This window comes from Myzus persicae, unplaced genomic scaffold, assembly GCF_001856785.1.
Source record: "Myzus persicae strain clone G006 unplaced genomic scaffold, MPER_G0061.0, whole genome shotgun sequence".
Classification (NCBI taxonomy): domain Eukaryota; kingdom Metazoa; phylum Arthropoda; class Insecta; order Hemiptera; family Aphididae; genus Myzus; species Myzus persicae.
In genome coordinates this window covers 1,523-136,661 of record NW_019103922.1, presented here as the reverse complement: position 1 = coordinate 136,661, position 135,139 = coordinate 1,523, and the positions used below count along the sequence as shown (strand labels likewise).

Sequence of the window (135,139 nt, the reverse complement as noted above, 5' to 3'; positions counted from 1 at the left end):
AAATTGACAATTAAAGCACAATAAAATGAAAATACAGTTACGACTTTACGAGTATCTACCTATATAGATTAGAGTCAATCTTTATTTGTAAAATAAATATCTTATCAAAAAGAATCCCACAAATATAGTTTATAGATTTATAAATAACGAATTTGAAAACAATCAATTTTTATGCATTTTTTAAATAATATGTTTTGTATGCATACAAATATAAATTACCTTACTTCTAAATATGTTTCAAATTCTTTTAAATCATTATCCCTTGAATATGGTAGTATTTATATGCAACATAAACTTTTTTAATGCGTTCTCTGCTAAACAAATCGTTAGAAACCGACTCGAAAAAAAATGAAAATGCATACAAATCTGGATTATAATTATTACACTGACACAAAGCGGTTCCTCGTCATCTGACTCAACATTATGAGTATTTTGGATATGACACGCGCTTTAAATATAAACGACCAACTTGACTAAATATACAAAACATTAAATCATTTTAATGATTTGTCAGTTTTTAAACACAATATAAATAATATCACAAACATCTTTAAATTGTTCCCAATTTCCCTGATTTGATTACCACAACTCCACCACGTACAATTTTACTGTACAAATAAAAATTAATAATATCAAAAGTAGTAATCATAATTATAAACTAATATTCACCGATTTTTTATATCAAAAATATTTTTAAAAGATTATCATAAAAAAATACTGCAACTAAAATGTGTCAACTAAATAATAACTTACTCTGTGTGCTATTACATACCAGCAGCTTTTTTTTTGTTAAGTTTGCGTTGACAATAATATTATGAAAATAGAATTTTGTATGTTTACACTAACATATTTAACAACTCAGTCTAAATATGAAATACCACAATCAAAAATTTGATTTAATCTACATGGCAAGAGTATCTAATTTTTTAATAAATAATAAGAAAAATAATTGTATTTGTGTGTTTAAATTTGTCTACACTGTTATGGTACAGCGTAGGTATTCAACAAAAATAATAATTATTAATGGACACAATAAAATATTTGTAAAGGTATATGCACAAAATTCTAGACTGATAATATCTTTAACATGTAGTTAAAATGATATTAATGCGTAGTGTCATTGAGAAAATAAGAAATAGAGTTTTAATCGAGGTGATTAATACAAAATGTAGGTATTTATTCATTTAATATCAATATGTTTTCTTAAGTCGTAAAACGTTTCTTCAAACACTTCAAAAAGAAATAACACTTTTAAATATTTTAAACGAATTAAACAAGGATTTGCATCATTTTTACATCGTATTTTTTAATTCCGGTATAGAAGCCAATATTAATCAGTGGTGTATTTCATGGGAGCAAAACCTGGCAAGGGTTACAATATTGTTTTTCCAGTTTACTGAATAATACAATTCTAAATAATTTAGCAAACAATTTATTGTTTTGTTCAAAGGTTGACCTATTTTATTCTTATTAACATTTGATATTTATAAGTTATTTTTAGTAAAATCTAATTATACCTAATTAGTAATTATGTAATCAATAATTTAATTTTAACTATTTGTATACATGATCTATACACACCACTCCCCACACACTTAGAATATGTACGGTATTCTACCTCAACTGACTCAAAATATTTAAGTAGGAATCAAATATAATATTATGCATTAATCTTAGCATAGTGGGTTTACCATTCTCCCAGCAATTATAATTTGTTTTGAAAAGACGATATCTATATTGGCCTTTATTCTTTAACACTAACTGTAATAAGCTTCTCTCGGAAATATTTATAAAAATAAATTAAAAATAATTAGTTATTATAAATTTTAAAGTCTATACCATATAAACTATAGGTATATAAAAAGCTCTTTCTTCACAAATAGCCTAATTAAAAGCATTTATAAAATTAATAAATAGCATTTATAATTTTTAATTTAGTTCTTATACATAACTCTGTAACATTAAGTCTTAACGATTAGGTTACGTATATTTTTAAAATTATAATTTATGAAATGTACATTTAATGCTATCGATATAAATGTATATATATGTATATCAATATATATATATTTTTCTAAAATAAATTCTTCTTATAATATTTTGTGCACACTTATTAGTTATTATTATTACAACCACCAATCATTATTAACATTGATAATTAATTATATTAAATAATTAGGTAATAGTACCTAGTAGATATTAATACATTATTAAACCATAAGTTATTTTTCATCCACGCACGGAGGTACAATATTAATAACCGCATAAAATATAGTTCTTCTTCTTTATCAATATCAGAAGTTTAAAATATTCTTGGTAAAATATGTATTTTATTTCTGTTTTGCATATTTTATTTGTTTAGTCAAACTGCAAGTTTTTTCATACAACGTTGTGTTTTGAAATACTCCCATAACTATAATAATGCCACTGATGCTGGTTTGATATAATTATAATGGGAACTGTCTAATAAAATGATGGCACTGCGAATAATATGTGTGCAATAAATCAAAAGTCAAGTAAACCGCATTTATATAGGCGAATTCTTCAAGAAAAAAAAATTGAAAAAAAACAGTAAGTACCAGTATTTTATCATTATTTTTTTATTTTGTTTGAAAACATTAAAAAAATCACTGGATTGAAAAAAGGTTCTTCTTATATAAAACTAGGTCTATAAGGTTTCTTGCTGTTTTTATAATTTATTATTCCATTATAAAAAAATACTCTGAAATTCCTTAAATTTCCAGTTGCAGGAGTGACCATTTATAATTAATTTGAATCCTTGAAATACATCAAATATTCAAAATACATAAAATGCTTAAAAAAAGGTTTTTCAAATAAACCACATTATTTTAAACCCAATAATTTAAATCGCACCGCTCTTTTGAATTCAATATGTTATCAATTTATCATACAGAATCGTATGCACGCCGTATAGACTATATTATAGAGACCTCTACACCCCGGTAAACTAAGCACTTTTTAATAATTTAATAATTCATGTTTCTATTTCCAAATTCAAATATTTAGATTTACTAGAGTATAAACCAAATAACTATCATTAAGACATTTCAAAAATAAAATCAAAATTCACAGTAAGAATTCACTTATGTAACATTTAAATACAGGGCTTGTATTGTGTAATTTACCTAACTTAACCTATATACGTATTATGCAATTTGTATTATATTCCATAGATTCACATCGTATTTGAATTACTCTCACAGACCACAGTATAATTTATTTTTCTAAGTAAACATTTTTCACCTGAAACTAAATTTATAAATTAATAATAAGTAATTGTTCAACAGAAAACTGTATTGTAGTTCTACTTATAAATAAACACGATTTGTTTTATCATTTAATGATTTTTTTTTTTCGTAACTATTTAATAAAAAATGTTAATAGATGCGTATTATGTAAAGTTATAGTTCGTTTTATTTCTGAGAATATTTTATAACTAAGTAGAAGTGCGATATGTTGAACTAATTTTATTTTTTTTCCAAAAAACATGGTAGATGTATAGTGTTATTAATGATAATAATTATACTATATCGTATTATATTCTATTTTGTGATTAACTTACAAGCTACAAGTCAATCGTGTATTAGTCACCACGTACAGTAGAACGGAGCGAATAAGTGTATAAGTGTATCGCTGTATAAGTGGGTTAAATTAGTCTTAATATTTTGAAAATGTTGTTAAATTTGTATTTTACTAAATAGGGAAAATGTTCAAGTATCCATGGAAAATATTTTTTGAATTACAATATAATAACTTGTATAACTGATATTTTTCGTTTAAAATTTAAAATTTTGATTTTGTAAAAATGAACTTAATACTAAACAAATAACTAATATCATTAAACAAGAGTACCTAATTGTTATTTTTCTTAAAAATATCTAATTATACATCAACATTTTATCTTCTATTGCTTATAAAAATGTAATATGGCTTTTCATTCAAAATGTTTTTGAAATTATTGTTATAAATCATTTTACTTTGGATTAAATTTTCATACAATTTTATGAATTTTCATCTTCAAAAATAATTTACTGATTTTGAAGATTTTCATGAATTTCATCAACATTATAAATTCGAAAATTTAAACTTACAAAATATATGACTGGTAACTTTTTGATATTTTGTAACTGCTGCAAAAATCACATATAATAAACCTATACATATCTTATTCAATTCTCAAGGTTTTTAAACTAAAAACAATATTATCATTTATCAACAAAGGTAAATTGAAAAAAACTAAAAGAGAGTTTTATATTTTAAAAGCAAATAAATAGTACAACAAATAAATTATATTGAAGATAAATTTATTTTGGAAACAATAAAATATTTAAAAAGTACTATAGTGTGAATGTTTGGTGATCTTAAGTTTATATGACCATTTATTTTTGAATAACAAGTAATATTGTAATAACAACTAATAAAAAGGGGAAGTCGCTTAAATGATGTGTTGAATTTAAATAAAATAATAAATCTTTATATACGAAAAAGGATACTGACTAGACTTTACTTCTAGGGACATTTTAATATATATCTATATTTTATATTGCTTGTGTAATTTATTTGTCCATTCATGTTTAGTAATATCTACAATAGATTGAACATCAAATGTATGTTATTATAATATTATTTTACGTTACTACCGTAGAACGGTGAGAATAAAGTCCCAGCGTATAAAAAGATGAAGATTATTTTAAATATTTTTAACTTTTTACTATATACAGAATATAATAATATTCATGTACTGTACGTGTAAATTGTAACGTCGTGGCCCGTGGGTCACTTTAATGGATTGGTTAAACTTGAATTAAATGCTAAATTACAACAAAATAAACTAAAATCATTATTCTTCATTTAAATATTTAATTTCGTCCAAACCTTAACTTAAAATATCTTTAAAAAAAGAACTGTATTTATATTTTTTAGATTATCATAAAGTGCTTTTCAGAACTTTGTTTTAAATTTTCAATCCTTGGATATAGAAATTTAACATTTTATACATTTTTAACTAAGAAATAATTCGTGTTTTTGATGAATATTGTCAAAATTTGAACTTTAAATTCTTAATTCTTATAAAAAAAATCGTGAACATGCATCTTCAATATTTTTGAACTTCTATTATACTTACTTATGAGGAACATATTTGAAGAAGTGAAAATTCAACAACAATTAAAAAAAAAAATTTTTATAAAATTTATTTTGCTTATAAACAGCACAAAAAGAGCCGAAATGTTTTAGAAATTGTACATAAATTGTATTCGTATATGTATCTGCATCACATATTATAGGTTAGGCATTATGAAAATCTTTCTCCTTGAACAACCTCTGAGTCGCTACTGCCTCATATGGGGTTCATAGAACATTATATATTTTTACCGAATGCCACACAAGGTAACCGGTAAAACGATCGAAATTAAAACTGCAAAAATAAAAAAAGCAAAATATCGAAAAAATATTTTAATTTTGAATTAAATAACTCGATAATTGGCCATAGTACCAACCTATTAAGAACCGACTCCCTTACAAAACATTAGATAGGTATATACAGACAAATACACTAATATTTTATTTACAATAAAAAAAATAAAAACATAAGTAATCGGGTCATTAATATTTGAAGATTAATACACATGTTCGGTTTTTTAATTCGTAAAAATAATAGGTACAAGATATTACCTTGTCAGGGTACCTAATGTAAAACTTACATAAATTAATTTTTTCAATTATCATTCAATGTTCTGTTACAAAATTATCTGTTTGATAAATCTATCAAAATTTCTGACAAAATTATATAATTTTTAAAAAAAATGTATATAAAATAACGTGTTTCGATTGTTTCTGCATCAAACATTTTTTTTTTTTTTTGAAGCTCGGACGCTTGCACTACCTTAAATACTCTATTTAAATTTTAAACGACAAAAACATTTTCTGTTGAAATCATATTTCTTAATATATTTATATAAAGCAAACATTTTGGATTAAGGAATTCGAGAGCGAAGCTAGTTTGCTAGCCTAACCTAACCTTTATTTAGGTATGAAATATTTTTACTTCTTCATTTTTAAGTTTGTGATAAGTTTGGTCAGCATCAATAGACACGTAGGGATTACATATTCTTGAAAATTAAAACTTTTTTTTAATTATGCACTCCTGTAGAGAGGCGCCATAATAGGCTTGAGCAGTGATTTGTAAACGGTAAAATTGGTACGTATAAAATATACAGAACACGACACGATGACACGGTGTATTGTGAACCCTTTTATTTCCCTGTAATATATTACTGCATCTGAACATTTGCGCCACTGGATAAAGGTTTTCACAACTCATGGTTAAATGTATACAACGATTTCTTGATAAATATTCTAGAAGGGTTATTGGTTGAACCATACACTTAACTGTAATTTTCTTTTTTACTTCTTACCCTATGCCGCTTATATACGTAGGTGAGTTCAATGATAGGTAGGTACTTAAACAGTATGTTCACCATTCTATCGCGTTTCACGTTCATCGATGAGCTGTAAAGGTGCCTCAATATTCAACTACTTCACCTTATGAAAGTTAATTAATAACTTGGCAGTGAAAACAAATATTAGGTATTTGGTGAATAACAAAAATCGCGATCTGGCAATTCTGAACGTGGACTACACGGCACACGGTTACCTATATACGGTAGTACCTACCTTCATACATCATAATATAAGGTTATATATAAGCTAACCACAGTTCACAACCTCGGTTAAATTTTCTTTTATCGAGACTTTGAAATTTTCTTATTTATTTGGCAGAATTTACAGTAACTTCACTACATTCATGATATTATGTAATACAATATTCGTCCATTCAAACCAAATTAATTTTTAAACGTAGTCAGAATATTGATTTTAATATTTTATATTACATTTATTATTTATATACCTATGAGATAGTAGTTTTGAGCATGACAAAAATGTTATAATTTACTATCAGTCGATTGGTTTTTTTATCAGTGCATTTACGTGATAAACAATAAACGACATTAAAGTTCAAAAGTTTCATAAAAATATAAAATGTAAATTCAGTAAATTCCAAGATAGAATTAATTCAGCAACGGAAGGTGTATCAAAGGGAAACTGTTTCGACAATAAACGATTTCTAAACATGTATGATAATATAACGCAGATAATGAAGTAAAGGTACCTACCACCTAACGTGATATAATAATATGCGTACCTACCTATATTATAATATTACTGTTATAACAGCCTCGGTCATAGGTAATATTCCCTTTAAAACTACAACCTATGATATCATAATTTATTAGTTAGGTAATAGTTAATAACTATAGATTCCTATAGTTCGGTAAGATACATACTACCTATGCACATGATACATATACAGTGTATGAATTATAATAATTAATATAAGCTGTTTAATTGTTCATACAAATATAGGTTATGTACCACTATGGTTAAGTTAGTTAGACTTTATCGTTTATCAGTGATATTTGAAAACATTTTTAATATAATTAATAACATATATATAAATCCGAATGATCTTATCGTGTTTCTGTTCCGTTATATTCTCTTTGAAATAAATAATATTAATCTAAAACTACTTGAAAATACCACCACTTTATTTATAAATCTCATTTTTGACGACGACATTTTAATCGAATAAGAAACATAATATTGGTTAAAAATAAAATGTATATACAAATACTGAATAACACGTGTTCGCAATAAGCTAAACATAGATTTTATTTGCATTTACACTTTGGCATAAAAACTTGCGTATGGCCAACTTTTGTTGTTATATTACTGTATGCAGAATGCAGATAGTAAAAACTGTGTGTCTCGTGTATAAAATATTACCGCCAAGCAGTATAATACGTATCATATATTTGTATAAAAGCAATTTAACATTTACGATACACAAATTGAGTAATGAATCCCATTATCACATTGGTCCTGTTTCTATTTGTAGCTAATGTAATGTTTTTGAAAACAAGTTCATTTACCTAACATATTCATAGAACCTATATATTATACATTTATACCTTTATTTAACTAATAACTGTAGTAAACTGTACATTTTATATATTATTATCATCACTAGATACATGTCGTAGTAAGTTGTGTTAGTGGTCTGTAGTAGCCACTAGGTATATATATATATATATTTTTTTTTTAAATGGCATTTCGTATCGCATAATATTTTATGCTTCTAATGTAAAATAATATAATTTATATGTCTTAATAATAAATATTTAGGCGTAAAGAAGTATAACGTAGGTATAATATATATTATTTTATCATTGTTATCTTTTTTGCATATTTTAAGATTACAAAAAAAATATATTAATATTATGCACTTTTATTATTTGCGTGTAGCATTATATTTCAATCTGAAACTATACATCACTATATACCTATTCACCTTTAATGGTGCTGTTGGAAGTGTATTTCATGAAAAATAACTGATTATAATAATATTATATTACAAATTATAATAATTATTGTTTTAAATTAATTGAATTAAATCATAATAAATAATGATACATTTATACCTATGTATTATAACATACCTATAAAGCATATTTAGGGTTTATATTCCACTATCAAATATTTATTAAATTATATTAGTCAAAGATTATTAATTTTATGTACAGATAGACAAATCAATAATACTATAATATAGTCTATGGATAAATGCAAAAAGATGGAGTCTCGCCCTTTGTGACTTGCGCCGACGATATGCATGTTCTACATTTCTACTTCATCCAATGTTTCAAAATGGTCTGGATTCATTATAGGCACAATTTGGGAGGACTTAATGTTAATTTTAGCCCCCTTCAAAAAATGTGTATCCTTCATTAATTATCTAATTATCCATTATATATAATAGGTGGATTCAAAAAAATATTTTATCTTAAGACTATCGACTTAGAAGTTATCATACCCTAAAACACCCTACTTATTAAATTATTTTTTTATTTATACTATTGTTGTGCCTAATAGGCAGTAGTGGGGCCGAAAGAAATTAAAGCTGGCAGTTGAAAGAGTTCAATTGAAACGGGCTTAATCAATTATATATAAATAATTTTATAACATATCTGTGTCTAATACAATTATAACAGAGAGGCTAGGAAGTATTCCCTATTATTTTACCCACCCGATACACAACTACCTAATTTTTAAGGCAATTCTATTTAACACCTGAAATACGTGATCGGCGCCACTGTTGCCTATATTAATTGACGATTTAAAGGATCTCATGCAAAATTAATAATTATATTATGCAGATACAATATAATATGAGCATTAAGTAATGTTATTTATTTTTTAAACTAATGATTTCTTAAGACAACGAAGACAACCGTCTAATACATTAATGGGAATGTAATATTAATTTAATATTTACTTTAACTACACTTGTAAAATATTTTATAATATTATGTTAAATAAATAAATTGTATTGTTTCTAGGAATCAAACAGGTACTTACTCTCGTTTTAATTTGTTTTGTACAGTGGTTTATGAATACCATTAAATGCAATTATGTGTCTAGACAACTCTAATATTTCATTTCTCAAATTAATGAAGAATGCATACAGTATTGCGTACATACATAGTATAGGTTTTGCAGAATTGAACAAGTCTTCTATCAATTAGCTATAATTTATTAATATTATTACTATCTCGTTACCTAGATCATTTTATTTCAGTTAATAAGAATTAACAGTCTAATATGGTACATATATTATGGAATTTGTTGGAATAGATTTTTAGAATTGCTAACTCTGGCTATCAGAACAACCTATCTTAATCGAACAATAATGGTTATATTATGGTCATTCTTTTATTAATAAGATTTAATATATTTCCCTGTGCTCCAAGGACTACAAAACTAATTCACAACTCACAACTCTGTACTCGTTAATGATGTTTATTATTTTGTGCAGGGTAGTGACGTAGTGTAGGGACTAATTTTATGTTACATCGTAAACACTTAAGTATCCATCTCTAAAAAATTATTTCATGAAGAATAATTATAATCAACAAGAGAAAAAATGATTCGTAACTACGTTTGATAAAATTATTATTTTGGAAGCTTAAAAATATGTTGAGAGAATAAACGGTTTTTGAACTTAAGTTCGTGTAACAAGTTTAGAACACTAAATTGCATTTTTATTATTTGTTACTCCTATAGTCTTATCTATAATTTATTGAAATAACATTATTGATAATCAATACCTATTATTTTACCTACCCACAGCCATTTAATAACCAAAAAAGTTTGCTTTCTTTAAAAAAAATTTTCAAAATGAATTATTGATACTAATTTTGAATATTAGGTAGGTACCTACTTACGTATTAGGTATGTATAGGGTATGTATCACTAATGAGTTTTCTAAATATCCGTTTCAATGTTTTATTTGTAGGTAGGTATGTGAATTTAAAACATCTTCAAATAGAAAAGGTGCAACAATTAATATTGATGTAAATAATAGCATTATTTTTACTATACTTATAATGTAAATATAGTCTTAAGATGCAGAAGTTAGTATATATATAAATATATAGAAAATATTTATTTATTTATTTATAGTAAATCCATATATACAATATGTATCAATGTATAATAGCTGTACATAAAAGTAAATCATTACATATTCATAACCTTCACACGAAATACAAAATTAGGTAATTTATAATAGATATGTACTGAGTCTTAGATCTTATAGGATGTTTATCTATACATATTATTAGGTATGCTGATTTAGTGTTAAATACATTGTGAAAATAATTTTCTATTTGCGATATTCCTGAGAAAAAAAACAATTAAAATCGAAAAATATCTCCCAATGTGTTAAGAAATAAGTAATAACGAAATATATTATTATTTGTCTAATAATGGATAGTTAATTATAATTATTAAAGAAACATTAAAGACGAAAATAAATTTTTTGAAAATAATTTATGCAAATAAATTATTATTTACAAATATATATTTTTTTGATAATATTTAAAAACTCTGGTTAAGTGGGTACATAAGCGCCAATAAGTACCTTTACGTATAACTACTTAATATATTAATAAAGTCAATTTTAAAAACACATAATATAAAATTCACTGTTTAATTTTTTCAACTCAAAAATACAATTTTAAAAATAAAAACACTGAATGATAATAAATAACAAAATTATAATAATAATAAAAAAAAGAAAACAATTTTTTTATAATGAAGTACAGTTTTCAAAACACAATATTAACGCAATAATGTATATAGACGTCATGCCGGCATTATAACGGGAGTACCTAATACATATTTTTTAATTTGATTTTAATGAAAGCTTATGATCAAAATTTACTAATTTTTTTGTCAAATATTTAATCTAGGTACCTTAAATGTAAAATGCTATATTGTTTAATATCTGAAATAATAATTAATATGTGCTAAAATATATATACTATAACATTAGTAGTACTGTTGTTAATTCAATTACGTACCTAATAAATCATGCATAATAAGAATAATGTATTCAACTAGAATATTATATTTCAGTGTATATGAATGTACATATCCCATGGAAATTAAATTTTTTTTTTTTAATTTAAAATTTAAAATGATTAAATTACCTAGGCATTGTTATAAAGTAACTAAATATTTAACTTGGAAAATTGTGAATTTAATAGTAGGCACCGACTATATAATTATTCCCTAATACAACATAAAAATTAACAAACCATAAAATGTAATTTTACTTTCAATCAAAATAATATTTATTGTTTTTTTATAAATAGGTAGGTATTCAATATTAGTTATTTGTTCTTGTTATAAACGGATCGTTAATTGTGTACAAATAATTTAAAACTCTAGTTCATTAGTATCTCGTAGGTCTCTGTACAACATTTATAATGTAAAAGTATATTACTATACAGTTTATAACAATTATTATGATACACAGAGGTACATATAAACTATGCTAAATAGTAAATACTACCAAAATATTAAAATAAATGTTGTGTAAAACGGTTTAAGTGGTAAAATACTAACGTATATTATAATGTATAATAATATGATTTATCATCAAGGACGTCTGCAGAAGCTCATTGAGGCTAAACATATTTCAGAATATTTGTCTAAGACACTAATATGTATAAATATAGTCTTATAAAAAGCATACTATACAAATTTTAAATCGGCATATTGGAATCTACATTTTCAGTTAAACATCAGATTATTTGTGTAAAAGCGGATGATGATTAATAATGATCTATAAGTTCCATTGGATAAAAGAAAGTTTTAATTTTTTGGTGGAAAAATGTCCCGTATGACCTACATCTGAGTACCACTTTACATAACAATGACATATGTATTTAAATTTAAACATAAAAACCATCGGCAAAAACATCGATTCAACTGCAGTTTAAAAAAAAATACAATGAAGTAAGTAAATATAAGAATAAACTCATTTAAACATTACAATTTATTAGCATAGTAAATTTGTGAATTAAGATAATACTAACATAATTTTATTTATACCATGTTTCAAACTTTAACAATTTTAATCGTAAAGGGTTGGTTTGTTTGTATATTGATTTAAGTTCAACGAAATATATAGTTGTAATATTGTATTATTGTCATAAGTTTACTTCTTATGTGCGAGGAACTGATTACAACAACAAGCAGTAATCAGACGATGTTCTCGGCAAGTATTTGAGTGAAGAAAAGTACAATCCGCGAATTGACATTCATTTGGTAAATCTGTATCTGAAAAAAATAATAAATAAAATATATGTATCATCTTTAATCAAATAGGTCTACAATTGTTGATAGTAAATATTAAGGGACACAATCTATTTAGAAAATCTACAGTCTTCGAGTAGGTATGCAAAATAAAAAGTCACATTTTGCCAAAATAATGAAATACTACAATTTTATTATTATTATTTTGGACATTTTATTGCAAATATTTCATTTTTAGATCAACATTTTTTTATCATATCAAACTTGATTTAATTTGTATTATGTTTTGGTAGTTTACATGATCTTTGTTCAGCAAATCCATTGAAAAACAACAAACAACAATTTTCTAAAAACATAGTAGTCTTCATAATGAAATATTGAAATGATAAGCATTTCACCAAAAACAACCATAAAATTATGTTTGACCTCATAAAAAAAATTATATAGACAATAAGAATTAATGAAAAATGTATTGTAGTAAGAAATGTTAAAAATTAAAAATTTCTAAGTTAATTAATTGCAAATTTTGTTTTTGATAGTTAGTTCTTAAAGACTAAAGTCACCTTGATTGTCTACGTATATAGTTTGACATTGGCACGTGTCATAAGTCCAATGACGTCATCTCTTAACTGACCTGGACAATATTCCAAAATTGACTTCTATATCTAACGACTATTCTCAAGTCAATATTTACAAGATATTTTTAATTGTTAAATAACTAACTTATCTAAAGTTTTTGTTGTACGTTTAATTTAAAAACCGATTATTTTTTAAGTTCAACCTCAAAATTCACATTTTTTTTAGATATTTTGAGTATTATATAGTGTGTACCTATTTTAAATTTATTTTTATTGTTAAAACATTATGAATTATACCACTCAAAATAATAATCAACAAACTAAAATATATTGCATTAGTTAATTAATAACATATATTTTCTACAGTGAAAGTTATACTTTTAGTTTCCATATTAATATATTATGTGCCTTCCAACTTTTATTACTCTGTTCAAAATGTATTTATTATTTATTAGTTATGTATATAATAATATGTAAAGTTTATTTTAATTATATTAAAGATTTATATATTATAGGATAAAACAAATTTAAGAATAAGTATAATACGACACTCGAATCCCTTAAACTGTATATATTATACATTATAGTGTTAGTTTTAAAATAATTTTTTTTATTACCAATAAAATTTAATTCATTGAGGTAAAAAAAATGTACTGATTTTTTTTAGAAAATAACGTTCTGAGAATGTAACTATTTCACACGTTTTACTTTCACGAGTACGAGATAAATATGTTTTCGTCACAGCCATTCCAATGTACATATAATAAATTAAAATTTTTAAGTAGCTCTTATATACACCATAATAATATTATTAAACCGTAAGAAAAAATGTATAACGCATAACAATGAGCTTAAGTCATCGATTATCTGAGCTCACAGCTATGATTGAAGATAAATAATATAAAATAAAGTTCCTTTACAGTGTGTGTAGACTATAATATTATTATAGATGTATAATAAACATATTATACAGACTGCAATATGTAAAGGTGATCGTGCAAGTCAATGCACAATATACATAAGCGATACATTGTAATGTAGTGTGAGTAATTATAATGATATTTATTAAAATCGAATTCTATATAGTATAGGCCACCTCCCATCGGAACACGTTCAAATAATCAATTGGGCTTTTGGTCAAAATTGACAACAGATAGTAATAATAATCGCATAGAGTGATAGTCGTGCTCGACGTGCCATTTAAGCCAGAACAATGTTAACATAGGGTGATCACTTTAAGTTTTAACGGTAAACCCTCGAATATCAAAAGTATGTGTAATAGAATTAATAACTGATAACGTTTTTGAAAATATTTTTTTTTTACATAATACGGCATTTTGTGAAATTGTATTACTACAGTTTTTTAAGTTTTTATTTTTTTAAACGACAACATACGAGTATACATTTTTTTATCATTTTCTGAGCCAGAATTCTTCACTGTAAATGTTTACGTATTCAAGTACAACTTCGCATTAGTTTTTAAAATTTAGATGCGCAGAGGAGTACGTGGACATCTCTGAACATCACGTTTTCACTCAGCTGATTAACATTTAAAAAACTAATTTATGAGTTAAACCTAATTAAATACTCAGACAAATCAATTTGTACAATTCTCAGAAAAATGATCAATTTTGGAGTAGGAAATGAAAAAATTAAAATATAAGTTGTAATGAGTAAAAAAAAAACAAAAAATGAAAAAACGTCAATCCTTTTTGATATTATGAGTGTTTAATTGTCAAAATAATCACCCGGTATACGTATATACGTCGGTCGTACGTACGATTCGTGTCACCGCACTAATTTGTCGTGGCAAATATTATCGTAGTAATATCAGTTATGTCCCAGAGTTTTTTGACTGTTTTGAGTGTGCACTTAAGCGACAAACATCACGTACAACTGTACAAGTATTATATTATGTACGTCGGGACACGCGTATATACTTAGGTATATATATATTTTAAATATACAATGTAATTTTGCACATAGTAAATAGCAGGGAGACAACTCCGATTACTTTGTCGCGAGGTATAGATATAGGTACACGTCGTATGTGCCCACAATCTGTTAGGTATATTATATAATATTATAGTGTATAATGCCTACACAGACGATACGCACAGTATAACAATTAATGACCTACCGAACTGGTAACTGCGTTGTACGTGTTACCATACGTCACAACGTTGTACAGGCTTAAGGCGGGTTTCCTCTGTACAAGGTTCTATTAAATCCTCTGATGTGATTGGTCGATTAGGTAAGGTTATCACGCGATTAACCAAGTTACCGTGTTTTTGGTCATAGCTGAACATCTTTCGTGTACACGGTTCACGCGTATTGTTCAGGGAGCCCTCCTTTAACGTAGTTTTTCGAATTTGTTTTTTTCGAGCTGTGCTTGGGGGACATTGCCCATATTATTATGATGATATAATATTACACGAGTACACGATGCGTTTTATACACATTACTTCTCGCGAAATTCGCTTTATTTCCAAACCACGATGCATGCTAACATGCTATATTATATCTACTTTATTACTTCGTTGAGTGTTTGAGACGTAATGCTCAAGACGATTCTCCTTTAGTTGGTGGCATTAGAATGTATTTTTTTTCTCTTACTCGAGATTCAGGAGATACCTACAATTTTTATCGTCAGCACGTTTCAACGTTTTGCACCATGTTTATACTATACTATGACTGGCTAATGGTTATAAGTATTAACTAACAAGTATATAGGTAGTAGCTATATCAATGATGGAAAAATATTGAAACTTAAAATGCTAAAAAAACAAAAGAAATAGTTAATAGAATAAATAATTATGTAAAGTTACATAAGATGGAAAAATACGTAAATTATGAATGTTTTGAAGTGTAGTTTAATTATCAGTGGCTTAGCCAGGGGGTGCTGGGGTGTGCTGTAGGTCTCTCTCGACATTTTAAAGAAATAAAAAAAATACTTCAATGGACCATGGAAGTTACTGAAAGTACAAATGTGTATTGCAGTGCAGGAACGGAAACCTAAAATAAGACCTTGGCATCAGTATGCTAAGCCAGAGAGCCTTAAGGCTATATTAAGGCTCTCTTCACTAAACTTTTGGGCGACCCTAGTTAAACCAACTTTGTGTAAACACATTATTAGCCCCCTTCCCAAAGAAAAATCCTGGCTAATCCACTGTCTCTCATATAGTCATATTATATACATTTAAATTTATATTTTATTTAAACAAAATTAATAAAAGCTCAAAGTATGATAAATCGCCATATTATAGTCGTCTTTCACAGATATTCCCATTTTAAGTAGGTAGTTAAACTGTGGAGGTGGTGTTTGGGGAATATGCATTAATAGTTATAGGGGGGTACAATAGTAACAGGTTTCAAATGCGTGGTAGCATTCTGGAATACGTGGAAGACATCGTACTCTCGGAACCGCATTAACATTTTTAGATCATTCAAGATATTTCCATATCTATAGTAAAGTCTATACATTATTTTAAATTATAATAAATGATCAAACGATTGCAGCGCCTGCTTTTGAATAGTTAGTCAACCCATTCAAAACTATTTCAGGGAAATTCAGCTTTGGTAGTTGCAGTACGTATAGAAAACTGCACATTGGATTTATGATAATATGAAAACTATAATAATAATATTATGCTCTTCGCCCTTCGGGTGCATAAATTATGATGGATTTGATAAATCACATAATATACGCATGATAATATCATATTATACAATATGTCAATATATATAATATTATATTATATAATAGAATGTAGACATTGGTAGGTACTCGAACAAGTGCATAACGCCATTTGTCCGGAAGACACTTGTTCATCGCCGTTGAGTGCTGACGACAATATTATTATTGTTGTTATCGTGTCGATCGTTGGCCGTGAGAACCGTTACAATGCTACGCATGCAATAGCAGTTACACGGCGGTAGGTATTTAAAATATTATTGCAAGCGGTGTGGTATGTACCTTAAGGTACCTATGCATTCAAGACGCAATGGAATCGCGGTTCACAGCCATGTCGTCTGTCGTGCCGTGTGCCTTTCATCGCGTTGTGATTGGCCGTTGTAATCATGATATTATGTGATATCATTTACAATAACTATACGATCTACCGGGAAATTTAAAAAGATTGCACAGCTTTAGGACACGGCAGTCGACGTAGCTTTGAACACGACTATGGAAGAGCCGACAGCGATAGTTTATACTTTATCCGATCGTAATTTTTATTATTTTGTACACCGACGAATAAAATTGAAATAAAATAATCAGTGTGTTTGATATAATACATGTTGGTGTTTTAAAAACAAAGCATCATCAACATATTTAGGTTTTATTAAACAGTGTTAATTATTGTCTTGTACTAAAAAATCTATAGTTTTCTCTTAGTTCATACGGTCTCAACTTGAATATGCTGCCGTTATTTGGTCACAATCCCTCAATACTCAACCAAACATTAGAATTTAGAATCTGTACAAAATTCTTAATTACGTTTTGTATCAAAACGCTGTTTAAAAACTAACACATTTCGGTTATGACGGAGTTTTGGGATTTTTAATACGGTCACATAAAAAAACGGAGAAAATATCTTCATACTGAATAAATACATTATCCTCCCTTATGGGTATATATAAAAATAAATTTAAAAAAAAATTGTGTATAATATTTTTACGTTATAGGTATGTTCCTACTTATGTAATATAAACTGTGGGCTGTAGGTATGACTTTTAATACTATATGGCACGTGCTATACCTAACGTAAATGGAATTTTTATTCCTCAAAATAAATAAATAAATAAATAAATAGTTAGTCGTATGTTCACTCGTACCTATATTTTTATTTGTACACAAGCCCTGTATGCTCTTAATGAATAAATAATATTTTGGACAGTTTTTGCGTTGTCCGGCGAAACAATAATTCGTCGCAGACCAATGCAAAAACGACTGCCGCGCCCTACGTGCTGTGGTACCGTCACGGGTCTGTGGCGCCAGTGAGCCGATTGGCCGCTGTGGGGGCCGTGGGGTAGGGATTTTTCTTGACCACCCGTCCGCGAAAGTGCCTGCGAAACCGGACGACGGCGGCCGGCGAAAATTTCGGCCGCCCGACGACGAGCAATAACAATTTAATATAACGTGTAATATTATTGTTATTAATTAATGTACGCGATTGGGCGGCGCGGAACGCGTCTAAGAGCCAAACGGGTTTTTCGGGTAACCGATGTGGTAAAAACCGTCGTCCGTCTCCTCCACGAGAACGCCGTCGATCCGGACACGTGCGTCGTCGCGATCCTCCTCTGCCCGCCGCCGCCGCCGCCGCGCCTGATGACCGCGAGACGGGCGATAATGTGCGGCGGGAAATCCGAACCCTACACGACGGCATTTGTCTTGACGCGTGTCGGGATGACGCGACGGCGGCACACGGGACCGACAGCGTCAAGGGGCGGTGGCCGTGGCGGTGCGCGTAACCTTGACCCGGCTTGCACCCAAGTCTCCTGTTCGCCGCCGCCGCCGCCGCCGATGGGGGACAGACGACGCGGAAGACGAGACTCTACAGCGACCGCGTTCTCATGTATATTATAATATTATTACTTCACCAAAATATGGTAGGTGATATAATATTTTAATATTTTAATTTTGTTGTCAGCTCGTATCCAAGCCCTCTGGCCCGAAAAGGTGTCGTAGTCGCCATCGTACTTGTTGTTGTTGTTGTTGTTGTTGTTGTTGTAGTCGTATCGGTCGTCCGAACAGTGCACTCGTTAGTCGTTATTATTTATTTTATAATATTATTATGAGGCATATTATTAGACACATACAAAACAATTGTTTTGGAGGTTCAGATGAGGTATCGTCTGACGGACAATTTTTTTTCGTATGTCTTATTGAGCCAATTTTGTTTTATATTTTAGCAGCATTGTATTATAAATACATAATATGTTTATGTTCAACATTTTTTTTTAAAATAAAACCATTTTTTGTGAAGCTGTTCTGCAGGCACAAACGCGTTTCATGTAAACGTTTCAGCAAAATGTTATTATATTATATTTCATTACATACTCATATTATTGTACTTCATCTTTCGTAAGAAAATGTTAAATCATTAATTATTCATTTGTTCATAACAGTATTATTCTCCATAACAGTAATGTTCATCACATTAGTTCATAACAGTTCAGTGCGACCGAGTCTTCCTGGATGTACGCAAGAAAAATGTTTAGTATGCTGTATGCGGTTCGCGGTGAGCCGGTGAACCAAACGATTTAAAATACATATTTATTGGCATTTGTTTACGAGCAAAACACAAATGCACTACGTTAAGTTTAAAGATCGGAATACATTTTTAACTTTGATATCTGCAGTGGTGAATTTAAGGGGAATGGTCCGACCTGGTTTGAACACCTTCAACTAATATTCATCATAACCATGTTAAATTTTGTATTTTTAATTGAAAATTAGAAGAAAAAAATTTCACGTAGTTAAACGCATGGTTACCACTTGGCACCTACCACAGATCACAATATATATCTTAACCTAATCTATATACAGTATACATACCTAACACCTTTATAAATTCCTAATAACTAATAAGTAATAACTGAATACTTAATGTTCTATAATACATTATAATACTTATAGACATATATTATAGCGTATTATATAATACTTGTTACCTAGTTGCATAGTTACTAGGTTTAGGTAAATTGTATTTATAAATATATTAGATGGTATATTTGCAATAATAAATTGTGATAGAAAATCGGAATAATGATAATACTATGAAACAGATATAGATTACATATTTCTAAATTTTTTAGTAAATTGAATTTGAATTTTAGGTTCTGATCCATATAGATCTGATAGATTCTGATTCTTGATCTTATAACGATGTGTGTTTTATTTATGTCTGATATCACCTTTTGGGGCAGTAAAAATGCTTCGATGATCTATTTCAGCATTTTTTTTTTTTTTTGTAGAAAATTGAATCCAGTTAGTATTTTGGAGAGTCAAAAGAAAAAAGTCTCAGTAATTTTCAATAGCGTCGGGAAAAAATGACTGAGATTTTTATACAAAACAAGTTTTCGACAAAATCGATTTTGTAATTAGGTGTAACTCTAAAAAATAACTGTAAGTAGGTCCATGAAATTTTTAGCTTTTTCTTTACACCATAATATTTCGAAAATATTTTTACATAGTTCGAGCTATTTATATGCAAAGCAAATTTCGATTTTTATTAGATTTTTTAAAATTATTGTTGATAAAAAATTTTTGCTTGGTCAAAATACTTGAAAATGTAAAACAAGGTTTCTCATGAGTTTGTGTTGGTGGAAATTGAAAAAAGTAGAGCTTAAAGGTTCAAATTTAGACGAAATTAGATATTTCCAACAAATAATAACGATTTTAGTTATTTTGCTGTAATTTAAAAATATTATTAGCAGTTACTTGAAACTTTTTAAGTATATTATTATAAATTGTATACACTAAACACTTGATACAGTTTTTAATTTTGGCAAAAATTAATTCAACCTACAACTGTATTAGTGTATTACTAATATCTAATGGAAAAATAAATTACTTTAATATAAATAATATCATTAAAATACTTAGTAATATAGGTTGACAGACAGTTTTAGCTCAGGACATAGTACAATGATTTTCGATACCCTTTCGTCACCTATTGTACAGCTCAGTGGTATCTACTTGTGACTTGCATAACTTTTTGAAGTTGAAGTCCGTATTTAATACTTAATTGTTGAAATAGCACTGTTGGCTGGGGATTTATTTCACCCTTCGCCACCCACCAACCATTACACAATTCTTAATTACCAAGTTACTAAACGTACCAATTTGTCATGTAGGTACGTAATATTTCATATTTTAGAACAATGTATACTCAGATATAGAGCTTCATTATCTGTTTTATGCTAACAAATAAGTTTTCATTGATTATGTTATATAAATCTGATTTATAAATTATTTTTCGTGTAAGTATTTAAACAAAAATAAATGTTTTGTTCTCTTTGTTTAAATAGTAAATAAAAAAGGCTTGATAATATGATAATACGAATTAAAATAAAATGATACAATATCTACTAAGTATAAACTAACATTGAAGATGTATAACTCTATGTCTCTATAACTTTTGTTTAACTTTTAAATAAATTCTTCAAAATAAGTACGAAAAAAAACAATTTGTTTGAGAGAATAAACGTATAGATACATAAATACTGCAGATATAGAACGCAATAATGTGTGTGGTTATTATTTGATTAATATTTTACTAAGTTTGCATTTTCTAAAAAGTATCATAATATTTCATCATGAGTCCTACATCAAATTTTCTAAAAAAAAAATACTCTAATATAATATAAGTAAGTACCTAACTGCCTACATATAATTGGCACGCGTTCAGAAGGAGAATGATAATAATATGCTACAACATATTTTAATAGCATATATAATATTAATTTATTGTCGTATATTGTACACGTGTTACCAGTACAGAATATCTGGTTTTTTTTTCAATTCGCTTGTGCTTAAAAGAAATCATTTGTATAAAATCGAGGTTCGAGATTTAAATACCATGTTTTTTTTTCATCGAGCACTTTTCATTACGATAGACATATCGATATCTAGATACTTTGTAGATATGAATAAAGTGCGTAAGTTGTGCACACACGTGTGTACGTTGTGTAAGATGTGTAATATGCACGAAATTTCATGAGTATTATAACAGCCACACTCGTTTTAACGATATTATTACATGTGCCTACTGCCTACTTAGATAATAGCATTGAGACATCGAGATAATATTATATTAATATATCTTTATTTTGTACACGGATATAGGATTTCAAAATATGTGATGCACAGAAGAATATATTATAATATTATGTACATATTATACAACTAAACGTTAAATCGTAAAGGCAGCTGACGCAATGGTTTTCGAAAATTTGTAATCGTTTTACCAATAGGTAGCAAGAACAACGTCTTCGGAATGATTAGTTTGTACCCAGCTTTATGCTATACGCATAATAAAAACAAAATATTATGTTCTATTTATTCGTATATAATACAAATGTGATGGTGTACAAGACAATCAATTTGGGTCGATGTACCACACACAATAATTATTCCATGGTCCATTGTAAATGTTTAATATCATTTCAATAATTTAATTCTCTAGGTTAGAAATTTTAAAAAGTTCAGATTAATAGTTTAAATGCATTTTTAATTAATTAATTAAATACTGTATTTTCTATGTTCCAATTTATTTTAAAACCAAAAGTAATAGATTTTAATTAATAGCATTTCTAATAGACTAGAGCAATTTAAAATTTTTCGTATATTTCTATAACCTCGATTTAAAAAAAAACAAAAGTAACTAGTAAGTACCTAATATCAGTCATAAAATAATAAATTGTTTGATATTTGTTATTATTATAATGTCACCTATTTATGATGTAATCTAGTAAAGTAGTGGATTAAGTAATAAATAAGCATCATTTAGCACAAAATCGAACAAAATATGTGAACAAATTTAGTATAAGGAATATTAATATTATTATTCAATCTACTATGGGTATATTTTTATTTAGTTTCATAGTTTGTACCTATACGATTTACTTTTAATAACAATTAATACGTAATAGTATAGTATACAATATAATCTTCACACGTTTTGGTTTAACCAAATAGGCCATTGGAAAAATACTATTATAAGTATACCTATACCAAAAGTTAAGAGTATTAAAAATTATATTCTATAAAGATATTAATTGTCATATCTTAACATTTTTCTGACCATTGCCGTTTTTAATCTTTTTGTTGTTAAAATTATTTTTTCAATTGTATCAATTATTTGTAGATCCTTTTATTTATATGTATTAATAATATGTAATTAGAACGATATGAAAGTTTTTGTGGTAAACTATTTGAATTAACTCTTACTTTAGTAAGCACCTTAAAAATATGACTTTGGATTATTGAAATATTAGATATACAAAATGATGTTACAAATAAAATATAAATACTCATAGTACCTTGCCTGCAGTGGATATTACGCAAGGAAACGTATAGATTGTAGACTTATAAGAGGTTAGACTGTTTAGATGACCGAAAATAAATACTAATCAAATAAAGAAGTACTTATAGAGACGGAGAAAAATATGTCATCTAATTCGAGTACTGATTTAAATTTATTGTTTTTAATAAACGAAATAACTTGATTTTTCGTTGCAACATAGCTATAGAAACAATGTTTATAATAATATATAGACGTCTTCTTAAACTATACGTATATTATATATATATTTGTCTATTGTTCTTGAATTGTTTGTCAAAATGTATGCTATAATAATATATATATTAGGTACATTAGGTATAGTTATAGTTTTGACATTAAATTATTTAAAAAAAATATTTATTATTGTTATAATACATAAACAAAATTGAGAATGCTTATACAGTAGAGATATAGAAGAGTGGGTCTAAAAATATAAAATGGGGAGGGTTACATTTTTTTTCAGAAAACTTACTAAGATAATTATAACACCTATAGTTAGGTATACCTAGGCTACATAATTGAATTAATATAATAAGTCATATTTGTATTATATAAATAAATTCATAGTATGTAACACATCCAAAGGGAGGCTAAAGTTCCACATATTATAGAACTCTAAGAAAAAAAATAATATTTTATTTAAAATAATTTACAGTTTTGATCAATCTATTTTGACTCTTTATTAGTGTAGCAGTATTATGGGCAGGCGATGGCAGCTGTATACCATATAAATATAGATGGTTGCATTTTGACTTTTTGCTGCATTTGTGTGTTGGGTGTATTTTCTTAAGTATAAGGTACATATTTTATTTCTAGGTTATAATATAATATAATATAAATATATATACAATAATTTTCAAATCTTACAGTTGTTCAGTAAAATAATATTTATTGATGGATACGATTATATAATAGCAATTCACGGAATTCTCATTCAAAAATCCGAAAAAGGCGGTATTTTGCATAGTAGGATTTGAGTGTATAGGTCTAGACACTAGTCATTGAGTCACCTAACCTTACAGTATTATAATACAGATGTAGTAGATACTTTTTATTAATTCAATATTAAACAAATTTAAGATTATTATTTCGACCAAAACGACAGTTGTCTATTTATATACATGGGAAAATTGTGCAACTACTGTAACAGCACAGATTTTTCAGGTATCACCTGAACTCGCTTAGTCCAAATTTTTGAACTGTGCAGACGTGCAGTTATACAATTTTCATTTATACATACAGTTAGTTTGCTCAAACTTGAATTCATACAATCCGTTTTCGCAGTTTTAGTGAACCTTAGAATTAATATAAATATTTTAAAAATTAATCTTGTATAGCAAAAAAATTATATACAAATGTAATGGTGAGAATTCCAAAGTTATATATTTAATGTTTTTTACATTTTGACAAAATAGAAAGAATCGATAGGGAAAACAGTGTGCCTATGTAAATTCTACATTATTTTTAAACCTGCACTATAAGAAAAATAAACGAATAATATTGTATTATATTTTCAAGTTAAAGATATTAAAATTAAAAAATTTAAGCTTTTAAATTACATAAAATTACCAAATACTGCAAGTTTCATGATTTTGACGAATTTGTCAACATTTGAAAGTTAAAAAATATATATAAAAAAAAATAGGACCATGTATTTTAAGAATGTTTTAATTTCTGTAAGAACAACTCATTAGGACTGTTGTATTAAAAATTTAAATTTCTAGCTTTTTGCTTAAATCAAAAAAAAATTTCAAATATTTATAAATAGCCCGAAAAGCGCCAAAATATGTTCAAAATTATAACTTGTCTACCAAAAAATCTTAACATAATTATTTTAGTGAACATTTCAAGAATCTACGATTGTTGATTTTTTAATAACGACATGAAGAAGAAATTGACTATGAAGAGAATTGGTGTTTCGTAAATATTTCCATTTTGCCATGAGGTATTCATTTTTTATTTTTATTTTTTGTCATTTAGTGTCAAGAAATTACTTTGAACTAGACAAAATTTTCTGCCAGAAACCACCCTCAATAATATTTGAGACAGGAGAATTTATTCTGATATTCTTCAGAGTTCAGACACGCTCAAAAAAATGTTTTAAAAACATACATTGCCCTTCTCAGAATACAGAATTCATAAATTAAAAATAAAGACATTGATTTGAGTTTTTAATTTTGTGGCTGTTTCATGAATTATTCGGGGTCAACAAATATTAGGAATTTGGATGATATCATGGTGACATTGATAAAGGGGAATAGTTTAAGACGAGAAAAAATACATATTATTACATATTATATTACATTTTTATGCATTCCTACCAGATGACTTATTTAAAACAAAGGTTATAGGTATGTGATCAGAAATTGCCTAACTAGTAACTACTATAACTAATGACATTATAAAACTTTTTCAAGTAACTCCATTCGACAGTTGATATTATATATTATAGAATATTACAACCATATGTGTCCATGTAGGTCTAAAAATATAAGTGTTATACACACTAAGGAGTTCCGATTCCGACCGTTTTTAAGGAGTTCTGTATAGGTAATATCCTATAGGTTAAGGCAGGGATTCCCAACCGCCGTGCTGCGGCGCATAAGTGTGCCGCGAAATTATTTGAGTGTGCCGTGTAATTTGTGTCTTACATTGTAATTGTGTAATAGAAATCTCCTAAAAATAAAAATTGATAAAATGTCCACATGGAAAGACATAGGTATTACTATACATTAGAATATTAGATAATACCCGATACGCCCGATACGGGTATTATAACTTATTAGCAGTCATTTAGCAGTTCAGTTATTAATTATTTATTTGTGTGCCGTGAAATTTTTTTAAATGATCAAGTGCGCCGTTAGGTAAAATAGGAAGGGAATCCCTGGGTTAAGGTACGACTACACGTAAGGTACTGTCGAGTACGCACGTACTGCGTTGTAAGTGATCATTATTATTTGTGTGTGTGAAAAAATTGTCAAGAGTTCTCACACGTACACACATGTAAAAAAATTTAGTGTACCTACATGAATTTTTTTTTTATTTTTATTTTTTGTGTTTAAATTTCAACCTTTTATCAATATTGTAACCTGCTTAATGTGTTTATCTGGTACAGTTTTTGAAGATATGTTTAAATTCTTTGTCAAGTAATTGACTTGAAAACGACTTCCTTACACGTTTTAATTCAAGCACCAACTTAAATATTATTAACATTTTAAAATCCATATAAATCTAATTTGAACGGTTTTCTTGTTTACCTTAAAAAAGTAAAAATTAATTCTCGAATAAACTTTTAGACGAATCGACGAATTATTATGCCTACACTATTTCAGAAGTTTCGTCCGATCTCTAGTATAGCCGGTATAATTATCACGGAGTGTCTATTTTGGTGAAAAACACGGTTCGGATTGAATGTCCAGACTTGGTTATAATAGTATTACAAAGAATAGCTCAAGTCTTATAATACATTCCAAGTAGATTAATATTGTACCCGCCATCAAAAAAGTCGTATGTCTCGTTTACTTACCGTGCGGATCTAGGCAACAACAAGCGTCGTGCAATAATTTGTCGGAGCAGTAACTATACACACTAGAATCGCAAAATGGGCAGCCGTTGGGTCTTCGTTTCATGTTTAATCTACCGTTTTCTGGCGGAACGTCGTTCGGTTCTTCGTTATTCTCTCCTGCTTCAGATACTTCAGGAGCTTCGGCTTCAACCGATTGGACTTCCTCTGCTTTGTTCGCCAATTTTTTATCTAAAGAAAATTAAACATTTTTGAAATAAACTAACTATAATAATACTAATAAAAGTAATAGTTATTGTTATTTGATATTAAAAGACTTAATTGTTATGTTCAAGCTATTTTGAAATCACATTAATAGATCAAAATCAATTCCCAAATATTACGAACCTCAACACATTTGTGTTAAGCTTGTTATCATTGTCATTATTTACTCAATTAGAATATTTGAATTTTTCATTTATAATATTATAATAGTATAAAATTACCTAGCCAGTGGCATATTATAAACAATCAAAATGATTTACCCGTATAATATAGTATATCTATTTATTTATTTATATTGTCTCATGACTCACACTGAAGATGTATAAGTATAATATTATAATGAAAGTACTATGTAATTAAAATAATCTTATCACACACAATTATTGAGATCATATTTAAAAAATGATGTGAATTTAACCACTATTCAATTACGAATAGCTTAATAATTAGAATAAAGATTTCAATGATCAAACAAATTTGATAACTATTCACATACAAAATATAACTGATATATGAAAAGTAGATACAGTTTATAATTCAATAGATTTTATACTGAACCTTTTTATATTTTATGAAAATAAAAACGTGTTATTTTTTATGTATATTATATTGTTTTTATAGTATTTTATCGTTATTTCATACTCTAAATGTTATATGTATTTATACATTCAAAATTATTTCGGTATTCAATATTAACTATACATACCACAAGGATTTTTTGAAACTTAATTGTTCATACTTTATATTATAATTTAATAATTATTTTATAATTACAGTTAATTATATAGGAAATCAGGTAGTTTTTAGTATCTGATGGTTTTTGACATTGGCTTTAATAAAATATGTAAGTACCAATTCAATATATTTTACAAACTACCTATGTATTGTCTATAACATATAAATTTAAACATTTAAAAATAATAAATACACAGTGAAATTTTGTATTGCAGTGGCTATTTAGCTTGAATTTATTCAAATTATAAGCAAATAGATAATTGCATTGATGAAATTAACTTTAAATTTGATTTTGAATTCACCGTTTGCCTGAAATACAATTATTTGGTTTTAATACTCACGTATATGTAAGTCAAGTTGCATATGTAACTCCTCGTAATATTTTATAATTTATTCATTTTTATATTATTATAATTTATTTATTATTTATTTGTTGCTGTCAACCACTTTAACATAAAGATACATAGAAGATGACAATAAAGTTAGATACGCACAGCTCCCCTTTCAAAGGTATAATTATTGTGGGGAAGGAGAGAATATTATTGCATAATATTATAAATTGATTAATGGATGATCAGGTTTATCAATCTATATCAAATAATTATCCAACCGTTTTAAGTCTTTATAATTTGAATATAGAGTCATAATTATTATATCATATTTTTTTGTATCTTATTTATTATTTAGGTAACTATTATTGAGCAATACTATTGATATTACTCGACATCTTAGTTCAGAAATACATACCAGTATAAAAATATATATTGTTTCATGGTACATTTAACAAAGATCGATTTTATGTAATTATTCAATGATTTATTTATTCAGCGTCATGACCTGATTAAGTATATTAAAAAACTGACACAATGAGCTCATAGTTGACTAGTTACAGCTTTCTTTTTATAAAACGTTTATTAAATATAAACATTTTTAAAGATGATCATATTTACTTAAATGCGTGTTTATTGTTTTATTACATGCCTCATCATGTTATTATTTTATATTTTGTACGTTCTGCAACATTGTATTTGTATCATATCTAATATTATTTTATCTTTTGAATGATTATTTCAGATAAGTAAATTAAGACACAGACACATCACTGAAAAGGTCAATAAATATTGTATTATGTAGGTACCCCCTAATGTCGCAAATATCATTATTTAAGGCATACCTAATATCTAAGTACTCTACCAAAAATGTAAATATAGGTAAAATATTAAAATATATATCTACCTAATGTATATATTTTCGAAATTATAATATTAATATATTATAAAAATCGAATTAAATTTAAAACTTAAACGCTTCTTTTTTTTCTAGGCTTGATACACAAATTTGATTTGTATCTATTACCTTTTTTAAATACCTAACTTAAAATAACCAAAGATTTAGACTTAGTTCTACAATTTATAAGAAATGTAGCAAAATTCCTACACTCTATGAATTATATTTTTAGTTGTTGAGCAATGTTTAGTTTTTAATAGTATATTGAGGTCAAATATTTTCTTTGAATTTGGATTTTAATAACTGGTATGGATGTTTGCCAAAATGTTGATAGTATATAATTTATTCAAAACATGACCCTAAGAAGAAAATATACATTAATCAGTTCAAAAGATTGTGCATACAACTTTCACCATAGTATCAAATTATTAATAGCATCTTGTACATTTTACAGTTTTAGACATATTTATTAAATCCACCTAAATAAAAAACATTTTCAAAAAACTTTAAGGTATTAAATTTTATTCTACTATATTAATTATTAAGTAACTAATATTTCTAGGTAAATACTAGGTATATTCTTTTCTGCAAAATAATTATAATACGATTTGATAAACTATGTTAAAGACTTGATAATAGTTTAATAATTTTCTAAAACTATAGATATGTGCTGATAATTGAGTATTGGCTGCTACATTTAAAAAATAAAGTGCTACTGTGAGATTTTATTATTAGTACCGACTATTATTGTCAATTTGTAGTGTTAGCTGTTCATTTATTAAACAAAATTTATTATTATCAGATTACGACGTTTTAAATATAAATACCATTATTATCAATGATAAATCCGTCAAATCGTTAATCAATTTTTAAAATAAGATAAATTATTAGATAATATACTATTATTTATATTGAAAAAAATTCAATGTAAATAAGTTTTTGGCCGGTTAGCTACAATTTTTTCTCAAACCGAATTTCGCGATGACGATTTTTGTAACACTTTGTTTATTGATATAGAAATGCAAATCAAGTGTGGTGAATACACTTATAGCTATTATTAATTATTATAAATTGTATGGATTGTAATTTATTTGTACGTTGCACCTATTATTCTCAGACTAGGTACCTAATTTGATATAACTATAACAATTTAATTTAGTAAAAACATAATCATATGTAATATAATATGCAGCATAGGTACTGTAACACGAGATTACATGAATATAACAAATTACTTGTCCATCGATCTAATCGCATTATTTGAATCTTTATTGGATTACGAATACATAGTACATACCTATGAGTTAATGTGCCAATAATAAGGAAATATACCTACGCATGCGTAATTTTAATAATATGTATATAATTGGTATAGGATGTACATCGAGTCCTAATTTATCTATTGATGAGCTAAATACTATGTAATAAAATAATTATTTAATATTATAGATAAGTACATTGTAGATCTACTATAACTTTTTCTTACTTTGATGTAGACTCGGAGACCTCGTCGATGTAAAACCGATGCATATGTACACAATATTGACCACCAATAACACTTTTACCAATTTTCGATTGTTCGCCATTACAAGTACCTAACTTGCGGCAATAAACGAGTTCAAAAATTTAGTTTAACAACAGTAAACAGACCGACATTTGGTCGAGTACGACTCGTCTAATAACAAAAAACGTAATGAAACAAAAAATCTTCAAAAATAAAAACTATAAATTCACTGAATCAAACAGATAGTTACGTAGGTAGACGCGCTTTTTGTGTTTATTAAACGTGATAATATTGCTGTGAGTTATACCGCCTAAGTATTGTTATAAGTAATTTTTACGGTCACTTTAACTGACACTGTTAATCAACACACTGCCGCCACTGCGATAATGGAAGTCACCGGTTTTCTTTCAGAGATCCTGCTTTTTCCCACTAACATAATATTATGCGGCCGATTTAATTAAGACGAAACACTTTCATTCCGTCTATATCGGTGGCAATGTTTCCGGAACTGATAGACTAGTGGGGTTTATATAGTGTTCCGGTTCAGCTGAGTTCAGCACACCATGTAACAGGTAGAAAAAAAACTCCAGTAATATAAAATGACGGAAATTCGTTGAAAAACAAACGTAACAATACACCACCGTTATTTTTTGCTACAAACCGCATTTGTTAACCAACCAAGATTTACCAAATTACCATTATCATATTGAAATATTGTAATAAGTATATAACAACGATAGTCGTTTTTTCAACGGGTAAAAAATTGGTTTAACTCAAAAACCTATGAGAAAAAAAATGTTTGAGTACCTATATACAATATAAATAGACCTATTATACTTGAGTATTTTGAGTTCCTATAAGTAGAATTTTAATAGTATATATTAAACTATAAGTACTCGTATAATAATCGTAGGTATATAAACAATTCACTATTTTGGTTTATGAGCAGCAATTTATTTTACATGATGTGTGTGTTTTTTTCTGTCCGCAATCTCCTTTTGGATCAGTAAAACATAAAAATACTGTTTTTAAACTTTGAAGGCGGTTGTGGTAGCAAATTGAATCTAGGTGGAACTTAAGAGGGGGAAGGTCAAACCAAGAAAAACAGGAGTTCTTACTACAGGCGTGCACACCCAGGGCATATCCCCCTTTGGCTTATTTTTGTTGTATAAAGTATATGGTAAAGCAACGAATGCATATATATATATGTATATATATCTAAGAATAATCAAAAAATTCATATCCCCCCCCTTTCAAAAAAGCTGATCACACTACAATTGTATTTTATTAATGTGACTCAAAAACAAATGTTCAAAGATACTTTAACAAATGTTTATAATAGCATTTTCTTTTAGTTATAGATTTCTAAACATAATATATAGGTAAATTTAAAACACATTGTCATCTTATACCCTCATTGCATCCATCCATCCAAGTTACCAACACGGCAACCATAGACGGAAATTTGTTGAAATTACTTGGGGGAGGGGGGCTGAGCCCTGTGCATTATATTTCTCATTGCACCTACATAGGCGCTAATGTACTAGTCGCTCACAATTATTTATTTCAACAAGACAATTTACAAAGTTTGACATACCAAACAATTTAACCATAATACAGTACAAAAACAATAATGTGCCTTACTTTGAACATTTATTTCTAAACAAAAATTGTATTAAATTAATTTCATTATTAAGTTATTAAATTAATTGAATTATAGGTAACCAATTTAATATAGGATGTACCAATATTGGTGATATTGTTAGTAAAAACCTTCATAATTAGTTATGAAAAATAGTATATTATTACGTAATTTCATTGAAACCGGGACGACGCGGACGACTGCTGATAAATAACCAATTTACCAATTTATAAACCAAATTTTTCAATTATACTAATTATTGTATATTTAGTCACATTAAAATTGTGATAGCCGGGGAGGGCTAGACCTGTACTTTAAACTTCTGAGGGACTTATTCTCCTTTAGCCCCCCCCCCTCCCCCGATGTTTCCGCCTATGACGGCAACACACATAGTTACGATTTTTGGTGTTAATATGTATTTTAGTATTTCTTAATAGTAGCCGGTATTAAAAAATATCTTTATTTGAGTATTTAATATAGATTCAACTTAGTCTATAATAAAAACATAATATCGGTAAAAAAAATATAAAGGCTACCAAATTATTCTTAATTTCTATATTTTATTTATTTTTATATTAATTTATTCTTCAAGAAGATAGTATATTATCTTGGGTCCCACTATTTATGGAATTATAGTAGGTATATTGCATTATATCAATAAACGTTTAGCTTTCCCGACTTGTTTTTTCTGAAAATGTCGATAAGAAATTATTCGTACCGTCAAAAAAGCTTGAAAATTTAATTTTAGGGACCTATAAGGTTTCTCATTAGTAGTTCATACTGTAACCAAAAAATCTAAAAAAGTTGGTATACACAGATTGTTTATAGATATCTTAAGTTCAAATTTGGACGAAATTAAATATTTAATCAATGAATAACGGTTTTAATTATTTTTTGTAATTTAAAAATATTATTAGCTGGTGCTTGAAACTCTTAACATACTATTTTATTATATTTTAAAAACACAATGTCAATTTTCAAATGCAATGTTCTTCAACCTACTGTAGTACTGTATTACTATTAATAAAATAATTTACTTCGATAGCAATATAAATATATCATAAAATAAGAATAATTAGTACTATAGGATGACAGTCCGTTTTTGCTCAGAAATTATCCAAGATCCAGTCCTCAATTCTCTATCAAGGTACACTCTATACTTACTATACAGAACTGATGAACGGTTATTTACTTTTCCCCTTTTTTAAAAAATAATTTTCTTTTACAATTATTTAGGTACCTATAACTACTTTGTGTATTCTAATTTTGTAATAGGTATAATGTCTTATTTTAATTGATCGTGAAATATTCCCCTACTCACATTTACTATTTAAACGTTACCGATCAGATAAATTTCTCTTTAATTTGAAATGGTTGAATAAGATTTACCTATGCATTTTTTTTCAACTATATATCGAACCATAAATTAATTTTATATACACATAGTGTAGGCTGGTCCCGTTACTTCAGACTATATTATCCTAGTTAGTAGTTTGAGTAGTTTGACGATTTTGACAAAAGAATTAATATTTAAAATAATATAGATTATATAGGTACTTATATTAATTATTAGAAACGTGATTATTTTTTCAATAGTTGTGGTTTAAGTTAATTATAGACTTATCTACAGATAAATTTTTGGTGCTTGAACTTTGAACATCTAGTTATTAAATACAAAGTGTGTGTTAAATTAAATTAACTAAAATCAGAGAACCGTTTTTTCGAAGGTTATGAGTTATGAGCTTATGACATGATACGCAATGGATGAATAAATCAATGTTTTAGGAATAAAATTAATTTTTTAGAAGCTTAATTTTTCTATTTTATTGCATTTCATTGGAAAAAAGTATATTTTTTTTAACCTATTTTGACTGATGCGGTTATTATATATTATGGATTATCAAATATTATTGAGTGATAAATTAAGGGGAGGGTTGGGGCGCTAGACAGTAAATACAATTCAAAAATTACATTTTATGTAAGGTTTATACACGATACAGTTATTAGAACTGGGAATTATCAACATTTTGTATTATGATGTAATTTTAGTCAATACATCGAGTATGTTATGAAATGTACTAATAGAAAGATAAAAAAAAAAATATATAAAAAAAAGTATATTTAAAAATATACTTTAAAACTATTTCAACATTAGGAAAACGATTTTTATTTCTTTGTTCATTAATATTTTGTACATTAAATGTTAAATGTTAAAATTAATAAATTCACTGGCTTTTAAATTTAATTTTTAATAGAAAAATAAAGTACCTACCATAATAATATGTATATTTATTTAATTTAGTAAAATTTTTATTTTTTGTATTTGCTATTAAATATTTACAAAACTGTGAGAGCCCTTTGCTGCAGCTCACTCAGCCCCCCCCCCCAAATTTTGACCCTATTTTAGTAGTAATTAGGAGGACATATGCCTAAAAATTACAGATATCTACCTGACTAATTTACTATACCTATCCGATTGGCGATTATGATAGAGCGTCAGGGTTTTTGTGTTATAATTTGTAACATTATATTGTTGGAACCTATGCACTTAGTAAGCATTCGCGTAAGCTAAACCGAAAATTAATTTTATAAAAAACAATTAGGTACAAATAAAGGGAAGTTTTATTAATGAAGAAGGATATAGATATATATTTAAGATAAATGGTCAATGGTTACATTTATTAAGATGTACATAAGTACATTTTATTACATATCCTTCAGAAATTTGGACTGAAATTAAGAATAAAGATATTATAAGAAACTACAAAATGGGCCGCTGAATTATCAGTATTTAAAAGACCAATTGTATGATGCTCATTGCTCAATTCATATTATTTTAGTATATTAATAAGTAATAAGTAATAGAAAACTTACTAAAATTAAAAAGTAAAAACATATTATATTTATTCTCCTTCAAACTCGAAATTAAGGCCATCTCTATATCTCATGACGGCATAATTTTACAACGGATGAAATAAGTAGATTTAATATCTGAAAAATGGGTTCACAAAATCAACCAGCTTAAATAGACAATTTGTAGATATAATAAAAAACATTATTATGCTAATTTATTTTTATTTGTATTATCTACCTATTATTTTGATCATCACTATTATAATTTTGCTTAATGTTGATTATTGACGTTTTTTTATATTTTGAAATATATAAAATATTATTACATAACATTTTGATATTATATACATATATTTTTTTTTACATTTTTAGTGCTTATGAGTTTTGATATACATTTCAATACTTGGTATAGTTTTATATTGGCACTTATGTTCTACTGATTTTGGAGCAAATAATGTGTAATTTTTACACTGTTGACTCTCTTTGCATATAGTCATCGGGACATAGGTGTCTGCACTTTACATGGTGAAGTGGTGACGGGTGAGTACAATGGACGCGTCTGCAGTACCTATACTCGTATACTTACCTATTCCCTAGGTTGCTTTATATATCATGTATTCATGTCTATAATACAAAATAGTTTGTTCATTTGGAAAGTACCTATTATTTTAAAATTTGTAAGACCTCCGACGATTTTTATCACAATTAAATATGGAAGAATGTTATCCCGAAGCAGGAAAACGAATTTAAATTTTAAATACCTACCTACAAAGTATATTATACTTTTAATAATACCGACCTATTCGAATGCTTACCATGTTTGCATACTGCTGTGTCTAAGACCTAAAATGAGTAAAAGCAATGTTTACAAGTTTTTTAAAATAAATACTGAACTTTATACATCAAAACATAATACTATAATTTATAATATCCAAATAATAATTTATTAAGTATGTTAGTAAACGACATTCGACATTATGGTTTACTGGAGACATTACTGATTGTTGGACGTTGGTACAACTACCCCATACTTATAGACGATAATTTGCCATCGAGTGATAAGCGATAAGAGATAATTTTATCAATAATTTAAGGCTATGTTTAATTAATGTTGGATTTTTTTTTAAAAACCAAATTTTTAAATAAATAACCCATATTATGATGATATTTGAAACTGGCGTTTAAAAACTAATAAGTACTTAAAACTGTTTAATAATATCGTGTTCTTTAAGAATTTGTAATAATATTCTTATTTATACTAATTAATCTGAAGGTGCCCACACTTTTAATCATGTTTTTGATGTCGCTATTGACCTAAGTCATAATTATTAAACAAATCATTTTGACCGCTCACAGAAAGGTACTGTTTTAATTAAATAATTGAAGACTGTTGTAAATAACTGTTATAGATAACTGTTATTATAAATAGTATTTCATGAGTTATTGACTAGAATCAGTTGATTTGATGTATTTAAATTATTAAATATAAGCAATTAGGAAATTCAAATTTTATTTGTATTTTTATTGTATAAATAAATGAATAAGTCAACTTAAAAATCATACTATGTTGTCAGACATGTTTTTATCTTTTTGAATGTTTCGTTCTCAAAATTCTACTTTTATCATTGAAACATTAAGAACAAATTTAAATGGTTTTAAATTTATTTAAATTTGGTATAATTTAGTCGACATTATAGATTATTTTCCATGCTATCATTATGTAAGCTCATTTGAAAAAACATAATTGTATGTAGGTATATTGTATACTTCTTAATTGAAGTAATAACGATTAATTAAAAAAAAGATAATGTACTTAATATACTACATGACTAATATTTTTATTTTCATTTTAGACTGAACATTTACTATGAATACAATCAGCAAGTATGTGCAGTATCTGCGACGAATTCATATTTTATCATCAAATATTTTGAAGCAACAGTTTACAATTAATCAAAAACAAATTTTAACTCATACAAATTCAAAATTTGTACATTTTTCATCAAGTAATTTCAGAAATCATTCATAATAATTTTTAATGCTTATACTATTTTGTTTATTTTATTGCAGGTTATAAAACAATGAGATACTTATCAAATACTAGTAGTGAATTGGGTTTGTCCAACATAGTTACTACCAATGATGTTTTAATAACTAGTATTAAGAATGCAAAACAAACAAGTGATGTGTTACAAATGTTAAGGCTTCACAACACTGCGATGAGTGCTCCTCAACATTTACAAGCATTAAATTCTTTATTCTTACTACAAAAAAGTAAAAAGTAAATATTACATTTTTTATTCTATTGTTCAAATTGTTCTTACTGCTAAGACTAATCAAAATGTATGAATAAAATAATGTTTAACATATACTGTAATATGCGATACATTGTGAATTTTTATTATATTTTGTACTAAATATATTATATTATATTGTTAAAGGAAAATATTTTTTTTCCATTTCATTAGTATACATTACATTTTGCTCAATAAATTAAAATCTAGTACTTCATTTAAATAAGATAAAATTTGTATTGTAACAATGTCGGGGACAACATATTTTTAAAAATTATGAACTATACAAATCTTATATCAATTTCATTTTTAGATTATAATTAGTTATAACTTAAGTAACCACATTCAAATATTAAAGCAAAATAGTTGATTATTTTTTTACCGTTGGGCTGTATAGTTACAAATTGTTAGTTGTTTTATAAAAAAAATTTACACAATATAATATTTTATTAAAATGTTTAGTAAATATATTACATGAAATGAATCTAGATCAATTGTCACTAAAATGCTATTTCAACTAGGATAATTATTGATACCCAAATATTGGTTATTATAAAATAACAATTAGCTTAGCCAAAAGTGCAAGAATATTAATTTTTTAACTTTATAAATAATTTGTTATAACTAGAAAAGTTCTATGGACTGAAAACTTAGACAGTTCAATTAAAAATATCTCTAATTTTCTTATTCAATACTACCCCAAGAGCTTGCTCAGTGGAGCCCATTATACAGTGTACACTATATTATATATTTTGTAATATGTTGAATTCGTATCAAATAAAATATATAATTTATTGAGTAAAACTATAAAATAAAGTAGTTAATAAATAATACATATTAAACAAAATGTATATTAGTATACTAAATACTAAGATTACATTAACAAAATATTTGGTGATGAATATCTGTGTTCTAAGAACTGTGTGATTCAATTAAACATACACACTAAAATCAGTAATTGTAACTTTTGAAATACTTAATAAAATGTTACTTTATTCACAAATGATGTTTTATTTTAGAACAAAACTATCAAAGGAAGAACTAACACGAAGCCCAGAATTTACAGCAATGTGTCGCAAAATTCAAAATTATTCAAGAAATCTTGAACTAAATGATGTAATGAATAGTGTCAAGTGCTTATCTTATTTGGGTGTATCTGTTAATAGTAATATAATGCAGATGTTATTACAATTGATTAGTAAAATGATAAATGATATGTCTTTACAACAAATCACATTTTTACATTTTTTATTAAAAGAATTATCATCATGCCCGTTAGTTGATGCTTTAAAACTTGCATTGCCAATAGTTTTTGAAACACAAGTTCAATACAAACTAGAAGATAATTTATACTGGCAAGTGGAATTCCTCAACTATATAGCTAAACATAGGTTGTCTCAAGAAACATATGACTTTGTTATGTCAAGAATTATAAGAAATATTGATCAGATTAGTCCTAAAATTGTTCAAAGCTTATTGCTTTGTTTATATTACAAACACTATTCAACTGAAAAATATATTGATACAATTAACAGATGTTTAAAATATTATACAAATCATCTAGAATACATAGCTGATTTTTCAGATGTTGACGCTATCTTGTCAAGAATGATAAATAAGTATTCCACAGATTCTGAATTGTTTTATAATGAACAATTTATAAATACAGTCATGGAATTCATGATGAAGAAGGAAGAGAGTTTTGAGGTTCTAGCATTTGTATTAAAAAAATTAAATAGGATTGTAAGTCATATTTTATTTTCATAATAAAATCAGATTAATAGAATATTAACAGCTATTACAATTTTAGGGGTATGTTCACCGTGGATTACTTGATTACATGACAAATAAACTAACTAGTCAACACAATATTTTAGAGAATGTCAAATTTGGAGTTTTATTATCGTACATTGCAGCATGTGCCAATGCAAATTATGTTCCACCTGGTTTTGATGAGTTAAAACCACTTATTTTGACAAGACTTAACGTGCAAAAGGTATTAATAAATATTTGATAATAATTTTATAGACCCTTTATATTAATTACATTATTTATTATTTTAGGATGTTTTAGAACTACCATGGTTAGTAGTAACATTTGACTTGGCAGTTTTGGGCTGTTGGTCAGAAGAACTTTTGGAAAGAGTATTTTCTAGGGATTTTCTTTATGGATTCTTAAAACGAAGTAATTGAAACAAAAACACACATTTTACCTTTCCATTAGGGTTTTTCAGTTTATTGTATCAATTAATTTTTTATTATTGTTTCTATAATAAACTAGGTGACAATATACATGATCATATTATGCTGCTGAAACTGTACCAGGCATCAAAGACTTTATACCCTGGAGGTTATAAAGGATCATTACCACCCCAGGAAATTATTGAAAAATCTATTGACATCTATCAACATAATATCAATGATTTTCCTCTAAAAGCTGCCTTAGAACATGGTTTGGGTGGAAGTGATTATGTACTAACAGGAGTCAGGAGTCAATTGGGACATTTTATTGGTTTGCAATATTATTTTAAGATGTGAAATAATTATCATTTTAACTTGATAAAATATATTTGGTTTTAGATCATTTAGTAGTTATGAGACCAGGTGGATACCCTGTTGCCATTAAAAATGAAATCAAAGATAATAAATCATTATGGTTGGAAAACATTGTTGATTCTAGTGATAATCTCGCGTGAGTTGATTGACTGACTTAATTTATATAATATTAGTTAACAATAATGTTTATATTTTATTGTTTTTAGAATTGGTATATTACTTTACAAACCAAATAGTTATGTCATCAATTTAAATTGTTTAAGAGGTCCATACATGCTTACAAACAAAACAATTGAAGCTTTGGGTGTAGCAGTTTTACCAATATCAATGGATGTTTGGGATGGTCTTATTGATTATGAAAAAATACCTTACATTATGAGAGAGCTAAAATCAAAGGCTGATCTTAATTTAATTACAGAATAATGTTGTACAAAGTGTATATTTTTATATATGTACATGTACTTCATTACTTCGTTCATTGTACTGCAGTTTTGTTAAAATTGTTTTGGTATAATTTAGTTTTTTAAATAAACTCCTATGTGAATGTGAATATCTGTTGAAAATATTTTGTAACAATTATTTAAATACTTTCTGTTTAGTTTAATTTTAATACCATTTATGAACATAATTATAATTGATGGCAGAAGTTTAAGCTGTGCCCCTGATTTTACGTTCATATGAATATTTTATATAAATTATTGAACTATATGTATTATGACAATGGCCATACACATATACAATCATATTTATATATTTTTCATGTTAATTGGACTATACCATTACCATATATCGGGTCAGTAACTTTAGCCACTTCTTGTCCTATCCATTCCAAACCAACGTCAATATTCAGCTAGTCAATTGCTATAACAAATATTTCAATTTCTATATTTTCTAGATTTACAAAAATAATTAAATTTTATGTATTGTAAATAAAAAAATGTATAATAATAATATCACATATACCTAAGTACAATTAGTAAAAAAAAATGATGAATAGAATAAATAAAAACAATTTGAATAAAAAGATCTATTAAGATTATTACTGAAAATAGTAAATGACTTGCAGAAATCAATAAAAATTATATATATTAATAATTGAAAAAATAAAATATTTACAAATAATTATCTAAATTGCCTCAGAAATAATTAGTATAAATGAATCATAAAAATGATTAAAAACTTATGTGAAATTATAATGTTAATAAAAATATAATATTTAAAAATAACTAATACAATGTTGTTTGATATCATTAAATAAATTTTTTAAAAATAAAAAAGACTAATTATGTTGTTAATAAAAATTTAATATTAAAAAAAAAATTATAAAATTTGTTGACTTATAATAATGATAGGGTAACAATAGGGTAATAACAATTAATCATTTTGAATCATTTTAATTGTTATATTTATTAGATATTTTATATCATTTTAGTTTTCATTTATAATTTTTACAACATATTTATTCATTTTTTTTTTATATATTATCCCGGTTAGTTATTTTATTAAAGTACTTTTTTTTTAATGTTAATATTTTAATTAATTATTGATACACAAAATTGTAATTGTTAGTTTCATTAATTATAAATATACATTCATTTTCAATCATTTTTATGAGTCAGCCATATTAATTATTTTTGAGTCAATTTTATTCATTATTTTTAAATATTAAATTTGTATTAACGAGTAATTTGAATTAATTGGACTTACAGGTGTTAATTTTTCTTATAAATTGTTTATATTATTTTTAGAAATCTAGAAAGTATAGAAATCGATATATTGTATATAGTAATTGATTAGCTAAATATTGAAGTTGGTTTGTAACGGATCTTACAAAGAGTTTGGCTTACAAAATTTTGCGAAAAAATTCACCTAAGTTACAATTTGATTTGCAAATTCTAAAAATCAATTTCCAATTTTTTGTCCACCACCCAGGGATGTTCTTATTTAATGGAACAGAGTATATTATAGATTGCATTTAACCATTCTAACCTAAATGTATAATATTGCAATATACTAACTAATCCAAAAGTCAGTAGCTCTCATTCACAATATAATGCAGTTATTGTAGTTCTGTTTTTTTTAAATGTAATATATAGTTAACTAATTGCCTGAACTGAAGTGCATTTTTTTTAAATATAATTTATTAGTAACAGCCTTTTTTTTAATATGATGGGTGATATTTTTGAAAATTTTAAAAATTGACATATTGAAGAGTTATTTATTTAAAATATTGAGAAAAGCATGTAGATATAACAGATTTTGAAATCGGTCAAATTTTGAACGAATAAAGGAAACTCATATTTTCAAAAATATACCATAATTTTATAAGATTGTGTGATTTTTACACTTGGATAATATTAATGGCTAATGAAATTCCAATAATTCATACAACTTGATGAAATGTATAAAATGTTTTTGAATTTGTTTTCATGTATGTTTGTTTCTATGTATTATGTATAAACTTTGAACTGTGTTTATGATGTCTTTTTCTCCATATCACAAATAAATAACGGCTAATTTCAAATTTTTAAATAATAAAAAAAATGTAAAAATGTATTGACCATGGTAAACGAGAGTCTTCAGTTTAGGCTATTAATTACCTATATATTACGTTTAAAAAAACAAAACTACAATATCTGTATTCTGTATTATTTCACGAATAAGACCTACTGACTCTCCAATTAATTAACATAATGTAACTCCCTATTAATAAAATTAATTTCTTCATTAAGGGGTATGAAACCTGAAGTTTAAGTCTGGATGTTGAATGCTTAGTCTCTTTTAATAATTTCCAATCATAAATTAAATTGTATACAGTGTTGAGTGGTTCATAAAATTAATATTTTTTTATACAGTTTAAATTGCTTGTGATCTTGAACGATTTACTATTATTATACCTAATTTATAAATTTCTTTTATTTGAAATAAATATTTCATTTTTACCAGTCCTATGTCTGGCCTGGTAGATTCTACCCAAAATGAAAAGCATTTAAAATTTTAATAAAACATTAAAGCATTGAAGTTATAATTTTTCTTTGTCTGCTTAGTGTAAGCTTTTCAAATTTGCATGTTGCTACAACAAGTAGATTCATTGAGGTAGTTATGAATTTTTTAGCTATTTAGCTTTTAGTTTTATACTTGTGACCAACTAGTTCAATACTCACCTACCTAAATAAGTACTATGTGTCACTAATATTAATACATTTTATTTAACATGTAGGACGTAGGTACATATTTTATAAAAACATCTTTTGGACTCAATAATTAAATCTTTTGTTTTTATTAATGTCAATCATTATTAAAATTTATTTAATCTACTATATGTTATTTGTTTTGAAAGAAGGAGGTGCATAACTTTAATTTGTCACTACAACCTGCACAGGTATATTTTGGGAAGTAAGTTCCATTGACGAGTATTTACCCAGCAGGTTAACAATATTTAAGAATACAACTGTCGGATCTCCTTGGTTAAAGTAGATTGCAAACAAATAATTTATGGCAGGCATTCATCAATTTAAAAATAAACAAACATGAGCCATTGATATTCGTCAAAAGTGAAAGAAATTATGATCCTAGCAACAGGGTTTTTCATCAAATAGGTAGGTAGGTACATCAAAAAATAGTGCATTTTCAAAATTACTGTGTACCATAGGGTTTCCCTAATTGGACTAACTAAATTTTCGATGTGATATTCAGCCAGGATTAGTGTAATAATTATTTGGGACTTTAGGAGTAGGACATTTGACCGTGTTTAGATAAAATGGATGTCAGGTGTTGAACACTATTAAAAAATGTTTGAATTAGTTTGAATGTATAGTCTTTAATTTTCACTATATAGGTAAGTTTATCAACATAAAAGTTATATTTATATATCGTACAATATCAATGTGACACTAGGTACATAAACTTAATGATATAAAATTATTGTATACAAAAAACAATTCTGAGCGAATGCGGTCTGTTGGCCTACAACTATTTTAATTAGGGCCCGGAACTTGATGATCTAAACATACATTAAAAAAATGCCTAAAATGACATGAAAAAATGATACTAAAAATATTATTTATATAATTATTATTACTTATTATAGTCTATAATAATACTATGCTTATAAATAATTATCATGGATTTAAGTTCAACTTTTTTTTAATTTTCACCTACCAAAACTTATGAAGAACCTTGTATAACATTTTTAAGTTATTTGACTAAGCGAAAATTATTTTATCATCTTAAATTTAAAAAAAATAATAATAAAAATCTAAAATTTTATTTCTCCATAAATAGCTCAACACGAGTCAAATAATTTTGAAAATATATGGTGTATAGAAAATGCCAATATTCAACTGAATGTTTATTCAGTGAACATTTCTTGTATCTGAGTTAATTTTTTTTAGAGTCAAACCAAAAACCAATATCAATTTTATTAATTATTAAAATAATGATAAAAAAAATGTATGTTAATTTAAATTAAATCTATATAAAATTAGGTACAATAAAAAATAAGAATTAAGCTTCGATAAAAAATTAATGTTTTCTATAAATCTATTAGTTTTTATTAATCTCTTTTACACAATCTAGTTATACTTATTGTTTTACAAAAAAAGAAAGCCTGGTTTGATGTGTTGATTTTTGCATTGATTGAACCATTGATGAGACTAAGTTCAATAAATAATTTAATTTTAAATTTTAATGCCAAATTTAAAATCAAAACAATGTTATTCCAATGTATAAATTATTAAAACAATGAATAGTTAACTTTAAACATAAAAATAGAATTTAGAAATTCACAGTAATTAACCTAATACACAAAAACACAACTGGAATTAAATGTAAACGGTATCATAATTCATAATTATATAAAAAATAATGGAGTTTTATTAACCTTACATAAAAAAATTTAGCTGTTAACTTTTTAAAAAAAATAATTGAATACTCTAATTACAGTGGGTTCCGCTTAATGTGATCACTTTGGTGCAGGTCATTTTGATTCTATTAACCATTTGATTCTATAAACCAGTGATCACATTAAGCAGAACTCACTGTATTTAATTTAAAACATAACGTTTACATTTCTTCGTAATATTTGTACAATATGTCAGTGAGTAAAAAACGTAAAATCTCGTAATATCTCAACAACACTATATTAAAGATATAATAGACATTTTATTAGTTACATTAGACATTTATAATTAAATACATAATAATACATATATAGTTTAAAGAAAAAATAATTAGTATGTCAAAAGTTATTTTTAAATTTTATGAATTTTTGTTGCTACAAGAGCGCCTGCCCAATGATTGTATATCTGGAGATTGTTGAACTACTAATAGATCGGATGTTAATCTATTACGTATTTTAGCTTTCACTTTGTTATTTGCTTCGTTTTTACTATGTATCGAACTTTTAGACTTTGCTTCCATTAAAGAAGCCAATTGCTTTTCAGGTTTTAAACGTTCAATTTTTATTTCTGGTAAAACCAGATCAACGTGATGACCAAACTTTAGACATGCTTTTTCTAATGCAAGTTTTGATTTCTGATCCTTATCACTAGAGCGCAAGTTAGATTTTCTACTAATAGTTTCAGGTGTAACAGAACGGTTTGAAGTTTTACCTCTTAAAATCTCTGGAGTTACTGACCTAGAAGAGCTATCTGAAATAGTTAAATCTGTTAAATTAGTTTTATGATTCCTACGCTGTTTACTATTATCTGAACTAAAACTAGATTCTGACACATTTCTACTTTTTCTGTTTCGACCTCTGAAATTTGAGATTTTTTCAATCTTCTCCACATCTTTAGATTCATTTAAACTTTTTTTATTGTACTGTTTCAAATCTTTTAACTTGTTTTTTTCATCGGGTTTACTATTTTCTAGTTTGTCATTTGTGCGCAATGATCTTCTAGTACATGGACCATCATCAGAACCAACTTCATTGGTTTTAGCTGGAGAGCTTTCTAATAATGTTGAAGTAATTGTCTCATTGAGACCTTCCTTCGAATCTACAGAGGACATAGAATTAGATTTGGATCTTGTTTTTCCACTCAAGTTTAGGGATTTTTTCTTATGAATTTCATCATTTTTTTCATCACCTTTGGAAATAATATTAATTTAATAATAATTAAAATAATACAATTTAAAAATCAACACAATTAACTTACTTTCTTTATTTAGTTTTCTAATTTTTTCTCTTTCTTCAGCAATCAACTGGTCATACTCTTCTGGTAAAACAAAATCTTCCTCGGCAGTATCAAAATTTTCTGCTTCAATAATATCCTAAAAATTTTAAAATATTACATTAAGACTCACATTAGGTAGAGATTATAAATTATCATTAATAAGATTATCATTTACAGCAGCTCTAATATCCCATTTACTTGAGATATAACTCCATAGAACATTAATTGGTATATCAATTTTTAACTGTTTATTGATTCTTTCTTTTAGTACAAGTAAATTTAAGTGTTTGTTAATTCCTGAAACCAAATACAATATATTATTTAATATAATTTATGAATATAATGTGTGTATTTAAATAAATTTTAATTGTACAGTAGGTAGAACCTCAATTATTTGAAATAATAGGGAACGTAATTCAAAAAGATAGAATTTGTCAAATACTATATGTATATGCATTTTATATATAATATATTTAATATGTTCATACATATTACAAAAAACATACACAATATGTTTATGATGTTTATAATTATAAGCATTATTAATATAGAATTATTATAAACATTATAGGTATAGTTTATATCAATTTTTATACAGTACAATTTCCCCACTAGAACAGATCAAATTAATTGTATCTAGTAATGTTTAATTTACCAATGTAATAAAAAAATATATTAAACGTCACATACTATGTTGCATGAAAACTTGATTAATTTAATGGTCCAATTATGAGCCACTAAACCATGTTTGAGGGCCCCTTACCTCACTATTGATTCATTAAATATTTAATGATTGTCCATGCAACAAAGAAATAGTTTTATATAGGTACTTATTATAATTTAGTAGATTTGTGTCATGACTGTATATTTTTTTGGTATATTTGTTAAAAATTATTTAAAAAATAAGTAAAGTTAAAATTTGTCATTTTACTAAGACTATCTGATATACTTAAATAATTAGGGATATACAATTTTAACTTTTGATAATTTGGTATTTATTACATAGTTCTATATTTATTAGTGGTTTTTTTTTGTTTTAGAGACTTTTGATGTTTTTTGGGAATTTAATGAATAATTATCTGAAATCTAGTAATTAGTAATGGGATTTAATAACATTTTATTGATAAGATGTACACGGTTTTATAATTTTTACTTTATAATCCAAAACTATGAGCTTGTAGGTCTCTGTTTATAAATTAGGTCAATAGTATTTACAATTATACCATTGTTACTAAACCATTTACAAAGTAGTATCAACATTATATGTAATTTAAAGTACCTATATTTATTATTTTACATAAGTTTCTTAGATTAAATGAAAAAACTTTACAAGAACAAAGAATATTTGATAGATTACTAGATACATGCTTTTTAAGAAACATTCAAATTAATATAGAGTAGGTAGGTACCTATTGAATCATTTAATTTAGAACTTTTATATTCTAATTTTCACTTAATTTCTCTTTATCTATATTATATATAAAGATAAATTACTTAGAGACAATAAGGATTGAACATTAAGTAATAAGTAAGGTAGTAAAAACCTCTTGATTTTCACTCACTGTGATACATTATTGAAATTAAAGTATGATTACTTATTATAACAATTATAAAGATTATTATCTATGTTTTGCCAGAGAGATTTTTAAATTTTTTTTAGTTGTTCTTTATAGTTAAGATAACAATACCTGAATATGTTTTAGCTACCTATATTATATTATTATATGCATGCAAGACGGAGAAAAAATTATACTGTTTTCTTAAGTCAATTACATCAGGCTTAAAAATAAATCAATAATAGTTATTATCTACTACGGGCCTGTTGCCATTTAATACAAACATTTTCATTCATTGATACGTTATGTGACTAATACTCATTTTGTATGACATACCTAATTTTTTTGGACACTCACAAAACTGTACTTAAACTAGACCAAAGAAAAAAATTCTAGCTTAACTACTTTAAACACACAAAATAACTAATAATAAAATACACAATGTTTAAATTAAATTAAATCATTAAAAGCAACCTGATACTGACAATGTCAAATGATTTTATATTGTGCTTTATGATAATATTATAGTATATTGGTATGTGTATACTAAATACAAAATATTATTTAAGTAAATATGTTATGATACACATTGGGTATATCTTTATAATAATTAACCTAAATATTTTACAATAGAAATATTCTTTATAATTGTATAGTGTAGTGGTCCAGCCCACAGATCGTGGTGTACAAGATGAAAAATGAGGAGGTGTAAATAATTCTAAGTCAACTTTAGATTATTATGAACATAGACTTTATTTGACATGTAAAACTGATAGATTATTTTGGTACACTGAAATTTATCAGAGAGTCGACTGGCGTGAAGGTGCTAGTACTGGCTCTGGTGAATGACGTCTGAATATCGAGTGGATGGGTCCCTGTTGTATAGGCCTACTCGCCACTCTCCTCCTAGCGATAAGATAGCGCTGACCCCGTTTACTATTGCACGTGTGCGTAGGTTTCCAGAAAACGGTCGCCCGGTTGAGGCGGTCGAAAGATTAGATATATTATCTCACGGGTATTTAATATAATAAAGTAATATTACATTTAATATTTATGCCCATAGATATTTCATGTTTTAACTATTTTCATTTATATATCTCGCAACGCACTTTCGGTAGTCGGATTCTCAGAACTACGCACCCGATTTCTTATTGCGTAGTTATTCTTAATCCCCGAGGTCGACAACATCCTAGTGTGAACAATCTCATATTATGTCCCCCTTGCTATTTAAGCCTTTAAATATATGTGTATATGGCGGGACGTCAGTACATAGCAATAGGCTACTGTTGTATCAACTGAATAATGAATTTATTTGAAAAACATGACCTATATAAAATTGATATAAAACAAATGCAAACAGTGATGTAACAAACTTACCACAAGGCTTTATACCAATCATGCTGAATAGCAAACACTGCTCAAGTTCTATAGTCCATTCGAAAGTTATAGTTTGCCTAGTATCCGTGGGATTGTTGTCTTCCGTTCCTGAACAATTTGTCGCATCTGATTTAGATGGCAATTGATTTGACATGACTGAAAAAATGATCTCTGTTATACGCTCAGACTTCCAAGTGCATACAACACTAATCACGATGCGCCGTTCGCATTAATCTTTTTTGAAAAAAAAAGATAGTTGCTGCCTTGCTGGTGGTCTCACAACAATAACGCGGGTGCCGTTTCGTGGTGGTAGAGGTGATTGCCGTAGTATTATCAGTATGTCCGAATTAATTTAATTTTTAATAAGTCTGAGGCCGACAGGGCAAGTAGTCCCTAAATATTAATAACAATTACAATAATAATAAAAGATAATATTGTTATTGTACCGTCCTGTTAGTTGTTATTTGTTAACCGTTCCCTTTGTGTAGTGATGAGCGCATAGATAATAAATGAAAATAAATAATTTATTATCTATGGATGAGCGCTTCCCCCCTTAGATCATATACACTGGATACTGGATAGTGCTATAGCGTATATCACGCGTAGACCGTGTTTGAAGCAGACCTGTTCATGCCCGAAGTACTTATTGCGCATGCGTGAGAAATGAAATAGATCGCGCGGGACGGGGAAGGAACAATAATGTGTTATAGTGAAAAGGACGATTAGGTACTGAATGCTTAGACCATACACTTTGCTCATGCGCAGTGATGACTTCGGGCACGAACAGCTATGCTTCAAGATTTTAAACCATAGCTCTATCCAGTGTATATGATCTAAGGCTTCCCCGCAGTATTTGGCTGGCTTATCATAAAATAATGTTGTCACGTAGTTAATATGAAATAAATCCCGCCAATTTCAAATTATAAAATAAACATAAATTATCAAGGTTAGAGTAGGTAACACAAATTATCAAAAAAAAATAGTTTTAATATTTGAAAAAAATAATATTTTTATATTAACACTACTAATGTCACATACCTACATGTAGAGGTAGATAATGGAGCAAGTGAATAGTTTTGTAATGGAGTCATGGAGACTGGAGCTGTTAAACATAATAATTACTTTATTACATATTAATTACAACAAAAATGCAGTTTTTTTTTACAAAATGGAATTAAAGGTTTTAATATTCTAGTTATCTCTTTGAAATATTGTATTTATAAAACAAAGATAGAACAGTTATGTTTGTAACACACTCAATCATAGTTAACCATGATCAAATGTCTGGTGAATATTAACATATTAATTGTTCTCGCTATCAATTCCATCACGAATAGCATTTGTTTCATTTATAGTTGGCTTATGAATACCATTTTTATGCAATCTTCTGTTTTTGGTTGAGTATAGATGCATTTGGCTAGTAATTTTTTTTTGGATATTAACATTTTCAACAGTATTAAGATGGAGTTTTTTTGTTTTGTTCAACATATGATATCATCCAATTTTTTATTAAGTAGCATGTCTTCCCTAATCCCTTCCTCCTCACTAACTTCACTTGTAACACATACGTATCACGAACATTTCATTTCATGCCACATTCCAACTGGATATTGCAGTGGCGCCCAGATATAGGTTAGCAAGGGGTGCAACTGCATGTGCTCTCGTGGTGGGTCGTGGGTGGGTGGGTGACCACCACAACTATGGTCTATGAGCCGACTCACAACGACAGTTAAACGGTGTGACTGTGTGTTAGCGTACACTACAGTCTGTAATCCGTACTGTTTTACGATCAATTCCGTTCCTTTTAATTTCGTGATTTTAGGTCGGACGTCAATGCCGCCGGTGCTGCACTCTGCTCGGTACGAAAATGTGCAATAACAAAATATTAAATATTTAAATTGCACATTTGCCTGCAACTCACTGCATAGTAGCAATAAGATGTTCCGTACCTACATATTATTATTATTGATTTCGTACCAGACGGCCAAACAGATGTTCAATTTTCTAAGTGTCATCCTTAAAATATATGAATAGCCTAAAGCCGTAGGTACCCCGTACTCCATAGTTAAGGAATCCCTACAAAAAACCAAGGAAAAAAGAACGATATGAAACATTTTTAAAAATATATTTATGATTTTAGTGTCATCGAATTATGTGAAAAAAATATTTTCAAAGCAGATAATGAGTGGTTCATGATAAAACCATCACTTTCTATAATATTTAGTACCTAAAATTTTTAAAAAATATGTAATACCTATTTCTATTATTATTTGTTTTTTTATAGGTTATAAACTTGTTATAATGCTTTTTTGTTTTAATAAAGTTTAACTTGTGGTAGATAGGTACCTATAATATAGGTAGAGCAATATATGACTTTATTTGGTACTAGCTCCTATGTAGACCATTTCATTCTTTATTTTTATAGTTTATGCATTATGTGTTATTATTTCAGTGAATACAATTTAGTCTGCCGACAGTCACCAATGTGTTAATATGTGTTACAAATTTATTTATTTTTCTTGGTGTTAATTTTTAGAAATTTAACTTTTTAAATCTATATTTATAATAAGGTGAAAATATGGGGTTTTGAAGGACACTCATATATTGCTAAGTACGTGGTAAAAATAATTTTTTCTTGGAAATATTCGACAAAAAAAAAAACATAATTGCAGTCTTACTATTTGATAAATATCAATAATTAATTATGTATATATTATGCTCCAATAATAACGTACGAATATCAATTTATTAACAAGCAAGATACATTTTTTAATTTTTTTGTAAGTTGTATACAAAAACATTTTTTTTTAATGAAATAAGATTTTTTTATACTAAAATAATTTTATGACATTTTTTGAATAATTTTGACATATTGCTGTACTTTATATGTGTATTCATACATTGTTTTTTACTGATATTCTGTTTGACTGATATTGACATTATAAAATGTAATCCTGTATTATTTTATACTAGCACTAGGTATTGATTAATTAATAATAATAAAATAACATAATTTTATGATTTTTAATTTGACTGAAAATACTAAACAAATAACCAATGCGGTAGGTCACGTAGCCCAATAGCTCACTTATTAAACGAATATCAATTTTTTTTTTTGATAGGTAATAAATGATTTATAACATAAATAATAAATATGAATATATAATTAAGATTTTGAATATATTAATATTTTTTAAATTGTTGTTCTTTTATTAATTGAAATTTTTAGCGATTACCGTAGATAGATGGTTACCTGAACGAACTTCCGAATTGGAATGTGTATTTTTATAATAATACCTTAACTGCATAGTTTTTTCAAAAATATCCCTTCTACGCAGCTTCACAAAATTATAATTTTTTTATTATCTCAAAATCATAAATGTATTTTATTATTGTATATAAAGTATTTACATATAAGAGTACCTATAAATAAAAAAATAATAGGCCAGATCTTATAAATTTGTAATTGTTCGTACCTATCACTTTCTTCATAATTTTTAGACATCCGCCTACTTTAGTTACGAATATAGGTACGTGTTTATTTCCTTGGAGTCCTCTCCGACGAGTTTAAAAGTAAGTAATTTAATGAGTACCTAGTAAAATTTTGACAAATACAAAAATATTATGTAAGACTATTTTACATTTTAAAGTTGTTAACATTTTATAACTATCAATAGGAAATTAAAAATGTTTAGAATCCTAATTCTGAACTTAATAATGTGCCAATACCTACTCAATAAGTAAGAGAAAAATTACACCTATCACTATCACAATTAACGTTGATATTTTTAAATAGGAAAAAACAAAATTTTAAAATGAAAAATATATTTAATTTAAAGTTCTAAATTAATTAATCTATATTCATTATTGGATTTATTTTATAATCAAATCAGTTCAGATAACGATTAACGAAAAATAATCACAATAGTTTCTTACACTCAACCTTTTCAACAGATCAAGTTCAAGCTTAACAAACCGATAAGTATGAAAAAATTATCAATTTATCATAAGTTCATTAAAAAAAAAAAATTATTTTTAAATTTAAGATTATAAATACATTTTCTATAATAAATACCTATTGTTTTACAATCAAATCAGCTCAGAATTTCATTCAACGAAAACAAATTATACTTCTTTCTTACACTCAACCTTTTGAAACAGATCAAGCTTGAATACAATTTCATTGCTTCACTATAACCTCGGACAATAGGAGGGAACCTTTTATAATATAATTATTTTTAATTTAAAAACAACGGTAAATGGTTGCAAGCTTTGAGATTAGGTAAAGGTAATTCTTTTATTTTTTTTTGTCAAAACATAATTATAATTCAATAAATAATAATCCATTATCCATCCATAGGCACACCCTTGTCCTCCTTAGCTGGTGAGATGGAATGGTGGATAGTACATTTTTGGGATAGATCATTTCTGAAATCTGTAGTCAATTAGATTGATTAAAATATAACATATATCTCATGTCAAAAATCTCGCCGAAAAGACAACCGGCCATCTTGCATACTCCTGTAGAAACGTCCATAAACCTATCTAGGCACCTAGTTCAAAATATTCATTGATATTTACATTAAGCTTTAAATAAGTACCCGTAGAAGTGGAATAATATTTGTATTATTTAAACATCGTAATGCAATATTATATTGAGCTAAATATCAAATTTTGAAGTTTTTTGATTTTTTAGTTTTAGTATTAGGTTTATTATTATTATTATTACCTAATAGATGCAATGCACGGGAAATAGATTTATTCAAACCTTATAGAGTTCGATGGATTTACAAGGCTCGACGTGACCATATTTAAATTTTTATGTTATATGTTATTATAATTTCGAATATCACAGGTATGATATATTTATATTATAATAAATCCTAAACATTTTTCGCGTAAAAGACTAAAATATTATTGGTACCTATAAGATTGATTATTTTACTAACACTAATTAAATATTGATAATCGATGCATTTCATGAAGTTTTCTACCACATTATGGTTAAATTATAAATGATTATCTTTTCTAAACTATAGTAATAAAAATAATCTAAATTAAAAATGATAAGATTTAGTGTATTGAATACCTATATATATTAGGTAGGAACTCATCGATATTAATACCTACATTTTAATATGTTATTATGATTTATATACTAGTTTAAAGTTTTACATACATAACACAATTTTTCCAATTTTAGTAAGACATTTGTTGATTAATAGTAAAATTCTAGGTAACTATATTTGGTATATTCTCTGTCAAGGTCTATGGTAGATATTAGATATACTTTTAATTTTTGTACATTGAACTTCCCATTACATAAATACCTAGTTATTAATATTTTATTATATTAATACATTTTTAATCGTTATTCATTACAAAACATAATTTTTTTAATCAAGTTATGTATCTACTAATATATATTTTACTATTTTTTTCATTGTAATTTATAATTGTTTACATTTTTATTTTAGTTTCTGAATGTATTGAGTTTGCAATGATAATGTGTGTGTATATTTCTTTTATTTTAGTTATAGGTTTTATAATTTGTGTCTGTCATCACTTTTTGGAGCTGTAGTAAAAATACCTAGGTTTTTAATGTTTAGGGTGTTTTTTTATTTCAAATTGTGTCTAGTTGGTACTTTGAGAATACAAATGTCAAATAGTAAACAATTTTCAGTACCTACTTTTCTTAATGATCGGGAAAAATAAAATACAAATTAAGGAAAACTGATCATTTTTAAGCAAAATCAGTTTTTGACAAAATATTGTTTACAGATATTTTTTGTTTGGTGTAACTTAAAAACAAATAGCTAGATGGGGGGGGATGACTATTTATAGGCATATGCAATTTTCGATTATTATTGGTTTTCTAAACTAATGTCGATAAAAAAATGTTCGCTCGAACAAAAAACTTGAAAATGTAATACACAGTTCTTCGTAATGTTGTTGTTATTGGAAATTAAAAATTAAGTTGAGCTTACCTATATCCACAATAATTTTTTATGAGCGTTTAAATTTAGAATTTTAACAAAATGTATCAAATTGAAAATTTATAAATTATTTTGTAGTTAAATATTTTTTAAATGTTCAAATTCTAAGGATCAAAAATGTAAAACAAAGTTGTACACAAGTAGTTAATTCTGTAACCAAAAAAATTAAAAAATATATTAGTACATTTTTTTTATAGTTGTTTTATGTTCAAATCTAGACAAAATTATACATATTAAAATATTTAAATATTAATAACAAAGAATAATGATTTCAGTTATTTTGTTGTAACTTAAAAATATTATTCGAAGGTACTTGAAATTTTTAAAGTACTTATAGTATATTATATTTGGTACACTCAAAAACATTTTTAATGCAATTATGTTGGCAAAAATGAATTTAACGTACTGTAGTAAGTACTTATTTATAAAGCTGAATAGTAAAATAAATTACTTCAATCACATTAATCACAATAATATCATCAGATATACTAAAATACTGAGTAATACCTATTATTATAGGCTGACAGACGGTCTTCTCTCAGAATCGTTCTTCGTATTCAAGGTTTCATATCATTGAATTTTTACACCATCCATAACAGCAACCAACTTGTAACCTATAGTATAGGTATAGAAGAGCAACATCCACAATCCACTTACCCGCTTTTTTAATTTTTATTGTTAATAGGATTAAGAATTTAAAACAAAATTTCTTATAACTTGTAAGTGTTCATACCGTAACCCAAAATTAAAAAGTTATATTCACATAGTAAGACTTGCAAAATTTTAAGTTCGAATTTTTTTTTTTATAATTTTATTAATTTGTTAAACAATGTATAAGCCGTGGCCATATTCCTACAGCGGTTTGAATGTATTATACATAGCCTGTGTTTTTTGTTGTATGTAAAAAGTGTAAAGTCGATATAAAGTTTGCGTGTCTATTGCAGAGATCGGCAATCTTTTTACTTACGTGGGCCATATTTTTTTATCAGATTTTCAATGAGGGCCGCATACAAAATTAAAACAAACATCATTAAAAATACAATTTTTACACATAAATACATAATTCTAGTATATATTTTATGGATAGCTAGTAGCTACATACATATGAGTTTCAGTGTTTCACATTAGCCTAACCTATAACCTAGTAGGGGAGAAAATTAAAAAAAATGAATATTAACTAATTTTTGAGTGAAAAAGGATACAAATATTTTTAAATTAATAGTTCTTAGATTCTAATTTGATTTTTGATGTTGAATTTTTCCCGATAATTAATTTATATATGCTTCCATATTGGATGTTGATACTCTTATTACTGCGTTTAAGTGTTCGTCGATCAATCTTGAACAGTATTTATTTTTTCGATGTTTAACTACTTATTGAAAATGTCTGCTCTCATAGATAAGTTCTACCAAAAGCAGAAATCATTTCTTTAATCACGATTCGATTTTATTTATTTCAATTTAAGATATAAAATTAACATTTTAAATACTGTGATGAATATTTGGAGGGCCAGAAAAAAAAGTTCAGCGGGTTGCCATTTGCCAGTGTCTGGCCTATATATAGTAAGTCAGTCACCTCAAGTGAAAATCAATTAACATCAGTATTTGGAAAGAACGTCGTTCATAAACACACCTTCATATTAAGTGAACTAAGCACGAACATCACTCTTTTTTTCAAATTGAACGTGAACTCGAACGACGTTTATATTTTAATGAATTTGAACTATTTTCATGAATCTCAATTTATTTACCATTTAATAAATATATGTTTAAAATAAATAAATAAATAAATAAATAAATAATATTATTTAATAATACTTTCTTATTATAATACAATTTCTACAATCCTACCTATTCTAACAAATTAAATGAACGACCCAGTGGAGGCATTCATTTTTTCAATGAACGTGAACCTGAACGAGTTCCTTTTTTAAGGACTCAACTTAAAAGTGAACGAATTCATAGTACGAATTCACGTACCGAACACTTATTACCATATGGCACTTAGCCATATTGCACCTATAGGTATAGGCAATTTATGTCAACAGTGCTTATTATTAAAATAGGCACTTTTTACAATATTATGAATACCTAGCTAATAAATAATCCGATCACCAAAGATCACCAATAGTAAAATTTGTATACATTTCCATTCTATATAACGACGGTCAAGGAACTGTAAAATATACGTCGTTATAACCAGATGTTGTTATAGCCAAATTTTTTTTTTTTTATCAATATATTATACACTCGAATTTTACTCGTACAATGAATTTTTAGACCACATAAGTATATTATTATAATTTTAATTTGATTTTACAAATACATACATATATATTATTTTATTATACTTAACTTACAATTTAAAATATATTGTTTACGTTATATATATTTTTTTACATTTTCTATTTTACACAATTATTTTAAGTGATTTTTAGCTGTTTTGATTTATCATTAAATAGCATATTTTGAATAGTGAGTTGTAATGAATTAAAATTTTTATTCAAGTCAATATTATTTAGTAATGAAAAATTAACAATATTTTCTAGTGATTTATACGCTTCGTCTACGGTTAAGTAATCTTTATCTTCATCAGTTATTATTATTGTAATACATCGATAATATTAGACAATCATTTGTGAAAAAAATAATATACAATCGTTATATACGATTAAAATGTGTGTTGCGGACCGATTTTTAAGTCATATTAGCCGATATTGTCGTTACGTCCATGTCGTTACAACCAGTCATTATTATTTTTTTTTAATTTAAAAAAGAGCCCTCGGCACCAGTTATTTTGTGTGTTAAAATAAACGGAATTTTGCCGGGTAGGTACTTGTAATTAATGTCGTTACGACCGGCGTCGTTATAGGTGGTACCGACTGTACTGACATTTTATTAATAAGTACCATTCTAATTTCTAAGTTTAAGTACAGTTACAAAATTGGAATAAATGGCTCAAACAATTGCTCACAGACTAGAAAATTACTTCATTTATTGAATAACTGAGGATATCTATGGGTAGATACCTATTATTAAACATTGATAATTTTATCCATCTAGGATCTAGGTGTTGTTTTATACATATTTTTATCAAACTGTGTCATTCTGGTTTTTAATTTTTAAGTACTTGACCTATATTATTAATAATTTATACTATTAATTTTTATATTATAATATATACCTACATAATTGATTTGGTTTTATTTATAACAATTGAACAATAAATACATAGTAAGTAGGTTGTAAAACTTGATAATTTGATTACCTACATGCAGCCTATCCTTCTCATTCTCGATGATCCTGCAGACTCCACCCAATTGTTTGTGTTTATTACATATCTACTTTTAGACCAAAAACATTTAATAAAATAATTACAAATACAAATTATTAATAATTAAAACAATTAATTTTTTATTATTCTAAAGATTGTTGACTGCTCTAACTATGAGATAATAAAAATGGCTCCATTTTTTTTATTCCAGCATTAACTGTCAGTCTATAATTCTAAATTAACATTTCGTCAGAATCAGTTGTTTTATATCTACATTTCATGGACAGAAATTAAAAATATTGTTTACTCTCCAATATTTTGTATTCTATTGTAAAGTTAAGCTTAGAGTTAAGACGTAGAGCCAAGATGTATTATATTATATAAGGTGTCCCATAGTAATTGTTCCAAAGAACCACTCGAGCTGTAGTCCCAGCTAAAAACCAAATTTTCACACTATAAAAAGGAGAACATTGACTGTGCAATGTTGTTTTTATTTTTTCACATTACAAATACATAACAAATCCTTATTATTTAAAGATTTATTATTTTTGAGTTATTCAAACTTGAATAACATTTTTTTAGTTTCGATATTGTAAACTAAAACAAAGGGGTACAGTAAAATGTCTTCTTTTTATAGTGTGGAATTTTAGTTTCTTATCTTGGACTACAGCTTCAGTGGTTCTTACAAGTGGAAAACAGTTTTTGTTATGTTCTACATTTGTAAGACGGAGCAACGCATGTGGGTGTGGCGTACTGGCGTCCACTTAATGCTCACAAGAGTCAATTCGATTTTATCAATTATACATTTATACATTTATGTAAAATATATAATTAATGTGTACAGTGTATTATCCTAAAGCAAATTGAAAAGGCGTTAATGTGATCTTAACTTCCGAATTAACTTAATCTAATGTCCATTGTAAATTGTCTATATGTATAAACGGGAGACTACACGTCTACACTGTAACTATATACATATTTTATTTGTATAAAACATATATTCTTATTTAGTAAATGTCTAGACGCAAATCTATTTAGGTATACGTATAAATAGGGGACTGCAGCAGTCACTAAACAAAAAGTGGTATTTATAGAAATGATCGACTTTCGTAACCGTAAGATTTTAGTCAGATGGATTTTAATTTTTCAATTTTTTGTTGCACTTTCTGTTTAGTGATAAAGTATTTTTTGTGACATGTTTCCTCCATATAATAGGTAGAGAATACAAACATTATTAATGAATTATATGTAAAAATGTTTTATACAGCATATTATAACGATGAAGGCTAGGATTTTGATAAGATTTGTATTTGTTTTCATACACTTCTGAATTGAAATAAGTTTCATTTTCGAAGTTTTTGAATCCAAATTTTTTTGTATTAAAAATTGTGTTTTGAGATTTTTACTTGCTTTTACTCTATTTGTATGTACATTTAACCAACTACAACTACCTACCTATGTACAGGCAAATATATATTTGATCTAAACCTATTAAAAAAAAAAAAATATGTACGGAAATAATTGTTTTTCTAGATTAAAGAAGTCCAAAACGATCAGTTCTGTCAGTAAACCTTTTTTAAAATCCTTTAAAATGTTTATTGAGTACCTATATCTTTAATACTAAATTTATGTTAGAATTGATATCAAAATTACTAAAAATAAAAAAATTGGTTAATTTTTTAGTGCATTATTTAGAATTTTGTGGCAAAATGCATTTTTTTTATATTGATTATGATAATTGACCCAGAAAAAGCCAAAGGGGCAACTGCCCCTACTTGCCCCCCTGCGGACGACCTTGCCTATACCCAGCTATAGGACACACGACATACCTACTTACCTTGCACCAAAATAGTAAATATATAACAAGATTTGCAAGTTAGCTATTTTTAACACGTTAAGTTAAGTAAATATAGAAAAATGTGAGATAAGTTAGAAGCTAGAAGTTACTCCTCTTTTTTTAAACTTCTAAATTTGAGAAGTTAAATAAAAATAAAAAGCTTAACTTACCAAATTTAAATGTGATTGTTATTTACAATCTTTATACCACCAAAGTACAATAAGGACACTTTAACCTATTGTAAAAGCATACACTTAAATAAAAATGTATAGAAAAAACAATACCTACTTATGTGCAAGAGTAATAGTCAGAAAAATAACAAAAATGAAGGCCATTATATCGCCCATAATATTCAATGGACTGCAATGATTGAGCACCCTACTGGCCTACTAACAAGTTATCAATTATTTAGGTATAATTATTTAAAAGATCACAGGACCAAAGTCTTTATTTAAGCGTCGAACTGGGTTATCTGGTATTCTGGTAATATTATTGTTGAGAGATTTAAAATTAATGTGTTATTGGTGAGATTGTAATTTTCTATGGAAATGTAGGCATGTTAAGTTGTCATTATATTTTATATGCATATACGTTTCATTATAACGTTGGTTATTTTAATCTAGAAATAGTACGTCGAATACTTCGACATCGACAGTCTTCCATTTAATATTTAAACTATTATAACATTATATTTAAGCACATCATAACATTTTGCAGCATTATAATAATTTATAAATAATGTTTGTGATAATTATATAAATTTGTACAAAACAATTAATGCATATTAAATATATTGTGGCTTATAAAATATCGAGGATAACATTTAAAACTCAACTATAATATTAATTATTACACTGATTAAAGTAATTGGGTACCTAACTGCACATTATTAAGCATAAAAAACATATTTTTCATAGCATTTTATCATAGCATTTTTATAGCATTGCCACAACTAGGGACATTTTTCTGAGGGGCTAGAATTGTACCATCAGCACATGCATTGATAATTTATATTTTAAAGTAAAATATGATAAAAAAACTAATTTCGCATATGAACCTAAGTTAGACGTTGCACTTAAAAAAAAAAATGAAGTTCGTTATGGAACTTAGTTAAAAGTGGGTATCTTATAATTTTAACTTAAAACTTGTTAATGCTCAGCCTTGTAAATGTACAACATATCTACGTCAAAATATATTATGTATGGCGTATTGCGTATGTTCGCATGTATATTATGCATCACGTCAGTGCGTCGCAATTTGAGCGTATCGTTATCGTGCCACTTAATGGTTGTATTATTACTACTATATTTTAATATTATAATATGGGCTATGGGTAATAATAATTATAATATATTGTGTGCTATGCGCCTATGCATTATTATGTATATAATATACAGATTTATCAAGCGATGAATCTTTCGACCACGCCCATCGTTGACAATTTCCCCGACGAACCGTTATCATTTGTAGCTGTTATCACTGAAACGATTATTGGTCGCAAAGTATAACATAAAAACAAAAAACAAATTCCATTCTACCATCATTATTCATTACTCCTTGTGACAATTTCAACGGTACCTACGGCATTTTAATTCGTTGTCGATCGAGTAGAACGCAATACACACGAAACAAAAGTTACACAGTCTAATTGCGGCTATTCGATTGGGAGTGATTAAGTTTCAACCGCCGAGTATTAACTCTTGTTTTATTTTATTTTTTTCGTTTTTGCAACATTTTTGTAGTCATGGATAGCACATCAGAAAGTTCCAGCGGTTTTTCCACAGTGGGCGCCAGCATCACTAATATTCTTATAAACCCTACAAAAAAGTATTACCGGAAAACAGCTCATAGGTATGTTTAATAAATTAGAAAAATTATATGACTGTTACAACTTTGATTTGTGTATTACCTATGTAATAATATTTATGAAAATTATGTTGTTGTTTTGATATATCCTATTTTACCCTCCATTACTGCAGTTTCGTTAAAATAAATAAATGTTTACTGTAGCATTATACATTAGGTAATGCTAAGATACTTTTTAGGTATTTGGTAATAATTAATTAATATTATGTTTTGATTGTCTACATTATATTATGTTAGAAATAATGACTCATACATTTTTAATAAAAATAAAAATAAATGTGTCTATTTAAGGCAAGTATGTACTTTTTATAATTTATTTTAGTAGGTGACTTTCCATAAATTTTATTAAATAGGAACTATTAACTTAATGCATTTTAATTTTAATAACTGTGTATATTCATGGGCATCATATTCAAGGAATATTTGAAGTAGGTCAGTATTTTTAAAACATAAAACATCTTAATGACTATCATGGGAATGAAGTAAATATTGAATAAATACTTTTATAGTTACCTTTACATTTGAAGATATGTATTACTATTCAGATATACATTGTACAGATTTGTAAAATAAATTTAATGTACCTAACATAGTTATAAGGGATTTATTGACAAAAATATTAAACACTGTAAAATAAATAACAACTAATTTGATTTTTCATTAAAATTATCTTATTTGTTTTTTATTAATATGTTATTCATTTTTAATTAATACTATCTGGTGTCAATGAAATATAATTGATTGTTTCAAATATCCTTAGGTTTCACTAAGGGTATAAAAAAAATCAAGCTAACAAGAATTCTGAGACATGAAAAATGAATAACATTTATTTATTAGTTAAACATATAGTAGATTTAAACAGAATTTTTTATTTTAAATTGTCAAGAGATTGACTTGTTAAAATTCTATTGTATTTAAATATAGTAAAATAATATACTTATTGCGTAGTAATAAATTTTTTTTTTTCTTTTAGAAGTATTAGTTTTATTTTTCATAATCCTATCCCTCAATTCTGCTTACTTGAACTTATCATTTAGACATGATTAGAAATATTATATGAATTATTATTTTTATAGTACAATTTAGGTGAAATTTGTAATACTAAAATATGTTTCTAATAAAAATGTATTTATTTAGTAATAGATTTAAATTCCCAAATGAAATGTATTATACTTCGTTATATATTCCTATATGATTGAAAATGTAATATATGTATTTAAAATATAGGCAATCCTAGCCCCTAGGTAAACAATTCTTTAGTTTTTCTTCTATTATTATTTTTCTGTAAAAATGAGCATTTATTCAATTTAAAACAAGTTTTACAATTATAACATTAAGAAATAAAATAAAATATAATGGTAAGTTGACTAATATAAAATTTATAATATTATATAAAGTAACTAAGTTTATTATGATTTACGAATGAATGCAGATATTAATTAATGTCTAGTTTATGGAGCTATTAATAAGTTTAATAACCACAAGTAAAAACTTTTGAATACTTACTAACTATTTATAATAAATATTATAATATTTTAAGGTTTTTTTTATTAAATATGATATAATTCAAAGTACATTAAACTTTGGTTATTAAAGTTTTTTTAAAAATATAATCACCAATATTCTTGTTTTATAAAAGTAATCTGGTCAATTTATAATAAGATTTTTTAACAATATAATAGTATTATAATACAACACAAAGTTAGATACCACTTTCTATTATCAAATTTGTAATTTTTATAAATTTAACTAACTTTTTTTAAACATATAATCTATAAAAAAATAATATTATTCTTAGAATAGAATTCATTATTTACCGATGAAAAGAGATCATTGTGTATGTCTAGAACGGCAATATTTAAAATTCAGTATAAAAAACAACTATCTAGTATTACAAAAACCAAAACCATTATTAAAACTGTATGGTATATACTTCTATATGTACATAAATGGGGTAACTTTGGTACACTTATATTTTTATTCACCTGAGTACCATGACAATTTAATTTATTTTTTATAAAATGGGGTTAGTTTTATACCACATTAAGAAATGTAGGTATCAAAGTTGTTCACAATATTATGTAACTTTGATAGCATTATAAAAAGATTAATATCTCAGAAGATAACATCAGAAATTTCTGAAATTTTTAACCATTATCATTTTTATACCTTGTTATAATGTATTTGTTGTATAGTTTACTATATTATCTAAATGTAATAATTAATTATTATTTTTTATGATTTGAATGTTTTAAATTGGTTTACACTGACTCATAACATTTTAATTTTAAAATTACAATTAAGTGTCTACCTATTAAAGTCAATAATTTTTAATGAATCCGTGTTAAGTTGTAGATAATTAAAATTAATGAAATATTGACAGTGATTTGATAAATTGACAGTTAATGTTATTAAAGTCTAGAGACTAGAGGTAATTGGGTCAAAACATTGGAGTAAATAGTGGTGGCTTGGGGGCTTATTAATTCCTTTCCTAGACAGTTTGCATACACGTGTCTACAATAGTTGACTATATATTTTAGTTTTGCATATGATATAATTTCAAGTTTGCATTATGTTTTCCGTTCGACAACCTTGTAATAAATTGTGGGACATTCAGTGTTAAATCAATTGTTGTACATTTTAATATTTTTAAACATGAAACGTAAATATTTAAGCTTTTGCTGGTACAAGTGTGCAATGTACCTAGGTACTTATATTTTCTTTATGTTATCATGTTCATGGATAGATTATTAATGCTTATAATTAATCAACATGTATTTCAGTTATATTCTCAAGTAGACACTTAAAGATTATATAGTTTGTTATTTCTAGCAATAGGTACATACATTTTTAATTTCATAAATGTAGATTAACTTAAATCTAAAAAAATAATGGGCAAGTGGGTACTTCTCTGCTGTACAATAGGTGTCAAGTAAGTCACTATAATTGATGTGTTAAATTTGAATTAAATGATAATAATATAATATCACTGTTTACAAAAAAAAAAAACTTTTCCTATATAGCCTATATTACCAAGTATATTTTTTGATATGTTAATGCTATTAAAGTGATTTGTTTTACTATTAATAATACAGTATATCTTTTAGGTTTTTTGGTTACTGTTTTAATTACTTAATATGAGAAACCTTGTTTTTTTTATCCTTAGACATAAAAATTAAATATTTTATAATTATTTTAATATAAAATAATTTGCAAATTGTATTGATTTGGTCAAACATAGTCAACATTTTAACTTCAGATTCTCATATAAAATTACTGTGAATTTACACTCAATTTTTTTTTAAAGTTATACTAATACTCACAACTTATGAGGAATCTTGTATTAAATTTTCAAGTTTTTTTGATGAAATAATTATTTTTTTATCGACAATACCTAATGAAAAAAAGGTACTTGTGCAATGTGCTACCTACCTTGACTTCGTTGGTGTAGTAAGCTACCTACCAAATAAACTTTTCGAGTATATACCTATTTTACCTACTGATTATTGATTAATATATATTTATTACAACTGATTAATTAAAATTTAATCAAAGTATAACTTACTGAGTGTTTTGCTGATGCGTGATGATTATTGTTGTCAAGTATTTTATAATATTGTTATACGTCATTATATATTATTTTTACATCATCCCAGAAAACGTCTAATAAGTTGTGTGTGTATTAATAGACCTTCACCTTTCTTCTTTTAATTGTTGATCCAACAAATCTTTTGCTCCTTGTATTGAAATTCCGTATTTAGTTTTGACATGTCTCCATATACACTAGATTTTTTGTGTTTGTGTGCCTACCTTAGGATCAACAAAAAACTTGGAATGATTGACGGTTAAAAGTTGATAACCTATGTATTTTAATGTATTATAAAAGCCATTTATCTGAATAAATAATTGTTTCTAGTTCTATTTAATTTTGTATTATTGGTAGTAAGTTGTCATATCTCCTTTTTGTACTTAAAAAAATCGTTGTTCTAGAACCCCATCAACATTTTTACAACACATACCAAAGAATCCGTGCCCTTGAATGCGAGTAGGTACTGTAATTTTTTTGAGTTGAATAAACATTGATGTTGTCAGTATCACTTGATATATTGTCATCTACATTTTGAATTATATCTCCATTCTTTGATTGTTTTCTATTATATTTACGCTTGATAACAAGCTATACAAGAACCAAAAAAAAAAAGATAAAATTCGAAAAATTTCTCATGCCTATAAATTGCTCAAAAAGATTTGATAGGGTATAGAAGATGGTAATATTAATATTGGGTGAAAATTGCATGTATCCATGGGGTATATACCAAAAATATTACTCAGAATATAAATTCAATTTTAAATTCAGTAACAATAGAATATTTGTAATTATTAAAAATTTAATTAAGTATATTAGATGCATAATACGAGACTGGCATAACGCCCAATCTTGTAGATTTATGTTTTAACCTTCAAAAATTATCTATTTTAAAAGTTTTTAAAAAAATTGTTTTTACTGTTGAAAATTAAATACATTTATACTGTCAATAGAGTAATTTTTTGACCCATTGCTTATAAAATCAATTAATTTTAATATTTTTCAAAATCCTTATTATATTTTTAGTAAGTAGTAATAACTTAAATTATGTTCTATTTTGTGTAGGTAGGTATTTTTATATTTTATTACTTTAAAGTAGATATTTTAGAATTAAATATACCTATTGTATTAATTAACACTAAATAATTGATCATTTAGTTTTATGACGTACAACTCTATTATTTGTAACTGAATATCTTAAATCTTTGTTATATTTATTTACATAATTATTTGTTTCTATATAAAGTTATTAAGGCCCCTCTAAATATTATAAAACTAATATAATTCTTTATTCTTAACACAGTATGTAGAATATTGCATGACTGTTTAAAATTTGCTATTCAAAATGTATGCCCAATACTTATCATTGTAAATATTGTTTACTATCCTAATAAATTGTATTTGTGTTGTCTGATAATTGTTTCAAATAAATAATATATTAAAAGATTTAAATTTAAATATGAGTTATATGACACATTAATTGTATTTGTTTTCTATTTTTAATTTATTTTTTAACTCAATATGACCTATAATATCTCACAATAATTGGTATGTACATAGGTACTAAAGTTTAAACTTGATTTAAAGTGTGTTGAATCAGACAAAAGAAGGAATGTATGGTGCAATTTAAATGTAAATAGTGTTATGTTATTAACAAATAATTTGGTGTGACACTCAGTTATTGATTTTTATTCTTTAGAAGGAAAGAGGTTATTTATTTTATCATTGATGTGGGCTTTTGATATACATTGAAAACATTTTTGAAAATATCTATAATATGAATACAACAATAAATTATCTGTAATACTTATTATAGACCAACAATGTAACACGTACTCTTTTGAGAGATAATTTTGAAACTATCTAATAATAATTTAAAAATAATTTAAATTTTTTTCAGACAAAAAAATATTAATAATGTACTGTTCTTTTACTTTAGTTCAGAATTTGAATGCAATATTTACATTTTCAAGCTTTTAAAATTGGCTACTTTCATTAAAAGTTATCAAAATGTGTTAGTATTTGTATTTTTCATAAGTGCTCAGCTTAATTATGAGATGAATGCCCTTTCATCAAAATTTCATAAATTCACTTCATTTAGGGAAATTGTATAGAATATATCATACTGTATACCATACCAATGAGCGCTACTCTTTTTCATACTTGATATTAATAATAATTAATAATTAATACAATTGCAATGGCAATAAAGAGTAAAGATTAATCAAAAATATGATGTGAATTTATATAATGCCATGTATGGTATAATAATATTTATGTAATTATCATATTTAAACAAATGAAGCTCTCAATTACTTAAATAGTCTTTAAAGGTTGATAGTACAAAAAACATGTTATTAAATCAATCGAATGTTATAATATTTATATATACAATATATTATAGTTGGGTATACATCATATCTATAATGTTATTAGCCACTGTGTAGTGTGTAATGCATGTATTTATTATTCAAACAACTAACTGTAAACACCACTGTAATACATAGTTGCAATTTAAAATAAATTATTTATGTATTGATATTTTTGGGATATGCAATTATGAATACCTAATAGCAAAAACAGAAATGCCTTAATTTCTAGGATGGGAAATGTTTTGATTAAAAATGTTATTTTACTGTATCGTTTCCAAATAACGTTTTTTGTTAATTTTTTTTTTGCTTTTGTTTTTAACTCAAAGGTTAAAATAAACTATCCTTAATATTTAAATTTAAATTATAATACTTAATTATTATTTATATGAAAATTAAAAATCATACCTAATGCCATTACATTTTAAAAGTGCAATAGTAGGTACTTAATGTAAAGCACTAGTTCTAGAGTAAAAAATAAAAATGATCCTGATCTCAGATGATTAACATACAATTCAATAAAATACTTATGTATTGCAAGAATAATTTTTAACTTTATAATTATGAATACTATAATAGTAATATACTATAATTGTGGTATAGTTTACTTTTGTTTATGATTTTTTTTTTTTTGAAAACGTTTTCAGCCCTGCTAAATGTTCAATAAAACATATACATATACGATATAGGTACTTACTATTAATATCTTATAAAATTTCAGTTAAACAATATTATTGTTAATTCAACTTTAAAAGTTTGTGTGGAGTATGATGTTGAAAGTCCACTGTATGTATTAATTATATGAGATTATTAATGTCTGTTGAAACATAATTTTCTTATTTTTAAAACCTTGGAAAACGAATAAATTTTATGTAATGTACAACATATGTATATTATTTATGTTTGAAAATTATTTTGCATACATTCATGATAAAAATTCATAAATAAAACAAATTTTAAGTTCAATTAAATCTTAATTTATTTGTATTACTTTCACTATAAAATAAATTACAAGTACATACATAACTTGCGTCTTGCCGCACGTTAATTTTGCAACTTGATAAACTAGTTGTTACCTACAGGTTTGTTTTTAGATTTTCACAATTCCAAATAAATTATTTATTCAGTCGTAAGATTATTTTTGCGTGGTTTTTATAAATAATTATATAAACAGGGTACTTAACTCCCATACATTTTGACATACGACGGACTTAATGTATTGTTTTATACTTTTGTGGGATTAAAATATTGAATATGCATGGTGTACCTACCTCACATTATAATGAAATACGTAAACCTTGAGTACATTTTAGAAATGAACACTAAAGAAATATTATGTTTAATTTTGATTTGGTTTCGATATCCAATTAAAATGCAATAAAATAATATAAATTATTAACTTACTTATTATTTTATTATTATCTATTGAAAAACAAGATCCATAATTATTTTAGCTATTATCATACCATTTGATCGAGTACAAAGTTGTATATTTTGACAATACATATTTAATTGTTTTTGAACTAGTTGGCTGTTATATTATGCACGAGTCGTAATAAATTAATAATTGTACTATGTTCTACGATCATATGTATTATTGAAGAAAAATAAAAACTTATAGCTTAATCGTTTTGTTTATGCTATAGTTTTACTACATAAAATATGATATCACAATAAATATGTTATATTTTTCGTACATCGCATATAGTGTTACAATGTTACTGAATACTGAATGATTTTATAAAAGTTTTCGTTGCCGTATGGAAAAAAAGTAGGTAATGATGGACCGCATTTGGTAATCATTCCCCATTCCTCTCATACTATGGTCGGTTTAATTCTTTAAATCGCCAATTATCTCCGAGAATATGATAATTCACGTGATTATTATTCGTACGGCGCTACTGATTGAGGGAAACGAAAATAAGAAGAAGGAGGTGGAGGAAGGAGTACGAGGCGCTAAGGAGGAGAAAAAACCTATTTTTTCCATCTATCCGTTTGTGATCCGTCTATCTGTGCACGCGGTTCAGAGTTCACCCGCTATACTACCATCACTACCGCTGTTACTCGAGAAGCCAGACTAGTGATTATAATATGTATATATTTAATCAACTACTCTAGGCTATAATTGTTGTACCAAATAATAATTGTGGGCGGCCGTTATTTGCTACGTTCATCATTGAATTCGGGCCTCTGTTTCGGTTTATCAGTACGTCATAATATCGTGTCACTTTTAATTCGCACGTTAACGCACTTATACAATGTTGAGAATTCATAAACGTAAACAAATGGTGTGGACAAAACCGGTCGTCATTTCAAAACCATTCACTAACCTACCATTAATCAGTGTTATTGCTAGACGTGTTAATTTACACTTTGTACTACCTATTGCAGTATTATAGCGTGCGCGTTTTCGTATTGGCGGTAGGTACATTCAGAGTTTCATTTGTCTTAGTGTCGATCACTGTCTTTGTAAAAATACGTATAAAATATGATATCCAGTAAATGCAATAGGTATTGATAGTTTAATAATTTGTGTATAACTTAGGTATTAAAAAAAAATTTTAATTTAAAATAAATTTTTTTTTATTTGTATAATATTATTATTTTGTCGACGAACGCTGAAGGATAAAAATCCTGTACAAGTTCTTGTAACGTTATATTTTTTATCATTTTTATAATACCACCGCGGCAAGTCACGTTTTTTAAAATTTTTTGATTGCACTTTTCACTGCACGACGATGCCTCTGAAATCCACACTCGCGAGGGAGGAGGAACTCGCTTTTCCGGTGGTGATACCAAACCTGGCTAGGTGTCATTTGTCCGATTGCGAACTGATGTGTTTTTTTAATACAGAAAAACACAGAAGTAACGCGAGGGAAAACTCTCACAGGTAAATAAAAAAAAATATATTTTTGCTCTGATTGTGCAAAATTATAATATAGTATGTCGTAATAATAAACATTATTATAATTAGTATACAGTATGATTATAATGTGTATAACTGAGCGATTAACATTATCCAAAAACGTACTTATAATTATGAACTTGTAGGTGTATAACTTATTGCTTAAATTAACTGTTGTTTAATTTTCTTGTTAGTTGTTTCCTTTATTTTGTGTATCTTAATATTTAACATTGTTACATAGTTTTTCAAAATTTAAAGCAAATTATTTACGTCCTGCCGTCCTGGTAAATTATACGTGTATACGATTTAGTAACACTGTGTTATACTTATGAATACAATATACCCTTCATTTTGTGTATAATTACGATCCATAATTTAAAATATTATTATTTTAGGTCAGGATTGTTTATTTTGAAATTGAACGTTCCCGATTCACGGGTAGTTCAGTATATTATTATTGTTGGTTTTATAATAATATGAAAGTTCGTGAGTTGTGATTTTTGTGTTTATTATTCTTGTCAATCATTTAATGTTTAAATATTTATAGACCGTCGGACTATTAGTGAATTAAATTATTTAAAGCGAGAAAAGGTCATAAATTGTTATTCTGTGTCCGAAGTGGTCGTTTCATGTGACGTTTTTTTAAAATTAGTGTTAGTATTGTTTTTAATTTACGCATCTGTTAGTTCATAACTTTATTAGTTTTTTTTTAAATGTATATTATAACAATCTGCACAATTACGTGGAATTAAATGCAAACCTTTGTTAGAGACTGACCTAAAGGGTACCGATTGATTAGATAACCTGAACTACGTGATTTGAGTGGTATTGCTTGTAATTTGCTTAAAAGGTTTTCAGATCAATATAATACCCTAATTTTGTCTCCCCAAATTAACATTGGAAATAGTTTCGATTTATGTAAAAAAATCAACTATCTTGAATGTAATAATTGTATTTTTCCCCGATAAATATTTTTATAGACCCCGATTCTAGATATATTTTAATATTTTATACAACTATTGATATAACTTATGATCATAATCTTTTCATTGATCCTAATAATTATAGTAATTATTGATTGTTCAACACAATGTCTTATTAGTATCTTATCAATGTATAATTTAAACAATACTTATACTTAATTTTAATTCACCCTTTAACACAAAATAAATGTTAATTAAATAACGCTTTCAACTTTACAAGGAGCATAATGAAAGTATATAGTAAAAGATGCTGAGTATAAAAGATTATTTTAAATACTCGTACTTGCAATGTTAATTTTTTACTGCCTACCTATAATATTCAAAATGAGCTTTATTAATTTGAATACAATTTGACTAATATATACTAATTTAAATTGTGTAGTACCTATACTTATTGATTAATTATGATTTGTCTTTTTATGTTATCTTAATAGTCTGGTAATGTTTTAATTGAGATATGTATATGTGAATGGTCGATAAATTTATCTTTCTTGGAATTTATAAATGGAATAATAATTTTGATAAGTATATAATTTTGATAGTACCAACGATAACTATCTTATATCTAAATGTAAATTGTAATTTAATTAGTATACGTATATTTAATATTAATTTAAAGTTGTGTAACAAATATTCAAAACCTTCAAACTTAACGATATAAATATATAATTGAATCATTCGTTCAAAATTTCAATTGGATGTGTTTAATGTTAATAAAAAAAAAAACAATTTAAATTACTCTTTCAATAACTAAAAACGGTAGGTAGCTTAATGTTTTTTAAACTTATTATTTATTGAATCTATACCTTTTTAAAAACGGTATACCTTACAGAAATGCAACTAACAAGTCGAGCAAGCATTAACTGCAAAATCTCCAATATTTCATTAAGAAATTGTATTCCTGTTAATTAATTAAACTTATATTTCCAGTATGTGTTTATGATTACAGGTTTATATTGTAGGATTTAAATTTGACTGAATCTGAGCCTATTTAAAACACGTATATCACGCTCTAAAATATGATTGTGAACAAATATAACCAATGATAGATAATATTCTACCTCCGAGGTTGATAGTAAATTTCTCAATTCATTTTGATATTATATTTTCCCAGTATAATACACTGATTGTTATGTGTGAATGATAATTTGTTTGACATGTCTGTGTCTAGAAACGTTTTTCTTAGTAAAATTTTTTTGATAAATCAGTTTTAAACGGTTGCAACTGTTAATATTCATCATTTCATTTTCAATCCGCTCAAATATTAATGTTAATAAAGATAGTACCGAGGTATGCCGAATCTAATTGTATTTACTTCAATTGATATTTTAATCTGTTATCATAGGTTATAGGTAATAGGTACCTAAATAGTTTGATTTTTAATTTAGTTATTTATTACGTTCAGAATGTATACCCATTTGATAAATATATGAAGACTTACATTTCGATGTGAAATGAATACATTATAAATAGAATCAAAGTTATTTTTGAGTGTCTGTTAGCGGTAATGTATGTAATACGTTATTTTATTAAATAACTAGTTATTCTATAGAATTACGGAATTTCATACATTAACGCTAACATATAAATATAGGTTGGTAGGTAGGTAAGCGTGTATTTTTAGTATATGAATAATTAAACCTGTCTATAGTTGTTAAATAATTTCTTTAAAATGTTAATTACATATTATTATTATCTAAACATACATTGACACGAATAGTTCAGACTCAAAGTTTAAGCAAAACATATTGATCAAACTGTAGTTTAATTCAAAATTAAAATTTTTGGAGTAAATAGACACTTCCAATAGTAGGCTTAAAGATGAAATTTCGGGGAAGTCGCTCTTTCGCATTATATGTTTCGAGAGTACCTCATATATATATCATTTACCTAGTACCTTTACATGGTGATGCACTAACGACTTAAAAACTACGAATACTTTTGCAATGATAGGTTGTTTGAGTTACCTATTTTATTTTACAGTAAAAATATTACTTTTTGTGGATTTAAAACTGTTTGGACTTTTAACGTCACCACGTAATCGTATATAGTAATTGAGTAAAGGTCATTCTAATGGGTGTGTCAAATTTGAATTCATTGATCAAATTATTGCATCAATTTAAGAGTTTGACTATAAACGGGTTTCTATTTCTAAAGATATTTTAAAACATAGATATTTAAATAGTTATTAGATGTGTTTTCGATATTTTTATATTGTTATAACAAATAATCAACTTATGAGTTATGAGAAACCTTGAGTTAAATTTTAAGCTATTTTGAGCTGAAAAAATGTTTATCAACATTTGTAGAAAAAAAGTTAACCATTTAAAATAGCAATAAAAGCTCAAAAAATCCAAAATGTTTTATCATGTTCAGAAAATATTAATATAAATTAATTATAAATGAATAGACTTTTAATTTTTGAAGTACAGAAAAATAACAAATTCGATTTTATCGAAAACTGCAGTATTGCTATTGGCGGTTTTTTCCTAAATGTTACTATACGTAAATACTCATGTTTTTTCAGAATATTTTTTAGTTATTCCTACTATTTTAAAAATTAGGTACTGTGAGTTTTTACTTTTGACTTCAAAGTCAAAAATTCCCTGATCCCTATATCAAATTTATAAGCAGAAAGCAAAAACCTAGACCAATATTGAAAATGTTTCCTATAAAAAGTATCTTCTGACATTCAAAAAAACACATTGGTATTTGTGGTCTTTATAACCACATTTATAGCCTTGCTCAGAATCTAAGGTATTCACTCTCTAGAACCTGATCATTTATCACAAGTTAAATAACTATTCTGATAAATATATAAAATTTATAATACTTGTATCAGTAAAGTATAAAATTAAAATATACCTTTACGTTTAACTCGATCCATAAGACAATATAGGCCATGCATTTTTCTTTAGAATTTTTCAGTTATTAGTAAACAGTTTTCGATATTTTTGATTTTGTAGAAAATATTCATCATATATGTATTAATTAATATATACGTGAGAGTGTGAGTGTGTGACGTGTTTTTCGAAATACTTATTGGGTTTCTAGATTTTAAAATAACACAAAGTTTATACAAATTAACTTCCGTTTCAACTATTTCTTTTTTCACCATCAATATTTTTATCTTGTCATCGATGGAATTTAAACATAATTTTTTACTGTTCTTAAAATTTAGGTTTTTGGGATATAACAATTTATCTACGCGTTTTAGTAGATATACGCCTAAATAACGAAAAATAGGTTCTTATAATAATTTTAATATGGTTTTTAACAAATTTTTTATTTCAATAAGGTAGTTTAGGCAGTATAGGCATCCAACAATTTCAGATTTATTATTTTTTTTTAAGGCTGAGTAATATCTAGTTTCATATGTGTCCTAAAATGTATGTATTGCCACGTATAGAAATAGCACTTTCGTCATTATGAAAATATAAAAGCAAAAACGACCATTTTAAAATTATTAGATTGACAAAGAAAAAAATACTGTTTCATGAAAGTTATGTGACGCCAAATATACATACTTATAGAATCGTGTACTTGTTCTCGGCGTATACTAAGGTAGGTTATAGTGTTATACTTCAGTATACTCTTAAAGTCGTATGTAGTTTCCTGGTATTATATACATAAACAACGACGTTGGTACTAAAAATACTGTCAGTATTATTATGTATTAGATTGTTTGCGTTTGTTATATAACTTCTTCTGAATACATACATAAGGCCATATATGTATTCAGTCAGTTACAATTGTCAAGTTCATGTTCGAGGTTTTTTTTTACGTTGACATTATCCGTACATATAAGGTATACATAGGAGGGTATTATTATCTATAATATTTATATAGCCATTGTTATGGTTTGCCAAATTTTCAAATTTTGTATTATTTTATTTTGGTAATAAATAAATGCATAATTTTTTCTCGGTGATGATTATAATATATATAATATTTTAAAATGTCTGATGTATTTCAAGAGATTTCGTTTAGGTATCATCATTTATCGGTATTGACATTTCTTTCTATGACCAATTTTCTATTAATATGTATGGAGTGATAAACTATTAAATGAGTTTTGCTGATCTTTGGTCAATTTATTCCCTTAATAATCAGATTTAATTATATTTGTTCTGTGATTATAACTCGATTAAGCTACATTTATTGCAATAGGTGACTAATATGCTCTAAATAATAATATTATAATAAGAATAATATTTTAACATTCTATAATACTGTAAATTAAAGTGGACCCTTATTATATTTATATGTAATTGGTCATTAGCATAACTCATAATAAAAGTTAAATTGTAGGTATAATTATTTGGCGTACCTACCAAAAAACAGTCGCGTTCTTGTGTGAAGACAATTCTGAAATAAATTAAAAATATATTTGTATAGGTGTACAATGTACATAATATCATGAAACAATCATTTGATGGTGGGGGAGAGTAAATATTTTGTATGACGATTGACGGACTACAGTCCGTCTACGTTGGCTATAAATAAATCTTTATTTCGTTCTCATTCCAACGTCAAAAAATAAATAAATTTGTAGTATCTTCAAAATCACGCCCATTGTTGTACAATTTTGTCCTTACTTTCAATAACTGATAACTGATCTACATCCGATCATTGAATCGTATTTTTTCTTGGCTTATCGTGACATACGACCGGGCGCCGGTCACCCACAGATACTCATATTGGGATACAGATTATTAGGACATACTCACAGATACTCATATTGGGGCACAGATTATTAGGACGTACCCACAACTAAGAGTGCCAGACCCCGCGAACGTGGGAAACCTATAATATGTATTATCATATAGGCGGTCGAAGTCAGTTCAAGGTGAATAGACTTAAAAACTGTAAATCGTGTAAACGAATTTTGATACACACCATTTGGACGATTTTTTTAAGAGTTGTGTATTTTTATTGTTTAGGTGACCATATCTTCCTTCCTATAGTCAAACAGACTAAGAGCTGGCGGTATTGATATATTTTTAAAAATAGTTGTCGATGACGAGTTTTATAAACATTTTCATATAAGAAAAAAATTGAAAAAAACAACTGCAGTTGCATTATAATTTAATACATATTTGAAATTAAGATTTTATTGTACTTTAAATTATATTATATATAAATGAAGTACACTAGTACGGATGGAATCAGTTTGGTATCTGCTGTGTACTTTTTTCTTGGAACAAAACTTGTACTTAAAAAGTTCATTAGAACGGAACTAGCATAATATACGATCCTCACCCCCCCCCCCACAATAGGTTAACATTTACTAAAAATGCTCCCTTTTTATCCTTGCATAATGCATTTTTTAAGTTCAAATTTGTATGTAAGCAGTGTACATAAGGAATATATTTCCAGGTATTTCATAACATTTATGTAGTAGAATGTGGTGGTACAAACATATTTTTTTTAAACTTGAATTACTCTTTTTATGCTATGAATTATTAAGCATATAATTTTTTTTTAAATGTGGATGCATCGAAATTCTACAATAAGTAGCATCTGAGTTGTTTAACTTTGTTCTCTAAAGATAATTAACCTTATACCTACTAATAATCTTACATCAAATTTAACATTTATAGAAAAAAACTAAATAAAATTGAAAGTATCTATAAATAGCTCAAAGGGAGTCAAAATATTTGTAACATTTTATTATGTTTAAAAAATGATACAATAAACATATGGTGAAAATTTCAAGTATTTACGTTCTCATTCGTTTTTTAATTACATCAAAATCAGAAGATCGTTCTATGAGAATTCGTTAATTTACGGGTGAATTTCCAAAATCCAATGTCGCAAAAAATAAATTTGATTTTCCACTACTTTTTTTTTTGGTAAAGACAGGAAAACTTATGGGAAATCTTGTATTGAATTTTCAAATCTTAGATATAGATAGAAAATAATTTTTGAATTTCTTACTCCGAATAATTTTTTGAATTTTCGTGGTTTTGACGAGTTTTGTCAAAATTCTTACTTCAAACTCTTATAAAAAAATATTATGGCTTTACCCTCAACTTTTTTCTAAATGTACACAAATTTTTTGAAGAATTTTTATCGAAAATAATTTTAAAAAAACTAATAAAAGTCGAAATTTTCTCATGCTCATAAATAGCTCAAAAAGAGTCAACATTCTTTAACATTTTATGGCAAATACAAAATTCTAATATAAACATTCGGTGAAAATGTCATGTATTTTTTCATCCTTTTTGTTTTTCTCGACGTTTAGGAAAACTATTGGGAATTTTTTACTTTTGACCTCCCTAAGTACCAACTATAAATTCACTTTTCTACCGGAAAAAATGTTTGAGTAGAAAATCGAAGCATTTTTACCATACCAAAGGTGATGACGGACACACACACAAAAAACACATCATTGTAAAATCAAAACATAAATTGCCCCTCTCAAAATCTAAAATAATGTGTTTATTAATTTGCAGTTAAAAAGGTTATAAAAAAGAAGTTTATATCGAGACATCGGGACAATTTTTAAACGGCATACAACCGAAATTATTTGAAAATATGCTTTTTAAGTTTTGGTTACTTAAAACTCTAAAAATCAGATTTTGAATGAATGTATTATTAAAGGCGAAAATGTGGGCGAGCAATTAGAATATGCTCGATAAATCACCTTGCACATGTTGACACCGCCTTCTCCACGGTCCTGTTATAGTCTCAAGGTTAAGAATCCGCGTATTCGAAAGATTGCGTAATAAGTCGAATCGCTAAACAAAACATTATAATTAAAAGCTATGACATTTGTTGTATTATGTACGTATATAAAGTATATGATTACGTACGACTTAAGCACCCAACGCATATTGTGTGACCGAGGCAGTTGTAGAGTTGTATATTGTGGTGAGGGGGGAAGTGTTTTAAAGAAAAGAAGAAACGGAGTTTTTTTAAAAATTATTTCGTTTTTTCCGAAATAAATACAGTATAACTCAAATGTATATTAATAAATATATTAATATATATGTTAATACCTAGTAAGTGAGTACTTTTTGACCAAAATTTGCCACATACAACCTACATATATAATAAAACCGCTGTGAAATGAATAAATGTCATCTTATCCAAATTCATATGTAAACAAATAAAAATAAACTAGTTGCGTTACTTTTTGAGTTTAGTTGAGATTATATAATCACTTCACCATTTAAAATGTTTTTTCATTTAAAATTTACAAATAAACAATAATTCCGCACTTCATTAAAACAAATAAAAACAACAACACATATCTATAGATAGTCTAAAAATAGTCGAGTCCTGTCTAAAATCACGTTTATAGAATGTCAAGACTCAATAAATCCCAAGGACTTGTTTAATATAATTGACAATTTTATTGTATAATATTATCGAAGAAATATATTATTTTTATTAATTATCGTTTATTCGTGTTCATAATAATTATGATAATTATTTGTTCGATATTTTTATTTCGTCCGAAACGGGTTTGTTTTAAATCGTATATTACGGTGTGCATTTTATTATAATATATATGTTATGCATCATGTATGGGACAAGAAAACTATGTATGATTTGAGGCCTTGGGGGTAGATTTTAGTTATAGGTCGGGGTCGTGGAGCGCTATACTATAAGCACCTTTAGCGCCACCGCTAAAGACGTAGACTGTAATAATGTATAGTTCCTGGGAGTTTTCTACGAGTTACGACTACAACGAAAAAGAAAATTATCGCGTGTGCCTATATGCTACATTACAACATTGATTATTCCAGCGTCACGTCGTAGAAACGTGATGTTATTACTGTACGGTCTGAGATTATATAATACTGTTACGGAACTTTATAATTAATATTTTATGCGTATTGGTACATTCCTATATTTGTATTATTGATTTTTAATAGCGTTATTGTACAACGAAATGATAACGACACCATGTATTATGTAGGTGTAGCACATATTTTATGAGTACCTATTATAGGTAATAGCCCTAACTTATTCGCATAATAATATTGTTGTTACGAGAATAAAATATTGAGTTATTCCAGTTAGATCGTTGTTTTGGGAGGGAGCAAACGATGGTAAATTTTGACTTAAAATATAGTGGGAGACATAGTAGGATCTCACATTCTTACACATCTAAAATATTAATTAATAATAAACATAATATATATATATAATATATTTATTTATTTATTTATTAATTATAAACGGGCGTGAGCCCATGATACAGATATGTATGGTGTAATGTTGACAAAAATTACATACTAATTTTAAGTGTGGTACATTGGTACAGCTTTCATGAGTTATTTAAAAACAAAATAAAAGATAATAGTATAATACTATGGAAGAAATGACGGGTCCTCATTGGCTAATTTCAACATACGGTTTATTGGCTCGTTTTGTAAATAATTTGTAGGACAATGCGGAATAAAAAAAGTATGTGTGTTGCGGGTGCACTTAACAGGAACTTTAAAGTTAATTAGAGCAAGGAGTGAAGGGGAGTCAACAGATCCCGATAAGATTTTATTAAGAAAAGCAAGAGCATGCGAGCGGCGACGGTCAGCTAAGGAAGATAAGTTCATGAGACGGAGTAGAGGAGTATAATCATGAGGGCCGAGGGGGGCAGTTAACATTCAATTTATGCTTCATATAGCACAAGAATTTACGCTGAACACGTTCGAGTTGATAACAGGCATCAGCAGTTTGAGGATCCCATACAATACAATATAATATATATATATGTATACAAATATAACTTATACACCTTTAAGTCTGAAACTCTAAACTATGAATAATTATAAAACGTGTTAAAATATAATCAGAAAATGGATATACTGAAAAAAATAAAATATACACTAAATTGACCAGCTATTAATCAACAACATTATTTATTAGCTATTAGATTAAACAATCGTCTGCAGTTTTTGAAATTATTGTTCTAAAAAATATTTTAGTGTAAGTGATGACACCCTCTCCACAACACATACTACGACAATGAATATAATATATTAGGCATATACATTGTATTCTAATCATAGGCGCAAATAGCGTTTGTGATTTGGGAGGGGGTCTAAAGCAATATTTTTATAATATTGAATAAGCCTAAACTAACATTTAGGAAATGTTTGGGGGGGGGGGTAACCCTTCAATCCCCCCTCTATTTGCGCCTATTCAGTCTGTACTTAAATGTGTTGAATACTGTAATGTTATTATGTATAATACATAATATATAAATATAGGTGCATTATAGTTGCACTATTGATAATTATAGTTAAGTACCTATTGGCTATCATGTAATTTTTATTTATTAATATAACTTTAATATTAATATGTACGAACTATATAATATTTGAATAATATATTATCTGTTTTTATGTGTGTTTTGAAAAATATAATAAACAAAATAACAAAAAATTTGATCGATAAAAGCCGCTAGAGATTAGTGAAATCGTCAATTGTAATATCGTTATCTACGCACTATAATATTGATCAACCCTTCTGTGCGCATGTGTCTCACATATTATTATTATAACGTATTAACTTGTAACGTCGTAACGAACATTCTTCAGCTCGGCGCGCATGTTCCTATGCTAAGGTATTATATTATTATTATACGCTATAGTAGGCACTATACGATACAGCTAGACGAACTCCCGAATCAACTGATCGTGTAATTAATAATTTATCACACTCTCCTCACGGAAAGTTAGGCTATCGATAAACTGCAGCCGGCGGCCGTTTTATAGACCACTCGCATTAATGCAAACAATTAATCGTTTTCATTCCAGAATTTTCGTCAACAGGAGTCTGCACCTGGAGAACATCAAATTCTATGGATTCGACATGGACTATACGTTGGCCGGTACGCGACCGTAATTGGCATTTATTGCCTGGATACATAATATATAAAATATATAATATACTATAATTTTAATGGTGTACCTGTACATTACTAATACTGTAATATGCTTTGTTATACCATAAGCGTCGATCTTGATGTGGATCTATGGTGGGATGGGGTGGGTGCGGGATGTATTGTCTTTACTAAATATAATTGTATCACTTGTAAGATGTTATTATAAACTATCATTACCGCTGTCATCGTTGTGTTGGCAGAGTACAAGTCACCGGCCTACGAGAGACTGGGATTCGCACTGGCCGTCGAAAGGCTCGTATCGCTTGGATATCCTACTCAAATATTGCAGTTTGAGTACGATCCTATGTTCCCGGTGAGGTAAGTACATTTCTTACATGGATAACCTATAACCTATTTGGCTATTTATTATAAGCGTATATGGTGTAATATACTTGTATGGCCGTTGCGGTTCCTTTCAAGTTTAGGCATATAATATTCAGGTTTTTGAGAACGATGTGATTTTCGAAATCATCACTTGACAAACTTTCCTTCCGCGAAGAATGACTTTGAAACTTAACATGCACAATAAGTCCGCATAAGTTGTCTTTGCATTTTTCGTAGGTGATAAGTACTTGAATCATATCTATACCTATAGTTTACGCACTCGACTTAATGCTGTAACAATAATTCAATAGGTACTGTTGTAATTGTATGATGGTAAAATTTCCGAATGAACATTGTTTTACGATTTTGATAATTAATTGATTTGTATGGATTAGGTACAACGTTATTTCTAAATTGTTTATCGATAAAACGTTTTAAATTATTCATGCAATAATACAAAATATATAGTTTAAAATAGTTTCCAATTAGTTGTTCAAATTGGTCACATTCAAATAAGATTTCACTCAGCTGTGTATTAAGCCTCCAAGTATGTCTAAGTTGGGGAACCACAGTACTTTCATTATGACATAAAAGAAAGCTGAGAAGCTTATGTTTTTTAAAATCAAACGAAGGTTCGAAAAGTTAATTTTAAGTATAGGTTCTTACAATGTTTTTGTTATAAATACATTTATAATTATAAGCATAATAATTAATAAATCAATTGTTATCATTATTATTTTTTTTTTATAGATTCTACTACTAGATTAGATTATTAGATCACTATTCAATCATTTAATTTTTGTGTTTAAGGGGCCTTCCTTCTCTCTAAGTCCACAAAGTTTCACGCGATGCAACTGATTCTACTGTTTCTATACGCAATTAGTATATTATGTCTCATAGTCACATAGTTACACGAATCAATATAAATTAGGTATTAAGACTTCGACCATATAAATCCAAAGGTCCAACATTTTAACAAAAGTTTAGAATACGTCGAAAGTCTTTAACACGCAACGAACTTTAAGTTACAGTAGTATAGTAGTATATTATATTATTGACCTATTTTTCACTTATGACGGTTGTATAAAAAATGTATTCATTGAATGATTCACTAAAATTTGTGAAACACTTGTTTAATATTATGACTCGAAGAAATTTAATCTAAAGTTATAATTTAAGCACCTAAATTTATGAAATAACATTGTGAGAACTGAAAACTTACATCAGTGAAGTTGCCCGCCTCTCCAAGTTATCGAGTCAATTCCAAATCAGAGTCCATTTTTTGCAATAACATTTTTATAATTTGTAACCTTATATTTTTGTCGCATTTAATGTTCTTTTAAATTTATGTCCAACTTCACGATGTCCCTTAGTGCTAATGTGCTCAAGTTGTCTTAACTCTAGATTGGTACCTATATTTTTTAACTTATGTTCAACTATATATGCAACTATATAGTTGCATAATAATATGTAACTTAATATTTTTGCCACAAATAACTGGTAGCTCATATGGTGGTTAGCTCGGGGGAAAGGTGGTCACATCGGCTCAAAACTGGTGTCAATATTTTCCTACTAATTTGCAATTAGTTGAAACCCTGTATATTTTATACTGTAATAAAAAAATTAATAGGTACGTGGCCAACTTCACGAGCCAACCTAGTTCTCGATCTATTTTATTTTGTATCTCGGATATTAGGTAGTGAATTATAAAACTTTAATTTTAAATAAGTTGTAAAATATTGACACCGATGTGACCACATGAAGTGAAAATGATGTTGAGTTTTTTGACGTCTTCTTCATATTTATGGCACTCAGTTATTAAGTGCTTAACTGTTAAGTTGATGCTGCAGGTTGAGCACTAAGGTGGTTCATCTATTTGTATATTTATTAAGAGTTCTAAAGTTGTGTACTACATTTCCAATCTATAATATTAAATTAGTCCATTTATAATTTTTTACATTTTTTACATAATAAGTAATAAAAATATTTTAAAAATAAAAAGTATAAATGATTGTTTCTGTGTTACTAAAAAATCTTACTTATAATTGAATTTGAGGTTTATATGTTTATATTTATTTACTTATTTACATCGATTTATGACGTAAAAGCACATATTTTAAAGTAGAACTATAAATCTCCATTAAGTATAATATTATTTTCCAATCGTTAAGTAGTTTTAAAAGTGTATACAGGCAAAAGGCAGATTAGAAGAGTATAATATGTTTATTTTATTAAGGTATTTATTTATTTCATAGCATCTCAAAACATTTATTTTTCCAGGGGCTTGTGGTTCGATTCATTGTACGGCACTCTGCTCAAAGTGGATTCCTATGGTAACATACTTGTCTGTGTACAAGGTTTCGAGTTTTTAAAACAGTGAGTAATATTATATACAGGGTGCTCAGGAGCAAATATTCTGCTTTCCAGTAATTAACACTGTATGTTGTTAAGGGAAAACTTAAAAAATATGATTTTATTTCGAAAATGTTTTGCAATGATAAATAACTTCAAATTATGCACAATATATTTTCGAAAAATGTTATGCTTTTCAAAAAATGAGCGTTGACTGTTAAAGAATTACCTGCTACATATTATGTGTATTGTAGGCTTATTCTGTTATAGTGTGATACTTACACAAGTAACATCCGCCTACATGAGTTTTATGAAATTATATGTCCTAAACGCTTTATATTATATATTATATATTATAATACATGTGTTTTTTTACAATCAGTTCTCAGGTGTACGAGTTGTATCCCAACAAATTCCTGCTCCTTGACGAGTCCCGCGTCTACGTGCTCAATACGCTGTTCAATTTGCCAGAAACGTATTTGCTGGCCTGTCTGATAAATTATTTTACCACTTCGCCAAATTACTCAAGGTTTGTTATATGCCGCTCATATTACTTGTTTACGTACATAAAATATTTGATGTATATTATTTACTATTATAATATATAATATATATATACATATTAGGGTATAACGGTAACCGCTAAGTTGAATTAATATTATTATTAAATTATCAGTGATTCTGGAAAAATATTAAATATATCTATGTAAAACTGGGCTGTTTTGGAACCGAATTACAAAAAAATGATAAACGTTATTCTTTGTGTTAATATACAATTTTGTCCAAATTTGAACTTAAAATGTCTGTAAAAAATAATTGTATTTATATATTTTTTAGACTTCTTAGTTATGGAAAAAAAATGATGCTTGAATGGAACGTTGTTTTAAATTATCAATCCTTACCTATAAAAATTGAAAATTGTATAGATTTTTAACAACAAAATCATTTTCAATTTTCAACTTGATAAATATTGTCAAAATTTGAACTTTAAATACTTTTAAAAAAAATCGTGCTTATGTATTTTTAATATTTTTTAACTGATGTTATAACAAGTTATCAAGATTCTTGCACTCAATTGTCGTACTTTTTGACCCAATCAAAAAATTGTTATTGATATTTATTGAAAAAAAAAAAATGAAAAAAAAAAATAGAAATGTCTGTCAACAGCCTAAAACGAGTCAGAATATTTTGAAAATCTTATCAAGTATATAAATTAACCTAAAAAAAAACCTACCTAACATTCGGTGTAAATTTCAAGTGCCTACAGTAATTCGTTTTTGAATTACAACAAAATAAGAAAATCGCTACGAAAGAAATCGAGTGAATATCCAATGTTGTAAAAATGTCAACTTCAAACGCCCATAAAAATTTAATTTGATTTTCCGGTAGATATTTTTTTTTGATAAAGGTAGACAAACTTGTAAGGAATCTTGTATTAAATTATTAAATCTTAGATATAAATAAAAAAATTGTATGAATTTCTAATTAAATATAATTTGCTAATTTTCGTGATTTTTACGAATTTTGTCAAAATTTTAAGTTTAAACGTTCATAAAAAATGATTGTGGATTTACGCTTAACTTATTTTTAATTTCCATTAACAACAGCTTACAAGGAACGTTGTATTACATTTTCAAGTTTTTTGACAGAGCGAAAATTTTTTTATCTACTCGGGTTTAAAAAGAATAACATATACTTAATAAAATAATCGAAAATTTAATTTGTCTCTACTTAGTTCAACATAAGTCAAAATATTTTGAATGGTGTATAGAAAATGATTACACAAATATTCAGTGAAATCGCATGTATCTACGGTCATTTTTGTTAGAGTTACACGAATAATTAAAAACGATTTTTGCGAAAAATAGTTTCGCTTAAAAATTCCCGTTTTCCTTAATTTTTTGTTTGTTTTTCTTGTTGCTTTTGAAAACTATTGAGAATTTTGAATTTTGATCTCCCGCATGCATAAACTTTACTCACTTTCCTATCAGAAAATTTGTTATTGAAGAAAATCGAACCACTTTCACTGCAAGAAACCGTGATAATACACACAAAAAAAAAAAAAAATAATAAATAACTAAATATAAAAACACATATCATTGTGAAATCAATGCATTCATCACTCCGCTCAGAATCTAAAATTGATGGTTGAAAATTTAAATGTCTATAAATAGCTCTAAAAGAGCCGAAATATTTTTTGAAAATCATATTATGTCTAAATAGTGCTATTAAAAATATTTGGTGAACATGTTCAGTCCCTACAATTATTCTTCTACTGGTATTGCCTAAAATTGTATTGGTAAATAAAATCTTGGTTGTAATAACTTAAAACTATGTAAAAAAAGTAATTCCTTAAGGAATCACCTTGCTTTACATGAAAAAATAAATAAAACTACACTTATGCGCACTTGCCGTTTATTTGATACTATATAGTACCTATCGATATGTTTAAATTGGACAGGATCGTCATGATCCCACAACACGTACTATCAGGTTCTTAGTTTTTTTAGTACTTATTTACCACACACACAATTCATATTGGGTGCCACTGCTTTTACATACATGTTATATATTGGTATAATAATATTATCCGTCATAAGTTGATTCGTTAAAAATATTCACTCGACCACTCCAAATGGGGCTGTTTTTGACTTTAAAATATATTTTACGAAAAGTAGTAATGATTATAATATTATTTTGTTTGTGCTGCACAGGGAAAAAACCGGAGTACGCAGTGGCGATTTACTAATGTCGTTCAACTCTATATTCCAAGACGTGAGAAACGCCGTAGACTGGATGCACATACATGTAATATATACGCACATATTATAATCATTCTATTATAGTATTACACTTAACCCCAAGTATTAGTGGATTATTTTTCCACGCCTGATAAAAAACACAATATATAATATGATATAATATATAATATATTATTAGGTGATGGTCTTAGCCGGTACTTCCAAAACGTATCGGATCAACCTTGAACTGAGAGTAAACCTAACCGTTCCCATTGAGCTATTTATTAGATATAAATAGGAGGTGAATGCGTGTATGTCACATGTGTATGCAAATGGACAATTGGATCCGACCTTTTAGATTGCACTTGGACTTCAAAAATAGCATAATAAATATAAATAATTTGAGCTGTATGAAAATATAATTTTAGGTTGTATACCAATCAAATACTTTATTAGGTATATAATATATATATAATAATAAATACATTAATATTATCATTTTAAATACAATGATAAAATATAATTTAAATTTTTTAAAAACGTAATAAATAATATAAATAATCTGAGCTGTACAATTATAAATAATTATAATTTTAATTTATAGAAACCAAATATAATTAACTAAAAATTAATTTGATTTAATGTAACGAAATATCTTGAACATTTAAAAAATTTTCTTATTTACATCAAAGTACTTACTTGTTTAATTTTGTAGGCAGATTATTTCCAGCTTCCCTGTGATTATAATATAAATCACGCTCCTCATAAGTTTCTATGTATTCAGTCTCCTATTGAATTGTGCATATAGTTATTTGTGCGATTTTTCTATTTTAAATAGAACTGGTTTCAAACCATCAATATCGGGAGGAAATAACGCAACTTGACGTCACCTTCTATTCTGTTAACCTTTCACACGTATTAATTATCTTCAAACGAATCTATTATAATGGGCAATAATCATCTGGCAAATGTTCTGACAGCGATTCGATTGCCAGATCTATGTTTTTCTATCTATTAAAACTGAAAATTATGTTTTTAACTAGTCTGCTGTCTGTTAGAAATATATTGGATCCCCAGAGCCTAGGTTAACGTACCTCATCACTTACAAGTTACTTTTATCATAAAACCTACCTTGCAAGTTAAAATATGACTTTCATATATTCTACAACCAATTGTTAAAAGTTTAATACAATGCAATTTTTTTAAAGACACTGCAATATAATTTATGAAAATACAAAAATTTTTTTTGGCGCTCAACGTCCAATTGTTCAATTGTATTAGGTTATATATCACCTTAGAATAGTAGATGCTACACCCACTAAAATAGATTCAAAAGTGTATTTTGATTATTTCGTCGTATACGGTTTTAACAGGGTGATTTGAAAGAGAGAACTATCCAAAACTTATCCGATTACGTCAACAAAGACGCGAGGCTGCCCATGTTCTTGGCCAGGATTCGGCAAAGTGGCGCCAAGGTGTTTCTATTAACCAATAGTGATTACTGGTTTACCAACATGATTATGACGTATTTGTTCGATTACCCGCACGGTGCTTCGGTAAGTTGTTCGACTCGTAGTAACCATAGTCGTTCGTCGACGATGTAATTCAGAAACTTAAATATTAAAGAACAACAATATTTTTCAATCGTATGTAGCCTAGTGAGCCACATAGAGACTGGCAGTCCTATTTTGATATAGTGGTGGTAGATGCCAGGAAACCGTTGTTTTTCAGCGAAGGCACAATCCTGCGACAAGTGGACACCAAAACCGGAGCTCTTAAAATGGGCACGCACATTGGGCCTCTGCTAAAAGGCCAAGTTTATTCGGGAGGTAATTTCTACTGATATGCATTACTTACAAATAATAATCGGTATATGGTATAATTATTTTAATTATTTATATTGTATTATGTCTTGTTCGACGGAAAGGCTCTTGCGACATTTTCACCAAGCTCATCGGCGCTAAGGGAAAAGACGTCTTGTACGTGGGAGATCATATATTTGGTGACATTCTCAAGTCAAAAAAGATACGTGGTTGGAGAACATTTTTAGTCGTCCCCGAGTTGGTCCAAGAGCTGCATGTGTGGACAGACAAATGTCAGCTGTTTGCAGAACTACAAAATTTCGATATAGCTCTTGGAAACATGTACAAGTGAGTGCAACGAAACATACGGATTACACGGCATGTCTGCCATAACACTACTCGGTTTAATAATATTGATAATTAGAATGTCGCATTTTACATTGTGTAGAACGTGGTATTTTTATCGTTGAGTTTACAGATTATTTTTAGAACATTTGATTGGTTAATTTAAATGTTTAAAAAAAAACGCAGCACCAAAACTAATTAAATTAATTAATTAAAATGTATAATTACAAAAATATTATATTAATAATAACTAGGTAATAAAATATATGACGCCATGAAGTTATCGCTCAAAACCTGTGATGCCCAACCCGCGGCCCGCGGTCCACATGTGGCCCGTCACAAATTTTTTTAATAAAACAAAATATTCAAAAATAAGTAAAATTATTATTTAATTATAATTTAATTGAATACTTAATACCACTCGCGAGTGCACTTCAAAGAGCGTACTGGTCAAACTAAATCTAATGCGTACCTACAAAGTGTTATGTGTACCTCAATTTGTAATCTTTTCAATAGTGAGTAGTCAATAAAAGATATGAATACAAGTCCAACATAATGTACCTTCATGTATATTGTATCCTATTGTGTATGTAACAACATTAGATTAAGATTGAAGACCTAAGATAAATTGTTTACTTAAGTGGCCCGCCGCCGAGGAAAAAAGGTTGGGCGTCACTGCTCAAAACGGAGGTCTGAATTCTAATGAATCAAACCGTTAATCCACTGATTAATGAATGGTTATTGAGTTGGGATTATGAGCAATGATACATCCCCGGATCCTAATGAATAAATCGCAGGCATATTTTTCGCTGTTGAGTTGACTGTGTTGATTGCTTTGAATGTTGATCGTCAATATGTGAATAATTTTAAAATCAAATTTGAAAAAGTTTAAACATATTATAATTTAAAAATATTGTAAAATTATTTAAGAATCAATTCTAAACCAATTTATTAAAATCCTCGCATGTTTTTTAAAATTATTCCTGCATATACTTTTCGTTAGGTTTTATTTTGATGTAAAAAAAAAATTGTAAAATTCCTGAATCAGACATAATATAACATGTTGACGATGTACATAAATCCTCTTGTACTTACATAATACTAATATATTTCATAATTATAAGGCGTATAAGTGTAGAATAATATAGTTTAACATCACTTCATAACGTGTGGATTTTTTTCTTTTCGTTTTCGATCATAGGAATTTAGATAGCAGTACCAACGAAAAACCAGACATTTCAAAACTGAGAATGGCGATGCGTGACGTTACCCACAAAATGGATTTATCATACGGAATGATGGGTAGTCTCTTTCGGTCGGGGTCCAGGCAAACCTTCTTCTCGTCTCAGGTCACGCGGTATGCAGACTTGTATGCAGCGACGTTTTTAAATCTAATCTACTATCCATTTTCCTATATGTTCCGAGCACCGGCTATGCTGGTATGTAAAATCGTTTTTTTTAAACTATATTATAATATATATATTATAGTGTGCTATATATTTAACATTAAGTATCTATACTTAAGACTATGTTTCTATTTGAATTTTCGTCGTTTTTGCCTATTTATGTTCGACATTTTTTTTTAAAGTATACTTGAATTTTATCGATTAATATTTTTTGATAACCGCACGTAACCCGCTATCATATTTTATACTATAATACACTATTCGGGCATAAAACCTTGTAAAAAATATGCAGAAGACTATTATAAACTTTTAGATATATCAACCAAAACATTTTATGCATACGTGATGTAGTCGCATGTAGACGAATAAATATTTTTTTTTGGTATGTGATGAAATAGAGTACTAGACGATTACACTCAATATAAAATACAAATGACTTATAATCTTGAAAATAGGAAATATTATCTGACTTTTTATAAACATATATCTATACTTATCGAGCATTTAATTAATAAATACCAACTAATCATTTCATCCGTTGAACTACAATTATCATATTATTATACTTTAAAACCATGTAGATTAATTTTTCTAGTGCCCAATTAATATTTAAGTAAATCTTTGTTGATTGAATATATATATAAACGTATTCATAATAATCACGTGAAATTATCTAAACCATAACTATACTACTGCAAGACGTGCAGTTATAGTTACTATTGTTTCTATAGACGACATCTTCAAATTCCATCCCATTAATATAATAATGAGTAGAGCAGAATTGTTATTAAGGTTCAAAGTTAATGGGCTAATAGTATTTTATAATAGATTTTGATTTTATAATTTATTTGACATATGTGTGTTTTATGATGTCATATATGTACAAGTTAAAGAAAAAGAAAACTGGAGTATGTAGTTTTTATTATTATTATGTTACTATAGTTACATTATTTAGTGAGTGACGAGTGAACCTCATCATTGAGTAACTCTCTATAGTAATAGATTTGTTAGTAATTTGAATCATTGTATATGATAGACAATTATTTTTAGAGTAGAAATTATATATTTATATTGGTATTATTAGCAGATTATTTTTCTGTTAGAAATATGGTAGGGATACTAATTTTAACCGAAAACAAATTGCATATTATATTTTTTAATAATTATTTTAATATTACTAGCTTTTATTTACTTATAAAATTCAAAACCTTACCTATTATTTACAATGTAAAAAAAAAATGTTACTTCGGCTATTAACCACGTAGTTATACATTAAAAGAATTAAAAAAAACAAAATAAAGTCAATACCGATGTACCGTAGAGCGGTGTGAATAGGTTCGAAACTTCGTGGTACATAAATTGCATACAGTTAATCTTAATATTTTAAAATGTCATTAAGTTTAGTAAATAATATTATTTCACACTTTTATAAGTACCTACCGAAAGTTACAAAATATTTTCTATGGATATTTTGAAGTTACTTTTTATAATTATGAGTACATTTATTAATTTTTTTTTTATTCATATAAATAACAAATCAGTTTTTTGCATTATAAACTGTATACAATTATATATATAATGGTAATTGTTATAATATTTTAGATGACATAAGTGTTCCAGACATCAAAATATTAATAAATTTGATTTTATAGATCCGGGAATTATAAATTCCCCTACTTAAATGAAAATGAAATGGTGTTTCCACTAATATATTGAAGTAAAAATTGTATTTTTTTTATTATTATAGATACCTATCATTTTATTTCTAAATATTAATTTTTGTAGGTCTATAAAAAAGCGTTCTATTTTTTACTGTTCATCACTCATCAGTATACAATGATACATTATAAAATCTACTTATTTCAATTATGATTCGTCACAATTATAATATTATATATCGTACGTGATTAGATTAATTTATTTTCATACAAATAATTACTCTAATAGGCATTATATTAATATAGTATCTTAAAAATGATAAATGTATGATAATCAATAGTATAAAAATTACTTAATTTTATTACATGATCATTAATATGCGTTTTAGAAGTATTATATAATGGCTACAAAGTATTGCTTCCTATAATGATGAAAGTAACAACAATATGTCTGAAGTAGGTATGAACTGTAATAATATATATTGAAATTATTCATTTTATGAACTGGGTATCCATAAAGTAAAATTCGTTCAGATTATGAATTTTGACGAAAATACTTTTTATGGACATTCATTTCATGAAATGGACACTACCTTTATTGTGTACTGTGTGTAATTATTATGAAACAAAAATTGTATGTTATTCAGCATTAATTTTATATTATATCATAGTATGATGACTATACTTTTCTATATTGTTTTGTGAACGAAAATATAACAATTATAGTCAATAACCTACAATACTAGCTAAAAAATACACTTTGTTACAAATGCACAGTAAATTGTGTTTGCAAATAAAACTTTTACTTAAGTCATTAATTGAATGCTCTATCTACGTTTCAAATTTAACTTTAACGGACACCTCAATATTGCATTTGTTTCTTCAGACATTTCCACTATTTTTGTTGATGTGAATTTAGATTCTTGATCAATTTCTGTCTATTTTGGCGGATTGGTTTCTTTTGATTCTGTTTCATTTTAGCCAATTAAGTCTTCATACACTTTAATATATTTTCTATCTTTATTTACATATTTTTTATTATATTTCTCCACCGTTTTATTTGTCGTTAGATAGGATTGACATACCCCGGCTGTCTTATTTTTAGTTCCTAGGTTTTAATTTTGAAATTTTGTTTTTAGAAAGTTAATAAGATTTCTACCAGATTTGAATGGTGGTACAAAACATTGCATTGTTTTGGCATCCTCGTTTACACTTCAGCATTACCTTGGCTATTTGAAAGTCTTAATTCGTCATGAACCATTTATAAATTCACCCAATACCTTTATATAGTGCAAAGGTCAGTTATTATTTTACTTACGAATTCCATATGTAAAAACACCGATTAAAACGAAATGCACAGAGAGACATAGAAAGGGATATCAGGCCAAAGGATGGGCATAAAGTAGGACAGTGTCGATTCCAGAGACATATAGTTGCCTCCCCAAAGCGGACTTCTGTCATAATTTTCATAAAACTTTGGACATTATAGTAGGTTTTTTTTTGTAATTTTGCTTTCAACAATACATAATTTTTTAGAAATACCGGCTTGGGAGAGGGCCGTGACCCCTATCCCCCTACCTAGAGCCGTCCCTGAAGTCGGAAGTGTCGAGAAAATAAATTGTAATAGGACGGGGATGGCGAACCTTTTTGTACCAGTTTGTCAAATAAAAATTTTTGTTGGATTTTGTTCTCCCTGCGTGTCAAATAGTTCGATAACCCTTCAATTTTTTTTCAAAAACCTTTCATATTATCAAACTTTTACACATTCGTGTGAGTCACTAAAATAGTATGCGCGTGGCACAGAGTGTCACGAGTGTCATAGGTTCACCATCTCTGTAATAGGATGTTTAGCGACTTCTGGTCGTGTATTTTATTGTTACGGTTACCACGTTAACTGTGTTACTACCATAGTATAAGTAAGCCAGTAAGCTTAATAGTTTATGGCCAATGCCGTCTCCTCTTCATATACGTGAATCGGGCCATTAGTATTACTTCCTGTATATTATACTATAGTAATGTATATACTATATAGTCAGGAATAAATTATTAAACAATTTTAACCGTGATATAAATAATAGCTTATTAAATATTTTTATTATTTATTAAACTAAGCATTTTCACCTATAGCCTAATAGAATGTTGTTGGGGAGTTACGGTTTGTTGGGGAACACGTTTATGTGGGGCGAGGATTCGTCACTAAAAGCCGGGTGGTCATTGCTTTGTATAGCGTATTGAAATGTGGAGGCACTGTGTGCCGTTCACTAAGTCGCTGCAAACGTTTAATTGTGGTCGAGGACTTAATAATGAACTTTAAAGAATAATTACAATATTGATTGGAGTTTAAATAAATAGAAAAATATGGTTTTGTGATGTTAATATTTTTGAATTAATAAAAAGTAAATCGTTTTGTACTATGTGATTTTGAAAATTAACTACCTGCCTAACCCTAATTGTTGATTAATCGAATAGGTTATCTTTTATATTACGCATGAATTAAATAACCGCTATAAGTTCATTATTATTTAAAACTCAAATAAAGAGAAAAATCATTAAAGGTATAAGACCAGTAAAAATAACAGCTATAGTAATATATGCGTAGGTACTTATACCGCATATTATTATGTATTACGTTTTAATTTGTGCAGTTCAGAATTTCAGATAACGTATTTATAATAATATAATGAATACAAATATCTGAAATCGTTACAAAATAATAAATCAGCTGATTGGAATGTTTAAAGTAAAACAATACATTTGTGTAGGTGGTAGTTATGACCTGCTCACCTATTTATAGTGCTGCGCATTTTCTCTTGGTTTCAACCGATTAAAAAATAACAAATTACTCAAAATTGCCAATACAGAAGTATAAATTCAGATTGAATTAATTTTTTTATAATTTAATGTTATTTGAAAATAAATGATAAGTATACATATAGGCGGTCAAAATAATCGAAATATTTATTTAATAAGATATATTTTCCATGGTTCAAAACGATTTAATAATTATTGAATGAAAAATAATCGTCTTCATCGCTGTACAATAATGTACACTCTGTACTGTACAATAATAGCCAATGCAATAATAAATAGATGTGTTTTATAGTGTTAGGGTGCCGATAGTCACATAATATATGTGAACTATATAATATGTGCCTATTTTAACTACATACTTGTATTTATTAGGTGTCACCGTTTTCGGCCAAAGTGTACCCTTCCCTTTTCGAACAGTAGATTTTTCTTTCAAATGTATAATTATTAAAACTGAACTTGATAATTTTATATTTGATTATATATAATTGTACCCAAAAATATGTTTTTTTGTACAAATTATTGCTTACAACTGTGTGGAAAAAAATAATTTACAATAAAATGTTATATCATTATACAAATTAATATGGACTTATATTAATACCTATATAATAATAATTATGATGGTACAATTATTAAAATATGCATTCACGAATAAGTCGAAAATTAAGATTTTTTTAAGAGTGAAGACTGAAAATGGTAAAATTTGTCTCAAACAAAAATCAATTTTGATTCGACTAATGTAATATATAATACATTATAACATTTTACCGTCAACTATTTTATTTTATTATTAAAAAATTATTAATACACAGCTGTAGGTGATAGTTTTATAAATAAATCGCATTTTTGAATACGGTCATATTTAATAATATACAAAAATTGTTGAGTTCAGTTGTTTATTGTTATAATTATGCATTTTAAAGGAAACTGTACTGGCCAAAAAGTGACACTGGCTGAAGAGGGAGGCGTCCATATTTAAGCGAATACTTTAAAATTATAATACCGGAAAGCTGGTGTTAATTCATAAATCAGTCCCCTTCTTAAAAGCAAACCAGTGTTTTCCAAAAGTTTTACAACTGTATGGCAACATTGGCTCCAGAAAAGAGGCTTGATTTTTACTTTAATTAATTGATGAAAATGAAAAAAAAATCGATATTATTCTAAAGCTTCCAATTTTCTTAACGATTTCTCTAATAACATGAATCATACAAATGTGTATAGTATATTTATTAACTTTTCTGGTATAACTTACTAAAGGGAAGGAGGAAATATTAAATAATTTTCCACCAAAAAATGGTCTTCCTTGTTGGTATTGTCATTTTAAAGAATTTTATTTGGATAGGTCGTACCCACGTGTGTTACAGTATAGATGGTAAGCCAATGGTGAAGCTTAAAATAATAATAACAAGAATAATATAATATTAAATTAAATAATAATACAATATAATATTGCATAATCAATTATGATAGCCATTTCTATAACGGTCGTGCTCTCGTCTCACATTTTGTGCATTGCATCTGTGCATAATTAGAACGCTGATATTATCTCTCCATTATAGAGAACAAGAAATGCGCCTGAATTGAGTATAGGTAAACAATTTTAAATAAAAACAATTATATTCGTTCAATAAAAGATAATATAATATAACGTTACCTAATATTATAAACATTAAATATAAGTTGTAAATATTATTATTAAATATAAATATTTATTAACACGTTGATAACATTATTATTATTTATTAGATTTATAATAGTTTAATAAACAGATGGGTTATTATAATACAAATAGTCTGATAATATTATTTCAATTTCGTTGTCTGTAAATAAAGTATTTTAGAAGTATCTAAATAAAAATTGCTTATTATTTATTAGTAAGGTTCGGGACTTGTATTGAATTTGAATGTTTTTTGTGATTTTTGTAGTATATTCGAGGTAAGATATACATTTAATTTGTGAAATCGTGAAATTAAATACAAACAAGTTTGAATTTTGTATTTACATATTTTATTATATTTTATAAAAATGCATATTTGGAAAATTTAATCATTTTTAACAATTATTATTACCTGCACTATAAGTCTATATTTTCATATATAGGAATATTTTCGTGCTAATATGAAAATTGTCTTACGCCCTCAATTTATGTTTTTCTGGTGTGCTTGCAGATGCCTCACGAGTCCACTGTGGCACACGAACACGAACAGAGACTGAGCAAAGAAGACAACGCGGCGACCGCGGCGGCAGCAGCGGCGGCAGCGACGTTGAAGTCTGTTAGCGAAACGGTTCTAAACGCCAATAAAAACGTCGCTGCGACTACGACTGTAGACGAGGCGAGTTTGGAATCTTTTACGGGGTTTTCCCACCTTTCCCTATCACTAGCGACTAGCGTAACTGCGTGGCAGGGCTTTCAACCCGAATTATCCTGAACACTCCTAAAACCCCTTAAAAATCTAGCATTCAAAACCCTTCAATTCCGCCGGGTCACTTTTTTTTGAGGTTCATTTTAAATTTTTTGTGTAATTTGTAGTCCGGCTATATTTTATACATATCCACGTAAATTGAGTTATGTATAGGAATACATTTTTTAGGTGGGGGGGGGGGGCGCGCTTAACTCCTCAAAACTATGAGACATTTTCAAAGTCTCCACTTCTTGTTCGCAAAGAAAAGTTTAAGCCCTAAAACGCTAAAATTCAATCAAATTTCTGCCTTTACGTTTATGCTGCTTATGATTAAAAAATGTACTCATTGGTATTCAAAATTCCTCATGGCTTTAAGAATAGCGTAACTTTCCGATGAACTTTTTTTTTGATAAAAATAGAATAACTTGTTGGGAATCGTCTATTAAAATTTCTAATGTTAGCTATGAAAAAAAAAACTAACGAAATTCTGACTGATGAATAATTTATAAAATTAGGTCAATTTTTCATAGTTATAGATGGTCATCTTAGGAAAATACTAATATAAATATTTTTTGAAAATTTCAAGTGTCGGTTATTAGTTTTTGAGTTAAACCAAAAGAACAAAGTTGGTTTTTTGCGTAAAAAAATATCTTTTTTTCCTGATTCTGAAACCCCACGGCAGGTCTCACCCGCTGCATTAGATGTTTAACATAAAAAAAAGACACATCATTGTAAATACTATACAATAATTTGTTATGCTCAGAATCTAAAATTAGTAATTAAGTAACTGGTAAACATTTGTATGAATGTATGACGATGATTCTTGAAAGTCATAGCGGATAATTTTTTTTGTTTTCCATTCTATCATTTTTTCTTGTATACAATTCATGTGTCTCTTTCCATCATTTTTCTACTTTTTGTTCCCTGACTTTAATTCTAACAGAAAATGTATCGGTGTATCGCTGTGCGTGTTTTTTGTAATGTCCTGGCGACCGGAGCGCAATTTACGTATACGTTTCAAAAGTCCTCATGCCGCAATTTACGCACTATACGTGACCGTTTTTTCGGGGACAAAATGTTTTTTGTTTTGGTGGGATCGAATAGCAGGGCGCCACTCCCCTTCCTCCCGCGTCACACTTCGATGTGATTATTATTATTGTTTTTTATTGAAGATTCGTGTTTTCCCGATCACAGACTCAGATGCTGCAGGGCACAACCACGTTCAGCACCCAAGTGCCGTCGTCAGTGACGCACACACACGACGAAGACTGTTCGGACGAAGAGGAAGAGCTCGTGACCAAAAAATAACCGACCAAGACGACGACAACAATAACTATTATATTATCTTATAAACTATATTATTATTTTATTTGTACATTTTTTTCTCCCCAACCGCGTTTCCACCAACACACCATAATACTTATATTATTTACAATCTATATTTCTTTATGTACGCCATTTTGTTGATACTGTATCGTTAATATTATTATTATTATTTTTACGATCACGCGCGCACATTTTTCACGTATAGTACCTAATAACAATTTGATCGATATGATTATAGGTACCTACGCATAATTATGATGGTATTAACGTTGTCGTGCTGACTGTGAAAACGGTTTTCCTCGAGCTTCTGCTGTTGTCCAAACATCCAATTACCTACATTTTACCACACAGGTAACTCTGCCAATCCGTTACCGCGATGGCTCTTATCGCACAAGTGCACAAGATTTACCCATATTATTATGTCAGGTGAACAATTTACTGAGTGCCGTCGGAAAACCGTTTTCTGCAGGGCAGGACCGCCGTTGTCTATTAATCATTATCTATTCACCTATAATGTTGATGCGTAAAATCGGACAAGTCCGGTATAGCTGACCGGTTCGTATCGCTACAGATTTTTTGGAATTTATCGAGTACCGCCCACTTAGTTTATTTTGTTAAGTAACCGATGGATTCAAGTGGAAAGCGTTATTTATTAAAAATAAATCCAATCAACATTGTTACCACTTTTTTAACGACCTCTGAGATTATTAGTAATTAGTATTATATATGATACTATGTTGTATAGGTTTAATCGTCTACCTACCCATTATACAGGTCAAGTCTGCGGTATAGGACGACGTAGGTTGTATTTTATTATTATATAAACGAAAGATAAATATTATATTATTATTATGTGATTATTATATTATAAGCGGCGACTCGGCGAATAATGTATCGTATCCTGTCCAAGTCGATTTTTGAACATAAATATATTGTTCAACTTATTCACCGATCATCAAAGAACGCTCTCCAATTTCCTGGCCGTATTTGAAAGGGGAGTTTTTTCTACAAACTAGGTAGTTATAGAACACACATTTATAGGGGAACATCAGAAATTTGCAACCCTCTTGTGCAGTAAAACTTGTATTTTTATTAATTTTACTGCAGTAGCACCAACTGCTTTAAATATTCATTTTTCAACTATATTTTCGGAAATGCCATTTTGTCAGTTTTTTTTAACTTGCCCATTGACTATGGTTCTAATATTAACATTCAACCATTTATTTAAAAAAACATTTACAACTTAAAACTTTGAATTAATTTTGTTTTTTTTTATTTAACGCCTTTTTTAATTAATCTATAAAATTAGTTTTTTTAGTTTTAACTATGAATTTGTACTAATTAATTATTCATTTATAAGTTTTTTTTTTTTTTTTTTTTTCATTACTTAAAAGTACCATACTTGTTATTAACTTTTTTATTAAAATATTAATCCTTTGTCTACATAAACACAACAAAATTAAAAAAAAACAGCAATTATGTTTAGACCATGCAGACGGGACACAATTATATTATTAGGCACGACAAAATATATTGAATAATAATATTAACATAATTAAAATATTAAATAATACACATATAGATGTTGTGAATATTTGTTCGATGTTCAATTTTTAAATAAATCAAAAAAAAAAATATATTATTATTTCGGTAAATTTTGATATTAGAGCCTGCACATAGTCGTCGGGTCGAAATTAACTGTAAATAAAATAGTTATTAATTAATAATCATCATTAGCTCAAAAACGGTATTGAAAATTGAAGTTGCAATTTAAAAACATGACTCCTTCCCCAATGTTTAAGTCGCTGCTTGTCAACATGTATGTAAACGTGGGCGGGTATTCATATGAAATGTTCCAATGAAATATCATGCTGTGTATAGGTATTGAGATTATTGAAAAAGTTGCAGTTCAATTCCAAAGCGTATTTCGGCCGATTAACACAGAGAAACGGTCGGAGTCGCTCAATGTTTTTTTGCCGAGCGCCGCCGTTTCAACAAATTGTTCTCCTTAGTTTTCCGACAATATTATTATTATTAATATTTTATTATATATACTATGCGTTTAACAAACATCCGTGTTTATGTTGTTTTTGTATTTTACGCAATATATATTATATTAAATTACTTATTAGTTATTATGTTTTGCAGTAAAATCGTTTAATCGATACGTCAACTTTATATTATAATAAAGGTATCGTTTTTGTGTGATTTATTGTTTTTTGGTTTTATTTTGTATCATTATTCGATGTGAGCTATAGAAAATGAAAATTGTCATATTATATTAAACTGTAATTAAATAAAATAAGTAAATGATATATATATATATATATGTAATTTTTTTTTAATAAACAATAGTTTTTATTACATGTTATTACTTATTTAAAAAATAAAATAATTTAACTATATTAACCCTTTTGTCAAGACAACGACGCGTGCTGTCGTCGCGTTGACATTACATTATAATTTATAATATGATATATTATTCGCTATGATTAAAGATGTTTAGATAGTAAAGTAGTTTGGTACTGGTGTGGTACACCCGTCATTTGTGTAGGTAACGTTAATACTGTGCGCGACGAGTGTACCGATAGGTGTGTTTGACTTAATGCGTATAATGGTTATAAGTTAGACGGACAAAAATTATAATAATAATACATAATAATACATAATAATAAAATAAATAAATAGTAATACATTAATAAATAAATAAAAATAACTAGAGAAAAAATCACAGATTAAAAATTGGAAAAAATTAAATATACCTTTGAGTTACATTCAAATATTCAAATATAATATAAATATATATATATATATAACATATAAGATGTACATACAGTATAAAACGTGTTAAAAAGTACCTAAACATAAGAAATGATTTCATATTTTTTAATATTACCTATATAAGAAGAAAGTATTTTAGTGCACATTATATACCTAATGAATATATTATACTCAAACTATAACAATTATTGTACCGTTGGCATTACTGCACAGTAGGGGTAATCCGTTGAATGGAATCGACTTAAGTTTAATATGTGAATATACGAGATCGAAATAAAACGTGAAATACATTATAAACAAACAATATTTTAATACCTAGTAATGACATAATTAATACGATATCGCGTAGTAGCAATTAAAAAAATAAAATAATACAGAAAAGGACACATTGTTACTATTATTATTATTGTTGTTGGGATACAGAGCGACGTGGAACGTTTCAACGTTGTTTGTCGTCATTACACACACGTCACACTTACATCGACATATTAGGTATACGATATTGTTATATTTGATTAATACAATAACAATTACCTACCTAATAACGTTTACAATGTCGCGGAGTGCGTTGTCACGTAATTATGATAATAATAATAATAATAACAATAATAATTTGAAACAATAAACAAGGCGTCGTTACAGTAGGTATAAACGAATGCAAAAAGAAAAGAATTCGACAAAGCGCCCACCGCGCGCGCGTGGTTTGTCGAGGATAAAAAAATATAATATATTTTGTATGTTGTTAAAGGTAATGTTGATTCGATCATGATATTATTATTATCAGATACCATAAACCGTTTAAAAACTATATACATAAAGACATAAAGTATGTACATGTTATGCGTGTGTAAAAATAATAAACGCCATCCGATAGCCGAATATATATATTATATATATATATATATAGAGTCGTATTATATGACGAGGGGGGGCACATCTAACAGGTGTTAATTATCATCTTAGAAATGTACCTCCCGGTTACAGATGGCATGAACGGAACGTGTCGAGAAAACACATAACTCAGATATTGAGGTACATTGTCGTGTCGCAATTGTAACACATACGTACACACATAAATATATAGTGTTTAGCAGTAGGTATAAGTTGGGCCGCATATTGTATGCGGATTAGAACAGTCAGTCTAGGTTTCCGAGAGTAGATATAAAAAAACAACGGCTTAAGTACACACAGGACGGATCGGTAGAAATAATAATAATAATAATAATAGTAATAATAAAAATAGTTCAAATAGTAGGTAATATAATTATGAGAGAACGGTCGTGAAGTCGAAAGTAAAAAACGAAAATAGTAACTTATTAGTATAATAATAATAATGATAATATTATGTGGTGCGAAAACAGAGTCGGGAGTGGATAGGACGAGGAAACTGTTGTGTTAGTGAATTTTTAGTTATTTTGGAATTATTTTGTACTTTGGCGCACCATTGTGTTCCGCTCGATCGTCATCCGCGGTCGTTTTCTTGAACACGTCCCGCACAATACTCGACGACGACCACTTCCACAATCAGCAGCCGCCCGGAAGTGGTCGCTGAGTAGTTGGCCGGTTGGCGATCTTATCCTCCGGCGGCGATGGATCGAACAGACACTTTTATATTGCATATATATATATATATATATATATATGTACATAGGTACTATTACATTGTGCATGGACGGCAGACGTGCAGGCGGTGTCGGTGAGTGGTTTCTTCACTGCAGGCGGACGGTTTGCATTTCCGCATCAACTGTAACATTAATAATAATATTACAGACGAATGTCGCTTAAAAGATATGCAATACGAAAAGCCAATGACTCGGGGTCGGGCAGGACGGGTCCGTAGGGTGAGTTGCGGACGGACAAGCACAGTAGGCACCCGAGGTGTAATAGGTACCTGGTATAATAACGAGCTGCAGTTCAGCAGTGTTGGGTAACAAATTCTATGAATTTGTCTATACGCATTTCATCTTAAATTAAATATTTATGAATTTCCATAAGCATACCTACCTATATTCTTTAAATCTCATAAAAATAACTGAAATCGTCAGAAGAAAATAGTTATTATTAGTTTGAATAGGAGGGAACTCAATTGCGTTGAAATTGTAACTTCAAATTCTTATGGTAGGCAGGTACCTACTATAAAAAAACTGAGCCTATGCATTTTCAAATTTTTACCAAGAAGATTCACTATTATACTTCAATTGCTATAACAAGAACTTATGAGAAACTTTGTGTTATATTTTTTAGCTTTTCGTCATACTATAATTTAAGTATGGAGAAATTTTCAAGTTTCTATAGAAAATATTTTTTGAATTACAGTTAAATAATTAAAATAGTTTAATGGAAACATCACTGTTATGAAACTAAATCACAATTTGATTTTTTAACTCTCATGAAAAAAAGTATTTAACACTAAAAAGTATTATTTATTTTCTTTAATTAGTGTAAAAACATTAAACAACTTGTTTGGTATAATTTTATAGTGTTTTGACTTGAAAATAAAAATGTTATGTGTTATGTGATGTTATTTGCCACAGTGAAATATTATACATATAATTTATCTAAAATGTTTTATAAAATACAATATAATAATAATATTGTCTTTGGATCTGGCACTATGAGTTTCAACTAACCTAACAGTATTACTGTAATCAAATGATATTAAAAGGACACTGAATCCACGTGTCTTACAAACATACCGACGTTCCGAAAACTTGAAAAAACCAAAAATAAATGAAGAAAAAAAAATTTTTGCGCAAGACTGGCTTTCACCAAAATTGATTTTGTTTTTTTATATATTAACTTGAAAACAAGTAGATACTATAATTTTTCACTAAATGTTTATATGACTATTTTTATCACACAAGATAAATTTTTCATTTTGAGCCATTTATAAACACATCTATCCTTGGGCTCAGAAACATTTTTCGAATACCTAAGTACAATGATTTTATATTATTGAATTACAATTTAACACATTCATTACAGTGGTCTACTTGATACCTATTAACCAGGGAGGTACCTACCCACTAGCCTAAATATTACTAACTTATTACACTAAATATTTTTAATTCTCAGGTCCTCTGATTTTTTTCTAAGTATACTATGTCTAACCAAGTAAAATAAATTTAGAAGAAAAGCATTAGGATTTAAGAGGGTGGGAGTAAGCCCTAACCTATTTACACCACTGTAATCCGTAATCATTTATAAACAGTTAAATGCTTATTAGAAACAATTACAACACATTATATGATTATACTTATATGCACACAACAATCTTAAAATCTAAAAATAAAATATACATTGTTACTACTTGCTGAACTAGTAACTATTGAAGTGTATCAATCGAATATAACTATTGGCACTGCAGAATCAATCAAATAGTTCATTTTTATTAGAGTGAACTATAAAATATTAATAGTAGACAAATAGTACATTCGTACCTACATGCAATGACTAATCAAATCTATGACCAAACAAAACAAAACAAAACAAAACAAAACAAAAATACATAAGACGGTAAACGCTTTTTAGTGCATGCTATTAGATTAGACACGCAAGACACACACGGTAAACAAAAAATGTTGGTACCATTCTTTTTGATAACGCTATCGCATGAGATTCTGATGTGAAGTTAATTTCTTGTGGGGCCTAGGCGATATCCCAGCTGATATTAACACATCCACATCAGTCCCGTTCTTCTTAGACCAATCTATTGACAACCCTACACACACATATTGTTAGATACAATTTATGTATTATTATAACACATTGTGTCCGGCGACCATACATGATATATTAATTACACATGGTGATTAAGTGAAGTTATCAAAGGACATTCATAATTTCAAAAACATTTTTTACACCTGATTTTAAGTCATAATATAACATATTTTTGGGAAAAAAAATTATTCTTGTACTTACATACTACTTTTTAACGTAAACATTTATTTAAAAATTGTTTTGATATATTTTTTCGAGTACCTATATTTTGATATATTACCTAAAAAAAATCAAATTTCAAACAAGCAGTTAAACATTAATTAACATTAGTTATTACTTATAAAAATTGATTTATTGATGTGCTTACATTTAGAGAGGACAAGGTTTGAATTGTTGTATTTGCATAATATACCATGAACACTTTATAAAGTGAAAATAAATTGGTAATTACTAACTATTGATAGCAGATACTTTATAGTTATAGTACTTTATACGGTCATAATAATTGATAGCAGACACTTGGTATGGTGAAAATGAATCAGGAAATATATTTTAAAAGATTAGATTAGATTGTTTAATACTTAAGAGTTTAGACCAACAGCACTCTATCAGTAATAGTTTTGTCACATTTAATAGTATACCTTCAAAATACACCATGAATAATTTTAAAACTGTTAGGTTGAATCCAACAATTTTTAAATATGGGTTAAATATGAGATTATACTCATCATGAAATTATAAAAATAAATAATCAACAATTACTTGAAATAATTTGCCACATGTACATTTCATTTTGAAGTTTCTTCATCTCATTATTTTTTAATAATTTTAAGTATTTATACTTATCATGCATATTATAATATGTAATGATATTAATTAGTACTTATTTATTTCTGTTGGAAATCTAAAATTAAACTATCTATGACTATTTACATTCCGGCTGTACCTACCTACTTCAATGTGTGATAGTGATTATTTAAAATATATACATTTTTTTCAACCTAAAATAGTACAAACTGTCTGTTAATGTTGTTATTACCTTAAAGAGTATAAAGCGTTAACACATTAAATTTGTTCAAAGTCACTGTATAAAGTGCTATATCCTACAAATTGGTTACCTCTATGCCACTCCATTTCATTAATCAAAACATGATATTCTTATGAAATATAATTAACTATTTGTTAGACTTTGATTTTTATACATTAAAATGCATAGAAATAGTGTTATAAATAATAATTTTAAATATATAAAACGACTTAAATGTTAAAATTATGTAAAAAATAAACTTTCAAAAACATTAGAAGTTTAAAATAATCACCAAGTACATAATAATATATCGTGATCATCAAGGAGTTGAGGCTCGCACATTACAACATAATAATATAATTATGCTATATCTATGTGGAAGTCAGTTATAGGTCAATACTAAAATGAAACTCTGGGTTGCTGGCAGCCATATGCGAGTTACCTTTAGCGTTCCTATTCCGGTGAGACGAGTCTATGAGTGCTGCTGCCAAATTGGACGAAGATGAACCAGTCAATAAGTAATCGTCGGACTTGTATTTTTCTAACATATTAAAAGACGATATGCTTTTATTCAAAATACACAGTAAAATGTGAACTCTTGAACATTATTTTGTTGACAATGCTATTTTAAATAATATACAAGTACCTGAATTGCTTCTAATATAAGGCTGTTGTTGGAATGGCGACGTGGTTTGAACGGGTGAGTATACGTTTGATATGAATTCTTCAAAGGTGCTGGAGTGTTTATAATTCTTCATGATCATGTCTAATGACCGCCATCTCTCTTCGTAGCTGTGAAATAAATTTATTTGGCTTAGACGATCCCAATACTATGCGTCTTAATCGTTTTAATAGGTAAAAAAATGGTCAACATACTATTGTTGGTAGAAAGGTATCATGCTACGTTTGGCGCATGATGCATTTATTGCCGTGCAACGCACAACATTGGCTAATATTGATTTTTGAACAATGACCTCATTGTAAAGTGGTCCAAAATATGGTACCTAAGAAAAATATTTTTTATTATAGATTAAAAAATATAATAAATAGTAGGTATTTAACAAAAACATGACCAGCATACAATGTGTTATAGATTTTATGGTGGTTGTATTTAATCAATTATTGTAAACAAATTTTACATTGGTTGTGGTCGAGTGGGTAAACAATATATAATACATTTTTCACAATAAATACCTAGAATTAGAATTTATTAGAAGAAACTAGAAACTAGGTTAGATATACCAAAAGGTGATCGTAAGATGGCTGTTTATTATGTAGGTACAGTGCCACACCTATTTTTGACTAATGCCTCATTGGTTATTAAACTAGGCACACATTTACACATGATATTATGGTAAACAGTGGTTTTATAGTTAACATTATTATTAGCTACTAGTTTTCATGTACTTAAAGTTATGTATAAATGGACTATTATTCTTGAATATATTTAAGTTGAATAAATATTTATAGTAAAACATTATAGTTATTAGTTGTAGGTTCTTTTCAATTTACTAATAATCAATAATATTATTAGAAGTTAAGACTAAGTTAATATTTTCTGAATTGAGATCAAAAATAAAAACTAAGTGCATAACAATAAAAAATACTATCTAATGATAATGAACACTATTAGATACAACTAGTGCAACAAAACATTATGTTACATGATATCCATGTATAAGATTTATTATTATATTGACTCTATATTACAGACACATATAACTAACTGCTGTCCAATATAAAAATATATTCATACAATTAACTGTAAAACCTATTGCCAATACATACCAGAACACCAGTTCACTGTACACCTTGAAAGACATTCACACCTATTATATTAATGTATTGCGGAACTCTGTATGACTATGATACAGCCACATACTATTGTCAAACTTAATTAATATTATTTGTAAGAAGGTATTCAGTAGGGTATAAAACCTGCAGAAATGAAATTCAGTCTTAATCATTTAAATATACTTAAGATCCTGTCTTTTATCAGCCCCTACCTACCGTAATTATCAGGGCTAGGATTTGTATGCAACAGCATGTTTTTTTTGCGACTTCTGATTATTGATTTTGTCAGTAATGTCCATGAATCATCTCATGATGAGATAAATGGTGGTATTTTTATTTTGCATGTTTTTGCATATTTTGGAAAAATGCATATTAATGCATATATTGAATAAAATGAATATTATTGCATATTTTGATTATAAGAGTGCAAAAAATGCATGTTTTATAGTATATTTTGTAATTAATATTTAGTATTTAATTCTAGTTCTGCTGATTAAAGTACAAAACTTGTTTTTTTGTCAAACACAAATTTCATTTTTATAAATATAATCCTACGCTACAATAGTTATGCGATTAAAGATTGAATAGTTTGACGGAGAAAGATCATTCATTTTTGAAAATTTAAAAAAATATGTGGTCATAGCATGTAACACACTTAGTGAATGAGAATTATAAATTTTATTTCTCAATTATATTATACTCGTATTAAGACAAATAGCCAACCACTTGTATGTATTTCAATAAATAAATATTTTTTTTGTAACTATATTTTTGTGTTTATCTTATAAAAATTAAAATGTATATTTTTGCATATTTTACAACTTTTATTGCATACAAATCCTAGCCCTGGTAATTATATTTATTAAGTCCTACATTAAATTTGTTCAAAGTCACTGTATAAAGTGCTATATCCTACAAATTGGTTACCTCTATGCCACTCCATTTCATTAATCAAAACATGATATTNGTTAAGACTAAGTTAATATTTTCTGAATTGAGATCAAAAATAAAAACTAAGTGCATAACAATAAAAAATACTATCTAATGATAATGAACACTATTATAAGAGAATTATAAATTTTATTTCTCAATTATATTATACTCGTATTAAGACAAATAGCCAACCACTGATGTATTTCAATAAATAAATATTTTTTTTATAACTATATTTTTGTGTTTATCTTATAAATATTAAAATGCTTATTTTTGCATATTTTACAACTTTTATTGCATACAAATCCTAGCCCTGGTAATTATATTTATTAAGTCCTACGACACTTCTTGGATATCTTATATTTAATTGCTCATCCCCTACCATATTACACAAGTTTTTACTATAGTACATTTAAGTTTAAACAGATTTTGGATATTTATATTATATATATTCGTTTATATACTTCTGGTTTTCTAGAGACTTGAATCCTGAACAAATTGTTTGGTAGAGGGTATATTATGATTAGAACGTCACAGAACTCAGTTGGGATAATTCCACGTCTGTAATCTTTGGAATGTTCTGACCACACAATGTGCACTTCGTCATTTCCCAAGTGTCTGGCCTGTAATTCATAAAACAATTTATAATATAATGAAGAGAATATTACAATGTTGGGCGTTTGAAAGGAATGCTATCGATATAATGACAATGGACGCACTTTTTGTATGTATGCTTCTTGTGTGGTTGTAGTCGGCATGCGGGTGGCCACGTGAAATACAACTTCGATGAACGACGTTGAATAGTACGGGGTTGTCGTACCAGCGTTTTTGTTTCGTTGTAGTCCACCCATAAAACCATTGTGAGTTTCCAGTTCCACCTGTTGTATGAGCGAACAAACAATTAAACTCTAGAACGAGGTTGCTAGACATCAATATATTTTACCTCCCAAGCTAGTGCTGAAATGAAATCTTCGTATGCCTGACTGCCACCAGTATTTGATATGATTGATACCTTATCTTCTTGACCTTCGGCCACGTAAATGATTGCGATCTTATGAGTGTCTCTGCAACACTACACCATAAATCGCATAATAAACTATTCCATGTTATTTAAAGCAATGTCCATATTATATAATATAATATGTTAGTTGTACTGAGCATAAAGTTATACCTGGGCGTCAAGGACTCGAAGTTCCCTCAGGACCTTTTCGTTACGTTCAAGTTGGTAGATTTGTCGCCGCTGGTCCCAGCTGGTGAAACCTAGTTCCGAAAACAGAGCACGGCCATTTTGAAACGGGGACTTATGTACACTACATTGAGGTCGTTTCTCCATACTTTTGTAAAAATGTAAACAATATCAAAAATTAGGGTTTCCTTTAACACATAGATGCTCGACTTACTGATTATAATGTACAGCATTTAATTTTTCTGTATAACTGTTGTCCATGAACTGTTGTCCTAAAATTGTACTCATGATATCCTGTTCTATTTGTAAAGTCATTGGAGACTTTACAGCAGGGTTGTTCAGCAAAATTTCCATGTCTTCTAAACATTCAGAACTTGTATAACCAATGTACTGGAGTAACTGTAATCATGAAGATGATATTAATTGAAAACTTTGCAATTAACAAAAAATATTCTGGAACATCAAGCATACGTCATCTAGATTATCAAGATCGTCTGCAGAATTGTCTAAAGTTGGCAATACGTTGGGAGCTCGGTGACGTATGGTATGCTGGATTTGACAGTTTGTACTATATGTTACAACAATCGATTCTTCAGCTTCATTATTTTTTTGGATAGGGCTGTTTATAAACAAATTATCATCTAAAACAAATAATGTGCATGAACAGTACATTTTAATTTAGTTCACCCAAATAAAATATTAACTTTACCATTTTCGTGATCACAGTTAGGACTACAATAAAGTGGTGATATATCCCAGCATGATTTTCCTACTAAATCTCGTTGCAGAACTCGCACTTGATTTAAACCTGTTCTCAGACCAGCTGTGATTCCTCCACCTGGTACTTCCAATGCAGGTAATTCAATTATAGACATGACTAACATGTTTGTAACAGACATAAATAACTATAAAATAAATTAGATAAATAATATTACAAGTTTGGAATATATATAAATATTATATCTTAATATTTTGAGTAAAAAAAACCTGTATGCTGGGGACAGTAAATATGTCAATCGTTAATTGTTCAGAAATAGAGTTCAAAGTGTCGTCGTGTTCAGATACCATGGAACATAGTCTTGCTGGCCCAATGAGCATTGGAAATTGGCCCAAATGATTTAACAAATGGTTAATTATCTGTCAAATATTTAACAAAATATATCAGATGTTATAAAAGTTATATTTTCTCTATAAATTATTTAAATACAAACCATTTTTGTGGCAATTTGAAGTGAGTGTCGAGTACTATTTAAATGAGTAGGTGTCATAATATGATCACCAAATTTATTATTGCTTTTCGACTCACTAGACTTTAAATTGTCTAATGTAATATCAAATATGAATTCGTTAGAATATTCTAAATTTACTTCTGTCGCTTTTTTTAAACGTTCAATTGTTTTATCATTACATGTTCTGCTCAAAGCATCAATAACCTAAACATACAATATAGTTTTAATTAAATATTCAATATACTTGTTATTACAGAATAATATGGTTGATTGGTTTCTTTAATCTTTTATAGTTAATAATATAGTAAGTTACTTATCACTAAAAAAATAAATTACATATGTATATTCATCATACCATGAATACAGTCATTGATAAACTCTGCTTAGACCGTAGCTCCAACAAAAGTGGTACAGGCATACACATTGTCCATTCAGCCAAACAAAATACTAGAGATGTTAATAAACGTTTATTTCTGTCACCAATTGGCAACATATTTGCCAGTGTTGCAGATAACACCTAAATTACGTAATAATTAAATAAATTCAAATAAAAAAATTATGGTGTAGTAAATATAAAATAAATGTATACCATAGACAATTATAAATTACCTCGAGGACTTTTGATGGAATGTCAGGATAATGTTTCAATAAGTTTGGTACATAATCACAAAGTAGCAAAACATTATCACAAGCTACTTGGGAAATTTTCTCATTCTTAAACTGAAAGTTAACATTTTTATAATGATTAAATCAAGTTAAAGTATTAAATAAAATTTGTCAACATTTACTTGTAAGGCATGTAATAATGTGATGATCGCTTCTTTAATACAAGGATGTTTACTAGCATTACTTAATTCTTGGCATAGAAAAATACCTAAATTCGACAAAGAAATACATCTTGCTAGTCCTGATGGTTCTCTTTTGGCTACTTTCAACATAATTGTTATCACTGTGTCCTACAAAATAATACAGTAAAATAATTTATATTCAACATGGTTCAAAGTAATATTTAAACTTACTTTTATATCGGGACAATATGTTATAACAAACTGATGACAATCTGGTTTAAGATAAGGTACTTTGGTAAGGTTTGAAGGGAAACTTAACAGAGAGCCTAATATAGATACAGCTTCGGCACGTGGAGCCTGTAAAACAATGAATTATATAACACTTGAATAATAACAATTAATAAAGAGTATTAAGTCCAAAATAAATATAAATTGTATTTTATACTAATTAAAAGTGACACACAGACACACATTAGCATAACACATTAATGTTATTACCAAAACAACGTTTGTCCCACTGAGAACTTCATTGCATGCATGTACAAAATCCAGTGTAAGTAACGTGAAACCAGGAAGTTGGTGGGAAAAAAATTCAGAACCAGTATTTTTTAATATAGTATTAACGACTTCCTATAAAATCAAATAAAATATGTATTAATTAACTTGGTTTGACAAATATTACTAAACTTATTAATGTGTGATTATAATATTACTTGATCACTAGAAGTTAAACCGTAATGCAGAACTTTAAAAAATTGTGTAACATATTTTTGTCCCTGTGGCATATCTCTATTATTCAAAGTCATCTGACACAATAATTTATATGCATGGAGTTTACCATTTCTGTAAGCTTTTGGTAAAGTCAAGGCCTAAAATAAATATTATTATCATAATAATTTGTAATTAGATAAAATAATTAATAATTAACAAATATTTTTCAGTAAAATGTATTTTGTAATACTTTCAACTTGCCTGAAAACACCAAGGCGAAATCACAGAAATTGGTGGTACTAGTTCAAGAGATACAAATGTCTCTTCTTCTACCATACCTTGATTTTGATATATCTATAAATAAAATATTTTTGTTTGTAAATAATTTTTATTAAAAAAATTAAAGGTATAACTTTTATTGATTTACTTTGGTCATAGTTGTGCTGAGGTCCAGTAAGTATTGAAAAACTTGTTCATGAAGTAATGGGTTTTCTAAAGTATTCACATCTCCAAGAGCACTGAGCATTCGACGCCATAATATTGCAGCAACATCAGGTGTCCATCCCCTTACATCACCTCCAGACATAACTGACTTTTTATTTGTTACTTTTTCTATAACATGTAAGTAATATCTCAGTACAATGTTTCACCTTAATTAGATTATCCTAAAATCTTAAATTATAAAACTATACCCGAAGAAGGATGTTGAGAAGACATAATTTCTATTTGCATGTGTGCTTCTTTAAATAAACTGCTTTCCATACCAGTTGAAGGTACTGGAGAGGGCGACCTTGAATGTGTGTCCCGCATTCTTAACACTAAAAATACATCATTGCATTGTTAAAATACTTAAATTAGTAGTACAATTTCTACATACAGCTGTTCTCAAGAAGTAACTACTTACTTAATAATTGTGTTAAATTTTCTAAAGAATGACATTTTCGTACATTAAATAAACACTTTGATGATTTTTCATCTTTCCAGCTATACTTAAGGTCATCTGTTGTTGGTGTTTCTATATAGAGAAAAAGGCATATTAAATAAATTTCAATTTCTTGGATTTTAATAGTATACCGGTAATATTGAAGACTGTATCGGTTTCACTATATTTTTGAAATAAGTAACAGTATGTTATGTCTGAATCGCTATTTGACCGTTTTATACATTTTCGTTTTTTGATTGTATTATCTGATGGATTATCTAGGTAAAAAAAAACAAAGTTGATAATTAAACTATATAAATAAATCAACACATAACTACATAAGTAAATAGTAGAAAACATTTTCCATAGAAATGAAATATATTTTTACTTTTGTATACAAATATAAGGAAGGTAAATCCAAAAGGAAGAACTGGTTTAGGTTATTTTTAAGTGTGAGTTTCAGTATAAATATTATACCCTTAACATATTTTATAACTATAATTATCAAGTTAATAAAAAATTTAATTTATTTAAGTGTTTTAGCTTCTCATAGTAACTTAATATAGTTAGTAGTAACCATTTACCATAAAAGTTGAACTGGTTAAGAAATATTTCTAAATAAGTTGTTTTTATAATTTAAGTATCCAAATAAATTCTGGATAAAATTTAAATTGGTTCAAATGAACCTATAAAAATTCCAAATCAAAAATAAATTCCAAATATTTTTTGAGATACATTTTTAGAACATATGATGGCTATTATAGGCTATAAAAGCCTCTATTTCCACAGAAATTAATCACACTAATCCTGTGTATTTATCTGTGCAACATAATATCAGGGGAAATATTTTATGAACTGTTAAAAAGTTATAACTGATGAAAAATGTTCTCCAGTGTTAGTTACACATTAAATTATCTAAGCATAAATTTCAAACAAACAAAAGGTGTTATCAAGAATCAGATTTTTACTTTTTAGTATGTATTCAAGGTACCAACAAAATAATATGATAAATGAATTACCTGTCACTGAACCTCGTTGTTGGTTTACTCGTGTGTGAGACAAATTACACATATTATATGCAGAGTTTAGTGTAGCACTGCCACGTTTTCTTCTCGATTTTTTATCTGAAATACGATCTAATGGCAAATCAGCTAAATCCAGACCATAGACATGCCTGGCTAAGACTCTAGTTAGAGTTTCTAATGTTTTCTAAAAGGAAAAAAATAATTAGGTGTTAAAAAACATTTATCAAATTAATTTGGTTGTAGTTAGGCATTTAATGGGTAAAAAAATACCATATAGAAATAATAAATGTACATTGTACATATTATTCAAATTATTCTATTTTAATTTATGATCAAGTTATTAATTAAGTACAGATTTTGTTAAATTAACTTTAATCAATACACACATGAAAAATGTATTATTATTGATTATAATAAAAATAACTAAAATAACAAAAATGTATCACAACAAAACAGAACATGTTATAAATGAAGATACAAATACTTAAAGTAATTTACACATTACTACCACGGCCACACAAAGTTAATAATATTTTGCTTATTTTTAAGACATTTTTCCATGCCATGGTTCATATTAAATATTATTGTTACTAAGTTGTGAAAAATTAAATGCATTTAATGTTGATATTAAATTTGGTAGTGGGCGACTCGAGTGGCGTCACATAAATAATATGGTTTAGGTTACTAGTGGACATGTGGCAGTCAAGTTTACCTTTATTATATTTGTATTTTAATAACAGTATTTTGTAAATAAATCGTTGAGAAAATAATATTAAAAAGTAGGTATTATAAGATTTTATGAACAGAGACTATAGCAAATATTTAGGTTATATCCTAACACCACACTTGCTTAAGTCTTAAATATTTAAAATAATTAAAAATATGAAATATGAATGCTAATTTGAAAAATTGTAAGAAAACCTATTGTATTTAAACTAAGAACTACCTAATTGAAAAATATGATGTGCCCAAAAACAAAACAAAAAACATTTCTGTAGATACACAAAATTATTTTTAAAATTTAAAATTATGTTTGATAGTTCTGATTGACCCACCTCCGACATATTATTATAATTATTATAAACATTTTTTACAAATTGATTAAATAAATAAAATATTATATGCGATATCCCGTAAAATTCTGGATATGATCACAATTCATTTTTTTATACTGATATAAATTTATACATTTAAAATAATTATTATCGAATTAAAAAGATATCACATGTTTGGAATAAAAGTTTTTATCCTTTTGCATAATTTAATTAGTTTAATTGAAGTTTAAATGATCAGACAAAGAAGAATATTTATAATGATGAAAAGTAATTATTATTAATTGATCTATTAAACAATTATTATGTAATTATAAATAGTACATTTTTCATAATGCATCAAACACAGTACGATTATAAAATAGTTTAAGCTAAACTATACTTATGTATGCGTTCATATAGTTTGAATTTAATTGCAAACAAATTATATTTATATATTTTAAAATTACATGATTTAGTGAAATTAAAGAAAAAAGAATGGAATTTAAGACTAAGGTAAAATATGCTATGTACATTATTTAATTACAATTTAAATAATAATCACTCAAATAACTGAAATTCCTGTTATTTAGCTTTGAAATGTATACCCTATAAACAAAATTAGAATATAATGGAGTAAATATTGCATAACAAGTTTTAAAACAAAAAATTATACATTCAATCAATAGAATAATAAAATATTTATGAATATGATATGGTTTAAGATTTTGAGTGGGATGTGAATCTGAGCTATGAGTGTATTGGTTCAACATTGAGGGTTGTTTTTTTTTTATAACATTTACAGTTGAAGACACTTTAAATTGATGTAACAATTTTGAAAAAAAATCTTTAACTTCGAGGTTTTTGAAAGCAATATAAGTTTAATTGAAAATTTGAAGAATCAAAAATAAAAATATTACATTTTAATATAATTAAATCATTTTATTATTTTATTATAATATTATATTTTTTTAATTGGGGAAAACAAAATAACAGTATGGAAAAAACAGGAACATATTTTATGCAACACCAAGTTTTCACAAATTTGTTTTTTTATATTGTTGTGCCATATTTTGTTTAGTTTATTTTTCTAAAAATGTTGTCAAATGAATAATGCCTGGTCGAAAAATTTGAAAATTTAATTCAAAGCTCGTCAGTGTAATATTAATAGCAATTAAAAAATATCATAAGTACATAAGCACAAAATGTTTAAAGCGCTTTAAATTCAAACTTTAATAACATTAGTAAAAATCATAAAATATGGCAATTTTTTTTTTACTTAAAAATGTATACAATTTTATTTTTAATTTAATTATCCTAGAGATCAAAAATTTAATACAAAGTATCACAATCAATTTTTACAGCAACCTAAAAATATTGAGAATGAATAATCAATCTACTACTATACATTTTAAAAGATAGGGTATTTAAACAAAAAAAAAAGTTTTAGTTATTTTGTTGTAATTTAAAATATGTTATTTGAAGGGATTTGAAACTTCAATGTTACATTATATAACTATAATTATTTACATTATACAATGTAATTTTAAAATCATTAAGGTTAGTATTAAGATGTATACTATTCTATCGAATGTCAGGATTGACTTTTGAGTTACAAGTTTATTACAATTAACAACATAAAATTCCATCAAAAAATAGTTAAAGTTTAATCTACCTCATTACTAATAGAAAAATTAATTACTTATAGCAATATAAGTGTATAATAAAATGCCCTTATAAATATAGGCTGACATACCATCTCAAACTCAAAACCATTTTTTATACATAATGATTTAATATGTGGCCACATATTCTTAAGTTTTGAAATAATTATATATTTTTTATAATATAAAATATTTAATATTTTATTACTATAATAAACATTTTATGTATAAATACAAGTATAATACGATACAGTATTTTACTTTGATTGCTTTGAACTATATTGTACAATGTACTTTGATGTACAAATTTCATTTTATCTTTGATCATTAATTGCAATGATTTCAAATTATGAGTAATGTACCAGTAACATGTCACCATGACACTTACCAAACAAAGAATTATTTTTCAAAAATAGCAATCCACAGTAAAAAAAAAAAATGTTTTTGGTATTTTGTGGACCATTCAAATTTAAACATTTACCAAAGTGGATTATACTATGAAAAGTTTAGGAACCTCAGTTCAAAATCATTATGAATTCCAGTAAAAAAATAAGGTAGTTAGTATTAAAATAAGAGTGATAAATATATTATTTTTGTTATTATCAATAAATATGGCTAAGTATCAATACACTGGGGATACTAAAATTAATATATTTTTGGAATAATTATTATAAATAATACAAATAAAATTTTATCACTAATACAATTGTAAAAAATACTTACCGACCATTCCCTTATGAGTTCTTCCCATTGAGTGAGCGAACAAAGTACTGTTAGAAACTGATCCCATAATTTCTCAGAAATAGGTACATTTAAATTAGCTTTTATCCAAGTTACAATCAAAGTCTATATTAAATAAAAACATTAAGTGATTAATATTGTAATTGCTCAACACCTGGCACAAGCATGCTCAGGTTTAAAATTATTTCTCGTACAAACTTACATACACGCATGCAGATGTGTAAAATTTAACAATATATAAGATTTCTAGGTAGCCTCTCTTGATAGTTTAAAGTGGGTTGTGAGTATTAATAATGTAACACAAATCATAATTATGACGTATGCTATACATAGTAAAGGTAAATTGACAGACTAAACATTTTTTGAATTATTATAAGCAACATAACCCACTAAAAGCACCCCGGTGGTGGTTAGCTGATACCTCTCCACCGCAGTGCCTATAACACTGCATACATGTATGTTGTATATATTTAAAACATTCACTCATAGTTAAAACAAAGTTTGACACATTAATGTGGCTAAGGCATGCTCGTTTTTAAATGCCATTTTTGTTCATACCAATATCATATTATTAAATTCATATTGCAATAATGTTCATGTACATAAAAACCATATAATTATATAAATATTGAATGTCATGCTATATTTACAGGCAACTTTGTTAGACACTATGATTTTTCATAAAAATTAAAACCAATTGAGTTAGTTAAGATCAATTAATTCACTAATGGGTTAAATTATATTATTATGACCAGGATTTTGTGGTAATAATAAAACATCATAGTTGAAAAAGGAAATAGTACCTACAGTAAAGTAACTTTACTAAAGTAAATCAATTAATTATTAATAGTGAATTATTTATCTCTTAATTTATACCAAACAAATACTTTCATGCTGGTAACATTTATTTGGCAATAACATCTAAAATGAAAATACCTGAAAATGTTGCTTGATTCGAAATTCCAGGAGGGCTGATTGCCAAACTACTATTTTTATGTCTAAAGAAATTTTTAATTCTAGATGATAAAAAATTGAGAGCAACTTGCCTTTTCTAGCATTTATCAATATTTAAATATATATGAAGCAATATGTACCTAAACATTACAAACAAATTCACCGTAAAAAAATACAACTTTATTAAATTTAATTGTTCGCTTTTAACTATTATTATACCATGTATACCTTAAGAGGACCACATGTCCACATGTGTTATCTCTGTCAAATATGCGCGTATTGGATTTTTACTATCAAATTCAATTACCATATTTGTACTGAAGTTTATTTTAAGATAATATTAGAGCAAATTTACCTATAATCGAATTTGAAGAGAAGAATATAATATAAGCTGTGTTACATACAGCCTGTGTAAGAGTTTTCAAATAAGGTATAAGTACTTAAATAATTTAACAATAATTTAGTAAATTGTAGTAATAATATTATACAAAGATTTTATGTTATATGTGTGTTAAACAGAGACAACACATGCGAGTACGACATTTTCTAAATGTGCAATTACTTTTACCTGAAATATTGCTGGAGCTAACTTTCCTGATAAAGTATCTTCTTTTCGCCTGGGTGGTTTTTTATTTAAAACAAGCGTAGTTATCCTTAACAGAACATTTAGTAATTGCTCCCTGTATAAATAACAGATAATATTATTTATTAATTATTCAAATAAAACCTTTTAACACAACATGTACCCTTTTTCGGGTATTTAATATTGTACTATGGACTGGTGTCCTGCGTTAGACCTTGGTAATGATAATTACGGGGTAATGCTAAAGACTAACGTCACGCATTAGAGGCAATTACGGGATAACAACGGCGTATAGACCAGGTACAGGTTATAAACAATATATGAGGGATGCGACGCCTTTAAAGATAATAACCGTGATGATAAGTAAAGAAAAGGATTAGTATATTTAAACCGAGTCTGTTGTTTTTTGGAAATACTATAATAATACTTAATAATACAAATAATATGACTAATAATTTGTTGATACATAGTAATCTCAAATACCACATGATAGATATTCGACTATACACATTGTGACACACAGGATGCGCACTCAGGAAAGTCGTATCAGGGCAAGGGCTGTTAGTATTTCCCGGAAGTATAGCTGGCGGACACAGCATCCGTGGGAATGATACTCGTATCAAGAGGGCTAGGAGAAGTAGAGGGTAGGCCTATAAAGGAGACCCCAAAGAGCCCGTATTCAGATGTGATTTTACCAGACGAGCCAGAACACCTTCACATTAGTCAGTCTTTTGATTGTACTATTTTGGACTTAATAATATTTCGAACAGTTAATTATTTAGACTTAGAAAATATTCGATTCAAACCGATATGTTCTGAACACTCTGAATAATTCACCGTGACGAATATTCTAGCACAAATTATTCAACCCACATTTAAAATTACAATTGTTTTTATTAAATAATAATAAACTGCACTACATAATACATCAGCGTTGCAAAATTAAATCAAATAGACCTCATCCCATTAATCCCAATGACACATGTAGTCGCCAGACCACTACAATTGATACTGTAATTTTTGAAAACATCCGAACAAATTCTTTAATAATTTGTTGCTTTATAACTTTGCTAACAATAGAATTATGAAAACTAAAAATCAAACAGAGGTTTATTATGATAGTATTTTCCCTTTCAAACTTAATTTTTTTAAATAATGTTATTAGCTGTTGAAAATATATTAAATGATAAATTTCAAATGCAATGATAAACCTAATTAACTACATTAAGATATTGAGTGGAAGATATGGTTTTGCAAATATGAATTTTTCTACATGTACCACTACTTGAAGTAACAATTTCATGAAGCTAGACAACTTCATACAGTTGATATTTTATATGAATTACTATGTTTCAAGTTACATGAAATCAAAGGGTACATTTACAACTTCGGGTGATAATAATGTTCAGTAAGAGACTACATATGTTATGTCATTATGTCATACTTCAAACTTTTAAGCTAAAATGTATTTTTTAATATAATAATTTATAAGGAAATTATAAATTAAAATAAATAAATAAAATGTCTTACCAAGTTTTTAAAGACATGTATGTATGCATGACCATATATCTATAAATATTCAGAACTCGTTTGCAGGTATCCACTTGCTCTTCCAACAACATTGGATACTCAGTACCACTTTGAGCCACAAATACATGTAGTGCATTTGTCATAAATAATTGAATTACATTCTGTAACAAAATATTAATTAAGAATTACATTTTCAGCCATGAAAATGATGGCATTCATTTATTAGTAATAACAATATACTTATATACATAATCATTAACATATTTACCTGAAATCCTGCTCTAATATCACCATATTTTGGTTCATATTTAACTGGTGGAATTTCTTCTGCGTTATGCTAGATACAATATGAGAAAGTGTTTACTAATATTTTAAATTTAAATAATTTATTCAACTTACATCTAAACTAGACATTTGTACATTTGTTCCTTCTGGATCCAACATGAAAGGAGGTTGTTGAGACACCTGTATGTTAGCCAAATTGTTTTAATTAATGTACTAATAATTACACATGCAATTGCCTTTAATATACATACACTTAGTTGAATCCAATCTTTGTACACAGCAATAGTTCTTCTTATTGCCATAGCCCAACTAAAATTCAATAAAAATGCCTGACGAAATATTTCATGTATTAAATTCACGTTTTCTCTTGATTTGTACAAAGTATCTCTCACAATTTCAAAAGCTACCAATTGAGCTTTGTCTCTGTAACAAATATATATCATTATTAACTGAAAAATGAGTAAAACATGATTTGTGTTTGGAATGATTTATATTTTAAATCGGGCAATTTTAAACTGATTCAATTAATCATCATTAAGGGCAAATTTAGAGGACTGGGCACATAATTTGAAGACAAATTGTGTAACATAACAAATAAGCTTTCAGAAGTTCCAATTTCACATTGTTAGTATTAGTGTAAATTGACCGACAGCCAAACATTATTATCAATATTCTATCGTTGGGTTTCTTCAATAATATTTGGGTTTGATATTTGAAACTAGGTCAATCAATCTATTATTAAAGTTGACAACACAAAATTAGAACCACTGGATGAAAATTGCTATGTTCAATATTTGTAAGACAGAGTCAACCACACAGATGTTATATCCTCCTAATATTATAACCAACAAATAATTTATTAATCTTTTATTATACCCAATAAATTTTGATATCAAAGGAATATTTGGGTAGTGTTTTTGTTTAATATCTTGAGTATATCCAGCAAGCCATTTGATCACACACACTCTACAACTACTATTAGTATCATTTCGGCTTTGATAAGAGCAATCTGGTAAGTCTGTAAATAAAAATAATTTTAACATTTTCAATTTAAATTTTATATAACAGGTTAGTTTAATAATTAAAATTTGGTTTATGCTAACCTGTTGTTGGTTTGTAAACATTAGTAGCTGTTGAATAATCCGGAAAAATAGCAGGTAAATAAAATTGTTTGAATTTTTCAAATAAATAATTAAAACATCGTCTTTGACAGTTTTTCAGATCTTTCCACATTATACGTGGGACCTAGAATTAATAATTTATTGATGGTATTTTATTTCTTTAAAAACCATAGTACATATGAAAAATTATCAGAATAATACATATTGTTAAGTTGATAAACAATTGAACTAAGTATGTACATTTTTACCAGTATGCTTATACAAACTATATTCATTTATTTTACCTAAATATTTTCTCACCTACATAAGAAATGAGGATAAACATGATTATATATGTTATAAAAATTGTAAATTTGTATTAATACATTATTTAGATTTATAATTTTTAATTTTTAACATATTTTTTCAAAACCATCAAATGTGTTAAGAGTAAAACCACATTAATTTTGTATGATGGTTTGAAAATCAAATTTTGATATACATACGTACTTGGATTCAATACAAATCAAACCTATTGCCATTATTAATGATTTTATTAATATTAGAAACTTGAAACAAGTCAAGGTTACTAATATTATTTTCTATAACCTATACAATTTTTAAAATATTTAAATTTAATCAAACACACACTATTTATAGACAATTTTTGAAATTTTTTCAAGAAATGTTGATATCATTATTTTTTTTCATCAATTACCTTGCAAACTAAAGGTTCTACAAAATGTTCTTACAGACATTTTAACATACAAAATATCCATATTCACAATACTTTTAAAGACATCTGAATTACAAATGTTGCAAAAACTGTATATTTAAATAAATAATAACAGTTTTTAATCTATAGGTTTAAAACTTTAATAATTTTGATACAATGAAATTTTCAAAATATTTATTATCATTTAAAGGCTTTAAACTATAATATAATGTGATATAAATGTATAACAATTTTTAAATTATATAGTTAATGCTGTATTTTAAAGCCACAGTAGTGAAATCAAGCATTTTATGAACTCTGAATTAGAAAATATTATGCCAATATTCATGATTTTGGCCAATTATTTCAAAATATTAACTTAAAAAGTACATACAAAAAATTGGGATTATGTATTAAATTTGTATTAAATTTTTAAGCTTTCTGACAAAAATTAAAATTTTTATCATTAACTGAAATAAAACAAAAAAAAAGTCTGAACGATTCAAGCATTTGGAAATAACACAAAAAGACCCAATATATTTTGGAAACTATATCATGTCCAGAAAATTTTAATATAAACATTTGGTAAAAATGTTTAGTTCCTACAGTCATTAATTATTGAATTTCAATAAAAACAAAATCAATTTTGTCAAACACTGGTTTTGAATAAATATTTCCGTTGACCCATAAAATCATTATACTTGGTTATTTATAATATGAAATTTCATCCAAATTTGAACTTAAAATAACTATACAACAAAACTGTGATTGCATATTTTTTAAATTTTTCTGTTACAAAATTGACTATTTTTGTGGAACTTTGTTTTCAATTTTCAATCCTTAGCCATAAAAGTTGAAATAAGCTATACATTTATCAATCCTGGATAATTTGTACATTTTTTTTAATTTGAATTTTTTAAAAATTTTCAACTGTTCAATTGTTTTAACATTAGCCTTGTATTTAATTTGTAAGCTTTTTGAGCCTTTTATTTTAGTGACATTTAAAAAAACAAGTTTAAATGTTTTAAAAATGTTATCAAATATAGAAAATGTTAAAATAAACATTTGATGTAAATTTCAAGTAACTGCGGTTATTCTTTTTTGAATTAAAACAAAATAAGAAAATCACTACATAAGAAATCAAGTGAATATCCAATATTATAAAAATTTAAAATTTAAACTTTTAGCGGTCATAAAAATTTAATTTGAATTTCTGGCAGACATTTTTTTTTTTTTTTGATAAAGGTGGACAAATTAGAAGGAATCTTGTATTAAATTTTAAAATCTTGAATATAAAAAGAAAATTGTCAATACATTTCTAACTCAAAATAATTTGAGAATTTTTATGAATTTTAAGATTTTTTGATTGTCTTGAGTTTCAAAGCTCAAAAAATTATTAAGGACTTTGGCTCGACCTTTTTTTAAATTTTCACTAATAACAACTTACGAGGAATCTTGCATTAACATTTTTAAATTGTTTGAATGTGCAAACATTATTTATCAACATTCTTGAAAAATACTAATAATAATCAAAAATGTTATGTGCCTATAAGTACCTAGCTCTAAATAAGTAAAATTATTTTTAAAATTGTATGTTGTAGAGAAAATACTTATATTTAATTTACTTTATATTCAGTGTATATAAATTTATGTATTTAAGGTAATTTTTTTTAGTTATTCAAAAACCAAAATTTTGTTGCAAACCGATTTTGCCTAAAAATTGCAGTTTTCCTTAATTTTGTTCAGTTTTTCTTGCTGCTTTTCAAAACTTCTGAGAATTTTGAAAAATCTGGGTAAGATAAAAATTTGAGTTGAGAAATGGTAAAATTAGATACAAAGTTTTACTTCATATTATATTCTTGCATATTTCTTCATATTTAGAAAAAGTATTTTCGGCAAGATTAGGTATTCTTAGAGGACAGTGAGCCATACCTAGGTATTGTTTTTATCTGACAAAACATGTACAACATCTTAAATTTATGTACAGCAGTTTCAATAGTGAATAATAAGCTTAATAATTTAGTTAATTTTTTTTTTCATAGGTTTTTTACAACATTTTTATTTTAAAGCAAGTTTTGTGTATGTAAAATATCATAATATAAAAATTCTTTAAACCAACTTAAAAATTAAAATACCATGAAAAGAATAGATCATGTTCTTTACTTCAAAGTTTATCATAGATCAATTTGCTTTAATATGATAAAATATTGAATCTACTGAACACAAATTTGGTACATTATATGATTCTAAAATGGATAAAACGCCATACATAAAATAACATATTAGTGTATATTTAACCTAAAATTTAAGACCATTTTTTGGCACTCTTAATTGCATATTCGCATTCACATTGTGAACATTTTCAATGCAAAAATACTATTATTAGTTTTAATAATTATTAAATAATAAATATTTTAAATTTCATTTAACTGTTTATTTTTGTTCATAATTATTAAATAAAATAATTTAGTATTATATTGATAATAACTAATTTAATATATATTTCCATATTTCTTTATCAAAGACAAAACTATTTAAGCAAATCGTAATAAATACAAAAATTATAACAGTAACCTGCACAGGAAAGTTAAAAAATTAACAAAATAAATTCTCTTAAAATTTTAAATTACAAAATACTTAAATTGTTATCACCGATATCATTTGATCTTAGCATTTGTTAAGATAAAATGTAGAGTAGGTCCTTAAATTATAACGATAGGAGGGATGGGAGTGAAACTAAATAACCACTCTAATGTGATTGTAAGTCAACTGTGTGGATAGTTTTTTTTTTATCCATATTTAGAGTAGCTAAGGTGTCTAATGGTTACAGAAAATAAAATAGTTATAATGTTATCAATGGCAGCCAGAAATGAGCAAACAAATAAAAAGGAGGCATTTCCATTGTCTATATGATATACAAACAAGTTGGAAAACAGATTTTGCTAACATATTAAATGCTTATGGAAAACCTGTTTAGGGAACTTTTTGGATGTAAGAGTTTTCTTTATAACATTTAAGGAATAAGATTTCTTACTGTACCTAAACATGAGTGAGTAACGGTACAATTATATATATCACATACCAATTATTAAAAACTAATTTAAAAAAGAGAACTATTCATTTTGATAAATCAAGAGCTTCCCCATAATAGGGTTATGCACACAACACAAAGTCATAAACAATAGTTTGTCGATCCAGTAACCCGTGTTCACACAAAAGCTATTGGAGGACTGGCATTTAATAAAAACCTATATAATATAAAACTAAAATTGCAACTAATTTATAGCTTCATGACTCATGATCAGTTAAATGATAAAAATTGTCAGTTAATCGAAGACACAATTAATAATTTGATAACTTTTAATATGTTAAAAATATATATTGTTAATGTAAGGTAAGGCAATATTTTAAATATATAGTGATAAGTTTTGGTAGCATAGATAATGACATCCAAAAGAATTTGTATTCTTTACTACAGCACTGAATTCTAATTTATTTGTTAACAATTGTTATTATTATTATTGTTTTTTTTTCGAGGTTTTTTCTAATATCTCTAAATACTTAGCTATACACCGGATAAATGATAAATATATTTATAATTATTTACCTGATTAACCATTAATTCTAGAAGGGATTCTAAATAGTATTTGACTACATCATCTGGCTGCTTTTCACCCATTTGTGGTGCATATAAAAGATTAGTTTCTACTGTACCAACTGGGCCTAAATTAAAAAAAAAACAATTGTAGTATAAATAATAATGTTAATATTATGTGACTTACTCGATAAATTCTCATGTAAATTAATAGAAGATGAATGATTATTCCAGAGTGCTGCCAATCCGGAATGTTCAGGTATTGGACTGGAGAATCCAGGTACAAGTGTTGCAAATATTGCATGCACGGAGTCAGGTGCATTATGTCCCAAAATTTGATACCACAAAATAAAAAACCTAAGGATTTGCCATGATTAGTAAGACACAAGATTAAAAAATAATTCTTTTCGATTTTATATGGAAATAATAATAATTACTTGATCCCATCACGCCTCAACCGCCATGAATTTTCTGGATGTAATAGTTTGGTGATGATCATACACATACTGTGACATTGCCATCTTTGTGCTACAATTTCTGGACATAATGTTAGTACTTTTTCTAAGATTATAAGAATAGTATCAAGTTCATCTCTATGAATTTTGGTTACTGTAAAAATACACAGAATAAAATATATGAACATTAACAATGACAACAATTTACCTGAGTAAATAAATAAAAAAAATAAAACATAGGTAACTCAAGAAACTAGTTTTTTTTGAATATTAGAGAATGAAAATAACATACTAGATACTCGAGTATACTCTACAGTTGTTAGGTAGATAATCTCAAAATATTTAACTACTCTGATACAAAATTATATTATACAATTATGAAAAATTGCTTTTGGTTACTGTTTTATTCGTAAATGATTTTTTAGAAATTCTCAAAAAAATTATACCTAATAAACAGTTTGAAATTATTGGCATTATAAAACCACAATATTACTGTATTAGGTACCTATAGAAAGAAAAATTATAACCTACCTCTTTGTTTCAAATTGGCTTCAACACTAATGAAACTTTCATAAAATATTTGATAGATACTGCTGTAGTTGCTTTCGAACAAATGTTTAGATTCATTTTCGTCGCTGTTGTCTGAAACAAAAACAAATGTCACGACTGTCATTAGATGGTTTTGATAACAAAACAGCACTTTGTACTAAACTTAACCAGCACAATATTGTTGATGTTCTCAAAAACCTAAAACGTACCCAATAAAAATTTCAAGTGTTTGAATCTGGTGGCTGTGTCTTTTTTCGGGTCCAATATCTTGTGTGCCGATTTCTTCACGTCCGTTTGTGCTTTTTTACTAAACATTTTTCGGCACGCTGAGTTCTAACATTGTTTTTGGTCGATCCAACGTGTCAGCCGACGTCGGTGACACGGGTCCATCGGTGGTGCGCCGGATACGACGGACGAATAACGGTGACGATATTATATTATTGTTATGACGGTGGCCCAACAAAGCAGCGTTGAGAAAAACTGTGGTGACTTAGCAAAACGCCGCAAAACGATGGACCATCGGACGGGAGACAAAAACCACAGAATCGTACATCATTGAAATATTTTGTGCACGAAATACTGCGGAACTATCTCGATCGCTATCAAAGTGTTTTAAATTATCAGACGTGTTATCAGGCGATAAATAATAAAATAATAATAATACGACATCACCAGTAGTTGTTGTATGATATTATTATCTATCCATAATCGTGGTTCAGACGGTGTGGTGACGTATTCGAAGGACGACGAAACGTTTGGTCCGCTGTTACTAGAGCCGGCACCTATAATTGTACCACGATCTATGCATTCTGCAGCCGTGGCATCAATATAGGTATGAATGGTATGATGACTGACGATCGAAACGTAAAAATAAAGTATCAGCAAATAACAATATGAATAAACCTCAAAAAATCAATTAAACAATGTAGGTATTGAAGTTTAATATTGTAACTGTTTTAACGACGCTATATCTGCGGATTTATTGACAGCAATACAGCGTATGACGCTTAAAATATACAGAAACCTCATTGTTGTATGAGTAGATACCTGTAATATTATCGTTGGTATCGTAAATATTTACTAAACATATGGGTATTTATTATCTATTTTACCTAGCTGTATCGTATGCCTATTGGCTATTTCCTACGACTGCGGAGTCGGAACGTCGGACTGAATATTTTTTTGTTTTGTACACGGTTAGGCGTGTTACCTTCGCTATTTAATAATAATAATATACTATATTATTGTTATGACGTGCCCAAAAAACTCGAGTGGTTCGCTTTTATCGGATCCATGTAAATCCTGAATTACAATACGTTAATCCTTATAAATTATAATATTTTATATACGTCAACTACGCTATTACCTTTAAGTAGGTAGTATTCGTTTTTTCTTCGAGCGGTTGGTATATTAATAACATTGGTGGGACGCGGGTTACGAAACATACGACGGACGTCAGTCGTGCACTCGGCCTACTTATGATAACACATGTATTAATGTATTATTAATTATTATAGTATAAATCATAAATGAATAAATTATTACTAAGGTCTAGCACATAGTGCTATACTGTTTATGGTTACGACTGAGATTACTTGTCTAGGATTGTAATGTATTATAATTTAATGATTGTCAATAATTTAACATTTAAAGTGAGTAATGAGTTTTTTTTAAATATTGTAACACATTTATTTTTACATTTAGTGATCTCAATTTAAAAATAAAATATTAATAAAAGTCTACGAGGTTCACTAATAATATTATTATGTTTTATAATAATTCATAAATCAATTCACACTACTAGTTAGGTATTACACTAATACACTATAATATTAAAGCTAACAACACAACATTGGTTATGCTGTTCTCAAATGTGCAGATGTGCTATGATGTTGCGCTCGGGGCAGATAATTCACTAAAAACAAATAGTGCTCTGTGCTCTGACATTATCTTAATATAAAATGTAAAAATAAAATATGGTAATAAGTACCTATCTCATAGATATAGGTATCATATATAGGTAACTATATTATGCATGCAGTGTTCAATTGTTGGATAGTAACACAACGAAAGTAACTTGAAACTCTAATGACGTTACTTTGTTTGTTAGGCTTCAGTGATTTGCCAGTCATACCTAGTTGGCTAGTTATGATGCTTGGGTTGGGGGGGGGGGGAATGAGAGTTTAGCCTCAATAGTGTGATTATAAGCCCCTCAGAATTATTTTTGTTTCGTTTAGGTAAATGTCATTGTGATTATCATGTTAAACATAACTTGGCAAATGACAATAATACCTAATTACTATTAACTAATATTATCACTTTTATAATTATTTATCAATTATTATAATCGTGTCCGGTTACTCATCAGAAAATAATAAATAATATGTACCATTTTAGATTTTAAGCAGAGGAAGTTGGTTCCTTTGAGAGTTAAATATTGAAAATTCCCTGTACTTTTCTTAATAATAATCAGGGAATATAAAAAAAAATATGGAAAAACAGACATTTTTCTAATCTTTTATACCTTCCAGTTTTCATTAATATTGATATTGTTTTTCGTATACTCGTACATTATAAGTTATTTTAGACATTATGACATTTTCGATTTTATTTTATTATTTGAATAAGTTGATATTTATTATTTTTGCTCTGTCAAAAAGTTGGAAATTGAATACAGACTGCTCGTAAGTTGTTCATGTTATACAATTTAAAAAATATCAAAAATGCAAAGTCACTGTATTTTTTTACAAGCATTTAAAGTTAAAATTTTGACAAAATTCATAATTTACGAAAATTAAAAAATATTTTGAGTTAGAAATTCTTGTAACATTTTTCTTTTTTAATTCAGGATTTAAAAATGTTGCACACGATTCTTCATTGAGTTTTCCTACCAACTTTTTTCAAGCTGATAAAATTGAAGACCAATGTATATCGTATTGTTACCTCCATTGCCGGATTGGTAAATATCGGGGCTATGTGTGAAATGTTTTTGCGGAGCATATTTAGTGGTTGTTAAACGTTATTATTATTTCTTTGGGCTATCGGAGATAGTTCGATTTTAAGCCTACTGATGACTCTGAATCATATGGACCCATATTGTTCAAGCTAAGATTAGTGTAATAATTGATCTGTGTTGAAATAAAATAGGATTATGGTAATTTACCTATTAATAAACTTAAATATGTTTAAAGAACTTAAGCACTACTGAAATAAATTATGAAATAAAATAATTTATTCATAGCCATCAAAGATGGTCAGTGTTAAAAAAATACTTTTAAATTTTGAAAAGCTTAAGATCATTTCAAAATGTTGACATTTCCGCTATTTCAAAACGTATAATGAACGTTATATTGGGAATAATAGAAAAATCTCACATTCTTGCCTTCAGAAATATTGTCACAGTTCAATTTTATAATAGGTATTTTTACTTAATAACCAAAATAGAGCGAGTTCTACACGGACTTCGTAAACGCGTTTTTAACATGTGGAACACTCGTATGCGTGTAACTGTGTAAGACGGAGACAATACATGCGGCTCTGACGTCCTCATTAGATCATCACGATTTGCGGCTTAAATCCCCGCAAGCATACAATATTACTCGTGTTTGCATAAAATTAAAGACCTGATAAAATTGCGTTAAAAATAAAATGTCAAAATTGCAATGTAAATACATCAAAATTGCAATAAAAAAATTTTAAAATTATAATACAAAATACCTTAATGTTATATTATAATAAAAACATTTAATATTATATTATAAAGTATATAATTTTTAGTATTTTCGTCCTAACACTGTATGTGCTTGCATACGTACACATAACTATACATAAGCTATCCGAGAGAAATAATTAAATGTTCGCACCCGACAAAATATATATTTTATTGATAAAACGTTTTAACTGTTATTATATTTATACAAATATTATCTATTTGCACTTATTTTTTTAATATCTAAATAAATTATTATAGGATATTAATTCATATTAAATTAATATCCGATAATTTATTTATGCAACAGCCAACAGACCAAGGGGCCTTTCAATGCGCGGAGCCCTGAGCCACTGCATAGCTCGAACTGGCTCTGGTGAGTGGTGAGTGGTGACCTCCCATTATACTAGTTAAACGCAAAAGAAGAATTTGGATACATTTAAGTCAGCTAATTTACCATTTTGAATCTTGGTTTAGACGGGTTTTTAACCGAAATTTAAAAAAGCATAGGCATTAATAAGCTTAGGCATTTGAAATGATCAACATTTTTTAGTTTATTCCTACAAATGTCGATATAAAGCTTTGTTTGTTGGGTCAACTCACATAGTCGTACTCACACAGCCTTTGAGTGATCAGATGCATTTGAAAGGGGTTGGGGGGGGGGTATCTTTAATGTTTTTTAAATAACTATAAAAATTAAAAACAACTTATGAAAAAAATTGAATTAATTTTTTCGAGCTGTTTGACCCAACGAAAAGTTGTATAGATATTTGTAGAAAAAACTAAAAAATATTGAACATTTAAAATATCTAAGGTTAGGTTATGAGTTAACGTCAATTGGTCGCATAAAATTGGTCGTTTGGTAGATTAGTCGTAGTTTATTTTCTTCGTGAGACGTGAATATTGGTTTAAAAACGTTATGTACTATGTAGGTGCAATTGAACAATAATCATTATTATACGTTTTGCGTAAAGTTAAAGTAGTCTAGGCACAAACGTGTACAAATGTGCAACCAGCATAGACTGTAGTCTAGTGCTAATTGTATACCTAGTAAAGTTAATAAAAAAATTATAATTATTATGTCTCTAGATTTTAATAAAAGTGAAAGAGGAAAAAATATGCTTGTGCACGATGGTTATTTCTATTGTTTTGAAAGTCAAACTAATGAAAAAACTATAAGGAAATGTGTTGAAAATTGAAAAAAAAATGTAAAGCCAGAATACTTTTAGATGAGTATTCTATTCTAAGTGATTTAACCGAAATATCACACGCTTTAATTTGCCAGATACTTCCAAAATCAAAGTAAAAAGAGCAATAGCAAATTTGAAGGTGCTTGCTTAGAAAACTAAACTAAGTACTCAATTTGTTGTAGCCACTGTTGCGTCTGTGGAAATTCAGGTACACAATTATTTGTTTAAACAATAATTTAATTTTTCTAGTATGTATTTTATTATTTTTATGACTTAATATAGTTTTAAATATTTTTAGATAAATAGTACAGCAGTTTTCAGTCAAATACCCGACGTACGATTAATGAAAATTATTATTCTAAGAAAACGTGAGAAATGAGAATGTAGCACCAGGAATACCAGAATCATTAAAATATGATCTTGCAATACCAGAAGATTATAAAAATCATAAATGGTAATAACTAATAAGTCATTTTTACTGTTTGAATTTTTCGATCATGACATTGACAACTGTGATTGTTTTCTATTATTTTCCACGGAAGAAAATTTGTAGAAAATGTCCGAATACAATCATTATAGTATGGCAGATGGCACATTTTCATGTGCATCGTCTATTTTTACTTTACACTATCAGCCTGGAGACCAGAAGCTAGGCCTGAGCTATACCCCTCTCACACCAAAAAAATCACTCAAAGCTCCTCAAAAAACAATAATATAATATATATTATAATTTTAAAAAAATGTTTAGGGGCTTGACCCCTCTCTCCCTAAAAATTTTACTTCTTTGTGCCTCTAGAACTGAGTATAAGTCAAATAGATTAAAGTGATACCTAACGGGTATATTTTATTACAATATGTACATCATTTTGAGCACTGAGACCATTGAAAATGGTAAAATTAGCTTCTTTTGTATTTAATTAGTAAAATGGAAGGTCTCAATGCGATATACATTGATCTTGAGTGTTATTCGTGGAAAAAGTGTTATTTTTCGAAATTTCAGTTGAAATCTCATTATCCTACTATTTAAAATGATAAAATTAGCCGACTTCAATGTGTCCAAACGTTTTCATGTAAAACGATCAGAAGGAGGTACCTAACACGAAAACTACATTTGAATAGAAATTTTTCCAAATTTAATCGACCAAACCCTGGTATTTTTTCTGTTACCCGATGACCCAATACACTGATAAACGTCAATTTTTGACTAGAAAAATGAATTTTATTCGTCAAGTACTCATGTATATAGTCGTGTTCTATGGAACAACAAAATTCAACAATTTAAATATAAATATTTCTTTAAAAATACTTCCTAAAATTTTAAAACAAAAATAGTTTTATATGTTTGTAGGCCAGAGGAACGGTGGTACAATTTTAGGTTCTGAGCTGAATGATAAATGTATTGATTTTACAATGATATGTACCTATTTTTTTCATTTATTTTGTGTGAGTTTTTACACAATAAGTAGTCAAAATGATGCATTGATTTTCAATTTCTGTACTTTTTCTAGCAGAAAAGTGAATCTGGTTGATATTTTTGTGAGGTCAAAATTGAAAAACAGAGGTTCAAAACTGTTGGGAAAAATAAAATAAAAATTGAGGATTATAGGGAATTTATTGTCAAAACAAGTTTAAAACTGATAAGATAGACACTTTTTTTACCCCGTAAATCATATACATCTTTAATAAACGGAAAAAAACATAGAAAACTGTGAAAATGATGAAATTGACAAAGCAGTTCAGCATTGGTTCTTTGGTTTGATACTAGGTTTTGTCGCAGAAACGACATAAATAGCAACGAGTTCGGTTATAATAATAAATGTTTTGTTTGGAGCCGTTACCGATCCTACAATGATCGGCGGTTGTCTTCAACGACACGCGTGTTGTGTTGTAGACAGGAGCGGAATGGGTTACCCAAGAATATACAAAACACTATCACGTAAA

General features: G+C 27.3%; 5 protein-coding genes across 10 annotated transcripts; 2 read left to right on the top strand and 3 right to left on the bottom strand.

Annotated features, from left to right (window-relative positions):
- Nucleotides 1-11,773: 11,773 nt before the first annotated feature.
- On the bottom strand, nt 11,774-31,084 carry LOC111036372. Of its 2 annotated transcripts, none has more exons than XM_022318380.1 (3): nt 30,628-31,084; nt 26,919-27,146; nt 11,774-12,762 (listed from the first exon to the last, which is right to left on the bottom strand). In XM_022318380.1, the coding sequence occupies exons 1-3, from the start codon at nt 30,725-30,727 to the stop codon at nt 12,647-12,649; spliced, it is 444 nt and encodes a 147-aa protein (XP_022174072.1). In that variant the 5' UTR covers nt 30,728-31,084; the 3' UTR covers nt 11,774-12,646. The 2 variants fall into 2 exon arrangements, with proteins under 2 accessions (XP_022174072.1, XP_022174071.1); XM_022318379.1 differs by having other exon boundaries at nt 11,774-12,768; nt 30,628-31,079.
- Nucleotides 31,085-36,252: 5,168 nt separating this feature from the next.
- LOC111036376 lies at nt 36,253-40,552 on the top strand. Its single transcript, XM_022318385.1, has 9 exons — nt 36,253-36,500; nt 36,994-37,146; nt 37,211-37,421; nt 38,454-39,177; nt 39,245-39,430; nt 39,498-39,618; nt 39,715-39,945; nt 40,014-40,125; nt 40,196-40,552. The coding sequence occupies exons 2-9, from the start codon at nt 37,008-37,010 to the stop codon at nt 40,410-40,412; spliced, it is 1,941 nt and encodes a 646-aa protein (XP_022174077.1). The 5' UTR covers nt 36,253-36,500; nt 36,994-37,007; the 3' UTR covers nt 40,413-40,552.
- A 4,351-nt stretch (nt 40,553-44,903) lies between these two features.
- Nucleotides 44,904-49,677, bottom strand: LOC111036367. Its single transcript, XM_022318373.1, has 4 exons — nt 49,099-49,677; nt 46,341-46,462; nt 46,148-46,262; nt 44,904-46,078 (listed from the first exon to the last, which is right to left on the bottom strand). The coding sequence occupies exons 1-4, from the start codon at nt 49,250-49,252 to the stop codon at nt 45,249-45,251; spliced, it is 1,221 nt and encodes a 406-aa protein (XP_022174065.1). The 5' UTR covers nt 49,253-49,677; the 3' UTR covers nt 44,904-45,248.
- A 12,019-nt stretch (nt 49,678-61,696) lies between these two features.
- On the top strand, nt 61,697-101,033 carry LOC111036384 (cytosolic purine 5'-nucleotidase). 3 transcript variants are annotated; one of them, XM_022318399.1, is made up of 12 exons: nt 61,697-62,055; nt 81,687-81,760; nt 82,015-82,132; nt 84,419-84,514; nt 84,873-85,019; nt 87,205-87,298; nt 88,605-88,787; nt 88,886-89,060; nt 89,159-89,381; nt 90,580-90,817; nt 97,422-97,586; nt 98,828-101,033. In XM_022318399.1, exons 1-12 carry the CDS (start codon nt 61,949-61,951, stop codon nt 99,005-99,007), a joined length of 1,800 nt encoding a protein of 599 aa, XP_022174091.1. In that variant the 5' UTR covers nt 61,697-61,948; the 3' UTR covers nt 99,008-101,033. The 3 variants fall into 3 exon arrangements, with proteins under 3 accessions (XP_022174091.1, XP_022174090.1, XP_022174092.1); XM_022318398.1 differs by lacking the exon at nt 61,697-62,055 and adding an exon at nt 70,073-70,915; XM_022318400.1 differs by lacking the exon at nt 61,697-62,055 and adding an exon at nt 70,083-70,915 and having other exon boundaries at nt 98,850-101,033.
- An 894-nt stretch (nt 101,034-101,927) lies between these two features.
- LOC111036343 (ral GTPase-activating protein subunit alpha-1) lies at nt 101,928-129,295 on the bottom strand. 3 transcript variants are annotated; one of them, XM_022318339.1, is made up of 40 exons: nt 128,972-129,295; nt 128,509-128,898; nt 128,282-128,392; nt 127,733-127,904; nt 127,483-127,652; nt 127,308-127,423; nt 122,989-123,130; nt 122,762-122,903; nt 122,137-122,308; nt 122,000-122,065; nt 121,869-121,937; nt 121,601-121,761; nt 120,056-120,167; nt 118,516-118,638; nt 115,092-115,281; nt 114,225-114,350; nt 114,055-114,165; nt 113,843-113,968; nt 113,578-113,762; nt 113,412-113,504; nt 113,153-113,308; nt 112,938-113,069; nt 112,671-112,796; nt 112,440-112,607; nt 112,261-112,371; nt 112,007-112,168; nt 111,634-111,855; nt 111,410-111,559; nt 111,132-111,327; nt 110,894-111,063; nt 110,637-110,821; nt 110,408-110,570; nt 110,180-110,308; nt 109,956-110,114; nt 109,701-109,859; nt 107,386-107,513; nt 107,156-107,301; nt 106,952-107,050; nt 105,351-105,483; nt 101,928-103,506 (listed from the first exon to the last, which is right to left on the bottom strand). In XM_022318339.1, exons 2-39 carry the CDS (start codon nt 128,612-128,614, stop codon nt 105,368-105,370), a joined length of 5,370 nt encoding a protein of 1,789 aa, XP_022174031.1. In that variant the 5' UTR covers nt 128,615-128,898; nt 128,972-129,295; the 3' UTR covers nt 101,928-103,506; nt 105,351-105,367. The 3 variants fall into 3 exon arrangements, with proteins under 3 accessions (XP_022174031.1, XP_022174032.1, XP_022174033.1); XM_022318340.1 differs by lacking the exon at nt 105,351-105,483; XM_022318341.1 differs by lacking the exons at nt 105,351-105,483; nt 106,952-107,050.
- Nucleotides 129,296-135,139: the final 5,844 nt, after the last annotated feature.

What these genes read in the sequence shown, in the direction of transcription:
- LOC111036343 (XM_022318339.1), bottom strand. Translation starts at nt 128,614, where the DNA reads ATGTTTAGTAAAAAAGCACAAACGGACGTGAAGAAATCGGCACACAAG. An exon ending in ACAACGAGGTTCAGTGACAG is followed by an intron (nt 114,351 to 115,091) that starts GTAATTCATTTA and finishes TTTTTTACCTAG; the next exon opens with ATAATCCATCAGATAATACA. An exon ending in TTTCGCCTTGGTGTTTTCAG is followed by an intron (nt 113,309 to 113,411) that starts GCAAGTTGAAAG and finishes TATTTATTTTAG; the next exon opens with GCCTTGACTTTACCAAAAGC.
- LOC111036376 (XM_022318385.1), top strand. Translation starts at nt 37,008, where the DNA reads ATGAATACAATCAGCAAGTATGTGCAGTATCTGCGACGAATTCATATT. An exon ending in ATTTGTACATTTTTCATCAA is followed by an intron (nt 37,147 to 37,210) that starts GTAATTTCAGAA and finishes ATTTTATTGCAG; the next exon opens with GTTATAAAACAATGAGATAC. An exon ending in GATTCTAGTGATAATCTCGC is followed by an intron (nt 40,126 to 40,195) that starts GTGAGTTGATTG and finishes TATTGTTTTTAG; the next exon opens with AATTGGTATATTACTTTACA.
- LOC111036384 (XM_022318398.1), top strand. Translation starts at nt 70,764, where the DNA reads ATGCCTCTGAAATCCACACTCGCGAGGGAGGAGGAACTCGCTTTTCCG. An exon ending in ATTACCCGCACGGTGCTTCG is followed by an intron (nt 88,788 to 88,885) that starts GTAAGTTGTTCG and finishes AATCGTATGTAG; the next exon opens with CCTAGTGAGCCACATAGAGA. An exon ending in TCCGAGCACCGGCTATGCTG is followed by an intron (nt 90,818 to 97,421) that starts GTATGTAAAATC and finishes GTGTGCTTGCAG; the next exon opens with ATGCCTCACGAGTCCACTGT.
- LOC111036372 (XM_022318379.1), bottom strand. Translation starts at nt 30,727, where the DNA reads ATGGCGAACAATCGAAAATTGGTAAAAGTGTTATTGGTGGTCAATATT. An exon ending in GTCTCCGAGTCTACATCAAA is followed by an intron (nt 27,147 to 30,627) that starts GTAAGAAAAAGT and finishes AATTTTCTTTAG; the next exon opens with ATAAAAAATTGGCGAACAAA. An exon ending in TTGTTGCCTAGATCCGCACG is followed by an intron (nt 12,769 to 26,918) that starts GTAAGTAAACGA and finishes TATTTTTTTCAG; the next exon opens with ATACAGATTTACCAAATGAA.
- LOC111036367 (XM_022318373.1), bottom strand. Translation starts at nt 49,252, where the DNA reads ATGTCAAATCAATTGCCATCTAAATCAGATGCGACAAATTGTTCAGGA. An exon ending in AATGGGATATTAGAGCTGCT is followed by an intron (nt 46,263 to 46,340) that starts GTAAATGATAAT and finishes TAAAATTTTTAG; the next exon opens with GATATTATTGAAGCAGAAAA. An exon ending in TAGAAAACTAAATAAAGAAA is followed by an intron (nt 46,079 to 46,147) that starts GTAAGTTAATTG and finishes TTATTTCCAAAG; the next exon opens with GTGATGAAAAAAATGATGAA.